Source organism: Schistocerca piceifrons, chromosome 4, assembly GCF_021461385.2.
Source record: "Schistocerca piceifrons isolate TAMUIC-IGC-003096 chromosome 4, iqSchPice1.1, whole genome shotgun sequence".
Lineage (NCBI taxonomy): Eukaryota > Metazoa > Arthropoda > Insecta > Orthoptera > Acrididae > Schistocerca > Schistocerca piceifrons.
The window spans coordinates 573,817,024-573,926,338 of record NC_060141.1 but is presented as its reverse complement, the minus strand read 5'-3'; the positions used below and the strand labels follow the sequence as shown (position 1 = coordinate 573,926,338).

The 109,315-nt window shown below is 42.0% G+C and overlaps 1 protein-coding gene across 1 annotated transcript; it reads left to right on the top strand.

Moving 5' to 3' along the window:
* Nucleotides 1-19,197: 19,197 nt before the first annotated feature.
* On the top strand, nt 19,198-107,191 carry LOC124794857 (protein farnesyltransferase subunit beta). The gene is made up of 10 exons (XM_047258526.1): nt 19,198-19,448; nt 47,515-47,658; nt 54,467-54,579; nt 54,668-54,793; nt 74,182-74,352; nt 75,032-75,161; nt 78,385-78,517; nt 92,016-92,127; nt 97,752-97,860; nt 105,621-107,191. The coding sequence occupies exons 1-10, from the start codon at nt 19,362-19,364 to the stop codon at nt 105,717-105,719; spliced, it is 1,224 nt and encodes a 407-aa protein (XP_047114482.1). The 5' UTR covers nt 19,198-19,361; the 3' UTR covers nt 105,720-107,191.
* Nucleotides 107,192-109,315: the final 2,124 nt, after the last annotated feature.

Below are 109,315 nucleotides of genomic sequence, written 5' to 3'. Positions count from 1 at the left end.
GAAATGTGTCTCATATCATAAGTTGTGATGTGACATTTAAAATAAAACTTCTAGTTAGGCATTACAAGAAATGGAAATGGAACTGTACATTTACATTGTTCCATTTCCGTTTCTTGTACTGACTAACTAAAACTTTTATTTCAACTAGTAGATCATAATGCAAGACATGAGGTACATCCCATGTACATGCACTATGTTACAGACTTGAAAATTACAGCAAAGACTATCGAAACTGGTTGTCTGTAAATAAAGAAATATTTATGTGATCTTGGCTTTAGAAAATTTTTATGAAGTAAAATGAATTGCTCCTTCCAATTTCTCAGTATGAGAAACTTCAGTCGAGTAAGTTACATAGCACACACCTTACATGCACTATATACTGCTCTCTACAATTACCCCCAAACTCAGATAAGGCAATCTTCCAGTCTAAACAAGGTGACCTTCAGTTTATGACGGCAACCATGCCTTGCTTCCATGTCTCTTACATTCTCCAAGTTTATGGTTCAGACACTATGGTGTATGAAGACACCACTGTGAATTCTGTCAACAAGCTATAGCACCTTCTGGTGCAGCCTGGGTTGGCTATAATCCAGGATGGTGTGTGCGGGTGGTGAAGGTAAGGTGGGAGCCCAGGAGGTTCCAGAGAAAGGCAGCGGAGTGGGCCGCTGGGCACTGAATTCTGTTGGCTGCCTGCATGCTCCATGATGCTGGCATGACTACTGCACTGAGCCTGCTGCCTTGTTACATAAGCTCGGCATAGCATTTTCTCGACAATGGCATATCTGCTACAACAACTGGCTGTATCTCGGTGGAGGTACCCACCACACAGAGATGCCCTTCATGCAGTGGCAGATGGCGGCTGGTATGCACGGTGAGCATGGTTGTGCTGCTGGAAGTGATCTAGTGTGATCTGCTGTGCCATAGCACTAAGTCCAGGGAGGGACTTTGTGTGTAGAGCTGTGTCCCTGTCATGGCCTCGACCCAGTGACTTCCACTGGCAGGTCCATGTGCCATCCTCATCTATCACAGCCCTATTGATCTAGTTGGGCTCTGAGACTCAGAATAATTCTATCAGAAAAATGACCAGTACTTAGAGTCAGCAGCAGCACGATTATTGTGCGGATATGCCAGTACCATTCACAAATCATAAAACATTACTGCCACTGTCAGTGTGGAAATACACCTTACTCCTTGTTTCATTATTGTAAGAATTATTGCTGAATTCACTGCTTCTTTCAGCTAACCTGGCTTGCAACGTAGCGCTGGCTGTGTTGAATTATTACAGTGAACACATCCTACACTTGCCTGATGTCAGTGCTGCTGCAATATATCACTCAGGTGCACACTAATATTCCCATATATGGTCGTTATGCCATAGGCCACTTACAAAACTCTCCCTGTGTGGTTAATCAGCAGTCTGGAGATGGTACAACTGCAGAGTGACTCACCAGTAAATTGCTTACAGCGCATTACCAAGCAGTTGCCAGCAAAATGGTGCCAACGTTGACAAGCAGTTTGAGTAGCATCTTGTCTTCAAACATTGCACTGTATCTGCTTAATATGAAAAAGAATGAGCTGGTTGTGGACTTAAGCTTTGTATGGGAAGTGGAAAAATACCACATTTTACCCAGATAAAACCTCCCAGGCTACTTCAGGAGCAATTTGACAGAGAAGTATGGTGCGAACTGGAAAAAAAGTTTGTGTTAGATTTCCATAATTGTTACAGTGATAGGTACCATTAATGTAACTGACACTATGTAGTCTCATACATCTTTGCTGATACTGATACGGAAAGCACTACAGCACAACCACATTACATGAAGTTCCAACCAAACTGTCTTGTTTGTGCTGTTTACAGTCAGTGCACAGCACCATGGAAACTCACTAGTGAGCGGTGGCACTATCCCTGGTGTCACCACAGAGCCCCTCCTCCTTGCACACTGTAGTGTGGAGCACTGGGAAGAGAGAGGATTAGTAAGTGTTGTCCATCATGGGAACGTCCGCCCCAGTAGCTGAGTGGTCAGCGTGACGGATTGCCGTCCTCTGGGCCCGGGTTCGATTCCCGGCTGGGTCGGAGATTTTCTCCGCTCAGGGACTGGGTGTTGTGTTGTGTTCATCATCATTTCATCCCCATCCGGCGTGCAGGTCGCCCAATGTGGCGCCGAATGTAATAAGACCTGCGATATGGCGGCCGGACCTGCCCCGCGAGGGGCCTCCCGGCCAATGACGCCAAACGCTCATTTCCATTTCCATCATGGGAACCATGCACACTAATGCATGACCAGCCATTTTGTGGTTGGCTGCACTGTAGGACATGGCTGGGCCATTTCTCAATATTTGGTGTCTGGCAGAGGCGGTGTAAACTCGGTATGGTGCCAAGTGAGAAGGGGGCCAATGGAGGTGTCCAAAGTGGGATGCACTGGGCACACACAGTGACTGTTGATGAATAGGTGGGATTGGTGCCTTGGAGTGTGGAGGAGGCAGGGTTGATGGCATGGTGTGAGGTAATGACCTAAGAGGAGTCTATGTCAGTGTGGTAATGGTGAACACGCCATTGGTGTGTGATGAGATGTGGTCAAAAATGCTGGTACTGTAGTTACCTGAGATGGAGGTGATGGGGCATGGCTGCCTTGGTTGGGTCAGGTAGGCATAGAGGTAACATCAGTTATGAAAGAGAGCCTGTCATCCAGCTCAAGTGCATGTGGTGATTGCAGCAGGTACGCCATGAATACATGGAGCAGGCTTACATTTTCAGAGAGGAGTGTCTCTGAAGCTTTATATGTTACCAGGCAAAGTTAGTGTGTTGACATGATAGCACCCATGGCTGTGGAGCTCTGTTTTAACACAACAGAGTGTGCATCATCATCATCATCATCATGGCTAGGAAATATGGAGGAGCCAAAGTTATATGCATAGGATGAGATGGTGTTAGAACAAAAAGTCCCAAATGAGATGACAAATTTCTTGGTGTAGACAAGCAGCATGCTCCAAATCCAATGAGAGATGAAAGCGTCAGAGGCAGTAAATCCCCACCACAGATTCGCTGATGTGAATGGTGAAGTAGGTCCACAGGCACTACAAATCTGTGCTGAGTTGTAAAACATGATGTTCTGTAGATCGAGATTTGAGAATTGCTGGCACCAGAGCTGTAACCTGGTTGGGTAAGTGAGAAGTGCAAACATATCCTACAGTACTAGGCTAACTCCCAACCCTGCATCAACAGTGAAGAACATGCATGAGTTGTGGTCAAGAATATAAAGACTTCCATCTGTCAAGGTTGGGCAGCATGGAGAACATTTGTCCCACGCAGCATGGGTGAAGATGACTTGACATGATAGTGTGAGCTGGTGCACATGTGGTGGTGCATGTTTAGAGTTAGGGAAACCGGCACTTACGAATAGAACTACCAAACTGGGCATGATACCAGCAAAACTGTGACCTTGAGGCAACAGTGGTGGCTGGTGCGGTGTTGTCAATTGAGGGGGTGGTGTTGTGTGGAACACACAGGATGGTGTCTGGGTTGGAGGTGTTATCGTCACCATCGGCTGTCATTGGCTTGAGTTGGGGCAGCTCATGAGATGGGAGGCAGAGATCTAACCTTCTGCAGGCAGTCTGTGTCCTTGTCATTAATGTGCTTCCTATGTTGCAGTATGGTGAATATCTTATCTCCAAGGCTGAGATTCTAGTTGAGCTGTTCTGCTTCATGTGCAGTCATAGCAAGCTGTAGTTGAGGCACATGTCCAACAATCTAAAGCATCCATGATGTGGTGTCTGGCGTCAGATTCATGGCCACTAACGTTCGTAATTTTTGTGACTGGTGCCACAGCAGAGATGGTGGCTTATCAGTGAGTTGTTCATTGTAGATTGCTTGTAGCAGTTGTTGTCTTGGGGTGTGAGACAAGCACTGAACCAAGGTGGATTTGGCCATTGCATATTGGTTGTGCTCTGAGGGCTTGAGTATGATGTCACTGATGGCTTCAGAAAGCTCAGCCACATGGCTAGGTCAATGTCACAAACTCAGAGTTGTTGTCCAAAATTCCTAGCAATGCATACACACACTCGACTGTTGCAAACCACAGGGCCGAATGTGACAGTGGGAACAATGGTAGCTTGGTTTGATGAGTGGCCCCTCAAAGCGATGTACAGGCCAAAAGTGGTGGTTCTATGGAGGTGGTGTCATGAAACACTCATGGTTTGGTTGTAGATCTCATAATGGCATCTGGGTAAAGCAGAGACTGGTGCCTTTTGGATGTATTGTTGAACAGCAGCCTTGATGCAGCTGGCAGAGATGTCATGTGATCAGTTGCAATAAATGCAGGCTGATTACTGGGAGATAAACCAAAGTACATGGGTCTGAATCGTGCACCAAGTTCTATAGTAGGTCAGTTAATGGCAGCCATTCTTGTGCCATGTCGGGGAACCTGATGGCATCCAAGGAAGTATGTGTAATCATACACAGTTCAGATTTTGGCAGTGTCTGTTGGTTAAGGCTCTGGAAACAGTGCAGACACACATTAACCAACAAAATCCAAGTGGCACAGTTGTGTGAAGTGTTTTGTGTAACATGTATAGTGCAAGGTTGCTGCATTGTTAGTGCATAGCAACCCAGAACAGAACTAGAAGTTCTGTTGGTGTGAGTGTCACTGGGCAACAATGTGATAGATATCCATAACTGGTATAAGGAAATATGCCATTAATGTAGCTGATATGATATAAGGTGATTCACTTTTATCGATACAGAGAGCACTGCAGCCCAATCATATTACACCAGGTTCTAAACTGAACTGCCTGGGCTGTGCTGCTCACAAACACTCCATACCACTGTGGAAATTCTCTGGTCAGCAGTGTAACTAGAGCTGATGTCCCCAAAAGTTCATATGCTGCATGGAGGTTAAACTTATACAGGGACTTCTGGTAGCATGATCATGGTTCACTGCCAGGCCACTAGGAGCACAGCAAGTTCATCAATCCATCTCTGTCTTATTGGCTGATTTTTAGTCTTCTTTGTTTGTTTTCATTTTGTAGTTAACACAAGTTGGTTTCACCATATTATGCTTCTGTTTATGACTTCTCATGTGTACTGCACTCTTTCAATTGCGTTGTACATATGTTGGTCACTTTCTGATTCTGTTCTGCTCACATCCATAATATTGGATAGGGTAAATGATTCTATGTTTGTTTAGTTTCATATAAAACAGAAGTTGCTGGAGCTTTGTGCCCTTTTGGTATATTTGCTACTGTGAATTAATCTATGTGTGACATGCACAATTTAAATGCATGGTAAGTATATTGCTTTTATTCTACTTCCGTTTACATCTGTTTTCCATACTTTATCATATTTAATGGAGAACTCCATGTTAGCAGGTTTTGACAGTACCAGAATTCAACTTCTCATAGAATGATTATGTAATTCTGTCATGAAATATGCTATTCAATACCGCTTCAACCGCATGTGAGCTATATGCCAGACATCCATCATGTCGGAAGTACATCGCCATTCTGTCATGCAGTGAAACATCTTGTAGTAACATCGGTAGAACATTACGTAGGAAATCAGCATACATTGCACCATTTAGATTGCCATCGATAAAATTGGGGCCAATTATCCTTCCTCCCATAATGCCGCACCATACATTAACCCACCCAGGTCGCTGATGTTCCACTTGTCGCAGCCATCGTGGATTTTCCGTGGTCCAATAGTGCATATTATGCCGGTTTACGTCACCGCTGTGGGTGAATGACGCTTTGTCGCTAAATAGAACGCGTGCAAAAAATCTGTCATCGTCCCGTAATTTCTCTTGTGCCCAGTGGCAGAACTGTACACTACGTTCAAAGTCATCGCCATGTAATTCCTGGTGCATAGAAATATGGTATGGGTGCAATCGATGTCGATGTAGCATTCTCAACACCAACGTTTTTGAGATTCCCGATTCTTGCGCAATTTGTCTGCTACTGATGTGCGGATTAGCCGCAACAGCAGCTAAAACACCTACTTGGGTATCATCATATGTCGCAGGTCGTGGCTGACTTTTCACATGTGCCTGAACACTTTCCTTAAGTACGGTAATGTAACTATCCAGCGAATAGTCCGGACATTTGGATGATGTCCAGTATACCGATCAGCATACATAGCACACGCCCGTTGGGCATTTTGATCACAATAGCCATACATCAACACGATATTGACCTTTTCCGCATTTGGTAAATAGTCCATTTTAACACGGGTAATGTATCACGAAGCAAATACCGTCTGCACTGGCGGAATGTTACGTGATACCACGTACTTATACGTTTATGACTATTACAGCGCCATCTATCACAAAGCGAAAAAAGTGGTCGAACTAAAACATTCGTATTTCTTTACGTACTACACGAATATGTAATAAAAAATGGGGGTTCCTGCTTATAGAAAAAACGCAGTTGATATCCGTTTGACCTATGTCAGTGCCATCTAGCGGGCCAACTATAGCGCCATCTGGTTTCCCCCTTCAAGCAAGACGAGTTTCGTTCTTTGTAGTTTTTTCGTTTGATGCTTATTTCGTGAGATATTTGGCCCGCTCACTATCAATGGAGCACCCTGTATATATGAGTCGCCTAGATGCAAAACTGTCCATGTCCTCCATAACTGGTTTTGAGAAAAAGTGGAAAAACTGTTTTCGCTGGGTAAATACACACTGCCCTACACTGTATGTTGTATACATAAGTATGGATTAGTACAAAACCATTTGGGCTATTGAAAAAAAAATCAGGAACTCAATGCATGTAAGATATAAGCAAAATAAAAATGGACTTTGACAGTTTTGCATCTGACTTTGCAGATAGCCACTTTTGCATGCAACTGAAATGGACAGGGACAGTTTTGAACCTGACTAGTTGTACATGAGGATAGGATATGGGGTGAACATAAAACTGTGTATTCAGTTTTAATTTCTTTTAATATTTCTGAAGGCACATGGTGTAACAACTGACAAACTGCAATCCACTTAATACATCATATCTGGAACAATGTCCTCATCTTCTCCTGCTAGGCATTCTGATTTAACTGATGCCCCTGACCCGCTGGAACCTAGTAATGTCATGTACCACGACAGGGATTCACTTTCTCTCCAGGACTCACAGTAGTGTTTCTCCAAGAGTTTTGAAACATCCTCCAGTTTCATTTCATTAATAGGGACAACCGTGTTTGTAATGCAGCTCGAGTTTATGTGTCCTAAGTGTTTCCCACGTTTCCATACGGACACTGGTAGGTTGATTTCAGAATTATAATTAGGCTCCCCTTGGACTTTTATAGCATTGTGATAATCACAGATGATGATCACTTGTTTTACTTTCATTATCTGGAGGGGGAATGATGCTGCGGGTTTAGTGACGTTTTGAATGGCTCCTTTCCAGTCAACTACCTTCCAGTTTCTTCCTAGAATGTGAAGGGTCCCATACTGTTCCAAGATGGTATGGTACTCCGATGGCTGAACTATCACTTCTTCCGCAGTTGCCTTTCGATGAGCCCAAAAACTCTATCAGGAGGCATGAATGACTGTCCAGTTACAGGATAAATAACTTCTATTTTGTTTACTCCTGGCACATGTTTGTACATCCAGAGACACAGCATTGAGACAATTATTGTGTTCTTATTTTGCCCAGGGCATCCATCGGCAATTAATCTCAAAGTTTGTATGTTGCTCATGTCTGTATGGCACAAACGGTGGTAAAGAGCTGAACATATTTCATTTGACCCCTTCTCACTTTCACGTTCAAGCCAAGTGTATATGAAGACATTATTAGTGGTTAACTTTGATTTAGAGGAACCTACTACAATGGAAAAATTGTATAGGTATAATTGCTTACAGTAATAGACACCCTGATCAGGTATTTTTGTCAAGGGTAAATGCTTCTGGCAGTCAAAGGACATTGTCAGAAGGTTGTCTTGCTTTTCCTTCAGCAGTGAATAGAAACTGTTTGCTTTAAGGCTATGAAGTCTCTTTTCGCCCATAAGTTGAGATTTCTTAACGTCATACTTTTCAGTTTTGATCTGCTCCAAAAGTCTGAGGCACATGGAACAAACATGTTTTTGGAGACCCAAATCCAATGTTAAATTTTGTATTAAATGCGTTCCTAAGAAATTTCTGGGTGACTCGCTTTTCAGGAGTAACCACGGCATTGTAATGTCGCCACATCTTTCTAATGTTGAGAGTCGCAGGTAAATACACGCGGCAGCTTTTCTCCCTACAGTAATGTGACTCAGTTGGAACATACCTTTTTATATAAACAATTACTTCCTGTTGTTTGGGCTCATTCTTCATCGTCTGGCGATCACCTCCTCTTCTCTCCTTAGCAATATCTCCAGTCTTGAGGTGATGGCGTGCGATGTTTTGCACTCTTGCTTTTGAAACACCAGGAATGTTCAAAAATGTTTCACGACATACTTACACTTTCACTGACCCACCAGGTACTTTTTTTCGTACGAAATAAGAGTCTGTCCTCTGTTGATTTGTCTTTCTCCCCTACAATGAGATCTCGAAGGTGTCTTGATACTCATGTATTTCAGAAGGAAATTATCTTGGTAAATTTTATCACACTTTGCATAATAGCTCGTATGAAAAGAATTAATATCTGTAATTGTCAGGCTAGGACAGTCCCATCCGACTCAATGACCACATTTTGGATACTCAGGAAGTCCTTTTGACAAATATCTGAAATAACACATATAAACAAAAAGTTATTCATACATCAATGTTAGGTCATGTCAATAACAATAGTCAACGCACGTATTTATTACTTTCACACAAATACGATTAATAGGGTATACATTTTTTCATAACACCCTGAACTGTTATTCTAATGTTCAGATTTCCACCATGATGTAAAAACAAAAATGATACATACCTCTTCAATTTTGCCATATTTCGTTTCCACTGGTCTTCACAGCGTACCTGCTTCCTAAAACGGTCAGATTGTCTTTCTGTCATGCCTTGATTAGGTTCCATAATTTATGATTTATTTAGATGAAAAATGTGTATAACTTTCAGAATAAACAGCTGTAAGAGGACACACAAGTGCAAGTTTTGCACCCAACTTACTGATGGACATGGACAGTTTTGAATCGAACCACACTTTTCGTGAGCTGTTTTCCATAGGACATGGAGAGCTTTGAGCATAAATAGCATTTCAAGCATGTGAAAAACTACAATCCAGAGTTGCCAACTCATTTTTTAAAAAAAGTGGACATGGACAGTTTTGCATCTAAGCGACTCATATACTCCGCAAGCCACTGTACGGCGTGTGGCGGACGGTATTCTGTAACACTACTATACAGTAATTTTTCCTTTTCCACTCGCAAATAGAGCAAGAGCATCTATATGCTTCTGTATGAGTCCTAATTTCTCGTGTCTTATCGTAGTGGTCCTTACACGAAGTGTATGTTGGCGGGAGAAGAATCGTTCGGCAGTAAGCTTCAAATGCCGATTCTCTAAATTGTCTCAATAGTGTTCCTCGAAAAGAACATCGCCTTCCTTCCAGGGAGTCCAATTTGAGTTCCTGAAACATCTCTGTGACACTATGTGTTATTTGAACCTGTCAGTAATGAATCTAACACCCCGCCTCTGAGCTGCTTCGATGTCTTTCCTTAATCGGACCTGTTATGAATCGGAACCCGAGCACTCGAGCAGTACTCAAAAATAGGTCGCACAAGCGTCCTGTATACTTTATAAATGGACCTCACTTTCCTAAAATTCTCCCAATAAAATGATGTCAACCATTCGCCTTCTCTACCACAGTCCTCACATTCCTGATCTATTTCGTGTCGCTTTGCAACGCTACACTCAGATATTTAAATGACGTGACTGTGTCAAGCCGGAGACTACTAATGCTGTATCTGAACATGGAGTATTTGTCAGCTTCGACACCATACCGCACACCACAGCATCATCAGCAAACAACTGCAGATTGCTGCCCATCCTGTCCGCCAAATCAGTTATGTATATAGAGAACAACAGCGTCCTATCACTCTTCGATCGGGCACACACGACGATACCCTTGTCTCTGATGAACACTCACTGCCGAGGACAACGTAATGTGTTCTACACCTAAAAACATCTAAGAGCCATTCACATACCTTTGAACCTGTTTCATATGCTCATACCTTCGTTAACAGCCTGCAATGGGGCACCGTGTCAAATGCTTTCCAGAAATAGTAAAATATGGACTTTGCCTGTCGTCTTTCATCAGTAGGTCACAGTATATAATGTGAGAAAAGATCAAGCTGAGTTTCGCACAAGCGATAACTTTCTAAAATACTTCCGAGGGGCCTAAACTTCTTCGTCTCAGGAAAATTTATTATATTCGAAATGAGAATATGTTCAAGGATTCTGTAGCAAACCAAAATCAGCAATACTGGTCTGTAATTTCCAAGAACCTGGTTACATCAGAAACTTTCGGTTAGATTCGATCAGTTTACGGAATAAGACAGCTACACTTCCGCCATGTATTTTGCTTTGCATTAGTGCTTGAACATTCAGAGAAGTAGCTTAAAAGAAGAAGCAAGTTTGAATTAAAGTTGCACATGTAAATGGGTGCAACAACTTATTGCGAGAAAGGAATGTGTTTACAAACTTGTGTACGATACCAACTAAGTGGCTCCCCGCTATTCATCCGGAAATAATAAAAGTTACTACAGAACACTAACATTCATCCTTCTTGCTGTTGTCATAAACCAGGTAAGAAAACCACAAGCACCTTCCCTCGATTAAGAAGAACGAGGTATTTATCCTTGTAATAGTGACCATTTGAATAAAAATTTGGGTAAATAAATGTTTTGTGGGAACTTCTATTTACGACACAACTGCAATGCAGGCAGTGTAGCTCCTGGCCTGTAATGACATGTATGTAATCCTATTTCTAAACACCCTCCACGGGAAATGCTGTACTTACACTGCTGTTGCAACATAAAATAAGTGATTATGACATACACTTAATGCATCTGTGTCAACAGTCTTGTCTTTTGACAAATAGAATAACCGAAATCGGTCAAGAGCAAAATAAATCGATAAGTGCAAGGCGTCGCTGTTTTCTTATTCTTAAAACACCAACCACAATTATTTCGTAGTATGACATGACTGACAATGGAGTTCGGCATATTTACCGTACTGTATGTTCATGTCTAAGTTAAAGAAACTACAGTTTTAACTGTTAGAGAGTAAATAGCGTACTCACGCTTAAGGCCAAATACATTACCGTTGTTGTTGTTGTTGTGGTCTTCAGTCCTGAGACTGGTTTGATACAGCTCTCCATGCTACTCTACCCTGTGCAAGCTTCTTCATCTCCCAGTACCTACTGCAGCCTACATCCTTCTGAATCTCAGATTCAGATTCAGATTCTTTATTAGTCATTCAGCATTGTTACATGCAATAGACTTCGTCAGTTCACTTAACTTATTAATTTTACAAAAAAAAAAAAAAATTTTACACATTTAAGTTGATATTAGGCATTTCTAAAAATTCTTCTAATGAATAGAATGGATTGGTTAACAAGAAGTTATGAACATTGTCTTTAAATAATTTGTCAGGTTTGATTGACCCATTTTTAGACAATTTGTTATATATTTTAATTGCCATATACTTATGACTATTGTTAGTTTTGGCTAATCTATTTTGTGGCAACAGCAGAGAAGTACATGTTCTTGTATAGTAGCCATGTCTTTCATTTGTTACACTTAAATTAGGTAGTTCAGCAAGTATGTAGTTAACACTGTCAAGAATATACAAATTAATTACTGTTAAAATTCTATATTTAGTGAACAATGGTTTACAATGTGTTCTATTATCTACCTTAGCCATTACTCTGATTGGTTTCTTCTGGATCACCATAATTTCATTTATTTTTCTGCTGTTTCCCCAGAGTATTAACCCATACCTTAAAACAGATTGAAAAAAGGCAAAGTATGCTGTCCTTACATACTCAAATGTCACACAACACATCAGTCTCTTCAACAAATATATAACTCTTGACAACCTAACCACTATGTGATCTACATGAGAGTTCCATGTTAGACTGTTGTCAAGTACAATACCTAAAAACTTTGCCTTTTGTTTTTCTATTTTTGTAGACTTTGATAGACTGAACCACATATTCTGGGTCTTTTCCTCATTTAATAGCAGACCATTGGCATTAAACCATGATGTTGCATTTTCTTTTGCCAATTTCATATCACTTACAAGGTTATCAAGTACATGGTTTACAGATAGAAAAGTTGTGTCATCTGCATACATATATGTCTTTACATCTATATTTCCTGGTAAGTCATTTATGTGTACAAGGAAAAGAAGTGGTCCCAATTTAGATCCCTGTGGCACTCCATGTTGAACCTCGAGTATGTTTGACAGATGACTTCCTGAACTCACCACCTGGTTCCTTTTATTGAGGTATGATTTGATGAGTTTTAAACTTTTATCACATATTCCATAGTACTCAAGTTTAGAGAGCAGAAGTGAGTGGTCAACACAGTCAAAAGCTTTGCTCAGATCACATAAGGTTACCTGTGCGTGCACATGGTCCTCAAATGCTGCTAGAATGTCTCTGACTAAGAGCTCTATGGCATGTATAGCTGACCTTCCTTTTCTGTAACCAAACTGTGATGCACTTAACATACCATTTAGTTCTAGGTACTCATACATCTGCTTATATATTATGCCTTCAAAGACTTTTCCTAGTACTGGAATTAGTGAAATTGGTCTGTAGTTTGCAGGATCTGATTTGACACCCTTCTTAAAGACTGGAGTTACCTTGGATAGTTTGAGAGGATCAGGAAAAAACCCTTCTATGAGACACAGGTTTATAGAATACGTTAATGGTGCTGCAATGTAATGTATGATTTCTTTCAATAGATTGTTTGACATATTAAAAATATCTGTACTGTATGAATTTTTCATTTCTTTGACTATTTTAAGAACTTCATGTTGGCATACCTCTCTGAAGTGTTTCAATGATGATCCGGCCCTATTATGATTTGGGTTTGCTCTCTTCAGATAATCTATATATGTTACATTCGGTTTACTGATCAGCTTTTTGATATCATCAGCACAGCTTACAAAATATTTATTGAATGTATCTGCTGGTATTGGGACTGTCTTGTCGAAGTTTCTGACTTCACCTTTAACAGTATTAATTACTGACCAGGCTGTTTTGCATTGGTTTTTACTATTTTTTATGAAATTTGTGTTGTATCTTAGTTTCGCTAATTGCAACTCTTTCTTATACAGTTTCTTAGTGATTTTTTCAAGATCCTTAATTTCATTAGAATTGTTTACTTTGGCAAGGCGCTTCAACAGCAGTAGCTTATTTTTTAGATTCTCCAGTTCTTTGGTGTACCAAAATTTACCTTTTCTTGTTTTATGGTATTTCTTTTGAACAAGATGGGCTTTTAAAATACCTGTTAAGTAATTGTGGAATGTTTCATAAACTGTTTGGGCACTGGAATCACAGTTTTGAAATAATTTGTCCCAGTTTGTTATGCTCAACTGGTTTGTTAGTTTTATGAGATTGTGTTTTGTTAATATTAAGGTATTAGATTTTGTTAACTTTTGTCCAGCCTTGCTCTCATCTCCTTTTATAAAATGTCTTAACTTTACTGTTAACATGGAGTGGTCTGAGAAAACAAACTCCTTTACCTTGGTGGAGTACATATCACGAGCACAGTTGACAAAAGCATTATCCAAGCACGCTTGTAGTCTTGTTGGTTCTGAATTTACATGATGGAAGTTGTGCTGCCTCAGCATATTCAGTAACTTATTTACACTGGGTTTGTTACATGTTACATCAAAGCTTGAATTAAAGTCTCCCCCAATTACAGTTACATACTGTTTCCATTTCGTTATGTAGCAGAGTACACTGTCTAAATTATCTAAAAAAGTTTTATCATCTGAGTCAGGGGAATGGTAGATACATACTATGATAAGTTTCATTATATCACATATGATCCCGGTAATTTCAAAGTGTTTCTCTACACATGCCCAACCAAGATCTAGTTCTCTACACTCTATTTCATTTGAAACATAGATAACAGTACCACCATTACGGTACTGAGATCTGCAAAAACTGTTTCCATATTTATAACCTTCTGGTACATAGTATTGTATTTGTTCTGGTTTAAGCCAATGTTCTGATATACATAAGAAAGAATACTTATTCTGTGGCAATGACTCATCCAGAATTTCAACTTTATTTTCAAGACCCTGAATGTTTAAAAATAGGATGTTGTTGTGACTTATCTGTGAGTTAGCAGGCTGGTTTTTCACATTTTTATTTTCTTCTTGGCTTGAAACCATAAAAAATTATCACTGAATGACACAGATGTATTTTTCCTTTGGCTCCTCCTTAAGCATTGCTGTGTTGCTGCTCCAGTCGTTGTTGGTTCTGTTACTGCTGCTGCTTCTGCTGATAATGATGGTGCTGCTGCTGTTTCACTTATTTCTGGTGTTTGTTGTTCCATAACTACTGTGCCTTTCTGTGAATTATTAACATTTGGAGTGTTCACTTGCATTAATAAAATTTCACATTTGTCTTGGAGAGGTGTAGCTTCACTGATAGCAGATTTCACATTGGATTCTACAGGATACACACACTTCCTGTCCATGAGAGGTATGACTTTTCTATCATCACACTGCACATTTGAGATTTTATTTACAAGTTCTAAAATTTTGGTTACTATTACGTTTTTTCCCAGTACATTTAGATGGGAACCATGTGTTGTGTGAAATCTTTTTCCTAAGTTGCTGATGTTCACAAATGTTGCATTTTCAAACCGCTTGCAAATATTTTGCATCTCTTTATTTGCAGTTTCAATTTCTTTATTTACACAAGACCATTCTATCAAGTCGTAACGGTGTGGCACTGAAAAAACAATAACATTTGTTCCTCTCAGCTCATACAGTTTTCTTTTTAGCGAGATTAAGAGATCGTTTTTTTCGTTCCTAGCTATATCATTTGATCCCGCCAGGAAGATGGAAAAGTCCTTTTTGCTCAATGAGGAAATTTTTTCTTGACTCATTGACGTAGCAGCACTGAATTTTGCTCCTGGTTTTATTGTACAGTTAAAACTAAAATTCTGACTACTTGTACGCCGAAATTCAGCGGCTGTATTTCGTCCTTGGCTGTCGGCATACAGTTCAATTTTACCGGTACTTGCTGTTCCGAGATTGCCTGTTTTCTGCCTATCTTTGCAGTAAGCGAAGTCTTGTTTGGCACTATTTATTATGTCTTTCTTGCTAACACATGTCGATATTGTCTCAGTAGAGCAGCTTAGCGGTGGAAGATTTTTCGTGAGCACTTTCGCATATGATCTTTTACTTAACTGCTGCTGAAATATTCCATGTTTTACCTTATTCACAAAGTCGTTTGATTTTCCACATGGTACACTCGCATTGTTAACTTCACTTTCACAATCCGTAGTCGAAAGAGCTTGAAAGTAATTTTCGTTGACTATATTTCTGTTTCTTTCGCCGTTTTCTGTATCTTGTATTATCTGTTTGCGTCTTTTGTACTTCACTTCCGTCCAATTCTCCGACATATTCGTACTTTCATGGCGCGAGTTTTTCATGTTCCGTTCACTTTTTTCTTCTTTAAGTTTCTTGATATCCATCTTCAAGGAACTGATAATAAATTGTAAACTAGACACCCGTTCGCTGAGCTTTGTAATTTCATCCTTACAACTGTCACAATTTTTCTTTTTCACGGCAAAATTCACACTTTTTCTCGGACACGCACAACGAATTTTTACACTAGCCGCCATCTTACTTGTGTATTCATTAGAGTTGTGGCGATTCGTGAATGAGTCGTTCAATTGAACGACTCTAAACAAAGAGTCGTAAGAATCGAATCGTGATACGGACGAATCGTCGTTCAAAAGAATCGTAAGAACGATTGCGTGTTTCCGAGTCGTCACGATTCCAAGTTCCAACGATTCATCGATTCTTAGTACGCTATGCTTCGAAGGCAACTTCCGAATCGTGCCGAATGATTACGACCGCCAGGTGGCAGTCAAGTGGAGGATGCGTGTGAACAAAGGAAGCTCGGAACGAACAAACGAAGTTCGTGGGCCGTAATATTACTCGTGAAAACAAAGCTGACATTTGGCGGTGGCTGACGGGAACGAGCGTAAAGGCATTTCCCATTTACTATCCCTATATAGTGCACATGGGCGGATTCATATCATCCTACGTTTTTCTGTGCTCTTTCCAATTCCACAGCACCTTATATTTCACAATAAAGCAACTGTCAGCCCTCACACACTGCAAATGTAGCTTAACTTTTTTTTCGTCGAAATACAAAGCACAGGTATTTTGCTTTTAATTTGTCTGAGAACTTGCTTCTGCCACTATTATTTATGTGAGAAGACGACATACTTCTAAAGTGTAGGATACAATCGTATACAGTGACATTACTTCACTGCTAATTTGCTAATTCTGTTAGTTCCACCAGCACCGCCACTAAATGGCTGTCGCACTAGACCAATATTACAGAGCGAATGTAAGCTCTCTAACCAATACCTTTCTTGACGGATCGCCGTGTAATACCGTCTTTAAAATTCTAATTTTCGAATGTTACCGTGTTCAGATTCATATTAAATGTTAGTGAAGTAACGTCGCGGTATACGATTGAATCCTATTGTTTAGAAGTATGTCGTCTTCTTACGTAAATAGCAGTGACAGCGGCAAGTTCTCATACAAATTAAAAGCAAAATACCTATGCTTTGTATTTAGAAGAAATGAAAGTTAAGCTAAATTTGCTGTGTGGGAGGGCTGTTAGCTGCGTTATGAATTACAAGGGTGATGTGGACTTGGAAAGACATTTAGCACAGGAAAACTTAGGATGATATGAGGCAAACCACGTCTGCCTCACTGCTAGATTTTGTTACTATAAAACAGAGGTCTGTAGTTAAATACGTTCAATCCACACAACCAAACTGGCATACCACGTAATTTTGCACCATCTTCCGCACAAATCGACTCCTCTTTTCTGGCATACTGAAATAAAACAATATATGCAATCAAATCAAACGTGACCTTTCAACAATTAAGGCATTACACGTATAAATCGAGAATCACACTTGCAACGTCATTTGCATGTTTACTGATAAATAAACTATTTGTGGCATATCTCATCATCACACAGTTCGATTCTAACCCCATTGACAATTTTAGACATGTCCTGCCATCTGTGAGTAAGATGTAGAACTTTTTGCATTCCGTAAGAATCGTGCCATTGAAGACTAGAATGAATCGTGAACGAATCGTAGTAATCGATTCGCAATGTGAGATTGAATCGTAGGAATCGAATCGGGAAAAAGAATCGTGTTGCCCAACTCTAGTATTCATATCTTGGTCTCCCTATACGATTTTTACCCTCCACGCTGCCCTCCAGTACTAAATTGGTGATCCCTTGATGCCTCAGAACATGTCCTACCAACCGATCCCTTCTTCAAGTCAAGTTGTGCCACAAACTCCTCTTCTCCCCAATTCTATTCAATACCTCCTCATTAGTTATGTGATCTACCCATCTAATCTTCAGCATTCTTCTGTAGCACCACATTTCGAAAGCTTCTATTCTCTTCTTGTCTAAACTGTTTGTCGTCCATGTTTCACTTCCATACATGTCTACAGTCCATACAAATACTTTCAGAAACGACTTCCTGACACTAAAATCAATACTCGATGTTAACAAATTTTTCTCCTTCAGAAACGCTTTCCTTGCCATTGCCGGTCTACATTTTATATTCTCTCTACTTAATTACTTACATTACCGTATTTACTTACCTTACAGTAATTACTTACATTACAGTAATTACTTACATTACCGTAATAATTTTAAAAAAATCGTCATCATTGACAGAAAGGTGAATCGCTTTGTTTCCTATCAGGCATAGCTATACACTTAAGTCATTATGTTAACGTTTTTCAAGTTCCTGAACTTTTTAAGTCAACGGTTCGAATTAAAAGGTGAGCAAGCGACAAAATACATATGTGATTTTATCTGTTACTGACGTGCAGGGCATAAGTCTACAGTATAAAATGACACCCTTGAAATTAATATTTTAGCAGCAAAACAGCAATTTACATTTAAAATTGCTGAGAGGAACAATGTTATTCGTCAGAAACTTCATCTAATCACTTTTTCCGACAGCCTGCAAGTGAAGGCACTGTTCCTTGGTGATGCCACAGTAGCAGAGCGGATTGCTTATTGCCCAAATTTATTATTTCTATGAACTTCCCTGTTTACAGCCATGCACCGATTTAACGAGTTAGAATGTCTTCTAGGTGGCTCCTCTCCCCTCCCCCTTCGTTCGCCTCTCCCCCTCTCGCTCCTCTTTCTGACCATCAAAGGACTCACGGTCAGCATGTAAGGTAAAGACGGTGGCAGACTTCGATTCATTGGTAAGATTCTAGGAATATGCAGTCTACAAGAGAGACTGGTTAATCATATAGGACTAACAATTGTTACTGTTATTGAATGTATAGTATACAAAGAAGGGCAGCCCGAATGGCCCAAGATATGTTTGACTCATTGCAATGAATCGCAAAGGTTCTAAATAAACTGAACTGGCAGGCTCTTGAAGATGACAAAAACTATCCAGAGAAAGCCTTCTTAAAAAATTTCAACAACCAACTTTAAGTGAGGAATCTGCGAATATACTAAACAAATTACGTGTCATCAACATTAGACCCGCACAGACAAACCGTAGCGTGAGAACCGGATATTTTCTAGGAAATGAGTCTACGAAAACCTTTGAGTTGGAGGTTTGAATAAAATTCTTCAACTGCATGTGCGCAAGCGAATGGTAGCGTGGTGAGAGGAAATCGCCGCAAATCTTAACGCGAAACATGTTTCAGTCAGTCGTTCTTTGAGAATTCTTCGTCCTTGGGTGCATACTGAATTCTAAAATGGATAGGAGCTCATAACTGAATTTATTGAAATATATCGTAGTTGCACGTATTTTTGGAGAGTTAATATCAAAGAATACAGCGATCGGGGTAAAAAGGCAGCTGCTTACAACGTTTAGTTGCGAAAACAGATCTGTTGAGCCTGCAGCAGGCAGCAAAGCGACACAAAAAATCGTTTTGGACCGTTTACGGTAGAGTTCTACGTTCTGCAAATTACTGTGATATGTATGGCAGAGTTACAAGACAAATTTTTGGCGGCTGAGGAGGATCAATCTTCGCTCTGATGTACTTTGGTTCGTCAACACATTCGCCTTGTACACATTCCCATGTTTCATGTTATCTGTGGTGGAGGGCAAATTGAGGGGTATGTGTGAAGGTGTAACAAAAATTTGAAATATGCGTGAGAGTAAGGTATGAACTAGATTTTGTATAATGTCAGTAAATATTAGACCCTTCGACGATATTGTGAGAGAACGTTACGATGATGAAAATTATCCAACTAAGACTTCTGAAGAACAGGTAATAAATGTTTTTTGTTTACTCACTCTAAATTACGTTTTTGACGCGACATGCGCTGTATTAGCATCAGGTACATTTCTAGTAGCCTATAATTGTTTCTGAGATCGCAGTTTACTGTTTCCCAAAGCGTAATGGAGAAGATCTTATATAAATTTCAAACGGACTCTATATGAACTTAATATTTTCGTTAGTGCAGATCTTGCATCGCTGCTGAATATTATCCGCTGCGTATACTTCTGGAAGTGTATTACTACATCATGAGTAACCCAACTATTACATAAGATTTTAGACCATTCTTTCCAGACTTGATTGCATTTTTGGACATAAGTAACTGCTTCTTAAGTCTTGAACAGTGGAGGAGAATGAAGTTGGGCGCGTTGTTGTTATGTCGGTTGAGTTTTTATATACCAGTATGCGATTTTCTGCCACTAGTATATAAACCATTGTATACACTGTCTGATGAAAGTTAACTGGAATGTACAACATTGAATGGCACATATGAAACGGAATAGTGAAACAGTAAAACACCGTAACTGAGAAGGACTGTTCCAACTTCAAAAATGCTCAAACTGTACAAAATATTTGTCAGTTCGACATAGCATGACTGATCTTTGTTGATCCATTATGGACTGTGGGACAATGGCTGGCATGTATTTCTTGATGCAATAATTTACCAACAGCCGTATGTATTGTAGAAATTTATTTGATGAACTTCTTATAAGCTACCAGTTTTGGCATTACATTGATGCCACCTTCAGGCCCCACACATCATAGTCTGTGTCACCTGGCCACCAAGAGCTGTTGCATTTGATTCAAGGATCCAGTTATATGGCTCTTTCCGTGTATAGCGATTAAACAACCATGACATGTGGGGCCTGAGGATGGCATCAATGTAATGTTGAAACTAGTAGCATACAAGAAGTTCATAAAAAAAATATTATAATACGTACAGTTGTTGGTAAATTATTGCATCAAGAAAATAGCATGACTGATGTCAGTACAACATTTGATTCATCAGAACAGTTGTGCAACATATACAGCAATGTGTTATTCCATTAATAGTATTATCTGTGAGCTCCACAGTAAGTAAAAACTGTTCTGAGCATGATATGTTACAGGAGTGGCAACACATCTGCCAACAGCATCCTCAACATGTCTTGGTTCCTGTTGTGGACTCAAGCTATCACTCTGAAACACTTGTTATTGAATGAGTGTTATCAACTTACAGGTTCAGTGATACAGCAATATAGGGTTGAGAGTCAGTTAGTTAGTTAATTAGTTAGTTACTTTCACGTTCCATGGATCATTTTGCACAATAAATCGTCATGATGTGGAACTAGTCACTTTACATTCATATTGCAAATTAATTTTTTACATCTGTATGTACTCTTAAACATCACCATATAATTTTTTTCCTCGGAAGTGAAAACAACATAGCTATACAGATTGAGTTAGCAATTCCTATGCACTACCTTTTATACATTACAAACATAGAAATTCTTCTGCGGAATAGGAGTTGTCAAGGAGAAACTTTTACAATTTATTTTCAAATTTTACCTTGCTGTCCGTTACGCTTTTTATATCACTGGGTAAGTGGTCAAAAATTTTTGTTGCAGCATTGTGCGCTCCTATCTGTGCTAAAAACAACCTTAATGTTGAGTAATGAATGTCATTTTTTTCTTCTAGTATTGTAATTGTGTACCTCATTGTTCCTTTCGAACTGTAGTGGATTATTTACAGCAAACTTCATGAGGGAATAAATAAACTGTGAAGCAGTAGTCAGAATGCCAAACTTTTTAAACAGATGTCTACAAGATGATTTTTGGCGAGCACCACATATTATTCTTACAACACATTTTTGAGCAATGAAGACCTTCTTTCTTAAAGATGTTACCCCTGAACATTATTCCACATGACTTTACTGAATGAAAATAAGCACAATATGTCAGCTTACTGATTTCTCTCTCTCAAAAGTTTGCTATGATTCTAAGTGCAAATGTAACTAGCTGAAATAAGTTGTTTTAGGCATTCCAAAATTATTTTTTTTCCCAATGTAAATCAGTATGAACACCTAAGAATTTTGAAGTTTCGATCCTATGTATTATTTAATCATCATATGGTACACTTATCACTGGTGCAGAACCTTTAGAGGTGCAGAACTGCATATGATGTGTTCTTTGTGAAATTCAGAGTGAGACCATTCACTGAAAACCAGTCAATGATAGTTTTGAGAACGTTCTTCTTCATTTCTTCCATTTCTGTATGTATATTTGGAATGATTGCAATACTTTTGTCATCTGCAAAAAGAACTAATTCTGCTTGTTGTTCATTTGACAGTAGTGGATCTAAGATTGAGCCGTGGGGAAGCCCATATGCGTTCCTCCCCAGAAAGAATTAGGTCCTTGGATTTTGTTGGTTGAATTGCCACCAAGTACAACTTTCTGCATTCTTTTGGTTAGATATGACATGATCAATTGGTTAGCTATACTGTCAATCCCACGAAACTTCAATTTATCTAGCAGTATACTATGGTTCACACAATCAAATGCCTTGGATAGGTCACAGAAAATACCTTGTGGTGCTAATTTGTTATTTAATGCCTGTACCTGGTGTGCGAACATGGAAATGGCATTCTCAGTCGAGCAACCCTTCTGAAACCCAAACTGTGATTTGCTGAGGATATTATTGTTGCCAAGGTGAGATACTATTCTGGACTACATCACCTTCTCAAACAATTTGGAAAATGATGTCAGCAGTGAAATAGGTTAGTAGTTACTGATATCTCTCTCTTACCACCTTTCTTAAAGAGGAGTTTAACAATGGCATATTTTAGTCTCTCTGGAAAAATGCTTTGAGTTAGTGATGCATTACATATTTCGGGCAATGGTGGACTTATTATTTGGGAGCAAATCTTTAGTACTCTATTGGAAACACCATCAACACCAGAAGAGCTTTTATTCTTGAGAGAATGTATGACCCTCTTAATTTCAGAAGTAGAAGTTGATAGTACTTCATATGATGTAATTTTATGAGAGTTACTTCAACACATTGCTGTGATCTTTCTTGTGAACTGTTGGTCCCTATGCTTTCTTCGATGTGTAAGAAATGATTATTAAATACATTTTCTATATGTGACTTGTCATTTATAACCCTTCCATTCAGTTTGATAGTAATGTTATCTTCTTCTGTGGTTTGTTGTCCTGTCTCTTGCTTCACTATATTCCATATCCCCTTAACTCAGGCAATATGTGCATGTTTCTTGATTTTTTAATAACCTTTCTTAGTAATTTTGAGTAGTTTTTGTAGTGTGCAGCTTCTGCAGGGTCTCTGCTTGTTCTTGCCAAAAGATACACTTCCCTTTTCCTTTCTCAAGATACTTTAATCTTCTAAGTGATCCATGGTTTTTTACTTGTTTAATGTCCCTTCTGATTAGCTTATGTGGAAAGCTATTTTCAAATACTGAAATGAATTTATCATGGAATAGATTTGGTTCTTTATAAATTTCATCCCATGTTGTTTCTTGTAAACTACTCTTAAAAACGTTTGCCCTGTAGTCATTATAGTCATTAATGATTTTGACTGACTTCCACTGAGGTGTATCCAAACTGTAAGGCACTATGTCATTTTTCCTGACTAACTGTGCATCACGATCAGATAGAGCATGTGTTATTGAGTAAACAGTTATTTTCTTGCTTTGTGCCTCATCAAAGAAAACATTAACAATTAGGGGAAATACAGAAGCGTCTGATTCCAATTGTTTGCTTTGACCCATGACGTCACAAATATGGCGGAAACGACCATACACTACAACTCCAATATGGCGTCTATGACGTCATTACGTAAACATGACCACAAACACGAAAATACATTGAAAAACCAATACACACACGTACCACAAAAAAATCTAAAGAAACTAATGGGACAAGCATGGGAAATTGGGGGTTTTTGGGTCGGGACAAAGTGAATATAAACAAATTTATATATACACCACCATACCAAACCACACAAAACGACGAAAAAACCGACAACACAAAACTCCCCAAATTCCACTAAACATAATGTCCTCTGGAATCGGATACTTCCCTTGACCTATATAGCTCAACAGCAGCTCCCGATCCCACAAATTGGAATCCAACGCATCCCTTGACCTATATAGCTCAACATCAGCTCCCGATCCCACAAATAACACTTCCCTTGACCCATATAGCTCAACAGCAACTCCCAATACTAGAACACCCACAGCCACAAGCACACACTGGAATCGGATACTTCCCTTGACCTATATAGGTCCACAGAAACTACCGATACCAAATCATAGAACCCAAAACCACAACCACGTCCACAATCATCACTACCTCAAAAAACACAACAAACCAACAAAATTGGAATCGAACACTTCCCTTGACCTGTTATCCGTACGAAATCTCCACATCCTGATCTGAGACGCAGGAACTTTAATAAACGTCATTTCTTCACGACATACTAAACGTTTCCCAACTTCATCCAAAAATCTGAATAGTTGAAGAAATTTTATTAGAGACAACACACTGTCCCCCATCATCGCCAACAACCGAAAACTGTTGACCTTGTCAGTCATATCCATACCTACCAAAGACATAAAAAAGCAATTTACCAAAATTCACACACGAAGAACAGAAAAAAACTACAATAACTTCGAAATAACAAAACTAAAATCGTTAACTCACTGAAAAATATTCCCCTGAAAGCACAGCCCCGATACCACACATGTGCAGTGCTATAATGCAAATGAATCCCATACGCCATGTAACACGCTACCCATAAACACACCACGAGAGAGAACCACTGAGCGCAACAATACACCACCTATAAACACGCCACACATGCAAACTAAACCAAAAACATCACCTAACACACCACCAGAGAGCACCACCGATCTCATCAAAATGACATCTACAAACACGCCACTCTCACAAACTAAATTCCGCACCGTCGTGACGTCACACACCACAACAGCCTTACGTCACGGGTCAAAACAGACGGGTGGGATCGGACGCTTCGGTCGAGCCCAATTAGGAACCTACTGTCTTTATCCACCTGTGTTGGAAAGTTAACTACTGAAAGCAAATTATAGGATCCAAATAATGTTTCCAGATCATTTTTCCTATCAGAATCCTTTAGAAAATCTACATTGAAGCCATCACAGGCTTTTAACTGCTTGCTGATGTCTGACAGACAGCACAGTAAGAAATCCAGGTTCCTCATAAATAATTCAAAATTTCCCAGTGGGGATCCATATACTGTTACAATTAAAAGTGAACTGTTTTTCAGCATTAATTCACAAGTGTGCTGATCACTACAAAATCCACTTGTGTCAATGCTTTTGAATTTGTGTTCTGTCTTAATATATCCAACAACTCCTCCTTTTGCCATATTAGTTCTGTATGAGTAAGCTGCTAGACTGTAATCTTTTATATGTAGGCCTAACTTATCTAAGCCTGTGGTTATGTGGTGCTCAGACAGGCACAGGAGGCCTATCTTTTACTCTAAATTTTGCAAGCAGGCAAGAAGCTCTTCTACCTTTGTACTCAGTCCTCTAATATTTTGGTGGAATAAGCTAACCATACTTTTCTGTGCATCCTTGTGGGGCTTTTCTTTTATAGTGACTTCTTTCAAAACAGGGTGCCTGAAATTTGATTCTAACCTAAAAAAAGGTGCCCCTCTGGCACCAGTAACCACAGTGATCTTGCAATGTGTGATGGTGGCCCCCATATACATTTCCTGCAAGAAGTTCAGCCGACCTGTCTTTCCCTCTCCTTTTCAGGTGCAGGCCATATCTAGTATAACCCCATCTCCCAATTATAACTATAGTTCTGCTAGATGACAGTTAATTGCAATGTTGCAGAGAACGACAGCTGCAGAGCAAGAGTTGACATATGCACTGCTGAGGTTATCACTTTTGTGCAGTGTCTGAGCACTCAGTACTCAGTGACATAGTGATTTAGGTGTAAAACCAATTGTCAAGTAGTTTATTGGCAAAAGTTATGTATTGGATCCCCCTTGCATTTTTGTAAGTGTTGATACAAAGTACCTACACAACATACTATAAAATACTGATAGCAGTTTTATCTACTATCTAATGTACATATTCTGAACTTATCTTGCTATGTTTTTATAATGAAAACACCATAAAAGGTGGCAAAGTGCATTTCAATATGGTACAAGTGTAAGCATTAGCCTATGCTACAGGTCAATCTGTTACCACAACCTTTATTTGCCATTCAGACTTGTCGGTTTGCCAACTCTCAACAAAATTACCATCTTTCAACATGTCCTAGACTTTGGGCTACACTACAGATCAGTGTGTACAATTCATAGGAGAAAAGTACTGTATAGTAGATTCATGAACAGTTACCAAATCACAGTGTTTAGGGGGGATTAATTGAAGAATGCTGGGGAGAAATTTGTAAAGCACACATTGTTGATGGAATATCTAACTTCGTTCTCACAGCATTTTATCAAGTTTCCCCTCAAACAAATAAGGTCAAAATGGAACAGAAACGAGGAAAAAAGATTGGATATCCCCTGGAATTATAGCATCTTGTGCTAGAAGGAGATAATGCTATGTGATTCAGAGCATAATATTCAAGATTTAAAACTACATTGCCACCAATATGTCAAATTGCCAATTTGAAAATTGAAAAAGCACAACTCTTGAGCTACACTAAAAAACTAGAACCCCCCTCCCCACCAAGAGTAAGACAAAACTATTTAGAACATAATTGACAAGAAACGGACAAAAGTAGCCATCCAAATTCAATTAAGCTTCCAGAAAGTAGCTGCATCATAACTCTCTTATATTTCTGTTGTTCCCCACTTTCAACAACACTTGCTTGTACGTGATTATCTTCAACCACAGGATCTCATGCCTGCTCACAAATATCCTCAATAAAATAACATATTACATATCAACAAAGCTTCGCTGCCCTCTGGGGGATAACAGCAGGAAGTCTTCTATCCTCTCGTATGAACTTAAAGGGGTAGAACAGATCAATTCTCTTTCATCATTATAACTCTTATTACAGTACATCACGTAATACATCGTAGCTTCATGCATTGAGTTAAACAATCAAATAACTACCACTTACGAAAAACAGAAGGCATAGACAGAAAAGAATAAATGGTCGGGAAAGAGGATGCAGAGAGACGAGAAAGAAAATAAAGAAAAGGTAGAAAAAGTTCATTCCTTTCGAACCACAATCCGGCTTGTCACACAACTTCGTATCATTTTCGGCAACACAAGTGCTAATCGTGTAATTATGACTGTGTATGCGCTTGGGGCCTAAAGTTACCTAGTACCAGTAGTAAACAACAGACATCACCAGGACTGTCAGAATCCAATGGTTTGTCGCTTTTCTTACAAGGCCTAAACACTGATTTTGCGTCTGTGCCTGGTCTTGCAATAAAAACAAACTCCCATCAAGGTAAAAAGATTTATTGTGCCAACGATTTCAGAAACCTTGCAGATGCGGTATGACGGCACAGGGCGTTACAGAGCCCTTTAAGTGCTCACATCTGTATAGCGAGGAGAAGGAATCTACTTTCATCATAGAACGGAGAAATGATGCTTATAGGAAAGATGAGAGAGAAAAGAGTTGATCATGACACAAAAACGAAACGGAAGAAATTGCCATGAACTGCTGGGAGACTCTGTGGTTGCCAAACACATTGTGCAAGCTGCACATCCCTGGAGATTAACCAAAAACTCTCAAAAAAAATCTTAATAAACTTCTCATCACATCAACTACGCATGATATACCTCGGCAACAACAGAGTGTAAAACAAGGATAAGAAATTTATGGTACTACACATGTTTAACAGAAGTGTATTTTTAAACTAACATACATCTGAGGGGCTTATCTAGGAATTCAGCATACCTCATGGTAATTAGACTCACAAAAATTTAATGTTCAGATCATTCTTGTAAATAAAGTAACGTCCTCACAAAAGGCAATAACTGTATAAGATGCAAAATTTATGCTATTATTTACTGATCTCTAAGTTCTTCTCTGGATAAATGGCTGCAAGGCCTCAGCACATACCAACACTCACAGTACAGAAGAGATGGCGGCGGCAGCAGTGCGGCGACTTAGGGCCGTATGCACACGGTACCCACATAGAAGCGGCACGGGCGGCTGGCTGCATGGCGCTGAAAGTACGCGCCCTGGATGTTGATGCTGGGACCCAAACACAAATGGGAGCGGGAAGCTGACTGCCGGTGAATTTGGGGTGGCAGGGAAGCAGACCGTGAACAGCGCACTCGTATGCCCAGCGAGCCAAGGCGCTGGCTAGGATGCGTCGCGCATTTTCCTTTCGCGCGTCGGTGCCCGGTTCGAAGGTAGTGGGATTCGACCGAGAAGATGGGCCGACTGCGACCGTCAAATGGGAGCACGCCGTGAACACGTACGCTGTGGAGTGCATCTCGGTGGACTAAGCGGGCACGTGTAAGAGCAGCTCGCTGCGAGAGGCAGGCAGTAAACTTTGCACTGGGCCCTGGTATGTGCGGTCGTAGCATCTGACATGGCGTCGCAGCCGGCACGCTGCAGCGCCCAGGCTCGGCTCATAGTGGAATAACAGCGGCTGATATTGACTGGCCACACACCGTCAAACATGAACCAAAAATAAATGGCCACCATATGGACTGAACGGTGGTAATGAATTGAATTCCTGACACAAATGTTAATATGTACGATCCCATTTCTGCTCACCAGTGTTAATGTATACGGTCAGTGGGGGGGGGGGGGGGGGGGAGGAGGTTGTTACATATGCCTCGTGATGAGTGTGCAGGAGGTTGAGCGTTCAGGATTTGAGAATGGGCATCCAGGGCTGCCATTAAATGTCAAAACAGGAAATTAAGTACAGTAAAGAGGGTATATTTCAATGTACATTGTGCAACGGACACGCCTAGGGTCAGAAGTTACCAGGTTTAGGCCAGTCTAGGTGGTCGAACAATTAATTGAAATGGGCAATGGAAGGGGAAGCGGTTCATGTTAACTTACGTTGGTAGCTGGTCGTGAAAAGCAGAGGCAGAGGCTCTGCCTTCCAAAAAAACATCTGTTTTGCTTGAGGTCTGGATTACAAGAGGGAGAGGGATCTGTGTTCCGCACTGCAGAACATTCCAGCGTCCACACACTTAACCTGTATCCCATGCATGCTATTGGTAAAAGCAATTGTGTGAATTCGGTAGCAGTTTCAGCAGAGTTCTCAGGGCATCTCTTGTCGGCAGTTTTAACTGGACAGAACTGCATCGGTTTTGAAAGACTGGCAACTTGTGTCACATAGGCACAACGTAATTTACTCTAGGAGTAAACTTGTAAAGATTTGACTGGGCCTTTGAAATAAATTTTTTAAGCCAATTCCCTAAAATATTCCTTGACTGGCTGCTACCATGTACAGATACTTACGCATAAGGTTTTGCATTCTGGCCTGAACTGCTGGAGTTTGCAGGCATGTATGTGTGAGGTGTGCTTAGTTGAATGAATGAATGCCTGTCATGAACAGTGTGTTTCTATCTTTTGATGAAAGCTGTGGCTTAAAGCTTGTGGAAGTGCCTTAATTGTGCTTGTCTGCAACTTTGCGTGTTGCCTTCACAGTATGTAGCAATCTGTCTTTTCCCTACATTTTTGATATTCCTACATGGAGTTTCCATTGTTTAAAATCACACAACATTGGCTGAGAGCAACTTTCCGCTCTCATTGGGAATGGCAGAAGCACTGAGGAGCCAGAGTTCATGCCCGTTTGGCATTTGTCAGCCCCATTACTTCAGCCAACAGACTGTGTCTCAGGCATGAAACTAGTTCCTCAGAATGGGGGAACATGATGTGGGGGACTCTGGGGGTGTTTGGCAATTGGTACTGGGCCAACTCTTGTTTTTGATCTACATATTTGATCTTCCAATTACATTCAATAATAATACAATACTGTAATGTTTTTAGAAGAGTCAAGCATTCTAAACAATGAGAATCCAAATTCAACATTAGCAGACACAGCTTGGATGATAGCAAAAGATGCCACAAGTGATTCTCATGTAAGATTAATATTATCCAATTTCAAGTGAGTAAACTGCAGAAGCATCCTTGGTAAGATACCAAAATTAGTATCACTTGTTAAAGGTAATAATGCCCAGACAGTAATAGAAACAGAAAGTTGGTTGAAACCAGAAGTGAATAGCAATAAAATCCGAAAATTCAGTTGTAAATTTACAGCACAAGGATAGATTATATGCCAGTGGTGGTGGCGTACTTATTTACTGTAAAGAACTTGATAATACCTAGTGAGGTTATTATGGATTTCAAATATGAAATAGTCTGGATGAAATTAAGCATCTAAAGTGGGTCAGACAGGGTAACTGGATACTTTAATAGCCCACCTGCATAAGGAGCTGTAGTGGCAGAACACTTCAGATACAACTCTCAGAATGTAATGAGTACTTGTTTGATCATGCTGTTGTAATATTGGGAGACTTCGATTAGCCAGGTGTAGAATGTCAGTCATGTTCTCAAAACTGGTGCCGGAGATGTGGGTTTGTGAGAGATTATTCTGTGTGTCTTGTCAGATAATTACTTTGTGCAGATAGTTACAGAACCAAGTTGTGAGGGTTATTTTGTAGAACTAGCAAACAACAGGCTGGAACTTTTCGAATCAATTAGTATAGAATAGGGCATCAGTGATCGTAAGGCTCAGATAGCATTAGTCATTGCTGGTGTTAATGTTAAGTAGAAAAACATTTTTGCTTAGTAAGAGTGACAGGATATAAATCCATACACATTATGAAGATGTGTGTTCTCCACATCTCCTCCTAAACACGAGACCAATTTCAACAAAACTTGATACACTTATCACTTGCTGTCTGGAAAGAATCATTTTGGGGGTAAGAATCACCTACCAGTTAGAGGGGTGGGGGTAAAAAAGTAACATAGACACGCAAGTAGCCAGACTATGTTCATCCAATTTTGGAAAATGAGAGCACTTAATGATTACAATAAACATTACACAGAATTTGAAACCTTTGTGAAACTTTTACTCACTGGCAATCCCCACAAAATGATGAAAGGAAAAAAAAAAAATTATTGTTTACCACATTTTCACTGGTCATGTAGTAAAAGTGCTGCATCATGCATGCTGTTTTAATTTATTACTTCTTTACTACTGACTCTTTTTATAATACATTTTGCAGTGAGCATCCATATATACCACAGGATGTACTTGTAAAATTGCATCACTTATGACACAAGAGTTCAGGGGATATGATGTAATAAACATAGAGCTGCCTGAAAATGAAGCTGCAGGGCAAATTTCGTTACAGACACAGGTGATCCATATGTGCAAATATGTGTGAATTACATTAAACACACTTGAAATATGAGAGAGACATGTCTATGCAAGCAGAGCTATGGCTAAAAATTTCCTTGTAAACCCCTGGATCGATTTCAACCATATTGAGTACACACATTACTTGCTATCTGGAAAGAAATCCTTTGGGAGAAAGTACCAGCAACTTCTTATTTGGGTGGAGAGATAAGGAGGAAAGAGAAGGGAGGAGGAGGAGATGGACAAGGGGGGTAGGGGGATATAAACAGGTAGTAGGGGGTGTAGTAGTGGGCAGAGAGGGGTGGAAGTGGAGGAGATGGGAGGAAGGCGTGAGGAGGAGTGGGACTGAAAGACAGGGATAGGGAAATAGACAGAGAAAAGGAGGAGGAGGAAATGGCAGAGAGAGGGGAGATGAGCAGATGCACATGAGGGGGGGGGGGGTGAGGTGAGCAGATGGACTGAGAGGGGCTGAAGGAGATTAATAGGGAGTAAGGGATAGAGGAGAGGAACAAAGTGAGGGGCTGGAGGAGATGGGCAGAGGGGGGTGGGGATGAAGCTGTTGGACTGAGAAAGGGGAAGAGGAAATTGTGAGAAAGGGAAGAGGAGGAGATGGACAGGGACAGGGAGAGCTTAGAGGAGGAGATGGGCAGGGAGAGGGGGCAGGAGGGAATGGAAAGGGAGGGGGATGAGGAGATGGACAGAAAGAGGAGGGGGTGGAGTTAGAGGAGAGGGGTGATGGACAGAAGGGTTAGGACCAGGTGGACAGAGAAGAGCAGGAGGGGATGACCAAATAGAGGAGCAAGAAGGAGGTGGACAGAGAGTGTGGTGGGGTGGGGGGGGGGGGGGTGGAGGAGTTGGATGGTGTGAGGGAGTGAAGAAGATGGACTGATAGAGGGGAGATGAGCAGATGGATACAGAGGGAGGGGGAGGTAAGCAAATGGACTGAGAGGGGCAGGCCGTAGGGGGTGGCGGAGATGGCCGGGGGGGAGGGGAGGGGGGAGAGAAACAGGCAGACAGAGAACGAGGGAGAAAAAAATTGGCAGAGAAAGGGAAGAGGAGGAGGTAGACAGGAAGAGGAAAGAGGAGGAGATGGACAGGGAGAATGGGAAGGAGGCGATGGAGGAGGAGTTAGTCAGGGAGGGGGGAAGGGGAGATGGACAAGGAGAGGGGCAAAGATGAGTTGAGCTAATAGAAGACTGGAATGCCGGGTATTCAGCTAGTTGCAGATAAATCTGAACCGCCAGCGACAAATATTCAGTTCTGATGCTGGAGATGTATAGCACAAATGTGGAAAATTGAAAATATTATTCAGTATGCGTTACACAATTACTTGTGAAGAAAAGTTTTAAATGATTGAAAAGGCCCATCTTGGTTAAATAATTCTGTTAGAAAGTTGCAACAAAAGCAGAGAGCACTTCAGCACAGATTTAAGTGAAATCAAAGCCTAGCTGACAAACAAAACCTGAACAAAGTGAAATGAGTGTAAGGAGAACAATGAGAGAAGTGTTCAGTGATCTTGAAAGTATGCTTTTGCTACCAAATCTGAGTAAAAAACGTAAGGAGTTTTGGGCTTGTGTAAATTTAGTAAGCAGATTGGAATAATCTATTCAGCCCTTCTGTGGTTGTATTAGCACAACAGAAGATGACAAAGAAAAGGTAAAAATATCAAATTTCGTGTTCTGAAACTCTTTCTTTCCAGAAGATTGTAAAACGGTTCCTCTCTTCAACCAAGATGTGAACGCCAAAATGGTAGATATTGAAATAAGTAATAACAGAATAGAAAAGCAACAACAAGTACTTAATAGTTGAAAGGTATCTGGGCCAGATGAGGCACCTATGATTGTACAGAGATTAGTGATAAAACTCCCTCCCCTTCTAACAATATTATCATTGGTCATTAGAGCAATAGAGGGTACCCAGTGACTGGAAACAAGGTGTAGGTCATTCCTGTTTCCAAGAAAGGTTGCAAGTCAGACAAATATAGTGATAGGTCTATGTTACTGACATAAATCTGTTGTATAATCATGGACAATATTTTATGCCCATGTATTATGATGTTTTTCAGATAATGAAAATCTGCTTTATTAAATCAATATGGATACCACAAACAATGATCTTAAAAAATTCAGCTCAGTCTGCTCATGTACAAGATCCATAGCGCACTAGACATCATGCATTTGATACAGTTACGGACTGTTGTTTAGTGAACAAGATATGAGCTTACTGAGTATCAGACCAGATCTGTAACTGAATTCAGGGGTTCCTCAAGATCGAGTCAACATGTATTTCTTAATGGAACAAAATCAACATAAGTAATATCAGCTATACTTCAAATAAGTATGATAGGTTTACAGTATATATAATGAACTAGCGGATAACAGCAGAAGCTCCTTCATGCTGTTCAAAGTCAATGTGGTTATCTGTAAGGAGATAGCGGTGCCAGAAGACAGTAATGAATTACAGGAAGAGTAGTGGAGGAGTGATGATTGGTACGGGACTATCAGTTAACCCTGAACATAAATAAATGTTATGTATTGTGAATAAGTATGCGAAGAAATCCAGTGCTGTACGATTACACTATTGATGACAAATCATTGGAAACAGTAACTTCCATAAAATATATATGGAAGTAACGATCTGGAGTGACCTAAAGTGGGATGACCTCACGAAACAAATTATTGAAAAAGCGATTCCATCCTGAGAGCCATGTAATTCATCCATGAAAGAAGTGGTTTGCAAAACACCTGACTGATTCTTGAGTATAGCTCATTGGTCTGGGACCCAGCAGGTTGGATCATGGAAGAGAGAGAGTCCAACAAAGAGCTGTATATTTGGTCACAGGTTCATTCAGTCACATGAGAGCCTTGCAGAGTTGCTCAAAAACCTCCAGTGGCTGATGCTGCAGGAGAGGCATTGAGCATCAGAGACATTTAGTATTTAAATTGCGAGAGAGTACGCTCTGTGAAGAGTCGAAGAGCATTTTACTTCCTCCGCCATAAAATCTCGCAAAATGGTCATAACAAGAAAACACAAAAAACTAGAACTGATATGGAGGTTTACCAACAGTCATTATTCTCATGCATCACCCACAAATAAAATAGGTAACGGGGGGGGGGGGGGGGGTAGAAAGATAGTGGAGCCAGAAGTATGCCCAGCCACACACTGTAAGGTGGTTTGCTGAGTGTGAGATGTTGATCCAAATCTGACCTTTTGGCACCAGAGCTTGACATTAAATGGTCATACATGAAATGAAGCACAGTGTTTGAAATTTGTGGTCAAGCAGGATAACACGTTGAAATGGAATCAGCACGTGGGTAAACTAATTAAGAGGCTTGGTGTATGTGTTGTGCTTTTAGAAGCATCTCTCATTGTATTAACCTGAGCAGTGGCTTATTTTGCAAAACTTTCACTCCCTGTTGTCTTCCGAATTATCTTCTGAGGCAGTGTACATAAAGTAAATCAAATACATTTTCAGAAGACGTGACCAGTAAGAATATTGTGTAAAGTAGATGACAGTACATCTTGCAGGAGCATGTCTAAGGATTTTTGAATTATTTCTCTCACTTCCCAATACATTAACTCCTAGTGGTTTTAGTTTGCCGATAGTAAAAGTGTTTCAGCTGAACTGTAATTTATACAGTCCTGATTTTTTTAGTCTTCCGTCTCCTGACTAGTTGATGCTGCCTGTCATGAATTCCTCTACTGCACCAACCTCTTCATTTTAGAGTAATACCTGCACCCTATGTCTACATCTACATCTATGTGGTTACTCTGCTACTCACATTAAAGTGCGTGGCAGAGGGTTCAATGAACCACCTTCAAGCTCTCTCTCTCTACCGTTGCTCTCTAGAATGGTGTGCAGGAAAAATGAGCACTTACATTTTTCTGTGTGAGCCCTGATTTCTGTTATTTTATCATATGATAATTTCTCCCTATGTAGATGGGTGCCAACAGAATATTTTCGCAGAGGAGAAAACTGCAGATTGAAATTTCATGAGAATATCCCGTCGCAATGAAAAACGCCTTTGTTTTAATGATTACCACTCCAATTCATGTATAATGTCTGTGACACTGTCTCCCCTGTTTCGCAATAACACAAAACGAACTGCCCTTCTTTGAACTTTTTCGATGACTTCTGTCAGTCCCATCTGAAGCGGATCCCAGACCGCGCAGCAGTACTCCAGAATAGGGTGGACATGCATGGTGTAAGCAGTCTCTTTAGTAGACCTGTTGCACCTTCTAAGTGTTCTGCCAATGAATCGCAGATTTTGTTTTGCACTACCCACAACATTACCTATGTGTTCGTTCCAATTTACGTTATTTGTTGGATGTCTTTCAGTCTCTGTCTTCTCTTACAGATGTACCCTCTACAGTTAGTTCTCTCTTGTACCATGGAAGTTACTGGCTGATGTCTTAAGGCATATCCTACCAAGTTGCCAACTTTGGTCAAGTTTGATATTAAGTTACTCACTGTTCTCATTTCTGCTGCTTCTCATTACTTTGGTCTTTCTGCAGTTTGCTTTCAATCTTTTCCAAGTACATCTCCTCCTTGTGTGATTTTTGGCAGTGTTCACTATTATCTGCAATTTCCTGCAGAACTCAGACTTTCTCCTCTGTCACTTCTCTTGCCACCCCACACTCTCCCGTAACCCTTTCTTCTGTCCCTTCCCTGCAACAACATTCCAGTTCCCCATGGTTATTAGAGTTTCATCTCTCTGTACATACTGAATTACATGTTCAATATCTTTGTAACTTTCTCTCTCTCTTCATCCTCTGTCTGTGACTTCTTTTCAGATTTTCTGGGTTTCCTGCTATATTTAAACGTCCACCCTTCCTTGCTCTGACTTGTAGAATGTTATTCCTTCACTGATCATTCCATCTTTTTCTCATCGTCAAATCACCACTGGCAGTCCCCTCCTGGATATCTGAATGGGGGACAAATCCAGGATTTTTTGTAAAATGATGCTTTTTCTGTTATAGGCCACATGCCCTGTGGAGACATTATTTTTCTTTAGTGCTGTGGTTTTCACTGCCTCTTGCATCTTCATGCCATTGATTGTTGCTGATTTTTCCACCCATTAGGCTCCTCTACCATCTTTGTCAAGGCTGTGCGCAGAACGAAGTTGACTACTTGTGCTCTGATGTCGTTGGCCACCATTACTGATAATTTTTATTCAAAATTTAAGCAGTTGCTGGGGTTGAACCGGGGACCCACGACATTTTGATTGCTAATCAAAGACACTACCCCTAAACAAGGGTGCCCCCCCCCCCCCACCCCCAGCCGTAATACATGACACAAAAATAATTTTCTACTCAACATTGAGGGCATAAGCAGAGTAAAATCCCAGTAACTAGATAAGATTTTTAAAGTTATGAGATTGATATGGCTGCAATCAAAGAAACCCCTCCTGAGATTGAAATTCTAGTTAAACCAAGAGTATTAATTTCTGGATTTGATCTATTAGAATCCACCTATGATATAGAGCAGAGCACTCTGCGTAAGAACAAACATTGAAAACCATATGCTTGAGAGGATATATCTAACACCTAGTCGAATCAAGTATCTCACCTTGAAACTTGTGTGCAGACATAAACACAACTGCAGTCTCTGGCAAGTGAAGCCACACTGCCCTGTCCTGCCAGTGCCAGTTTGTGTGTGTGTGTGTGTGTGTGTGTGTGTGTGTGTGAAAGAGAGAGAGAGAGAGAGAGAGAGAGAGAGTGAGAGTGAGAGTGAGAGTGAGAGTGAGAGTGATATGCTTTTGGCGATTACTATACTGGTCGAAAGCTAATTTGTGACAGTCTTTTGGTTGTGCCTATATGCTTAGCAACTTTCCTTTTCATAATATTGTTACATTCCGTCCTGTATTTTCCATTGTTTGAGTCTGACGCCTTGGGTTCGCTGTCATCAATAATCCTCCATACAGACTGTTTCCAAAACTTAAGGCCTCCATGTGGGTCCTGGGGTTAGAATAGGCCCAAAGTATTCCTGCCTGTCGTAAGAAGCGACTAAAAGGACTCACACACCTTTCAGCTCTATGAGTTCAGGTCCCATTCTATGACTTGACTTGCCACTTTCAAAATTCTGCAGAACTATGGGCCGTATGGGGAAGGATGCTTTAAGTGGTGCACAAGTTATCCATAGTGCCCTTGGATTCCATCTCCTGCATCTCTTGTCATGGCTTTGCATCTCCACCTGCGATTCAACTTTTTCAGCGAGGACACTTTTCGGGATATGTCATCTTCTTCTGTTATCTTCTCTCCTCTCTCACCCCATGACAATATTGGATTTCTCTGCGCCCAATATCCAGCCCAGTAGCCAGTCCGTTGTGGTGGGTCCATCATGTACCCATTTGGTGGTAGCCCTCTAACAACACAGGGATCGCACTGCTGATACCTGAGCTGTAAAGTCCCCACATATGCCAAGGAGTAGATGCCTGTCTTCCTGGGGCATCAGGACTCTTGGAAACGGCCATCATGCCAGTTGGCCTTTGCTGTGGGTGGGTGGCGCCTGTGGGGAGAGCCCTGATCAGAGTGGGTGGCATCAGGGTGGATGAGCTGCAATGAAGCAGACTAAGTATCTCTTGTTGGTGATTGTACGGCACCAGCAGTCTCTAAGAAGGGCAAGATCAAATACAATGCCGACAGATATGGCCCTAAATCGTTTCCCTCCCATGCTACTCCATGGGAGGAACGTAGGGCTACTGAATGGAGAGAGCCATATTCGCCGTGGTTTTTAGTCTGTATCAGAACTAATGGGGACTCCTTTCTACCTACAAAGCCTCAGTTTTTCATTGAACACCTAGACGGTAAGTTTGGAGAACTGACAGCTCTGTCCAAGATGTGAAACGGCTCAGTCTTGATTCAGACAGCATCCCCAGCCCAATCCTGAGTGTTGCTCACCTGTGATGAGCTGGATGATATTTCTGTTTCCATCAGTCCCCATAAAAGCCTCAACATGGCCCAGGGTATCATTTTCCATCACAATCTCCTCTAGCAGTCTGATGACGAGTTCTGCGCCAATTTAGAACAGTGGGGTGTTCATTTTATTTGGCGTGTTCGCAGGGGACCAAAGACAATAGGGTTGGTAGCGGTGCCTTCATATTGGACTTTGAGGGTGATTCATTGCCTGAAAAGGTCAAGGTGATGGTTTACTGCTGTGATGTTAACCATATGTCCTCCCCTGTGCAGTGCTTTAAGTGCTGGAAGTTTGGGCTCATGTCTATCCGCTGCACTTCCAGTGCCACATGTTGAGACTGCGGACGTCCACTGCACCCAGATACTCCATGTGTGCCACCTCCCACTTGCATCAGCTGTAGAGAGCACCACTCCCCCTGCTCCCCAGACTGCCCAGTACTCTAAAAGTAGTGGAAAATCATGGAGTACAAGATCCTTGACCGGTTGACTTACACAGATGCTAAACGTAAATTTGAAAGATTACACCCCATTTGGTTGACGTCAACATATACTGCAACTACGTCACCATCGCCGCCCTAAGTGCCAGTTTTTCATCACTTTGCCATGAACCGTGGGCCCTCCAGCCCACCAAAATACATCTGCCCACTTGGTGGTAGGGGGAAAATCTTCCTCTGTTGCTCCCAAAGCACCTACTTCGGGAGCAAGCTACCCCCCCTCCCCCCCAAATGCAGGGGACATAGGTCCCATCCCCCAGCCAGAGAAGAAACAGCTTCACAGTCGTCCTCCGTGCCTGAAGCTGCTTCAGAGAAATCTTCCGAGCAAGCACCTAAAGAGAAGTGAGAGAGCAAGCAAACTAAGTAGTAGTCTGCTAAGAAAAAATGACCCTCTGGTGGCCCCAACACCACCACTCCCTATCAATTCTGCATCTGAGGTTGCTGTGGAGATCTTAGCATCCCCTGTGGATCTGGATCTCACTGATGCCTCGTCCAGCATAGAAATGGCTACAAATACTCAATCAGTGGCAGAAGGTGACCCTGAGGCATAACCTGCCTCCTTGCATGCTTCATGCCTTCCCAGACTCATGATGTCATCATCCTCCAGTGGAATTGCGGCGTTTTTTTTTTCTACCACCTGGCTGAGATACGGCAACTCTTAAGCTTTACACCTGCTTTCTGCATTGCCCTTCAGGAATCCCGGTTTCCGGAAATGTGGACCACTGCCCTCCATGGCTATAGGGGATATTCAAAGAACCGTAGTAACTATAATAGTGTCAGGTGAAGTTTGTGTCTATGTCCTGAACCCAGTATGCTGTGAACCTGTGCCCCTTCAAACCCCTCTTGAAGGTGTGACTGTCAGGATAAGGATGATGCAGGAAATAACTGTCTGCAATGTATATCTTCTTCCAGATGGTGCAGTACCCCAGAACGCATTGGCTGCACTGATTGATCTGCTCCCTAAACCTTTCCTACTTTTGGGAGATTTTAATGCTCATAACCCCTTGTGGTGTGGCACCGTGCTTACTGGCCGAGGCAGAGATGTCGAAAATTTACTGTCACAACTCGACCTCAACCTCTGGGGCTACCACACATTTCAGTGTGACACATGGCACATATTCGGCCATTGATCGCTCAGTTTGCAGTCCTGGTCTTCTCCCATCTATCCACTGGAGAGCACATGAGGACCCGTGTGGTAGTGACCACTTCCTCATCTTCCTGTCACTGCACTGGTGTCTGGCCTTCAGACCCCTGCCCAGATAGCCTTTAAACAAGGCAGACTGGGAAGCCTTGACCTCTGCTGTCACCATTGAATCTCCCCCACATGGTAACACTGATGTGGTGGTTGAGCAGGTAACTGCAATTGTATCTGCGACAGATAATGCAATCCCTCGTGCTTTAGGGGGCCCCCGGCGAAAGTGTGTCCCTTGGTGATCACTGGAAGTCGCTGAGGCAATTAAGGAGTGTCAGCAAGTTCTAAAGTGACATGACTGGTACCCTTCCCTGGAGCACCTCATAGGCTTTAAACAGCTCTGTGCCTGCGTTCGCCAGCTTATCAAACGACGGAAACAGGAGTGTTGGGAGAGATAAGTCTCGACCATTGGATGGCATACCTCACCTTCCCAAGTCTGGGCAAAGATCAAAGGAGTTTTTGGGTACCAGCCCCCAACAGGCGTTTCCAGTGTTAACATAAATGGTGTATTATCTACCGATGCAAATGCAGTTGTCGAGTACTGTGCTCATGCCTCTGTGTCACAGAATTACCCCCAGCCTTCCACATTCTCAAACGGCGGATGGAAGTGAGTCCTCTTGTTCACTACATGCCACAGTGAACCCTATAATGCCCCATTTACAGAGTGGGAGCTCCTCAGTGCCCTTGCACATTGCCCTGACACAGGTCCTGGGCCAAATCCGATCCACAGTCAGATCGGCTGACTACATGCGACATCTCCTCGTGATCTTCAACCGGATCAGGTGCGATGGTGTCTTTCCATCGCACTGGCGGGAAAGCACCATCATATCAGTGCTCAAACCTGGCAAAAACCCGCTTGATGTCGATAGCTTTCAGCCCATCAGCCTAACAAACATTCTTTGTAAGTTGCTGGAACGTATGGTGTGTTGGCGGTTGGGTTGAGTTGGAGTCATGCGGCCTACTGGCTCCGTGCCATGGCAGTTTCCCCCTGGGTCACTCTACTACTGATAATCTTGTGTCTCTTGAGTTTGTCATCCGAACAGCCTTTTCCAGATGCCAACACCTTGTTGCCGTCTTTTTTTGATTTAAGAAAAGCGTATGACACCACCTGGCGAAATCATATCTTTGCCACATTATACGAGTGGGGTTTCCGAGGCTTGCTCCCAATTTTTATCCAGAATTTCCTGTTGCTTCTTACTTTCCATGTCCAAATTGATGCCTCCCATAGTTCCCCCCATATCCAGGAGAATGGTGTCCCGCAGGGCTCTGTATTGATTGTCTGTCTATTTTTAGTGGCCATTAACGGTCTAGCAGCAGCTGTAGGGCCGTCTGTCTCACCCTCTCTGTATGCAGACGACTTCTGCATCTTGTACTGGTCCACCAATACAGGTGTTGCTGAGCAGCGCCTACAGGGAGCAGTCATGGGCTCTAGCCCACGGATTCCAGTTTTTGGCTGCAAAATCATGTGTTACGCAGTTCTGTTGGCATTGTACCGCTCATCCTGAACCAGAACGTTACCTTAATGATGATCCCCTCACTGTAGTGGAGACATATCAATTTTTAGGACTGGTTTTCGATGCCTAATTGACTTGGCTTCCTCACCTTTGACTTGGCTTCCTCACCTTTGTCAGCTTAAGTGGAAGTGCTGGCAGCTTATCAATGCCCTCCACTGCCTGAGCAACACCAACTTGGGTGCAGATTGCTCTACGCTGCTGCAGCTCTACAGAGCCCTTGTTCAATCCCGCCTTGACTATTGGAGTCTGGTTTATGGTTCGGCAGTGCCCTCAGCGTTGCGTTAACTCAACCCAGTGCACCACTGTGGCGTTCAACTAGGGACAGGAGCTTTTAGGATGAGTACGGTGACTAGTGTCCTGCCAGAGGCTGGAGTCCTTCCATTGCAAGTCAGGCGTGCACAATTGCTCGCCAGTTAGGTTGCACACGTTCTTAGTTCTTCCGTGGACCTGAATTACTGTCTCCTTTTCCTACCCACGGTGGTTCATCTCCCCCATTGGTGGCCCAGTTCAGGGGTTACAATTGCAGTTTGCGTCTGATCCCTTTTATCTGAACTGGAGTCCTTGCCTTTACCGCCTATACTCAAGGTCCATTCGCGTGCACCTCTGCGGTGTACACATAAGCCGCGGCTTTCCATGGACCTTTCACACGGCCCAAAGGACTCAGTGCACCCCGCGGCTTTCCACTGTGACTTCCTCTTGACGTACTGATGCCATGAAGTGGTTTACACTGATGGCTCGATGGATGATGGTCACGTCGGCTTCACTTGTGTCCTTGGAGGACATATTGAATGGCATTCCTTGCCTGATGATGGCTGCAGTGTTTTCACTGCAGAGCTGGTGCTATGTCTTGTACTCTTGAGCACATCCGTTCATGCCCTGGGGAGTTGTTTCTTCTGAGTACTGACTGCTTGAGCAGCCTACAAGCTAGCGACCAGTGCTGCCCTCGTCTTCCATTGGTAGCGACCATCCAGGACGCCATCTATGCCCTGGAACGGTCCAGTCGTTTGGTGGTGTTTGTGTGGACCCCGGGTCACATGGGAATCCCAGGCAATGAACTTGCTGACAAGCTGGCCAAACAGGCTACATGGAAACTGCTTATAGAGATCGGCATTCCCATAACTGACCTGTGTTCATTTTTACACCGAGAGGTTTTTTGACTTTGGGAGACGGAATGGCATAGTCTCAGTACGCACAACAAACTGAACGAACTGCGTGCCATTAAGGAGACTAAGAATGTGTGGCAGTCCTGCATGCGGGCCTCTCGCAAGGACTCTGTGGTTCTCTGTCGGCTCCACATTGGCCACGCTTGGGTGACCCATGGCTACCTCCTGCGCCGTGAACACCTGCCTCAGTGTCGATACGGTGCCCGGTTAACAGTGGCCCAGATTCTGGTGCACTGTCCCACATTGACTGCCCTGCGAAGAAATCTTTGGTTTCTGGTCTTGTTGCCACTAATGTTGTCTGACAACGCCTCTTTGGCTGATTTAGTTTTACGTGTTATTCGGGAGGGTGGGTTTTATCATTTAATCTAAGTTTTAGTGCATGTCTTTTTTCCCCTCTGTGTCCTCCATCCTAGTGCTTTTAGGGTGGAGGTTTTAATGTGTCACATAGTGACTGGCTTCTCCTTTTTATTCTCATGGTCAGCCAGCCATGGTAATCTATTTTGTCGTTTTAATCTCTTCTACCTGTTTCTTGCATTTCTGTGGTTTTCTTCTCCCCTTCTGTCCGTGTAAGTGTTTATTGCCCTTCCGTCATTCTTTTGGTATTTTCTTTCTCTCTGTTTTGTGTTGTCAGTCTCGCTTGTTTTATTTCACCATTGTGGGATTGTTTTATTCAGAACAAGGGACCCGTGACCTAGTAGTTTGGTCCTTTCCTCTTCTTTTAAACCTACCAAAACTTTTGGGCTTGATAGTTATGAAGCAGTGCAAAGAGAGATGAGGCTGTGGCTCTGTCAACAAATTCAAACATTCTTCACTGACAGTATCAACAAATTGGTTTCTTGTTGGCAGAAATGTGTTTGTCATCAGGGTGACTACTTTGAGAAATAAGTATGTAGACATGAAGAATAGAGATTTAGAGTGATGGTAACATTTTATTAAAAGACATGTTCTATACAATGTGATTTGCAGTAGGAATTTTTATTTGCCAAAATCAGTTTTTAGTTTTGTAACCCATCATCAGTTAAACAGAGGGACAGTCAACTGTTTGTACATTGATTTCTACAAGAATGCAACTGTATATATTGTAGCAGAAATATAAACCTACTTACATTATGTACCTAAGTAACAGTGACATGCATGTCAGTTAATACAATAGGATATGAAAACTGTTCTTCACATAGTATACTGTTGTCATGTATGTTACTGCTGTCGAATCTGAGAGAGTGACAATTCTTGGCCACGTTTGACATTACTACCATATGGTGTAAACATGGAACTGACAGGTAAAAGGGATTACATTACCTGTCTTTTGTTATTTTTAAGATCGTATTTATATACGTCTGTGACATTCAATAATATATGTAAATTACGATCTTTTGACAATAGGCATATGTAGGTAGAATATACAAAAGGTATAAAATTGCAGAATAATCCTACAATAATGTTAAATTAGACAATTTTACATGCAGGACATGACTCTAAAACAAAATTATGTGATTAAAACACTCTTGAAGTTTTGTATATACTAGGGTTGGAACGTAAATAGTGGCAACTGCAAAAATATAGGTTCAGTTATTACCCCAAGTTTATAGCACCTCACTAAAATTACAGGTATATTAATGCAGTTTACCTTGTCATTAAAGAAACATAGTGAATGTTTCCTCCTTATAGGATGTCACTATTTTCTTGTGCCACCTCCTGCTTTTAATGTTTTAAAGCAAATGGAGCACCATAGTTCACTGCTACCAAACTTTGTAAAATACTTCCAAACTAGGAATGCTACCATTCTGCAATACAACTGACATTTGAGGTAGGGTTGCCATGTTCAGAAATACAGAAGCTGGGCTCGGCGTTATATTTAACCGGAAATCTTGCCCTAAAAGCTGATTTGCTTACTTTTAATAGAAATGATCAAGTGGATATTTCCAGTCATATATTACTAAATAATCAGTTACATTCAGTATTCTGTGAGAGCTACCTTAAGTGCATTTAAATTAAAAAAAGAAAAACAATCAGTCAACAGCATCATAATTGGGTGACAAGTTCTTTATTAAACAAAATAAAAGATGATGCATTCTTCTGGGATGGAAATGAAAGATATTCAGTAACTTTGGTCTTTTCAATCAGACTTATAAAGAAATAACAAAGCATTAATATTTCTCATCTGAACCCCCTTTATCAAGAATATTATTTTTCTTGGAAATCATTATGTGGAATTATTGACAGGATCATTTTAAATTTCACATCATCATCATCTTTGTGGTTTGCAATTTATAGTGTTTTCCATTGGGCGTTTATGAAAGGAAACACCCTTTTGACCTTGGCATTTCACCCTTGAATTGCAAAGTAATATTCTACCAATTTCAATAATTGGTATATCTGTATATCCTTATGGTATATCTCCTAATTCCTCCTTATACTTTTCCCCATGCTCATGTCATTAGTGTGAAACATGCCTCGGGTGTGCGTTCACTGCTTCATCACTAAAAAGCCTAACAAAAGTTGGACAGGCTGGACTTGTATGTATTTGGCTGGACACGACTATAAAAGTGGGGACACTAGGCTACCTTAGTCCAAGACAACAACAAGAAACCGCTGCATAAACCAGGTGGGGCAAGTCTTGCACACTGGAGCTACACACCTACCATCTAATAGGCCATGCCACAGAGCAACAGGTATGTTATCCTCTCTGCAATGCTGTACCGATTCGTGTCATGTCTGTTGCTAGTTTCTAACTATAGGTGGTGTTATTGTAATAGTGCTGATTGCTTTTTCCAATTCCTGTAATCAGGATTTCAAAGCAAAGGAAATTTTACAAATATGCATTACTTGCTTTTTTAAAAAAAGTTTTATTTAAAAATCAAACGTTTTATCACTGCTGCCAGGGCAAATTGATATGCTATTTTTTATGCATTGTTAGTAAATAGTGAAAAAAACCTCTTAGAACTGATACCAAACAAATACCGGTTATTCAGAACTAAAATATTTGTGTCTGTTTTAACCATTCAGTTTTTCTCATCCCTACCACAAACAGGCCACCCTGTTGGGTGTGCCAGACACTGACACAATCACCTCCGTGGCCTCTGACAAGTGCCGTTGACTATGGGTTGCATACAGAACGGCTTGTGTAGAGTGTATGGGGTGGGGTGGGGGGGAGGAGAGGAGAGGATATGTCTGATCTCTGAAGTATTGCACATGTGGACACTATAAACCAGCAGTACGCCTGTGGTCTCTTCGATCAAGAAATATGCTGGGAGAAACTGAAGAATCACAGTACTTTCTAAGTGTTTGCATTATTTTGAATTATTTCTTAGCCTGACAAGGTCTTTTGCTTAATTTTATTTCAGTCTTTAATAATTGTACAGACTGGAAGGTGGCTGTTATTGTTTATGGTCCAGACCTGAAGTAAAATATCCAATTGCATAAAACATGTATTTGATTCTGTTGTTCTCTTGATTCATCCTAAGATATATGGAGATCATTACTAAGTGACGGCCATGGCTAATTGATTTGGCTTTCACTTCACCTATCCGAATTGAGGTATTGCTTTTTTTAAAAGGATTTATCATAAAACTCTCAAACTGGAGCATGCGACATGTTTGATAAATTCACTCGAAATTGCAAATGTCATTCCATTTGATAGATTTATGACTGTTAATGGATTTAGCCTCTTAATGAGTCACCATCAGAAACAGAATGTTGTTATGTAAATAACATATGAAGTAGTCATGATCATGCCTACTCATCAGTAGGCATGACAATTGATTTTAAGTGGCCACAATGTGTGCTAGATAATGACCTAACATGTTACTTCCATAAGAAGATGCTGGTTCTCATGATGCCTCATTAGTTTACATACAGGTTAACTGTCATTACTCGACAAAATGCATTCGAGACACGTGTCAGTAAAAGAGTGTCTACCATGAAATTTGTGTTGGTAATTTAAATTTACTAGAGCAAAGCTGAGATCCAATATAATTCGTTTGTAGAAATAGTTTGTCTACCTCAAGTAATGTACAAGGTGGCTATAATTATAATTAAACTTTCGCCACTTGAGTCAGTGTAGGTGGGAAACTACATACCATATGGATACCCAACTTTGTAGGAATGATGTTCAGACTGTGTGCTGCAGAGTTGCGTTGTTAGTTGTGTTAGTGTCATGACATCCATTAGGCACAGGTACTGGTACAGTAACGTATGGTTGAAACACAAGTATAAGTGTGCATTCCAGTTGTAGACAGTCAACGTGGGTCTGGGCAAGGTGAGCAGGGCTTTACTTGTTAAGCTATTTTATCAGAACAACAACCAATAGCTTCTTATGAAAATGACACATTGTCTTTCTCTAGCAATACACTTGACGAGTATCAAAGCATTAAAGGAATACGGAGAGGTCCTCTTTCAGCACCGAGCATGAAGAAAATGATTCGGAAGTTCAACAGATGATGAACTAGCAGTTTGGGGATTGCTCCTGGGAGAGGTTGACAGCCAGTTGCGTAACAAATTGCTGAAGAAGTTACTGTTGCCATGGTTGAGAATGCGATGTGCATTCTTCAAGCAGTGCACGAGCTGTCTCATGATAGCTGAACATTCGCTGGTCCACAATTCGAAAAGTGCTGCAAGCAGTTGTGAAAGACTATATGTAAAAACTTCCAAGATGTCATCAATGCAGATGGTTGTCACATTGAGCAACATTTGTAACCTGGAAGGTAAACAATGTTACTCTCTCATGCGGAAACAAAATGTGTTTCTTTCGATTGGCTTATTCATTATTTCTCTACCACATGTCCTTACAAAGGTTTCCACCTTCTTTTTTTGGGGAGGGGGTGGAGGGGGAAGGGGGGCGGGGGGGCAGTTGACCAGCCCTATCAGATAGTGAAAATTTAATTATAATCACCTTGTATTCCATGGTCCTATTGTGTTAAGTATTTTTGAGCTTTCTGTTCTGCACAATAACATTGAATGTTATTGTAATGGCGTAGTTATCGATTAAGTTGATAGTACCACGCGGTTTTATTTTCATGTTGATGTTTGAGAGGTAAAGTACCAGACTATGAATCCAAAGGTTTTGGGCTCAATCCAGGTGAGTTGAGTCCTAATAGTTATGTAATCATAACTTTGCACTTTTGTCACCCATGGCAATGTTTGCTGATGCGAAAAATGCAGAGTTGTACCGTGGCTGAGTGTCAACATTACACTATTGGTCCTTCTATAAATAGCTGAGTCAGTTCAAAAGTCGGAGGAAGGCAATGTGTGGTGTTCAAACCAACCTTAGGGTTGATGATAGCTTTACCTGTGATTTCTTTGCTATTTTCATTGTGATGTATACACTCTCATTTCAGCAGCCTCCAGTAACATTCCAGATGCTGTTGGTGCATTGCTTATGCATTTTTAAAATTGTAATTGTATATTATTGAAGCTAATGCACCTTATGTCCGTTTACAGCAAAAGGTTGAAGAATCAATTGAAGACCTTTATGATACCTTCTCAAAGATAGCAGAGTCAGATGCTGATGCTCCTTTGTTACTTAGAAGACAACATGAACATTTCCTCAGAACTTTATTGCGCCGTTTACCAAAAGCCTACCAAGTAAGATATTTGTTCATTATTTTGAATTTTAGTAACTAATTATTTCTTCTAGATTGAAAAACCATGTGACATAAATGGATTTCATTTGAAATAATTATTGGGAAATATATACTTTTGCTAGTACATTTCAGGCTAGTTCTTATACTCCAGAAATCTATGTAATATTTCATTTTGTCAAGTTAAATGAATCTTCTGAACTTGTTCAGATTTGGCCAGCTTGGGTTATTGGATTTTGAATGCAGTGCAATTAAATAATGGAGTGTTTACTGTAAAATACTCTATTGACATTTTAATCAGTTGAGGAAGCAGTCTTATTAGTCAGCATTATTTGTTTGAAGGTTTGAATGGGAGATCAAAACCACTACAGTATTAATGCAACAGAAACACTCGTATACTGAAGAAAGAGGTAAATAAACAGTGAAGCTTGCAATACTATTGGCAACAAAGCATTTATCATTTCAGACCAACCTTTTCCATAGAAATTTTGCTGTATCCTCTCTCACAACCCTCTTTCAGGTTCAGTGAAGACTGTGAGAAGTGGCACGAGGGAGTAGACACATGTTTATACTCTGATGGACTAAAATATTATGACCACTGTTCACTAAAAGATAGAATGTCTCCTGGAGTTGTGGGCATGTGACTCAGTAAGGAAAATATATAAACAGAGCAGAGACAAATGGAGTATCATTCGGGATGCCATAGTCTACAAACAGAGAAATCCACAGACATAAACGACTTTCAAATTGTTATGGACTGTCATCTGGAAATGAGCATCTCAGAAACTGTGGAGCTGTTTGCATGCTACTGTCATGAACATCTATGGAAAGTTGTTCAATGATGGTGAAACCATGAATAGACAAGAAGGTGGTGTGCATCCACACCTCATCACAGAAAGTGGAGATTTGATGCTTGCTCACTCTGTAAAGCAGGTTAGGCAGCAATCTGTGGCAGATCTGACAACTTAGTACAAAACTAGTACATCCACAAGTGTTTCAGAGCACGCTGTTCAGCACACATTATTGAACTTAGGACTGTGCAGTAGATGACCCCTATGTGATCCCTTGTTGATCCAATTATAATTGCAGTGGGCATGGGATCATTGAGATAGAACAGTGTATCAATGGAAACCTGTCACTTGGTCAGATGAATCATGTGTCTTGTTACACCAAGTTAATAGTCATGTCCAGATATGCTGTCACTAGGTAAACTGCTGCCTGAAATATACACATGGTCATTTATTTAGGGTGGTGGGGGCAATATTATGCCTATTCACCTGGGCTTCCATTGGATGTCTAATAGTAATCAAAGACAGCATAACAGCTGTGCAGTATGTGGACATAATTATGGACCACCCACATCCCTTCATGCTTAGTGTCTTCCTTGATGGTGATGGCATCTTCCAGCAAGATAAGTGTGTGTATGACAAGAACATAATCACATTGCAGTAGTTTGAGGAGCATAATACCGAACTTGCATTGATGTCTTGGCCACAAGATTTATATAATCTTAACTCAGTGGAACACAACTGGGAAACTATCAGGTACCAGCTCTGCACCCACAAACCACTGGCCTGTAATTCTACAGAAATGTTCTAGACATCTGGTGCCTCTTACCCCCAGAAACCTACCAAGGGGTGGTTGAATGCATGTCACTCATCATTGTTTCTGTAGTGTTGTCCAAAGGCCGACCAACGTACTGAAACTGGAATTCGCACATATCTACCTGCTTTCCCTATTCATGTTCCAGGTGAACTATCAGGAGAAAACAGTCAGAACAGATCTTCATTTTGCTATTAGCTGTTTTACATACCTGCAAACGTCACAAGATTTACCTACTCACTTTGCGGGAGTAGAACTTACGAGAGTTGATTTGATAGAAAATGGTGTAATCCCATGCCAAGGATTAGCTCTATTATAAGGCTCTCAGCCTTCATTTGGCGCCCGCTGAATTGTAATTTTCTTTAAGGTGGCTTGAGAATTATTCAGCACTTGATGTCGACCTGATGACTGTGCAGTGTGCAGTTTAGTCTCAGTGCATGGTGAGAGACAGACTTTTTCTAATAATATGCAACACAAACTGCATTAGGACTCTGAGACACAGCAACAGGATCTTAGGCTGTTTAATTTATACCAGAATATGCTGGTCTTTGCCAGCCAACAACTGAATATCTATAAGATACTATATTGCCAGATGCCCACATTTTGCTTGACTGAGGGAGGTGAAACAGTGATTAGCACACTGGACTGATGTTCAGGAAGAGCTTGGTTCAAACTCCACACAGTCATCCTGAGTGAGATTTCCCATGGTTGCACTAAATTGTTAAACAAAATTCCAGGATGGTGAATCCTGGCTTTTTAGAATGACAGATTTGGTAAAAAATCTTGCCTTACAGTTAGGTTAATATAGTATATCAAAACCTTGCTTATGTCCCTGGATTGTGTGTTTCTTGTACGACAGCAATTTTCCAGACTCTGTAACAATTCTTCTGTTGGATAATTCATTTATTGTTTTACCGTCTATTTTATAAGCTCTGTTCAGAAGAAGAATACCCTCCATAATTGTTGGCATTATTTCACTCTACTTTCTGAAATAGTATATTTATGCCCCACTTGTCAGCTATTTGATATATTTTAGAGCTTGTGTTAAATAGGTGTGAAATTCCAACCTTGAGTGATATGCTTCTGTACTTAATCAACTCCAGGTTTATTTCATATTGCATTTTAAATGTTCATACTTTTCATTGCCGTCTAACTTGTCCAATTTCGCTTCAAAGGTATGAGTTCTCTTGACTTCAGAACGGTACTTTAGTGTCAACACAGGCATGATAATGCTGCCAAACAATACTTTTAACAAAAGGCACTGTACAGGCCAATGGTGGCCCAACAACAAGCCAGGAACAGAGCACTGCAGGAGGAAATGAAAACTCACTGTGCGGGTCAATCTACAGGAAGACAGGAAGTATGAAATTGCATAGAGATGTGCATAAGGGCAAACACAACACATGGCAATCATGGTTGGTGACGACTGAGCACACATAAACGGCACGAGGTACAAGAGATGTCTGTGACAGTTGGACTTAACATTAGAACTATCCTGCATGGCTTACTGTCGCCTGCAGGTAAACACTTTCATCAGCAGGACTGCCTATACAGCATGTTACATGTTCCCCCTTAGCATTTGTCATAACTAGTCTGCTGCACTACCCATGCATACTCATCTGCCTTAATCATGATATCTGCTGCTGGGGATACTAAGTCAGTCCCCACTGAAAAGATCACATAGGGCTGAAAATTTCCAGGCTCGGGTTGCGACCTCCAGTGCGGAACCGGAGAGAGCACCAGAGACACGGCTAGCAGACCAATCACCAAAGGAGGCAGCGTTGACACTGCCGAGTCCATCGGAGGGGTGAAAGGGTGTGGAGGCTAAGGCAACAGTTGTTCCACCACCAATGACAGAGGTGAGGCCAAATATACCAGTGAGGAGGAGGGGTAGCAGACGACGGGGACGGGGGTCAGAACCTATGGGCTCCACATTGTTAGGTACACGAGCGAGCCTCACAAGGGTCCGTGGCCACAGATGAATGGAGGCCACAAAGGGGTGGCAGGGGGGAAACACACCACCTGCACCAGGAACAACATCATGACCAACCCTGCCACTTGTCTGATGGGAAGACTGCTGCAGATGCAAGTGATTTGCATGATTGGTCTGGTGCTCCCGATTACAAACAATTGTTGATTATAGTGGCCCACCATGGCATCCAGTAGCCACCCCTGGTGCTGGCCAAAAAACCAGGCCCAAATGGCAGTCTTGGGAGGGAAAACATGGCAGGCCATGATGCTCTGGGCCATGCAACTTAAGGCACATTAAATCGAGAAGATCCCATGGATGGCGCCCGTGTAAATGTTCTGGTAGACTGTGCTCATTGACAGGCATCACCCAGTATGTGATGCCTGTATGTATGCACTCGAGGATGCGTTGTCGGAAAAGGTACACATGGACTTATTCTGTTGGGTCTTGAACAAAGCATTCCACCTCCAAGTTAGAACCCTGATGCTGGACACTGGTGTGAGGTGCATTTTTTAATGTACACCATGCCAGATCTACGCTGGATACACACCCAGAGACATTCTCCGGCCAACCCATCTGGGTAACCAAAATGATTTTCAGAAAAAGTGAGTTGGCAGCCATGGCTGTCATGACCTGTTATGCTGTTAATGGAAAATCCAACAAAGTTGGGTGCCAAGGCATCATCCATCATCCTATGTGCAGACGAGAGCCTTCTGCCGATCAGACTAGGGGTTGTGCTCCAACGGCAGCTGCAGTAGTGCATCAACATTTGCATGCTGGGTGGTGGAGCATTAACAAATGTCGTAGCATTAATTACTGAAGAAGAGGGCCTACCTCTACAATCTGTGGACAGTCCTATCTGGTTGCTTGGAACAAGGGCCAAATATGGAAACCAGCAGCTTGTCGTCAGTGATGAGGAGGAACCTTGTGCCATACAAGAAAACATGAGCTGTTTTAATTCCAAAAACAATAGCCAATGCCTTTTGTCCACTTGTGAATAATTACATTGCGCTGCAGAAAGTATCTTTGATGCAAAAGTGAATTGCTGTTCACTACCATCCGTATTCCAATTGGGCAGAACCACACGAGTACCATACTGGGGCACATCACCGTTGATGGTTAATGATTGACCTGGCATAAAAGAAGCCAGTCAGGGAGCAGGGCACAGACAGTGCGTGAGGGACTGAAAAGATTGTTGACAACCCATAAACCAGACAAATTTAACATCCTTTTGTCAAAGCTAGTTAAGAGGATGGCAGATGTGGACGACTTGGGGAATGAACTTGGCATAATATGAAATTTTGCAAAAAGAGAGAGAGAGAGATAGAGAGATAGAGATAGATAGAGAGATAGAGATAGATAGATAGTGGAGCTCCTCCTTGGTCTTGGACACTGGAGCTCCTCCATGGTCTTGGACAATGGCTTTGATGTGGTTGTCCATAGGGATGAGACCTTATTTGCTGAGCATGTGTCCCGAAAGATGCGCCTTCAAGCAGAAGAAGCTGCTCTTCTCCGTCTTGCAACAAAGGCCATACTCCAGAAGGTGTTGGAAAACCATCTACAGGTTTCATAAATGCTTCTCTTGGGCAGAGCCCATAACCCAGATGTCATCAAGGTAGTTTATGGAACAAAGAATGTTCTGAATCACCTGCTCTAAATACTGTTGATAAATTCCTGACACAGAAAAGATTCCAAAAGGTAAACAGTTAAACTGGTCAAGAGCAAAGGGGGTGTTAAGTACCAAGAAAGTTAGTGAAGTTGCATCCAATGGCAATTGCAGTTCAGTGTGTGAAAAATAGTGGCCGCTCGACAACATTACCAACAACTCCTGTGGCCCCAGAATTGGGTACATTGTATGTTGACTGTGTTTACCACATGGTGCCGCTGGGCTTCTGAATGACCACCAAAGAGGTGGCTCACTGACTAGATGATATAGGAGAAACATTGCCCTGATCCTACCAATATTGCAACTTGGCATTTACCTTGGTGTGCATAGAGATGGAATGCGTGAAGGGGGGTGGGGGGAACGAAATTTAGGCACCACTGACATGTACCTCGAAATTTTCTTCCCAGTCCAAGGTATTCTCAGATAGCTGGTTGTATGACCATAGTAATGAGGCCAAAACTTAAGAGGCTTTACCAAATGAACTTTAGCTACTTGAAAGCCAAAAAGAGAAAAAAAAGGTAACCCAAAAATATTTTGCACCAACATAGAGGTGGGAAGAATACCTGGGAAACAGCATGGGTCCCTGGGGCTGGTTTACCATACACCCCTCGTTGTACCACCAGTCAATTGTCGGAAAGGACGTTCCTTGCCGCTGCTATAAGATCGTGAGATTTCGCAATCTGACCAACAAGAGCGAAAGAGGGCTTAGTCAAGATAAATGTCCTAATTTAGACCACAGGATAGGGTGGTAACCAGATGATCACATTGCAAGTTAGTGAGTCTGCATGTGAGGATGTGAGGTGGCACATTTGGGGTCACTTAAAACGACACCTGCACGAGAGACCCTGCAAGGTGATCCAGGCCTCATACCACTACCTGAGGCACTTGTACTGGTTGAACTGCAACGGCGCTGAAATACTGTATAACCAACACACACAGCTTGTCAAAGGGCCACTTCTCGGGATCGGTGGAGCGCTTTAAATTTTGCAGACCTTCATCTAACGCCATACTGCTGGGCAATAGCAAGATGCCTTTTTCAGCTGGATTGACTATACACCTTAGCTGGCAGAGCCACAAGAACAAGAACAGGTAATTTTACCACCTTTCTGTAGTCTCATTAAAACAGGCAAGTGATGTCAGGTGACAGGAAAGAAAATTGCACAGCAGGTGCCTGGTCCACCACCTGCATGGTGTGGGTGCAAAGCAATTCCACATTCTGGTTTAGCAGCATCCAAATCTGCTCATAGTACTACTGCTTCTTCTTCTTCTTCTTCTTCTTCTTCTGTAGGTGCATTGTAGAAATAGTGGGTCCACAATGAACCAAAATTAACTGTATGAAAAGGAAAGTAAAAAACTGCAGCATCACATGTCTAAGAACATCCTTTCATAAGCTGTGATTATTCTGTTTGAGTTTTTCATCAGTGAAAGAATTCTGTGTTATTCCTGTAAAATCAAGTAATATTTGAGATTGTTTTCTCTGCATTTTCACAAAAAACTAATTTTTTTATTTATTTTTTTTATTTTTATTTTTTTTTAAAGTTATGTGAATGCCTCAAGAGTTTTCTTGTCTTGCAGTGTCTGGATTCCAGCAGACCATGGCTCTGTTATTGGATTTTGCACTCTCTTGAACTTCTGGAGTTAACTCTAGAGCCAGATTTTATCTCTAGTATTGCACAGTTCCTTGCAAGGTGGTATGAAAACTAATGACATTTAAAGTAGATATGTTGTTTTATTTCACTATTTTACAGTATATAAGCCAGTATTATCATATTGCAGATGTCAGTGCCCCGATGGTGGGTTTGGCGGTGGTCCAGGGCAGTATGCACATCTTGCACCCACATATGCAGCTGTTAATGCATTATGTACGCTTGGGACAGAAGAAGCGTTCCGTGTCATTGATAGGTAATATCCAATTTCATGGTAGCATTTGTATGGCTCAAAGTTTTGAAAAAAGCTCTACATTTCAGAGAGTAAGGGAAAATTTATCTTCAGTTTTGAATTTATGTGTGTACTCGGTGCTTAGCCTTTGATGTGTGGTTCACTAGTCTTGTTTGCAGTCTTCCTTTCCAATCTACAGATTTATATGGGAAGGTCCAACATGTGCACAGTTCTGTATGTGCCAGAATGTTCCTACCTTAAATGTTGTGATATACATGTACAATTCATTGTGATAAAGAACAAATCTGTTAACAATGTGCAGTGCTGATCATAATTTGTCTCATTATTGGAGCTTATCTATACTAGTACATAGAGACAAGTTGATGTTTAACATTGTAACCAGAAATCTCAAAGTTCTTGACCAGTTTACTTCAGCTTTTTACACAATACTCTAATAAACAGACGGATATATATATATACACATATATGTTACTATACATGGTGTATAAATCTGTATTTAAAATCTGTACTGTTATATAAAGACAGGTTGTCGTTTTAATATTGTTATGAAAAGTATCTAAAAGTTCGTGGACTGATTAATTACAAATTTTTACATGATACTTCAATAAACATATGGATGGGCATATTTAAAGGGCCAATGGTATTAGCAAAAATCTCAAAAAAAAAAAAAAAAAAAAAAAAAAAAAAAAAAAAAAAAAAAAAAAAATTCTCGAATGGTTGACTTCAAATTTTTAAATGATACTCTAATAAATTCTTGAACAAACAAGGTATACATATTTTTTAATATACATTGTGTATAGTTTATACATATTACTGTATGAAGGCCAATTGTCGTTTAACGTTGTTATCAATAATCCAGAAAAAATACTTGGCTGATTTACTTCAAATTTTTACGTGGTTATCTAATAAATGTTCGGATGGACATAGGCTACATATTTTTAAACACACTCACACCCTGAACCTCAAATAAGGTTTTTAATGTTCCTTAATTTTTTCTAGTAGTTTCAAAGTTTCTGAATTCTCTGTGCCACCTTGTATTTTTTATAGTCTCATGCTTTGTAAGCAAATTGTTTACAGATCAGACAGGTTTTCCTTGAGCCTTCTGTCTCCTGTAAAAGATAGCAGATGACTTTAAGTTCAGAAAACCACGAATATGAGTATCTTCATTGTGGATCTAGAATTTTCCTTGACAATTGTGACCAGCATGGATGCAGATTCCAGCAGAATTAGTCCTACAGTGCTTTACAGCAGTTTGAAAAGGGTCATATCTTTTTATGTCCATGTAATTCCTGGCAAGTGTTGAATCCTCAGTGAAAAATGCCTTCAATTTTTCACCCAAAAATTATAATATGATTCTACTTTGAAAGATTGTTATGTTGCTGACCTGTGTAGGAATACTCAAACAGATCACTATTACGAGGTAGGCTCTTAGGATCAGAAAGCTAAGTCATTGAAGTCCGCTTGGAAGTTGCTGCAGAGGTGTTTCTCTCTCTCTCTCTCTCTCTCTCTCTCTCTACCCAGCACTGTGAAAACACTGTTAATGTATATGCATTTCAGAAACAGGAAAGTCTCGTAAATCTGGTCTTTTTTGACATTATATTAAACACCTACACAAAATAATGCAATTTAGCATTTCTTAAGAATTTCATACATACATGTTATCACTTGTATGTGAGACAGAAATCAGTGGATGTTCAGAGTTTTCTCCAAAAATAAAATTACATGTTTTTCATTGTTTCCACTCTGTTTTCCACTTATCCGACTTCCAGCAAACTTAGTTTTATAACTTTGATGAAGTTTTTCGATATATTTGAAGAACTCTTAAGTGCCTAATCTGTTGGCATGGCAGGAGAACAAGATCACTCGAGGCATTGAACATATGTAAATGTTTTTGGGCCCATTTTGCTGGCAGCTCTAAAAATTGTTCACCCTGAGGAGACGCTAGGTGCAATAGCTGACAAGAGTACCCATTTCGATACAAATTGAGTAGCCACAGTTGCTGCTAACACCTTTCTCGGCACAGCCAAAATAGTCAACATTTTCTGGCAGATGACTGTGTTCAGTGCATCGGCATGCTTGTAAATGAAACTGTAGTAATTAGTTTAGAATTCTGGGAAGTGGATTACCTCTGTACATGATCGTAATCACAGCAACATTAAGAAAGAAACAATGTTGCTTCAACAGTGTCAGTATACTAGCACATAGTGTTGAAAGCTGACGTTGGTACTGAATATCGTTCTGAAGTCGTGCACCTTTTTTAGATTTCTGTTGAAACAACCATAACAGTACAAATTTTCCCTCCCTTCTCCCTCCTGTTACGTTGCATTTTTGTGCCATTTTGTGTGAATCAAAAAGACATTCACAGCTGCAGATCTTGAATTTAGAACTACTGTCTGGCAGCAAGTGAGCCCGCCAATCCTTTTTCCCTCTTTCATTTCTATTTTATTGGGCATGGTATCTATTCTTCATATGAAGCACTGAGTGATATGCCACTGTGGTTAAGACAAGGAACTCACATTTGGACGAAGTGCAGTCCAAATCTCCACCATGATTCAGCTTTATCATGGTTTCACTAAAATGAGTAAGGTGAATGCTCAGGTGCTCTTTTTGAAAAGGACATGCTGCTTTCCTTCTCAGCTTTGCTCTAGCAGAGCTTGAGCTTTGCCTGTAATGACGTTGACATGTTGTTATACACTGATCTACCTTCCTTCCTTTATCTGAGGAATGTGAAATCTGTGATGGTGTTATGTAAGAAGAGCTTAACAACCATGGTGTAAGGTAAGTTGGGTGGTCTGTCTGTTACCTAGATGCTTCCTTATTTGCCAGTTTTATGTAGAAATTCTCTCTTCACCAAAGGGGAAGTGAGAAGGCAGACCCAAATTCAGTTACACAAGACTGTGGCAGTTGCTTTATAAAAGGTAAACAAATTAGATCAAAATTAAAGAGAGACATGCAAATACTATCTTTCTTCCACTAAGGGAACTGCAGGCTCTGCTGTCATTTTCCGTTCATTATGTTGCCATACATCTCCTAAGAAAAGCATTTCATTGTTCTGTGCAGAGTTGCAGAATTTGATGTGACACAGAAGGCAAAGGGGTAGAGGAGATACTCTGTCTCTTCTGAGGCTTATTCTCTTGGAAAAATTCCATGTTGACAATCTAGATCCCTCACAGGCTGTCCATTATGGCTTTCCCCACTTTGTTCCATTTATTTTACACCACACATTAACTTACATTTATGCTCCACGTATAGGTTCGACCACTGACCTTAAAAAAAATACAGAAAGTGTGGGGAAGGCCTCATAATACTCAGCATGGCAGCCAGTCCATGTAGGGAATGTCAGGTACCTGACAGTGGTAGCCATCTGACATCAGAGATCGCGCTGAGTTGTAACTTCCATGTGATTGCCAAGGATTAAGTCCCTGTCTGTCTCAGGGACAAGATGACATTTGCTCTGGCTGCATGGCATCTATTGGAAGAGCTCTCACTCAGAGGAGGCGGTATTGTGGCAGAGTTTGGTCTCATGGAGTGATCAGTCATCAGGCCGCAAGGCTCCAGTAGTCTCTTCAGACAGATAGGAACTTTCTGTCTGTGGCCACACCATGGAAGGAAAACAAAATGGGCCACTTGAAGAAACTTGCTCCCTTCAGTTCCTGGTTTGCTCCCTCACGTGTGGAGGAACCTCTCTCTCTACCAAACCAATATTCTTTGTAGCCAATATTGAAAACATTGTTGGCAAAATATCTTCACTGAGGAAATTGTGAAGTGCTTCCATCTTAATTAAGGTGGCAAATTCGATCCAGTCTTAGTTTTCTTGTAAACAGGTTGGTTATGTGAATGAGATTTTCACTCTGCAGCGGAGTGTGCGCTGATATGAAACTTCCTGGCAGATTAAAACTGTGTGCCCGACCGAGACTCGAACTCGGGACCTTTGCCTTTCGCGGGCAAGTGCTCTACCATCTGAGCTACCGAAGCACGACTCACGCCCGGTGCTCACAGCTTCACTTCTGCCAGTACCTCGTCTCCTACCTTCCAAACTTTACAGAAGCTCTCCTGCGAAACTTGCAGAACTAGCACTCCTGAAAGAAAGGATATTGCGGAGACATGGCTTAGCCACAGCCTGGGGGATGTTTCCAGAATGAGATTTTCACTCTGCAGCGGAGTGTGCGCTGATATGAAACTTCCTGGCAGATTAAAACTGTGTGCCCGACCGAGACTCGAACTCGGGACCTTTGCCTTTCGCGGGCAAGTGCTCTACCATCTGAGCTACCGAAGCACGACTCACGCCCGGTACTCACAGCTTCACTTCTGCCAGTACCTCGTCTCCTACCTTCCAAACTTTACAGAAGCTCTCCTGCGAAACTTGCAGAACTAGCACTCCTGAAAGAAAGGATATTGCGGAGACATGGCTTAGCCACAGCCTGGGGGATGTTTCCAGAATGAGATTTTCACTCTCATTCTGGAAACATCCCCCAGGCTGTGGCTAAGCCATGTCTCCGCAATATCCTTTCTTTCAGGAGTGCTAGTTCTGCAAGTTTCGCAGGAGAGCTTCTGTAAAGTTTGGAAGGTAGGAGACGAGGTACTGGCAAAAGTGAAGCTGTGAGTACCGGGCGTGAGTCGTGCTTCGGTAGCTCAGATGGTAGAGCACTTGCCCGCGAAAGGCAAAGGTCCCGAGTTCGAGTCTCGGTCGGGCACACAGTTTTAATCTGCCAGGAAGTTTCATATCAGCGCACACTCCGCTGCAGAGTGAAAATCTCATTCTGGAAACATCCCCCAGGCTGTGGCTAAGCCATGTCTCCGCAATATCCTTTCTTTCAGGAGTGCTAGTTCTGCAAGTTTCGCAGGAGAGCTTCTGTAAAGTTTGGAAGGTAGGAGACGAGGTACTGGCAGAAGTGAAGCTGTGAGTACCGGGCGTGAGTCGTGCTTCGGTAGCTCAGATGGTAGAGCACTTGCCCGCGAAAGGCAAAGGTCCCGAGTTCGAGTCTCGGTCGGGCACACAGTTTTAATCTGCCAGGAAGTTTCAGGTTGGTTATGTGCTTGTTTCCAACACCCCATAAGAACCTCGACATGGATTAATGTCTGATGAGACTATAATGCAATCCTTACTGAGACTATAATGCAATCGTTACTTTAAACTCCTTATATTATGAAGAATTCGAATGTTGTACAAGCTGCCAATGGCTTTGCCGCAGTGGGAACACTGGTTCGTGTCAGATCACCAAAGTTAAGCACTGTCAGGCTTGTCTGGCGTTTGGATGTGTGACCGTCTGGTCTTCAGAGTGCTGTTGGCAAGCGTGGTGCACTCAGCTCTTGTGAGACAGTTTAAGAAGCTATGTGATCGAGAAAGTAGTGGCTCTGGTCATAAAAACTGACAACAGCTGAGAGAGCAGTGTGCTGACCACATGCCCCCTCCATACCCGCATCCAGTGATGTCTATTGGCAGAGGATGACACAGTGATCAGTCAGTACCGTTGGGTCTTCAGAGGCCTATTCGGACGGAGTTTAGTTTAGTTAGTTGTACAAAATATCTCATAGATTAGACAATGTTGTGAGAGAATGTGCATTATATTTGCAGATAAATGGCACTACCTTGCAAAATCGGTCTGTCAGGTCTGCTCCTCTTGCTCCTGTAAAACATATTGAAAAGAGTTTGTCCGGATTCCTTTAAGTGACAAATAGCTGGAACATTATGTTGCAGTTAACCATTTTCTTCCTTTATTTGCATGTTTGCGAGACCCATTTTATTATCACATAATTAACATTTTTTTCAAAAGGACATTGTGCAACTTGCTTGTGCCATACAGAGAACATAACAGGTACCAAACTCTACAAATTATAATCCCACTTTGTTACTTTCTTATACAACTCCAACACTACTCTGACCAACTTTGATGTACTTGGCACCAAAAAATTCTATGTCTATTTCAATTTCAGGTTCCAGAACATTTGAAAAAAGCAAATAGTCCACATTAATACAAACTTGACTATCTCAATTGAAATTATTTTTCAGATCTAATTCATATACCGTATTTACTCGAATCTAAGCCGCACTTTATTTTCCGGTTTTTGTAATCCATAAAACCGCTTGAGGCTTAGAATAGAGTGCAAATTAATCGGAAGTTCTGAAAAATGTTGGAAGGTCCCGCCACTACTAACTTTTGTCGTTGAATATATGTAGCGCTACGCAGCGCCTGCTTTGCAGGCTCAAAGATAAATGCCAAAACCTCTGCATCAGTAAATAAATTTAAAAAAAGGCGGAAGACGAGCTTTTTTTCTCCGCCTTGAGTTTCGACCACTGCATTTTCATACATTATCCAATGAAGTAAATACAAACTCCGTATTGCTCATCTTCGAATGTAGCAGCATTACAATGTACTACGAAAATCTGACTGGCAAAACTGTTTGGGATGTTTGTCAATATGGCCAACTCTGTGTTCTGAATTTCCTACCTGTGAGAAGGGATGGTTGCTAATAGGAACTTTTATGAATTGTGAATCACATGCAGTATTCTCTTCACCATAAGAATATTGCGAATATAAACATTTTGCCATGTATTCTTTCGTGTTTGCTGCTCTCATTTAAATCCTGTCTGCCTAATAAGCAATGAAACTAGAGTGAGACAACAACAAACGTGGAAGAATATACATATCATGTTATGTTTATATTCGTATTATTCTTATGCCTAATAGTGATACAGTTAGAAATGAAGCACGGCAATTGACAAGATTTTTAAATCTAAGATGACTCTAATTTCTGTGCATAATGTAATGTAATAAAGAGGTGTCTGCAAAGATTTTCAAACGGAGAAAAATTTTCGCTAAACTCTCGTTCACATCATCTTCTATCATACACAGTCTATTATTTGCTTCCTGTTGCTTCTTCTTCTTCCTTTTCTTTTTTTTTTTTTATTTTTTATTTTTTATTTTTTTTTTTTTTTAATCTTAAAGCGGTGGTAGCACGCACAAAAGCAAGCCATGCCGTCAGGGGCGACAGGCCGTAAACACTCATGATCAGAATGCGACAAACAAGGCATGACACAGTACAGTAATGCATTTTCAGCTTTGAGTGACGTAAACACCTATAACAAAGAGAACGACACTTATCAGATTAAAGAAAAATGAGCAATCAATTCAAACCAGACGAAGCATGTGAAAATGGAAGGATACCCGTATAAATACGGACGGAAAGCCTGACGCATAGCAACGGCTACCTGGTATAGCTTAACTGTTAAGCTTACGACTCGAACCAAACTACTGTAGCTGTCATTCATTCGACCTAAATTGTGTCTCATATTACAATGGACCAACTTTGTTTCGATTTGGAGGTGCGGCCTAAAACTTTTCTCTTCCTTTGAATTTAGAGTCTCAAATTTCAGGTGTGGTTTAGATTCAGGAAATTTTTTTTTCCTCGATTTCGAGTCTCATTTTTCAGGTGCAGCTTAGATTCGAGTGCGGCTTAGATTCGAGTAAATACATTATTGTTTTTTCAAAATCAGTATTTAACTGAGGATCTAGTAAGCTTAATGATTAATAGCAAGAATTTCAAAATTTGACAATATGGAAAAATAGAAGCTTTATTTTATCTTGTAAAATAACTAATTAGAAAACTGGTAAATGAAGACAAATTTTATTTACATCAAAACTGAAGCACAACGATATTGTATTTACTGCAGATTCGTTTTTACATCATTTAAGTTGACAGTTGTGATTACTAACATCGATACTATGAAATATGTTGATATAAATAATAAAAATATATTGACAGAAAAATAGTTTTTAGGCTATCAGATGGTTCAGAAGGTGAGAAATTATAGTAAGAGGATAACCCAAGTCTGGCCAAAATTTATAATTTAGCAGTGCAAAAGTTCTAAACAGGCTCGATTCATTACAGGATGAAAGAAGAACTACGCAAACACGTGGAAAGGTGAGACCTGCCAGACAGGATAGCTGATGGTGGCTTGCCATCTTCGCTTTTGAGGAGAATTTGTTTCCATAGAAGGTCAAAATCTTGGTTTACCACTAAAATGTTAAGCTGTTTTGTGTTGTCAATGCAATGCTTTAAATACAAGCACTTTGAGCATATGTCTTTCAGGTGTACATATTTCTCAGTTTGTGGAGACTGTGGAAGGCCACTTCATGAAAATTCACCTTGTCTGCTACCACCCATCTTTGTCAACTGTGGGAATGACTACTCTCTTCAATCCCAACAGTGTGCTACCCTAATCAAGGAATGCAAAATCCAGGAAGTGGAGGTCTTTGACTGCATCTCGTGTTTTGAGGCTTGGAAAAAATATCATCATTTGCATCCAAGCTCAGTCATACTGACTTTGCCAGTACTGTGGCCAGTCTGTTGACACTGCCTGGCTTACTTGCTTCCTCAAAGTTGACTTCCAGTAGTTACACAAATAAATTTGACCATGGGGATGAGAGGCCTAAGCTTATTGTGGCTCCTGTGCATAATCATCAGGAAATACTCCTTGCATTTGGGAAGAGATGCACCCTCCTCCCCCAATATGTACCAGTGGCAGGGCCCCCTATGGTTTCCCTCTCCCTGGAAATCTATTGGCCAGTGGCCCAACACCAGCCATTTTCTGGGCAGCCATTGACTGATAGTAGAGGGTTGGTAGCTGTTCTTCCACTACTGCACAAACTGTGTTTAAGCTGTCACAAGATTGCTGGCTGCTAAAACTTGTGAAAGAGAGAAAGAAGATATCACAGGAGAAGGCTGCTCTGGTGATCCTGAAGACATCAAATCCTCCTCATGTGTCAGACTTCGAACCGTAGTTTGTAATTTGTAATTTGTTGATGTTCTTCCCCTAATAGTGACACAGTGGTCCTGGGGTATGCCCCATCCTCCTGGCACCTTCATGCCTAACCAAGACATCCTCCATGTGAAAATTCAATGGAACTGCAATAGATGTTCCTGTCAACCGTCAGAACTGCAGCTACTATTTTGCTTTTGTTCTGCAAACTGTATTGCTCTCCATGAAACACACTTTACTGATGACCATTCACCAACTTTCGAGGTTACTGTGCATTGTGTTAGAACTGTGATGGCCTGCAGAGAACACAAATGTCCTCAGTTAATGGAGTCCTCTCTGTACTGCATTGGAAGCAATATCAGTGCAAGTGCAAACAACCCTAGTGATCATCATTTATGATGTTTGTATATCTCCAGGCAATGCAGTTATTATCTGTTCAGTTTACAGTTGCCATTTTATCTGGGTGCGCTGTGAACTGTTGATGTGTGCTCTTATTGGTTGTTTTGGATGATGCACTAAAGGTATAACTGCTCTCAGTGAAAGTGTAACACGGTTTGTGAACTATGCTTGGTATACGTGCAGCACATAAAACAATTATACATTCTGTTAAGACATTCTTGAACAGAAAAACAATCAATGAACAATAATAGTATAAAACTGTTGTTTTACTGTTGAACAATGCAGCTGTGTGTGCATTTAGGAGACAACAGTACGTTCACTTTTAATAAATTCTTCTACAGCAAATGCTGAAGCAAACGCATAATACATTTGCTATTAACACTTTCTTATACAGAGAATCATGCAAAATTAACTGTTGTTTTTGGCTCTAATAACATGAGTTGGGTGTGCAGCAGATAAAAATACATTCGCTGTTAATACGTTATTTACAGGAAAGCATAAGAAATGAAAATGAAATAGAAATTTTGACATACGATGTAACGACTAAAAAAAGAGAGAGATCCCCACAGGGCGGGATAAATTTTTGAAATCGTATATACAGTGGTGTAGGCAGGGGTCCCAGGTGTCACATCCTGGAGTGATTCACCCTAGTGGGCCCTCATTTGTAAGTAATGGACAAAAAAAAGTTTTGGAATTCACATGAGAATGTATATTATTAAAATAGAGAGCAGTTACTGTCAGCAGAAGTAATGCAGGGGACAACATGTCTGCTTGCTGTGCAAGAGTGTGTGGGCTCAAATCTTGTCAGATGTTGTAACATCTTTTTTATTTTCAAATCTTTATTGAAATGAATTTGATCACTATATTATTAAATCTTGTAGCAAAAAAGACATTTTTGACTGCATTGCACAACCAGTAGAAACAGATTATTCTACTTTCGTTTTTTAATCAATAAATCAACATTTTTGAATGCTTAAATATTATGATGGATAAATATAAATAAAAGAAATCACATACACAAGGATTTCAAATGAAAAAAGAAAAGCAGGAACAGAAAATGTGACCTAGTGAAAAAGGTTAACACAGTGTTTTCAATGACCTTTAATCCTTGTGTAAGGGCTGAACATCTAGCTCTTTGTGCACACAATTGTGCCTCATCTGCTGACTAGGTAGAGCTGCTGCTGATGCTTGAAGCAGCTAACTCTGTTGAGTCTGAATCTGCGTTGTCCCATATATCCTCAGAACCACAAGACAAAATTTCATTGTCACTGTCTGGTTGAAGGTGAATAATTATGCTCTCAGTAGCTTCATCCATCAGTGCATCTCTGTGCTAGTATTCATCCACAACAGTTTTCACTTTATCACATGCCTTCTTCCAGTTGTCTTCTGTAATGCTCTGTATTGCAGTCGTAGTCATTTGTTTAAGTTGGGAAAGGGTAATGTTACTGACGGTTGTTCATTGAAACTTTCTGTTTCATTAAATTCCAAATACGTTTGGGGTTCAGATCTCAGTTGTAGGGTTGAAGACATAACACTGTAAGTCCTATCCTGAATGTTTCTAAGTGCTCTTATCTACTGTATATTCCTGCTCCGGTTTGTAACGTTTCACATCTTGCAAGAGCTTGTTGCATGTTAAATCAGCACCAAATGGAATTTTATGCTTAGTGAGCCAAGATTGTATATCAGCTTTGCGATAGGATTTGTTAAGCGCTTTATTTTCATGGACACAGTGGTAGGATGCATTATCTAATACGATAATACTTCTGCCTGATATATTTGGTATTAGGTGCTCTTGCGACTATTTTATGTAATTTTCACTGCTCATTTCATTGTGATAATCTTCCAATGTTGATCTCAAATCATATAACCTCATTTCTCCTCCCACACGAACCACTATTGCTGTTTATCAAGAACTTTTTTCCCCGCACATTTGGTACGTCAGTGTGCGGCCAACATTTACTGGCCGTATAGTGTGTATGCACCCATGTTTCATCAGTATACATGACGGGTTTCTTCACACCTTTCTCATTTTATCTCAGAGATCTAAGAAAGTGTGCACACCATGCTACAATGCCCCCCCCCCCCCCACCCCCTCTCAACTGGAAACATTCAACTATTTTTGGAAACGAAACCCGATATCCTTCAAAATTTTCCAGAAAGTGGATCGTTTTCTTATGAAATTAGTGCCTGTATCCTCCTTCACCCATTTGTAAAACTTTCAAAGAGTGGGTATTTCTGTTGTAATGTTGTGATATTCCAAGAATTTTCTTTTCAATAAACACTTATCAAAGTCATCGAGACACTTCATTTTCTTCCTCAGTCTCTTCTTCATTGGTGTCACAATTTTCTGATCACTCCATCTAACTTTTTGAACATTGTTCACATCATTAAGTACTGTCCTTACACTCTTTCGTACTGCAGCCGCTGCGCTTTCCAGAGCTCTTTCTAATGTTATTAGCAGACTCTGTTTTTCTTCTCGACAGAACTGAACTGTGTTATTAATCAATACTTTCCAGAATGAGATTTTCACTCTGCAGCGGAGTGTGCGCTGATATGAAACTTCCTGGCAGATTAAAACTGTGTGCCCGACCGAGACTCGGACTCGGGACTTTTGCCTTTCGCGGGCAAGTGCTCTACCCTCTGAGCTACCGAAGCACGACTCACGCCCGGTACTCACAGCTTTACTTCTGCCAGTATCTCGTCTCCTACCTTCCAATCTTTACAGAAGCCTACCGATAATAGAGAACTGGAAAAATAAGAAGGTACAAAAAGACTACCCAAGAACCAAACAAATATAGTAACTGTTGATATATAAGCCTCCAGGATTCAGACTATGAATTATATTCCAAAATTATGAATGCGAGCCTTATAAATGTCGTGGAAAACAACAATCAGGTTCTAGTAAAGGACACTGAATTATTGGCGTTGTTTTTATATTGAAACAAGTTATAGAAAAGACATGAGAGTGAGTAGAGAAACCCATCTTGCTTTTGTGGATTTTGAGAAAGCATTTGATAATGTGAATAGTGAAATGCTATGGAATATCATGGCTGAATGAGGTTATTCATCTTGTCTCTTAAATGCTATTAAGAGTCTATAAACAAACACAGAAATTATTGTATATTTGGGAAATATAATGACAAAGCCAGTGAACATAAGCATAGGGGTATGACAAGGATACTGTATTTCTCCAATACTATTAAAAAAAAGTTTATGTGTAGATATATGAAGTTACCAGCAAATGTAAAATGTTGAACATAAATGGAGTTATTTTAGATTGTAACACTAGACTAAATGTAATTTTATACGCACATGACTTAACTCTGATTGCAGAGAATTGAAATGGTCTTCAGATGAGAGTGTATAAGTTGCAGCAGATAGCATCAGATTACAACTTGACATTGTCAGTAGATAAAATGAAAGTGATGACATTTCAGACCAGACAACTAGTAAGATTGAAAGTAGTCTCGAGTAATAAAATCTTGGAGCAAGTAGAACATTTTAAATACCTAGGATGTGACATCAGTTATATTCATAACTGCAACATGGACCAAAAATTATATAAATTTACTTCCATTTGTGGAACCATCATAAAAAGTTTGTGCAATAAAGCCAGGAAATAAATATAGCTATAGTTTTATAAAATAATAGCAGTATCAACTTTCACTAATGGAAGTGAAGCATGGGCAACAATCAGACACCAAGAGAGTAGAATACAGACTCAAGAAATGAGATTTCCAAGGAGAGTGGAAGGGTGTTCAAGGGAAGATTGAAAAAGATATGAAGACATAAGGAAAGATTTAAGAATATATAACCTAAACAAAAAATAAAGAAAAATAGAAGAAGATGAAAGTAACAAGCAGACCGTATGGGTGGAGCAAGATTTTCAGTAAAATCTCTCAATTATAAACGCACTGGAAGAAGAAATATAGGAACACCATATAAGAGGTGGAGTACTGTAACAGGCAATTTGCCTAGTATGTGAAGTGGAGAAGAAGCAGGAGGAGGAATGCCCCCCCCCCTCCCCCCCCCCCCCCCACCCACACACACACACACACACACACACACACACACACACACACACACACACACACACACATGGTGCTTTTATAGACTCGTTGGACCACTTCAGTTAATCATTTGCTGCTCATCATCTTCAGTAAATCAGTAGATGTTATTTCTATTGTATGTCATTTGTCTATTTTTGGTTTGAATCTTATTTTTATGTTTTTCACTTTCTTTACATTTTCCATTTTGTTTTGCAATAAGTCCCGAGTTAATTCTAGCTCTTTAATATCCTCCCCAATTTCCTTTAATCATCCTACTTGTTGCTTCATGTTCTAAAGTTTCTGTATAATTTTTTTTGGTAATCTGATTTCTAGTGTACACATAACGTGAACAAAAATTCTTTTCTTCCATGTAGTGTCTGTAGTGGGCACTAGTTCACTGTACGCCACTTCATTTGGTGCCATTTGCCATTGTGCATCTTTTTGCTATTTGTTATTGCTGCATGTTGTAAATATTCTTCTCTACTTTTAGGATTTTGTCGGTACTGTTTTTCAGAGTGACTTTGAAAAGAGTTTTGCTTCTGTAAGTCATGTCTTGTCAAACCACAGTCTTGCAATGGTTTAATTTAGTTTTGAGTAATAGGTGTTTTATTTTGTATTTTAATTTCTGAGCTTATATCATTTTGTTAATTCTTTATTGCCACACAGGTATCTTGTCCAAGTTGTATGTTATAATTTCTCCTAGATATTTAAGTTCTTTCACCTTTTTTACTTCCGTGTTAGTTACTGTTATGTGGTTCATTGCTGCTGGATCAGCTACCATTATCTCAGTCTTTATGAATGATACCTGGAGTCCTATTTTGGTGCTGTATTTTGTAGGCTTGTTGTGTGATTTCTGGTTTCTTGAATGTTATTAGCTAGAAACAGTAAGTCATCTGTGAATTCCAAGTAACTCAAGTTTTTATGACTTTCTTAGTTCCAGTTAATGTGTTTTAGGACTTTCCTTCTACCAGAGTACCAGAGCACAATTGAAAAGCCATGGCGATAATCCATCTCCCTGTCGTAACCCTGTCTAAGTCATAAATGGCTTGGATATTTCTCCTCGGAACTGTACTTTAGATTTGGTGTTTGTTAGGTATTTTTATCATTTTATCAATATCTTCATAATTCAAGATCTGAGGATATAGTCATAAGCTTTCTTGATATCTTCAAAGGATATGAGTTGTTGTTTTACCCAAAATGATTGTCTGTTCTAGACAGCTTTTCCAGGGCCTAAAGTTCCCATTGGTATTCTCCTGGTTACAATTGTTGTACAGAATCCAAAAGGGAATGTCTGTATAGTTGTCTGGATTTGATTTCTCCCCTTTTTTGTGTAGTCTAATGTTCTAGTAGTTCTTCTTTGTTCCAGATTTTCACTGGGCTTGGGTGTAGTGATATCTTCACTGGTTCTTTTGCATACTTCCAGTTTCACAAATGTTTGACCTCCTCCACTTGATTTGTAATTTTTCAGCTCTCTCAAAGCTTTGTAGGCTTCATAGATTGTAGTTGGGTTTATATTTTCTGCTGGTGTTTTAATAGTGGTATCTGTATTTATTTGTAATAGTTCCAGGGGCTCTTAAGAATTTAGTAACTTGTTAAATGTGTCTGTTAAAATTTCTGTATTTATTATATAGATGTGGACCATATTACTTTTATCCTTTAACATTAATGTTGAAGGCTCATGCTTTTGTTGTAGGCTGAAAAAATGTTTTGTAGTAATCCCTTGAGTTGATTTTTTTGCGCCGTCCGGTGTGGCCGTGCGGTTCTAAACACTTCAGTCTGGAACCGTGTGACCGCTATGGTCGCAGGTTCGAATCCTGCCTCGGGCATGGATGTGTGTGATGTCCTTAGGTTAGTTAGTTCTGAGTTCTAGGGTACTGATGACCACAGATGTTAAGTCCCATAGTGCTCAGAGCCATTTGAACCATTTTTTGTTTTTTTTGGTATCTTTTTTGTGTTGGTGTTTAATACTTACTATTTTTTGTGAGTTCCAAGTGTGACTGATACCTTAAACCAGTCTTAGCATTTATATACCTCTGTTTTCTCGCACTCATCCTTGCAGGTTAATGTTTATTCCATAGGTTTATTGGGAATACTTATTCAGCTATTTGTTTTAGTTGGGAGAACTATTTCTTGTAGATCATCTGTTGGTTTTATATTTCTTGTTTGTTTTTTATATTCTTTATTTATCAGTTTATGGGGGTCATAGGTTATCTTCTTTTTGGGGTGGGATTTTTTCTTTGTCATTGGTATGAATTCAATTATTATTTTTATCACGTAATGATCTTACCTCATATCTGCCCCTTTCAAAATTTTCACATTGTAGATTTCCCTGTGTTAATTTTTATACTTACAGACATGATCCTCTGCCAGCTGTTGTGACCATCCCCCTTTTACTTTTTTTGTTTGCATTTAGCCTTTGTTTCTCTACTGCACCTATTTTATGTTTTACCCTCGATATTAGTTAATGATGAAAGAACTGGTGATTAGCTTTTTATACTTTCTCTGAGGTAGTGAGTGCTGTTTCTTTCTGTAATGCCTTGACCATAATGGATCAGGAGTGAGACAGCTGGACAGCCCCCTTCACGTGCTGAGTCGAGGGGGATACTCACCTGGCTCCATCCAGCTGATGTTTCTCTCAATTTAATTTATTATTTTACTACTACAAATCCCCGCCCCCCTCCATTAAAAAGCATTCTTTACCTCATAACTGTCTTAGCACTTAATCTGGTTGGCAGTGGTCAGATGCAGATGTGGTTTCTAGTACCATAGACAAGGCCTGGGGAGCCATTGTCAGCTCTTGAACTGCATGCCAGACCCCCTCATATACTTTTACCTCCCTTTATTATTTCCCAGCTCTGGCATCAATATTGCTTTCAGTGCCACAGTTTTACCACTCCTGCACATTTGAATAATCCCAGCCAACCAAAACCCTTGCCAATTATCATGTTATCCATGAGACAAAAAAACTATGAGAATTATGATCTGTTGGGAGAATGCCTGGTAGATTCTGAAGAACATGGTCAGTGACATGAATGTGTGTGCCTCCCCCCTCCCCCACCATCCTCCCCCCTCCACACACACACACACACACACACACACACACACACACACACACACACACACACACACAAACTTAATGTAGTCCAACTCCTGTATAACTGTGGCCTGCAACACATGAATTTCTCTACCTACAACGTGATTTATGATGTGCCATACTTGTGGCATGTCCATTTAACCAGCGCATTTTTGAATCTTGTTCTTCACACATCAGTGAATGTCTCTTGAGCTAGTCAGTGGAAGCATGCAAACAGTTTAAATTGTATTTTAAACTTTTTATTTTCAACTTCATTACACTATCCCAAACTGACAGTTTTAATGTTTTAAGGCTGGCTTATCAGATTCTGTATTGAGGTAAACTGGGTACAGGTACCTGTATCATTATAATGCATGCCATTTTGATTGTAATTTATCTTGTAGTATAATTAATTGTTTGGTGGAGATGTGCATATAGATTTGAAGAAAGAAAGTCATTGACGTTCTGGAATGTACTGACAGGGATGTGGAGCCGTGCCAGCTCCAGTGCTGTGGCTGGCTGCACTAGGTTTCATGGTTGAGGATCCACAGCATGTCCAGATGGTCCCATAGATTCTTGGTTGGGTTTAAATCCAGGGGCATTTGATGGTAGGGGAGTATGGTAAACTTATCCTGGTGCTCTTCAAATAACATGTGTACACTGAGAGCTGTGTGACATATTGCAGTGTCCTGTTGGTAGGTGCCGTCATGCCAAGGAAAAACAAACTGCATGTATGGGTGAACATGGGCCCAATGATAGGTGCATACAGACGTGCCAACTCTACCGGTTTAAGCAAGAGAGTCCCAATTTTTCCTTCTTCCTCCCGATCTTCCGACAGTGAAAACCGATCTCCCGATTTTCAGAGCAGTTTCAATACTTTCCTTACTATTTGAAAATTCTGCGCCTTTGGTATATTGGTGGATGACAAGGAATGGCTGCTACTTGTCTATGTTGACTTGGTAGATTGGTGCGGTGGCTGTCGGGAGCGGCAGTAGGCGTAGCTTGCGCTTTGGATCTACAAGGAAGTAAGGAACTTATCGTTGGCAGCGTTTGGAGACAAATGAATATCTTTCAACTAGTGCCAATTTCCTCCGCTTCTGGTAGCACCAGCGCAGTCGTAAAGTTATCATGGACAAGGAGTAGTCGATAGTTTTTCCAAGCAAAGTGATTAGCATTGTTGTGTCTAAAACACAGTGTTGCCAAGTTAGGTGATTTCCCCCTAAATTTAGGGGTAATTAAGCTGTCTAGGGGGAAATTAGACAGATAAATGTTTCAGGGGGAAAAATATTTAGGGTTACTACCCTCCCCTCCCCGCCCTGCCCCTCCGCTTGGCAATTTCATTCTTGACTCCCTTTTACCGCCCCACTACCCCGCTTGCTTACCTGACGGTGTGATAAATTATTTAGGGGAATTTGAAGTGCAATATAGGGGGAAACGGTGCGCGAGGGTTGGCATCACTGCTACAAGACCATTGTCTAGAACGTAGGATCATTGTGTTCTCAGTTCTGTTGTGCAGTTTGTGTAGTCAGTAGTAGTTGTTGGCTGCGTATATTGGAGGTGCTGATTATTTTTCGTGCAGAATGGCGAAGAAATATCATGCAGTGTTCAGAAACGTTTATAAGGAAGAGTTTCCGAGTTTAAGGGAATCGGGGAAGGGACAAACTTAAGCATTTTGTGGTGTATGTAGATGTGACTTTTCAGTAGCTCATGGTATGTCCATTATTTAGTATTTACATGTAAATAATAACGCAAATGTAATTGAATTGTTACAGTTATTGAAACTTTAATCATCAGGGATGTGTTGTAATTCACAATAGTACACCACTAAAATTCTCCTGATTTTTCCCTTTTGAAAGTTGGCGTGTCCGTGCATATTTGTGAGCGTTCTGGAATGATGAGATCACTCAGGGAAAGCTATTAAAACATCATCGAAACCACAGTTCTCCCTACTCTGGCCTGGTCCATTCCATTGATTGTTGCAGAGCCATACATGCCTAAGACCGTCAGTCTGATGGAGCATAAAATGTGACTCATCTGAGAAGGTCACTTTTCACCATTCAGTGGATGTCCAGTTGCGGTGTTGGTGTACAAATTCCAGCTTACATCGCCGATGAACAACTGTCATTGTGAGTGCATGAAGCAGGTGTCTGCTTTGGATGCTTATATGCAGCAACATTTGCTGAACGGTCATTGAGGAGACACTGTTGACAGCCCCTTTGTTCACCTGGATTGTCAGTTGCTCAACAGTCACATGGCTGTTCACATGTACACATCACTCCAGCTTCATTCACCCCTGCCATCAATGGATCGTGGTGTATCGCAGTTGCCTCAGCGTCACTTTTAGATAGCGCCATTTTGCCATGAATGGCGTACTTTAACCATGGCAGCATGCAAAAAGTTTACTAACTTAGCCATTTCAGAAATGCATCTACCCTTGGCCCAAATGCCAATGATCATGCCCTTTTGGATGTCAGATGAATCATTCAGTTTCCACATTACGTTGACGACTGCCTTGCTAGTGCTGCCATGTGCCATCTGTGAGTTGTTGTTACATGTTGATGTTCAACATAGTGGATGGTCACATTAATGTGAACTGGCTGTGTATATGCATGCAGACACATTTATTCCAGTTTTAATTTTTAAACACCTTTATCCAGTAACATTTGTAGAAAGATTTTAATGTGTACTTGACAATAAAAAAGAATTTTGTGTTTGGTACTGAGTGTACCGTAAAAGATACTTGAGTTAGAGCATTTGAATTTAACATATATGCTAAGGGTAGTTTACATTGCAGATCAAAATAATCTTTTGAGCCATACTTATTTGACCATTGTATAAAACTGTAAGACAAGTGAAATTCAATTATACCTGCATGGTATGGTTATTCATTTGATTTATACAACTGTGTCTAATTATATTGCAGCTCTTTGTAAGGTTCAGTGCTCTTCTTACAGCACATACTTATGGTGAAATGCTTCAGATTCTAGAGACTTATCAGCATGTAGGCCTATTTTAAATTAATAGACTTTTAAAGTAATTATATTTTTATGATGTAAATATACCTGTAAAATGGAAGAACACTGAAATCATTGTCATGTTTTTGTTGCAGAGAGAAACTAAGCCAATTCTTATGGGCTGTTAGATCACCGGATGGAGGCTTCCACATGCATGTTGGAGGAGAATGTGACATCAGAGGTGTATACTGCGCACTTGCCGTTGCAAAATTGACGAACATTTATACAGACTCATTGTTTGAAAATTCAGCTGAATGGATAGTCAGGTACATCAAAAATTAAAGATTTAATCACTCAATAGGTTAACTCGATCAAGCTGTCCTGGCTGTTGTATGATGATGATCTTGCACAGTCACAGTCATTATTTAGCTGTAAATGACAATAATAAATGAATAAATTGGGTTTGGTTAATGGAAAAGAATGTTATTTACCTTCTTCGACAAGCAAATATTATACTGAACTAATGTATATTCTCCTCTGTTTTTTATTGACCTGTCTGGAGGAAACTCTGGGTTTGCAGAAATAATTTAGAAATAATAATATGGTCACCACCCATAAAGGCAAATAATGGATTGTAGGAGACCAGTAGGTTAGAACTCCATTTGTTTTATTCAGGATAACATCAGACTGTCGTCTACCACTTACAGACTGTAAAATATGTGTATACTAATTGGTTTCTAAACTTACTCTACAACAATTTCTCAAATCAAGAAGAACGCTATTGTATCTAACACCTTTCCTCTCTAAAATATTGGCTGAAGAAAAATTGAATTGTGTGTAAATAATTTGAAATAATATAAATAAGATCAATTTTCTCTTCTCCATACTTCATTTTCTTAAAAGATAAATACTGATTCTGTAAAAAATGTTTATGGAGATTTCTTTAAATGTTGATAAAAATCAGACTTTATTTTTATTTTATTTATTTAATTAATTTCTTTTCAGTTGCCAGACATATGAAGGTGGTTTCTCAGGCTGCCCAGACATGGAGGCGCATGGAGGCTATACATTCTGTGGCTTGGCGGCATTAACTATACTTGGAAGAGAAAATTTGTGCAATATGAAGGCACTTATGGTATGTGCTGTGTAGTTCTCTTCTGATCATAGTGTAACATTCACATTAAAATGACCGTATGTTATTTGTGATGAGGTTGTTGGTTTCCAATTATGTTTTGTTAAGTGCTTTAATTAGTTATCAAAGGTAAATATAACATGCAGTAAAATTGTGGAAGCAGCATATTGCAACCTAACACTATATTAAAACGACAGTTTTTCCAGTTTTATTAGTAGATGTAGTGAAATGGGGACTATGATCTGAAATATATTTATTGCATCAGAACTTGGTGTGTCAGCTATAGTGATGTATTACAGAAAGATCATCCAGACTGAGCTATTACAGAAAGATATTGCACACTGAGCTTGTTTCACTGCGCCCATGCACATGCACTCTCTCTCTCTCTCTCTCTCTCTCTCTCTCTCTCTCTCTCTACTAAACCATTTATGTAACTTTGAAACAGTAGAGTTGCCTTTCAGTGAGTACTTCAGTGTACCCAACCCCTGTCCTTAGGTTAGTTAGGTTTAAGTAGTTCTAAGTTCTAGGGGACTGATGACGATGGATGTTAAGTCCCATAGTGCTCAGAGCCATTTGAACCATTTTTCCACAGTAAGTTTCAAGACTCACATGAACAGTTTGAGGAAATTCATTTATTTATGTAAATGTTGTTATACACCAATTGAAATATATGTTTAAAAATTGTGCTTCACATACGAGTGAAATTTCATTTTGCCCAATTTATTTGTGTATGTATTAAATGATTATGTAGTGACTTCGTTTCATGGCACTAGTTTTGATATTAAAGTGCTACGGCATTGGTAAATGAGAACTATATGCCATTAAATGGCGGACTTCTCATTTGTATGTTTTGTCCTGGGCATCTACTGTAATTTGAAAAAGAATTTCTTAGTTTTTTTGGAAATTGCCTTATCAGTTTAGAAAAAAGAAGAAAGGAGGATTGGGTTCAGTGTCCCATTGACATTGAGGTCATTAGATATGGAGCATGACCTTGGACTGAGGCAAAGACGGGGAAGGAAATCGGCTGCACCCTTTGCCAGAAACCATACCGGCGTTTGCGTTGAGTGATAAAGGGAAACCACGGAAAACCTAAATCTGGATGATCAGATGCAGGTTTGAACCTTCACGCTTCCTAATGCAAGTCCAGTGTGCTAACCGATGCACCATCTTGCTTGGTTTATCATGTTAGAGTCATGTACAAAAGTAGGTTGTCATACATTGACTGAAATTCAGGCTGGTATGAGGAAGCTGATTTTTTTTGCAAAACATAAACAACAAAAGACAGTACTAGTCCTTGATGTGTAGTTATGTTTACATGTACTCAAACTGTTTGTAACTTCAAGAATCTATTTACACCACCATCTCTTCTTTGTTCTCCTTCTCTCACCCTCTTCAAAGGGTTTCTGTAATGTAGCTTCTAATTTCCATCAGCATGCCAAGCAATTTCATTACCAGCATTTCCACATTTTTGTTATCCTTAACCACCTTATTGTTGGAGAGTGTATGCTTACAGCAATCTTAAACTATGCTCATTTGCTTGAAGCAACAAACTTCAAATAAGGTGCTACTCATACTGCAGAATGGTGGGAAGGTTTGTGCAGGTCCGTTGAGACATTGGTCTAGTGGTCCCAAGTGCAAGCACAGAGAGTACCAAGAAAAGCACTGGGAGTATTAACTAGCATGCTGCATAGGAGTCAATGGCCAGGAGTAAAACATTTTTAAGTCACTTTCTGACCATTTACCTAACTTTAAAACACCATCAGTCAGCCAGACATGTCTGCTTATTCTGAGGCTTGACATGTATCCTTGGTGGGTACTATCTTAGTGACAAGTCATAAGAGTATGACATATTGTTATCAACTGGTTTCAAACTACTCCCTTACACTGCTGTTGCTAGCTCGAGAGTAGCAGCAGTGACAGAAATAATATTTCACACATCTACATGAAATACCACATAATAATTGGCGAAGAAAAGCATTAATGTAATTATAAGGGGTAAAAATTCTTCACTTGTCGGGAGGTACCAGACAGCAGTAACAGTCGGCTGAAAAGTTGGATAGGGGACAAATTGGTGACAGAAATGGAACTTCATGGAAGAAATTGAAGTTTGTGAATAAAATAACTAAAGAGAGAGTAAAAGGAGTTACAAAAGTGAAGAAAGATGAAAAATGGGATATAGAAAGGAATGGAATAAATTTTTCCAACAGTATGTTTATATATCTTGTTCAAGATGGTATAACATACAGAAAGAGAGCCAGTGCTCTGTGATCACATAGATGCCACAGATACTGGAATCAATAGAAGGTATTATATTCAGTTGAGCCTGTACTTGTTACAGATAAGTGTTTCAGCACGCGCGCGCGCACACACACACACACACACACACACACACACACACACACACACACACACACAGAGAGAGAGAGAGAGAGAGAGAGAGAGAGAGAGAGAGAGAGAGATCACTATTCTTTCCTTGTATGTAATAATTTACATATTCATGTGGATAGTTTGAAAACAGATGATGTAGCATAAGTAGGAATCAATTGGAAAATCAGATTAATAATGATAAAAAAAACTCATTACAGGAATTGGTAGTGACAGTAAATGAATAAGTGTATGGGAGTATTTTTATCTTTCTTTTCTTTACATCATAGATAAGAGATTCTTAAGTTGCTCCAGGGATACATCACGATGAAATAGTACGTGGGTAAATGGCCAGTTTTCAGTGTCCAACAGGCACAGTATTTCAGAAAGTGACCACAATGAACTAACTTCGGGGGCAGGCAGAGGAGCTGCGGAATTTCTACCAGCAAGCATACCAGGGCATAAACTGAAGATGTAACAAGAAGTTAGCTGGAGGAGGGGGTTTTGATATGCTTGGCATGGACGGTGAACAGAGTGACAGTACTGAGGGAAGGGGGGGAGAGAAAAGCACCGTGTTGGCCCCTAAGCACTCAGCTCATCAGAGCATCTGACGATTGGCAATGTGGTCACACTGACATCTGGCTGTTCACCATGAACTATTTTGTTAGATTTTTCTTTGTTTTTATTTTTCCTGTCCATTGTTTTAGTTATTAGTATTAGTTTGTTACTGCTATATATAATGGTGTAACTTATTCTTGTAGTCTTCTTCCACATAATTAATTACTAAGATTAAAGGAAATAGGACTACACGATGATTAAAATTCGCACTGTCGAATTGTGAATTTTGTTCATTTTTCTTCAGCGGTGGGCTGTAAATCGACAAATGCGCTTTGAAGGTGGCTTTCAGGGTCGCACCAACAAGCTTGTAGATAGCTGCTATTCATTTTGGCAGTGTGGTATTTTTCCTATGATACACCGAATACTGACACAAGAGGGTAAGACAGCTGTTCTTTCTCAAATTTAAACTAATTGTATGTAGGAATTTAATTTTTTTAATGAATATAATTGTCTGAGTTATTCAGTTTTTGATATAATAATTATTATTAAGATGGATTCTATATTTTTTTATTTAAATTTAATATGATACATAATCCTCTTAATCAATACAAAAGTTAAGAATTAAACAAGCCATAATTTCCCTAGTGCAATGTGTATATTAGTACTGTATGTGAACTTTAAGAAATAATTTGATGATAATACTAACTGGAGAGGCAGAATGGCATTACCTGTTGGCTATTTTCAGTTCCTTTTGTCTTCATCCACCAGACAACATTGTGTGTATGTCAATGAAAGTAAAAACAATGCATTATGTTAAATTATTAAATTCTGTACTAGAGTTGGGAATTGCCTTACTTATTTATGTGTGTGGGGAACCAAACACAGTGTTGCTAGTTACCTAAAGTTGGCAAGGAACAGGAAGCATTCAGTAGTTGTTCATTTAATTAGATTTCTCCTTTACTTAGCTGCTTCCATCAACCACCTCACAGTCTTCCAAGGGTGCATGTATAATGTGTTTATTTTCAATACAGAATTGTATTACAATTTACCTAATACATTCAACAATTGCATATTTACAAATCCATTTTAAAAACAGCTTATTTTCAGTAGAGACGTGAACAAAGTAAAGATGGAAAGAGAACACATGCTACATTTGTAGATGAAGGGTTTCACAGTGATTATTTTGTATATGACATGAATAGTATTTTAGCAGTACCAATTGTAAAGTAAACATTTGTATCTCAAGGGTTGTCTTCAATATCTCTGTCAAGAGCAGTGCTAAACCTGCCACTGCTATGTATGCATTCTTAAGTAAACACTAACTACGCTTTCACTGACTGCTGATGTAACTATATTGTAATGGAGAGAGCAGGACAATCATACATGACACGTGACAAAGGTGACTGTGGATCCCTCTACCCTTCAGCCAGGATCACTACAGAGTGGGGGAGAGAGAACCACACTACGACTGTCTCCATTAAATGTGTTTGTTTAAAGTTAGCCTTGCTTATGGCAGTCTGTTCAAATGATGGTTGCGGTCTTGTCCTTTCTGTGCAGTGCTTGCTTTCACTGATGCCACACAGGTGAAAACTCATTCACTATACCCATTATTCTTAAAACACACCAGAACTCAAATTTACGCATACAAAATCACCTCCCTCCACTGTACTATCTGTCTTGCATTCAACCTTTACTATAGTCTCTGTCCTGAAGTCATGCCATTCAGCCCTCATGTGCTCACACCAGCCTTTCACTATTAGTACTTCCTTCTTCAACCTTGTAAACTAACCTTATCTCATCCACTTCTTTAGAACCTCCATCTTCTATGTGTACTGTCCAACTTACACATAACATTCATCCTATTGGCCTCTAACCTGATTCTACATGCTCCATGGTCATGTACCCATAGTTTTATGTAACTAACACCATTGAATCCCATTGCTCAACTCCCAGTCCATGTATCTTACAGTTCTCCAACAGAAACCTCTCACCCCCACTCCCCTCCACCCGGTCGCCCCCAATCCCCCTCCCCCCTTTTCATACCCTGCTTTATTTGAATCCCTACCCTCTTATAGAACCCTACCCCCTGTCCCTTCGATGTGCCCTGTCTGCTGCCCCTTCTAAGTGCTCATGCACCACCTGCTGCCCCTTTTGTCGCACTTGCATCTTGTCCCTCTTCCTCAGCCCACTCCACACGCACGTGACCCATCATCTAACCCTACCCCACAACCAGTATGCTCCCCATCCACTGTGTCTGTCCCCGCCCTCCCCCCCCCCCCCCCCCCCGAGTCACTTGTACCCTGACCACCACCTATTTTTCCTTTGACCCTCTCCAAGCTGCCACTCCTCTCCCTGTGACCCATGCTATGCTGCCACCTCTCTCCCTTTGATCCATGCTATGCTGCCACCTCTCTCCCTTTGATCCATGCTATGCTGCCACCCCTCTCCCTTTGATCCATGCTATGCCACTGCCTTTCTCCCTTTGGCCCATGCTATGCCGCTGCCTCTCTCCCTTTGACCAATGCTATGCCGCTGCCTCTCTCCCTTTGACCAATGCTATACCGCTTCCTCTCTCCCTTTGACCAATGCTATGCCGCTTCCTCTCTCCCTTTGACCCATGCTATGCCGCTACCTCTCTCCCTTTGACCCATGCTTTACCGCTGGCTCTCCCCCTTTGAGCCACTCTTCAGTGCTGCCCTTCCCCTGTTGACCCACTCTACTCTTATGCCCCTCTCCCGTTGATCTCTCATACTCTGCTGCCCTCTCCCATTTATCCACTCTATGCCGCCTGGCACCCCCACCGCTTTCTGTCACTTCCCCTTTACACAAACATCACCCCTCCGCTTCATCCACCTGTCACTCCTCCAGTTCACCCACCCATCACCCCTCTGCTTCACCCACCCGTCACCCTGCCTCTACCTGCATCCCTTCACCCACCCACCAACACTGCCCCTTCAACCTCCCTTCCAGTCCCACCCTTTAAGCCACCCATCTTTCTCTCCCCCAATCCTTGCACCAATATGTATACTCGCACCCTCAGCACACACTGCAACATCTGCCCTTGCACCCAGGGGTTGGCACCCCAGACCATCCACCCAAGCATTCCCCTGCTTTTTCACCCACCCGTCCACCCCACTACCTCACTCACCCATCTATACACCCCCCACCACTTCACCCACACATTCATGCTCACCACCCACCAGTTCACGAACCTGTCCACCAGCCTCCATCACTTCACCCATGTGTCCCCCTGCCCTTTCACCTACCCATCCACCACCCTCCACCACTTTACCCACCTATCCATATACCACCACTACTTCACCCACATGTCCATGTATCTGCCACCACTTCACCCATGTGTTCATGGCTCCACCACCATTTCACCCCTCTGTGGGCCCAGAGGTTAGAATAGGCCCGAGGTATTCCTGCCTGTCGTAAGAGATAGCTAAAAGAATCTCACACTTTTTGGACTTTGTGATGGTCCTCTGTAGGGTTTGACTTACATTTTTCAAAATTTTCCCGAATAGCTAGCCAATTGAGAAAGGATGCCTTACATGGTGCATCTTATCCATTGTGCATTGAGATCTTTAGCCCACTTTCTTATCGTGGCATTTCAGTCCGCTCATCCTCCATCTCTTGAGCGAGAACACCTTCCTGGGTGCGTTTTCCTCCACCCACTATGCAGTGTCGTTTTCTGCACTGACGAGGACCATGGAATTCTTTGCACCTCATATCCAGCATCATAGCCAGTCTGTTGTGGTGGGGCTTCCATGTACCCTGTTGGTTGTAGCCCCTGAATACAGAGGGATTGCTCTGCTGATGCCTGCACCATTAACCCCACACACATGCCAAGGAGTAGATGCCCGTCACCCTGGGGCATTGGTACTGCCGGCAGTGGCTGTCCTGCCAGGTTGCCTTTGCTGCAGCTGAGCGGCACTCGTGGGGAGGGCCCCTGGTTGGAGTGGGTGGCATCAGGGTGGATGACGCTCAGTGAAGTGTACCACATCATCATTTGCTGTCTTTTTCGATTTACCACCTGGGGACATCATATCCTTGTCGCATAATATGAGTGGGGTCTCGGAGGCACGCTCCTTATTTTTATCCAAATCTTCGTGTCGCTTTGTACTTTCCATGACCAATTTGGGGCCTCCCATAGTTCGCCCCATATCCAGAAGAATGGGGTCCCACAGGGCTCCGTATTGAGTGTATCTCTATTTTTAGTGGCCATAAATGGTCTAGCAGCAGCTGTAGGGCCATCCAGGTCACCCTCTCTGTATGCAGACGACTTCTGCATTTCGTACTGCTCCACCAGTGTTGGTGTTGCTGAGCAGTGCCTACAGGGAGCGATCCACAAGGCGCAGTCATGGGCTCTAGCCCACGGCTTTGTTTTCAGCCGCAAAGTCATGTTTTTTGCATTTCTGTTGGCATCATCTCGTTCATCCGGAACCATAACTTTACCTTGCTAATGATCCACTCACTGTAGCAGAGACATATCGATTCCTAGGACTGGTTTTCAATGCCCGATGGACTTGGCTTCCTCACCTTCGTCATCTTAAGCAGAAGTGCTGGAAGCACCTCAGTGCCCTCCGCTACCTGAGCAGCACCAACTGGGTTGCAGATTGCTCTACGTTGCTGGAGCTCTACAGAGCCCTTGTTCAATCCCACCTTGACTGTGGGAGTCTGGTTAACAGTTCGGCGCTGCCCTCAGCATTGCGTTTACTCGACCCAGTGCACCACTGTGGCATTTGCCTAACGACGGGAGCTTTCAGAATGAGTCCGATGGCCATTGTCATGGTGGAGGTCAGAGTACCTCCATTGCACATCCGATGTGCACAACTGCTCACCAATTATGTTGCACACATTCGTAGTTCTCCTGAGAATCCGAATTAACGTCTCCTTTTCCCATCCACAATAGTTCATGTCCTGCATCAATGGGCCTGGTCAGGGCTCACGACTGCGGTTTGCGTGCAATCCCTTCTCTCCGAACTGGAGTCCTTCCCTTTACCACCTCTACATGAGGTCCATTCACATACACCTCCAAGGTGTACAGCTCGGCCGAAGCTTCGTCTGGACCTTTGCATGACCCTAAGGACTCCATTAACTCCGTGGCTCCCCGCTGTCATTTCCTCTCGATTCTTGAGGTGTTCTGGAGCTCTGAAGTTGTTCACACTGATGGCTCAATGACTGATGGTAATGTTGGCTTCGCCTATGTCCACAGAGGCCATATTGAACAGCATTCCTTGCCTGCTGGCTGCAGTGATTTCACTGCTGAGTTTGTGGCCATACCTTATGCACGTCAGTACATCTGTTCCTGTTCTGGTGAGTCACTTCTTCACTGTATTGTCTCCCTGAGCAGCTTACAAGCTATTGACCAGTGCTACCCTCGCCATCCTTTGGTAGCGAACATCCAGGAGTCCATCTCTGCTCTGGAATGGTCCAGTCGTTCAGTGGTGTTTGTGTGGACCCCAGGGCAAGTTGGAATCCCAGGCAACAAACTTGCTGACAGGCTGGCCAAACAGGCTACACAGAAACTGCTCCTGGAGATGGGCATCTCTGAAACTGACCTGCGTTCTGTCTTACACCGCAAGGTTTTTCGCCTTTGAGATATGGAGTGGCATAACAGTATGCACAACAAACTGCATGTCATTAAGGAGACTGCGAATGTGTGGAAGTCTTCTCTGTGGGATTCTCGCAGAGAATCAGTTGTCCTTTGTCGGCTCTGAATTGGCCATACATGGCTCACACATGGTTACTTCCTTCGTCACGAGGACCCACTTTGGTGTCACTGTGGCTCCCAAATGACAGTCGTCCACCCCTTGCTGGACTGCCCACTTTTAGCCACCCTACCTTCCGTGTTGGGAGACAGTGCCTCAAAAGTAGCTTTAGTTTTACGTTTTATTCATGAGGGTGGATTTTATCATTTGATCTCAGTTTTAGCGCATGTCCTTTGTCCCTCTGTGTCTCCCCCCTAGGACTTTCAGGGTGGAGGTTTTAATGTGTTGCAGAGTGGCTGGCTTCTCCTTTTTTAATCTCATGGTTAGCCAGCCATGGAAATCTGCTTTCTTGTTTTTAATCTCTTCTCCCTGTTTCTTGCGTGTCTCTGTGGTTTTAGTGTCCTGTTTTGTCCATTGTAGTGTTTGTTGTCCTTCTGTCATTCTTCTGGTTCTTCTTTTCTCCTGTTATTGTGCCGTACGACGTCTTTGTCTTCTTCTTTCCCTTGGGTAATTGTTTAACTGGGAACAAGGGACTGATGAACCCACAGTTTGGTCCTTTTCCCCCCTTTTAAACTGACCAACCACCATTTCACCCTTGTGTGCATCCCCCCCCCCCGCCCCCCACTGCTTCACCCACATGTGCACGCTCGCACCACAACTTCACGCATGTGTGACTGCTCTCGCCACACTGCCACCACTTCACCCCCGTGTGCTTGCCCTGCCACAATTTCACCCACATGTGCTCGACCTGCCACTACTTCACCCCTGTGTGCATGCACTTGCCACTACTTCACCCACATGAACATGCCCCCACCATGTCTTCACTCACATGTTCACACCCCCTCCCCCCTGCCACCACTTCACCCACATGTGCATTTCACCCATCACCATGTCACCTACATGTACATGTCCCCCTCCAGCACTTCATGCACGTATGCATGTCCCCTCAAAACCACTTCACCCACGTGTGCATGCCTCCACTCCACTTCACCCAAATGTGCACACACCCTCCCACGACTTCACCCATGTGTGCATCCCCTCCCACGGCTTCACCCGTGTGTGCGTCCCCTCCCACGGCTTCACCCGTGTGTGCGTCCCCTCCCACGGCTTCGCCCGTGTGTGCGTCCCCTCCCACGGCTTCGCCCGTGTGTGCGTCCCCTCCCACGGCTTCGCCCGTGTGTGCGTCCCCTCCCACGGCTTCGCCCATGTGTGCGTCCCCTCCCACGGCTTCGCCCATGTGTGCGTCCCCTCCCACGGCTTCGCCCATGTGTGCGTCCCCTCCCACGGCTTCGCCCATGTGCGCGTCCCCTCCCACGGCTTCGCCCATGTGCGCGTCCCCTCCCACGGCTTCGCCCATGTGCGCGTCCCCTCCCACGGCTTCGCCCATGTGTGCGTCCCCTCCCACGGCTTCGCCCATGTGTGCGTCCCCTCCCACGGCTTCGCCCATGTGTGCGTCCCCTCCCACGGCTTCGCCCATGTGTGCGTCCCCTCCCACGGCTTCGCCCATGTGTGCGTCCCCTCCCACGGCTTCGCCCATGTGTGCGTCCCCTCCCACGGCTTCGCCCATGTGTGCGTCCCCTCCCACGGCTTCGCCCATGTGTGCGTCCCCTCCCACGGCTTCGCCCATGTGTGCGTCCCCTCCCACGGCTTCGCCCATGTGTGCGTCCCCTCCCACGGCTTCGCCCATGTGTGCGTCCCCTCCCACGGCTTCGCCCATGTGTGCGTCCCCTCCCACGGCTTCGCCCATGTGTGCGTCCCCTCCCACGGCTTCGCCCATGTGTGCGTCCCCTCCCACGGCTTCGCCCATGTGTGCGTCCCCTCCCACGGCTTCGCCCATGTGTGCGTCCCCTCCCACGGCTTCGCCCATGTGTGCGTCCCCTCCCACGGCTTCGCCCATGTGTGCGTCCCCTCCCACGGCTTCGCCCATGTGTGCGTCCCCTCCCACGGCTTCGCCCATGTGTGCGTCCCGTCCCACGGCTTCGCCCATGTGTGCGTCCCGTCCCACGACTTCAACCATGTGTGCATCACCCCCCCCCACACGACATCACCCACATGTGAACCCCCTCCCCTCCTCCCGCCATCACTTAACCGATGTGCGCACGCCACACCCCACCTCCACGTCAGCCATGTATACTCTCTCATGCCCCCCCACCACCACCACTTCACCCACATGAACACATCCCCACCACAACTTGACCCACATGGACACATCCCCACCACAACTTGACCCACATGGACACATCCCCACCACAACTTGACCCACATGGACACATCCCCACCACAACTTCACCCACATGAACACATCCCCACCACAACTTCACCCACATGAACACATCCCCACCACAACTTCACCCACATGAACACATCCCCACCACCACTTCACCCACATGAACACATCCCCACCACCACTTCACCCACATGAACACATCCCCACCACCACTTCACCCACATGAACACATCCCCACCACCACTTCACCCACATGAACACATCCCACCACCACTTCACCCACATGTGCACACCTCCCTACCATAGCTTCACCCACATGAAGAACCCTACATCACTTAATCAATATGTCCACCTATTCACCCCTTTGTGCAAGCTGCCATCACCATTTCACCCGGGTGTGAATGCCCCTGCCAGCACTTGACCCATGTGTGCATGCTCCCACTACTCTTAAAGAACTTCGATCAATTGTCCTAGCCATGTCACCACTTCACCCCTGTGTGCACAACCCTGCCACCACATCACTCACGTGTTTGTGGCCCCCTCTCCTACCACCACTTAAACCATGTGTGCAAATCCTCCTCCACCACTTCACCCACCTGTACCCACCCCCCACCACGAATTCACCCACTTGTGCCCACCCCCCACCACGAATTCACCCACCTGTGCCCACCCCCCCACCACGAATTCACCCACCTGTGCCCACCCCCCCACCAGAAATTCACCCACCTGTGCCCACCCCCCCACCAGAAATTCACCTACCTGTGCCCACCCCCCACCACGAAATCACCCACCTGTGCCCACCCCCCACCACGAATTCACCCACCGGTGCCCACCCCCCACCACGAATTCACCCACCTGTGCCCACCCCCCACCACAAATTCACCCACCTGTGCCCACCCCCACCACAAATTCACCCACCTGTGCCCACCCCCACCACAAATTCACCCACCTGTGCCCACCCCCACCACAAATTCACCCACCTGTGCCCACCCCCCACCACGAATTCACCCACCTGTGCCCACCCCCCACCACGAATTCACCCACCTGTGCCCACCCCCCACCACGAATTCACCCACCTGTGCCCACCCCCCACAACGAATTCACCCGCCTGTGCCCACCCCCCACCACGAATTCACCCGCCTGTGCCCACCCCCCACCACGAATTCACCCGCCTGTGCCCACCCCCCACCACGAATTCACCCGCCTGTGCCCACCCCCCACCACGAATTCACCCGCCTGTGCCCACCCCCCACCACGAATTCACCCGCCTGTGCCCACCCCCACCACGAATTCACCCGCCTGTGCCCACCCCCACCACGAATTCACCCGCCTGTGTCCACCCCCCACCACGAATTCACCCGCCTGTGCCCACTCCCCACCACGAATTCACCCGCCTGTGCCCACCCCCCACCACGAATTCACTCGCCTGTGCCCACCCCCACCACGAATTCACCCACCTGTGCCCACCCCCCACCACGAATTCACCCACCTGTGCCCACCCCCCACCACGAATTCACCCACCTGTGCCCACCCCCCACCACGAATTCACCCACCTGTGCCCACCCCCCACCACGAATTCACCCACCTGTGCCCACCCCCCACCACGAATTCACCCACCTGTGCCCACCCCCCACCACGAATTCACCCACCTGTGCCCACCCCCCACCACGAATTCACCCACCTGTGCCCACCCCCCACCACGAATTCACCCACCTGTGCCCACCCCCCACCACGAAATCACCCACCTGTGCCCACCCCCCACCACGAATTCACCCGCCTGTGCCCACCCCCCACCACGAATTCACCCGCCCGTGTCCACCCCCCACCACGAATTCACCCGCCCGTGCCCACCCCCCACCACGAATTCACCCGCCTGTGCCCACCCCCCACCACGAATTCACCCGCCTGTGCCCACCCCCCCACCACGAATTCACCCGCCTGTGCCCACCCCCCACCACGAATTCACCCGCCTGTGCCCACCCCCCACCACGAATTCACCCGCCTGTGCCCACCCCCCACCACGAATTCACCCGCCTGTGCCCACCCCCCCACCACTTCACCCACCTGTGCCCACCCCCCCACCACTTCACCCACCTGTGCCCACACCCCCCACCACTTCACCCACCTGTGCCCACACCCCCCACCACTTCACCCACCTGTGCTCACCCCCCACCACTTCACCCACCTGTGCTCACCCCCCACCACTTCACCCACCTGTGCTCACCCCCCACCACTTCACCCACCTGTGCTCACCCCCCACCACTTCACCCACCTGTGCTCACCCCCCACCACTTCACCCACCTGTGCTCACCCCCCACCACTTCACCCACCTGTGCTCACCCCCCACCACTTCACCCACCTGTGCTCACCCCCCACCACTTCACCCACCTGTGCTCACCCCCCACCACTTCACCCACCTGTGCTCACCCCCCACCACTTCACCCACCTGTGCTCACCCCCCACCACTTCACCCACCTGTGCTCACCCCCCACCACTTCACCCACCTGTGCTCTCCCGCCACCACTTCACCCACCTGTGCTCTCCCGCCACCACTTCACCCACTTGTGCTCACCCGCCACCACTTCACCCACTTGTGCTCACCCGCCACCACTTCACCCACTTGTGCTCTCCCCCCACCACTTCACCCACTTGTGCTCTCCCCCCACCACTTCACCCACTTGTGCTCTCCCCCCACCACTTCACCCCCTTGTGCTCACCCCCCCCACCACTTCACCCCCTTGTGCTCACCCCCCCACCACTTCACCCCCTTGTGCCTATCCCCCCACCACTTCACCCACTTGTGCCTATCCCCCCACCACTTCACCCACTTGTGCCTATCCCCCCACCTCTTCACCCACTTGTGCCTATCCCCCCACCTCTTCACCCACCTGTATCCACCCCCCACCTATTCACCCAACTGTATCCACCCCCCACCACGAATTCACCCGCCTGTGCCCACCCCCCACCACGAATTCACCCGCCTGTGCCCACCCCCCACCACGAATTCACCCGCCTGTGCCCACCCCCCACCACGAATTCACCTGCCTGTGCCCACCCCCCCACCACGAATTCACCCGCCTGTGCCCACCCCCCACCACGAATTCACCCGCCTGTGCCCACCCCCCACCACGAATTCACCCGCCTGTGCCCACCCCCCACCACGAATTCACCCGCCTGTGCCCACCCCCCCACCACTTCACCCACCTGTGCCCACACCCCCCACCACTTCACCCACCTGTGCCCACACCCCCCACCACTTCACCCACCTGTGCTCACCCCCCACCACTTCACCCACCTGTGCTCACCCCCCACCACTTCACCCACCTGTGCTCACCCCCCACCACTTCACCCACCTGTGCTCACCCCCCACCACTTCACCCACCTGTGCTCACCCCCCACCACTTCACCCACCTGTGCTCTCCCGCCACCACTTCACCCACCTGTGCTCACCCGCCACCACTTCACCCACCTGTGCTCACCCGCCACCACTTCACCCACTTGTGCTCTCCCCCCACCACTTCACCCACTTGTGCTCACCCCCCACCACTTCACCCCCTTGTGCTCACCCCCCCCCACCACTTCACCCCCTTGTGCTCACCCCCCCCCACCACTTCACCCCCTTGTGCTCACCCCCCACCACTTCACCCCCTTGTGCCTATCCCCCCACCACTTCACCCACTTGTGCCTATCCCCCCACCACTTCACCCACTTGTGCCTATCCCCCCACCACTTCACCCACTTGTGCCTATCCCCCCACCTCTTCACCCGCCTGTATCCACCCCCCACCTATTCACCCGCCTGTGCCCACCCCCCACCACGAATTCACCCGCCTGTGCCCACCCCCCACCACGAATTCACCCGCCTGTGCCCACCCCCCACCACGAATTCACCCGCCTGTGCCCACCCCCACCACGAATTCACCCGCCTGTGCCCACCCCCCACCACGAATTCACCCGCCTGTGCCCACCCCCCACCACGAATTCACCCGCCTGTGCCCACCCCCCACCACGAATTCACCCGCCTGTGCCCACCCCCCCACCACGAATTCACCCGCCTGTGCCCACCCCCCCACCACGAATTCACCCGCCTGTGCCCACCCCCCACCACGAATTCACCCGCCTGTGCCCACCCCCCACCACGAATTCACCCGCCTGTGCCCACCCCCCACCACGAATTCACCCGCCTGTGCCCACCCCCACCACGAATTCACCCGCCTGTGCCCACCCCCCACCACGAATTCACCCGCCTGTGCCCACCCCCACCACGAATTCACCCACCTGTGCCCACCCCCACCACGAATTCACCCACCTGTGCCCACCCCCACCACGAATTCACCCACCTGTGCCCACCCGCCACCACTTCACCCACCTGTGCCCACCCGCCACCACTTCACCCACCTGTGCCCACCCGCCACCACTTCACCCACCTGTGCCCACCCGCCACCACTTCACCCACCTGTGCCCACCCGCCACCACTTCACCCACCTGTGCCCACCCCCCACCACTTCACCCACCTGTGCTCACCCCCCACCACTTCACCCACTTGTACCTATCCCCCCCACCTCTTCACCCACCTGTATCCACCCCCTCACCACTTCACCCACCTGTGCCCGTCCACCCCCATGCCCAGCCACCTCTTCATTCACATGTGCATGACCCTGCCACCACTTTACCCGCATGTGCCCGACACCACCACCACTTCACCCACCTGTGCTCACCTGCCTACCACTTCTTGCACCTGTGCCCACCTGCCTACCGCTTCTCGCACCTGTGGCCCCCCCCCCCACCCCCGCCCACTTCACTCACGTGCGCACACCAGCACCACTTCAGCCACATGTGCAGGCCCCTGCTCCACCACTTCAGCCACATGTGCAGGCCCCTGCTCCACGACTTCAGCCACATGTGCAGGCCCCTGCTCCACCACTTCAGCCACATGTGCAGGCCCCTGCTCCACCACTTCAGCCACATGTGCAGGCCCCTGCTCCACCACTTCAGCCACATGTGCAGGCCCCTGGTCCACCACTTCAGCCATGTGTGCACAGTCCCGCCATCACTTCACTCTCGTTGGTATGATCGCGCCACTACTTCGTCCCAAGTGTGTATGACCCTGCCACCACTTCATGCATATGTCCTGCCACCACTTCACTCACATGTTCGTGCCCTCACCACTTAAAGTACGCTGCCACTTCACATATGTGACCACTCGCCCTTCACTTCACCCATCCTCTAATCCACTGTGCCTTCATCCACCTACTAATCCGCTGCGAATTCATACACCTGCTAATCCACTGCGAATTCATCCACCTGCTAATCCACTGCACTTTCACCTGCCCACTGTCCCTCCAACCAGTCGCCGGCTGTCCACCCATGCGCCCGCCTTGCGCCGGCCCCTCTGCCCTTGCAATGGCCCCTAATCACCTTCGACCACATGTCCATCCCTCTCGTCCCCACTGGTCCTGCCCCTTCCACTTACTTGCCGCCACCCAGTCACCCCCATACCCACCCATCAACTCACCTGGCTCCCCTTCACCATTTAGAACCATCTGCATTGCACCCTTCCATCCTCTCTACTCACTCCCCCCCCCCCCCCCTGTCCCTACTCATTTCTGCTATTGATTGTCACTTCTTCCTATCACTTTTCACTGCCCCCTATCCAAATATGTCCTACACATCTCCACTATCTTTTTTTTCATTTTCTCACCTTATTTTCCACCTCCTCGTTTTCCCCAGATATTATTCTTATTTTTCTCCTCCTCCCCCCTCCTTCTCCCCCCTCCTTCTCCCCCCTCCCCCCCCTCTCTCTCTCTCTCTCTCTCTCTCTCTCTCTCTCTCTCTCTCTCTCTCTCTCTCTCTCCCACTACCATGCTCCTTACTTCCCACCCCCTCTTTCTAACTTGATGATACATTATCAAAACTATCAAAAGGCACCCAGGACTTGCTGCAGGTGCTGACAGTTACATGTTTTTATGGGCCTTCACTTTTCTTTCTGTATCAGGTACCAGTACTGTAGACATGGAGAGGTGGCTTTTCCATCAGACAGCCTTACAAGAATATATACTCGTTTGTTGCCAGGATCCTTCTGGGGGTTTTGTTGACAAGCCATCAAAGTAAGTTATTGTTTCGTACTGTTAATTGTTTTTAAGAAGTGATTCTTTCCTTTTGCATATATAGTTTGGTAGAGTGGTTGCAGTGTGAAAATATTGCTGAGAAATTATGGTTCAAATCTCTGGTTCAGAAGTACTTTACTTTGAGAAATTTGAACATAAAAAGAACAGATTGTGAACCATTACTTACTTGTTTGATGTTCTTATCCTAGCATTTGGGTTACGTGACTTAAGAACCACAACCAAACACAGTGGTGACTAGTTGTTTTAGTCTTTTAAATTATAGTTGTACAGGCAAGGTGTCCCATATATCTGTTATTGATATAGAATAATCTAGTTGTGAATTACTTAGCAACTTTTGAGCTCTAAAGACATTCAAAAGTTACTGTTGTTGAATATGTGAATGTATGTTAGATACCAGAGAAGAAAACCTAATCTTATGTCCGAATGTGACTCTGATGAAACTGAGAGGGGAAATCAGTGTTGGGATATTATTTTTTTCTGTGCTGTACTGAGTGTTCTATAGAACATAGTGATAATTATATTCAAACCTAGTCTGGTTACTTTGATTTACAGTAACATTATTTCTGACAGTCCAGAGTACTTTGTATCTCAGTGACTGGGAAGTTACTGCCTCAAGAATCATAATGACCTATCATTACACTATGTTTACAGCTCAATTAGCAATTTTGATGATGAGGGAGAAAGGGGTGGGGGCTGCTGGAACAGTCTGATGATTAATCAGCATACTTTCACTTGCTCAGTGCGTGGCCCCTCCCTCTGGAGGTTCAAGTCCTCCCTCGGGCATGAGTGTGTGTGTTGTTCTTAGCGTAAGTTAGTTTAAGTAGTGTGTAAGTCTAGGGACTGATGACCTCAACAGTTTGGTCACTCAGGAATTCGCACACACTTGCTCAGTGCAGTCAGCATTTGCTTATGTCCAGAAAACAAAAACTGAACATTTACCTACCAATTATTGTTGCTGTCTTCGTAGGTGATTGGGATCATAATGATAGAGACAACAATGACAGTTACAGTTATACAAGCTGTGTTACAAAGGTCAGTATCATACTTACACATTTGTAAGACTAGACAAAAGGACAGAATGAATAAGACATGCATGAAAACGTCAGTGAATAACTTCCACAGAGGCTAAGAAACAGAGAAAAACAGAGCTTTAAATATAAAAGTAATTAATCCTATCAAATTAATATAACAAAATTTGAGCTGGGAATGCTGGTTTTATTCCAAAGGATGTATTAAAAAAAATCATGACTCACAGAATCAGTGTGTAGCAGTGGTCCCCCAACGTTTCTGAGACCACTACACCTACGTGGAATCAGGTATCCCATAGCCCCAACAAATTTTAGCACCTAACTGAACTTCAGAGCAGGGGTGGAGGGATTAGAAACTTTACTTTACAGTTTTTAACCAAAAGAATGAATAATGATTTACAACTTACTTTTTAAAATCTTTTTTTGTTTGGTTTGGGTTTATATTTTGTTTGGTTTGGTTTTATATTTTTGTTTTTGCTTCATGTTCACGTTTTTTATTTTTCTTAATCATTGCTACCACAGTGAAAGACTATTTTTAAACCTACCAATTTTGGTAAATGGAATAAGTATTCTTCATGATTCTCAGATAATAATAAATACTCACCATCAACATATTAAAAATGTAGCCAGCTCAATTTCATCAAATCCATGTTCGGTGTCCCCCCCCCCCCCCCCCAGTCCAAGAAATTGTACTTTGGTTCAAATTTCAGAATTTCAGTACTTTAAAATGTTCATTCATTCATTGAAAATAGTATTAGAACCTTTGCATGTACTTGCCAAGTCTGCAAATCAGGGAAATAGATACTAATAGTTTATTACTGATGAAATGAGCTCAATACTACTACTGAATCAATATCAGAATATGCAGACAAAATAGTAACAATGGCTTGCAATTCTTTTGGTAAACCAAATAGTTTGAATCGTGAGGCATCTGATGTGTATTAGTTAGTTACGTGTTCCATTGATCAATCTCACATGACCGTTATGATGTGGAGCATGTCAAGTGCATAAGAAACACACACATGAATGAAGTTTTTTTTAGCTTAAAATTTTTGTTACGTACCCCTTGCCCTTAAACGGCGCAAAATACATATATTATACCTATAGATTTATTTATTCCTATTCAAAAATTCATCTGTGGTACAGAATGTGTTTTCAAGGAGATATGATTTCAGTTTATTTTTAAAACTGTTACTGCTTTCTGTCGGACATTTTATTTCATCTGGTAATTTATCAAAAAGTTTTACAGCAGCGTATTTTACCCCTTTCTGTGCCAAAGATAGGTTAAGTAGAGGATAGTGTACGTCTTTCCTCCTTCTGGTATTATAATCATGAATGTCACTGTTGTTTTTAAACTGCTCCATGCTGTTGAGAACAAATTTCATTACTGAGTAAATGTACTGTGAGGCTGTTTTAAGAATTCCTAACCTTTTAAAGAGATGCCTAAAAGATGTGCGTCTGTGAGCTTCACAATTATTCTAACCACTTTCTTTTGAGCAGTGAATACTTTTTGTATAAATGTTGAGTTACCCCAAAATATTATTCCATATGACACCAGAGTGTGAAAGTATGCAAAGTATGTTAGCTTACTAATTTCTGTATCCTTAAAATTAGCAATTATTCTGATTGCAAAACTTTCTGAACCTAGTCACTTTAGGAGATCCAAAATATGAATTTTCCAATTAAGATTCTCATCTATGCCCTACCCTGGCTACTGACTTCCGTTGATGTGTTATATTTTTGTTAAGGAGTTGTACTCCTTACAGTAGAAAATTGGATGTACTGCATTTTTTCAAAGTTCAGGGCAAGCCCATTCGCAGAAAACCAATCAATAACTTTTCCAAAGACATTATTTATATCATTTTCTGTTGGAGTTTCTTTCGCTGGATTAATAATGATGCTTATATCATTAGCAAACAGTGTCAGTTCAGCTTCTTGTTTCAGATAAGAAGGGAGGTCATTCACACACATCAAGAACAGAAGGGGCCCTGATAGAACCTTGTGGAACACCTAATGTAATTTCCACCCCAGTTAGATGAAGTGGGAAACTTCCTTGAATCACTAAAACCATATAAACAAACTTTTTGCTTCCTGTTCTGTAGATATTACTTAAACCACTCATATGCTGTTCCATTTATACCATAGAATTGTAATTTATGTAACATAATGTCATGGTTCACACAATGAAATGCTTTGGATAAGTCACAGAAAATTCCTATTGGTGACCTTTTTATTATTTAAAGACTCTATTATGTGGACAGTGAAATTGTATATAGCTGTCTCTGTAGAAAAGCATTTTTGAAATCACAAACTGTGATTTACTAAGTATCCCATTGCTGCTGAGATGGCTAACCACTCTTGACTACATTACTTTCTCGACAGTTTTTGAAAATGCTGTGAACAAGGATACTGGCCTGTAATTTTTGCCATCTGTGGTGGCCCCTTTTTTGTACGGAGGCTTGAAAATGGCCCTGTCTGGGAAAATACCTTGAATTAGTGATGCATTAAAGATGTGACTCGGAACATCAGCTGTAACTGCTCCACATTGTTTTAATATCTTTTTAGAGATGTCATCTACTCCAAAAGAACATTTATTTTTGAAGGATTTAATGATTTTCCTTATTTCACAAGAAGTTGTTAGGTGAAAATTTATCTGACTAGGTTTTCTCCAAACTGACTCTGCATGACTCTTTCTTTTGAACTGTTGTCACCAATTTTTTTTACCTACATTTAAGAAATGGTTGTTGAATATATTAGCTACTTGCATACTGTTGGTTATGATGGTTTCATTCTCTTTAATAGTAATACTATCTACCCCAGTGATTACTTTTCCTGTCTCTCTTCTGACAACATTCCATACTGATTTGATTTTAATGCACGAGTTGTTAATTTCATCTCTAATACACACATTATTTGATTTTCTGACAACTTTTCTCAGTATGTTACAATAATTTTATAGTGTAAAATTACATCTTGGTCTCGACTAATTCTTGCAGCCCCATGCAATTTTATTTTCCTTTCTGAAGACACTTTAATACCTGTAGTGATTCAAGGTTTCATTGAAAACTGGTGTTACATTTAGTAATTTTTTGGGGGAAACAGTGCTCAAAAATGGATATAAATTTACCAAGAAATATGTTGCATTTATCATTGGCATTTGGCTCATTATATACATTCCCCAATTAACATTTCTTAAACTTTCTCTGAAGTGCCCTGTAGGTATCGCATTGACCAGCCTTATATTTTTACTTAATGGTTTCTGTACTGTACACCCTACTAAGCTTTGCAAGCTAATCAGTTATGAATCATGGTCTGACAATCCATTTATCACAGTGGAAGCATGTGTGTTATTTTTGCATCCTTTTGCTGGACAAATACATTATCTTGAGCCATGCATATATGGAAATTGATCGCTGATTCTAAGCTATACGTCATTAATAACACTTCTAGTTCACTTTTCCTATCAGAATTGCTTAGAAAGTTTACGCCACAGATTAATTTCTTCTTTCTACCTGACAGACAGCATAATAGGGAGTCAACCTTTTTTATGAATAGCTCCCTATCTCGTAATGGGGACCTGTACACTGTTGCTAATATCAGCACTACATTATCTAGCCATAGTTCACATGCACAAACTTCAAAGTGCTTATCGACTTAAAATTTGCTTACTTCAAGCTATCAATATATATGATCCTTGTTGTCTATGACACTGATATATGGAGTTGTGGTGGAAAGCAGTAATAAAACCAAGGGCAACTCGAGGGGGAGGGGGCAGTGAAGATATGCATGATGGGATTGCTAGGAGAGACCAAAAAAGAAAAGAAAAGAAAAGAAAAGAAAAAGATTCTGTGAGCAGACTGTTATGGGATATGGAAGTGGAACGGACACAAGGCCAGGTAAATGGATTACAGATGGGCTCAAAAAGTGGTATGCTGCAGTCTAAGATATAACCAAAGATTGACACTGTGACTTATTGGAAAGTAGCTAGAACCCATTAGAAATATGCAGGAGCAACATGAGTACATATCATTAAAGACCACAATGCGTGCAAAAATTCTAGAGGTTGTATCTGTGCAGTGGTGGGATGTAAAAATATCAGACAATGATGATTTAATGAATATTACACTAAGAAGGTAGTGGAAAGAGATACTTTTTAAAAATGATGTGCCCATGACTACACTATAATGGCTCCTGTTTTCAGTTTTACCTCTCAGGTGATTTAAGTCTATGTCTAGTTCATAAAATTTCGCTAGATTATCATTTTATTGTTAGTTCACTGTGTAGCTTGGTATAAATGGTTTCACTTCTGGAGTTGGATGAACTCCATTTTGTACTTAACTATAATAAGTGATTACATCTATGTTTTTTCACTCACAGATGATCATAGGCTTAATCATTATTTTTGTACCTAACTTTGGAAATCCCAGGTTCAGTAACATCTGTGGTATGTAACAGGAAGGCAATGATAATGTGTCAGATGATAAATGTATGATTGAAATTCATGGTAGAACAAATTTATGTTGCCTTTCTTAAATTAATGTATTGTTTCCTAATATAGGTTCTGTACTATTGCAGACCCCGTGATGTTTATCATACCTGTTACACACTGAGTGGATTGTCCGTTGCACAGCATGCAGTTGGGGACCGGTGCTGTATTGTAGGAAATCCAATTTTAAATGAAATTGTAAGTTTTTCTTTTGATTTTCCTTAAATATCATCAATCATTTTCCATTACAATAAATCAATTGTTAGAAAATGCAGTCAATCCATTCATGCATAAGGCTGATAATCTAGTATACAGGGTGTTACAAAAAGGTACGGCCAAACTTTCAGGAAACATTCCTCACACACAAAGAAAGAAAATATGTTATGTGGACATGTGTCCGGAAACGCTTACTTTCCATGTTAGAGCTCATTTTATTACGTCTCTTCAAATCACATTAATCATGGAATGGAAACACACAGCAACAGAACGTACCAACGTGACTTCAACACTTTGTTACAGGAAATGTTCCAAATGTCCTCCGTTAGCGAGGATACATGCATCCACCTTCCGTCGCATGGAATCCCTGATGCGCTGATGCAGCCTTGGAGAATGGCGTATTGTATCACAGCCGTCCACAATATGAGCACGAAGAGTCTCTACATTTGGTACCGGGGTTGCGCAGACAAGAGCTTTAAAATGCCCCAATAAATGAAAGTCAGGAGGGTTGAGGTCAGGAGAGCATGGAGGCCATGGAATTGGTCCGCCTCTACCAATCCATCGGTCACCTAATCTGTTGTTGAGAAGCGTACGAACACTTCGACTGAAATGTGCAGGAGCTCCATCGTGCATGAACCACATGTTGTGTCGTACTTGTAAAGGCACATGTTCTAGCAGCACTGGTAGAGTATCCCGTATGAAATCATGATAACGTGCTCCATTGAGCGTAGGTGGAAGAAACTAAAATGAGCTTTAACATGGAAATTAAGCATTTCCGGACACATGTCCACATAACATCTTTTCTTTATTTGTGTGTGAGGAATGTTTCCTGAAAGTTTGGCCGTACCTTTTTGTAACACCCTGTAGTTACACAGATTTTATGTAAGAGAATTTAACTATCAGAACTATTGAACTAACTACTAGTTAAGCTAGTAATGTTTTGCAGTGCGAGGTTCTAGGTGGACAAGTCTAAATAGCATCTGTGTATAATTTTATAAATGTCTCTACATCTATACACATACTGTTGCCAACGGTTCATAATGCTCCTCAGCTTTGATGTATGGTTGATCACTCAGTGTAAAGACATTTAATAAGAAGAAGCAAGATGGGCCATCACTTGTGTTGCATATTTTGTCTCGAGATTTAATATTGGACAAGTGGAGCATTGCTCCTGGAAATATTGTTTGGTTTTTAGAGAAGGTTCTCTTCATTGCACTACCGTGTTCAGAATGTCAATAGTAAGTTCAGCCTTCCACTGTTCCTTCTTGTTTCTTCTTAATTGTCACGGACACTGTTGTTACAGTTCAGGAACTAGTGGGGGAGAGTACTGTGTGGACACCATTTTGTAGAAAATCCTTGATATCGTCTGCATTGAAGAAAACAAAGAATGTAATTGCGCAGGACTGCATTAGTGGGAGGAGGAACTATTCTTTGTTGGTACCATTCCTGCCTGGAACATGAGGAAGGTAAAAGCCCCTCATCCTCAAGATGTGCTATGAGCTAATGGGATTAATGACTGCTGAGTTAGAACGATGTCTACCAGGAAAGCTCCGGGGCACCTGCAACGCCCCAACTGCATAAGGCTTGCTCAGGCACACGACGGGGTTCTGTGTGGGTCAACATTTGTTTCCCTGGTGGTTTGTGGGATTCATTTGAAGTGGCCACCATTTACGTCTACTCCTGATGGGGCGGGTATACCATCAGATAGAACAAAGAAAACTCATTTCGTCAGTCTCATAATTATAGTATCTTTCTTTCTAATTGAGGTAGCAGAGGGTACCTTTGAGAAGGTCTCTCTTTTCTATATTCACTAGGTGTTGGAGAGTATTGCTGGGTCCTTAAAAAAATTAAAATATCTTCGTAATGGCACACTTGTAGTTGAAACTGCCACATCACACCAAGTGCTTAAGTTTTTGTAATGCAAGGTTTAGGTGACTGTCCTGTTGTAGATGAGTTGCATAATGCCATTAACTTCTGTGAAGGCATGGTTACCTGCTCTGATATAATGCAGATAGATGCTAAGCTGTTACATGGAGAATCTAAAAATGTGGGTATAACAGAAGTGCAAAACTACATGAAACGAGTCAGTGACACATTGGAAAAAACTGTATCATTTATTCTAACCTTCAGCACTCCAAAATTACCTGATAAAATTCTTGCAGATGGTATCTATCTTAATGTTTGACTATTTGTTCCCAATCCTGTGTGATGCTGCATATGTCAAAGATTTGGTCATACACTACGGCATGTAATGGAAGGGAAATTCTGGAGGCTGACTTATGAATCGAACGACTCTTAAATTTAGGAGTTGAAAGTTATGAGACACGTACACTGTGGTGAAGCTTTCAAAGCTATGCAACATTTGGTATTTGTTGCTTCTTTTGCATCAGCCCTTAAGAAGTCAATTGCCAAGTCAAATAAGCATGTATGCTCTTGTCAATGCACCTGTGGAAAGGGGAAGACACATTTGATCCTGAAACCATTCAGGGGCCATCAGCAATGGTCTTGGAACCTTGTCCACATACTGCTGCACACCATCAGAAACCCACTAAGCTGTCCTCTCTACCCATGCAACCAACTCCCCCCACAAGTAAGGAAAAACACCATACAAAAAGTTGTTCAAAATCGAAGATATATTATATGGAGTTTCAGGATCAGAAATATGAGATGCAAATAAAGAATTCATACTTTCAATTTGGAAAAAACGAGAGGCAGCAAAATCATTAGCTTCTCGAACACACTCCCTTTTTGGTGGCGATATTATGGTCGAGGATACTGATATCCACGTGGAAGAACGGTAGAGCTGGGCACCATCTAATGGCCTCCTTGACCTCTAGGACATATCACCATTGCAAAAGGAGAAGGGCAAGGACAACTCTCACTAATCAATGGCCCCAACTGGGACTTCCATATTGCAGTAGAACTAAAGCCTCTAGCCAAGGAGAGGCCATTCTGCATCTGCTTACAAGAAATTCATTTTAGTGATATACCTGAGTTAATGGGTTACCACTCCCACAGGAAGGATAATCTTACTGGAGACAGGAATGAGGGTGGTGTGGCTGTTTTTGTCAATGACAGATGCCACACATTTCCTGTCCTTACCACGGCCATACATGCAGTTGCCTGGAAGTTCACACACCAGCTAAGATCACAGAGTGTTCTTTATGCCTTCCACTCATGGTCTGTTGGTTGCAGCTGCACTGACAAAGCTCTTCCAGGTGCTACCCCACTCGTTCCTCTCGATGTGTGTCTTCAGTGTACTCAGCATGCTGAGGGGCCTGGCTACCACTTGTTGCAGGATCTTGTCCATTTAGAGAATTGGTTCCCAACTGCTGGTCTGCAAGAATCAAAATATGGTCTGTGTAAATTTTAAAATTTCAAATTTTTAATCTTTTTAAATTGCTAATCCATTTTGTGCGGGTGGTGCAGTGCCGCAGGCCCAGTGAGTACTAGTGATTGTGGGTGGCCAGGGGGGAGGGGTAAGCAATTGACATCACAGCATGGCATTAACCAGTCATTCAGTACACATTCTTTTGTTTTGGTCGACAATATCAGTGATTCTGTTACATAGCATTATGCAATTAAAAATGAAGATAGTAAAAGTATATGTATTTATTTATTTGTTGTTATATTATTTATTTATTTTATTATAAAAATAATTATTTTTACACTTTTGTTTGTTATCCTTTTATTCATTTGTATTTCTGTTTTATTTTGAGAAAGTGGCTTGTAATACAAAATACGACAATATATTTAAAAACAAAGATGATGTGACTTACCATACGAAATAGCTGGCAGGTCGATAGAAACACATACATACACACAAAATTCAAGCATTCGCAACAGACTGTTGCCTCATCAGGAAAGAGGGAAGGAGAGGGAAAGACGAAAGGAAGTGGGTTTTAAGGGAGAGGGTAAGGAGTCATTCCAATCCCGGGAGCGGAAAGACTTACCTTAGGGGGAAAAAAGGACAGGTATACACTCGCGCGCACACACACACATATCCATCCACACATATACAGATACAAGCAGACATATTATTCTTTAAATATGTCTGCTTGTGTCTGTATATGTGTGGATGGATATGTGTGTGTGTGTGTGTGTGCGAGTGTATACCTGTCCTTTTTTCCCCCTAAGGTAAGTCTTTCCGCTCCCGGGATTGGAATGACTCCTTACCCTCTCCCTTAAAACCCACTTCCTTTCGTCTTTCCCTCTCCTTCCCTCTTTCCTGATGAGGCAACAGTCTGTTGCGAAAGCTTGAATTTTGTGTGTATGTATGTGTCTGTCTGTGTTTCTATCGACCTGCCAGCTCTTTCGTATGGTAAGTCACATCATCTTTGTTTTTAAATATATTTTTCCCGCGTGGAATGTTTCCCTCTATTATAAAAATATGACAATAGTTACATTAAATTCATATTTAATTTAACCGTAATGGAGAAATAAACCACAATGTGTCACATACACAACCGTTCTCATGAATGATTCCTTGAAACCCGTGAAATGAAGAGACGCTTACAAATGGTCCATCTTAATTTCTCTGACTGACCATCAGAATTCTTTGAAGGAACTTAATCCTTCTGTCACTGAAATGGTGTAAGATGAAAATATGTGCACTAAGCTCTGAGCAGTTTGTTTTATGATTTATGTATCTATAAATATTACAATTAAAATTTTGGTGTTATACATGTAGGGCATATCATAATTAGTAGCAAAAGCTCCCACTTCTGAAACTTTATGGAAACACAAGCAAAACGTTCCAGTAAACATGGGTCTGCAAATGAGCTGTTGACATTGTACTTGTAAATGTATGGTTACGAGCTGCCACTGACTTGAGTTATAAAATATTGTCCCAATTTGTACAGATGTAAACTATTGTATTAAGTCCTCATCTAATTGGACTCAAATTCCAACTAGGACAATGTTTGATGCAGAAATCAGTGGTCATTTGCATCCACACATTTGCAGTTATCTTTTAGAAATATCTTTAGTGTACTGTTGTAATGTTTTTACTTTTGTTAGAATATATTTTCATCAGTGTCAGTTTTCTCTATTAATTATTATTCACCCTTGTGTCGCTTGGGTCTCAAACCGGCTGTGAGAAATGATATCAAAGAAAGAATACTCTATAATGCTATAAATGGCATTAACCATTTCCAAGATGATTCCTCCTAATTATTTTGAAATTAGTAGGAGACACACTTCAGAGTTTTGCTTGGAACACACAATAGCCAACTACCACCATCATATCTGGAGCTTCTGAGGAAAATATTCATGGCTATCACATCATAATAAATGAAAATTTATATGAATGGTTTGGTGGGATCCTATTCGTGCCCAGAAATGGTGTGAGAAGGAAATTGATGATGTATCTCTGTTATATAAACTGTTATCAGTCAGAAATCCTTGGGTAACAGAAGAAATACTGAATTTAATTGATGAAAGGAGAAAATATAAAAATGCAGTAAGTGAAACAGGCAAAAAGGAATGCAAACGTCTCAAAAATGAGATCGACAGGAAGTGCAAAATGGCTAAGCAGGGATGGCTAGAGGACAAATGTAAGGCTGTAGAGGCCTATCTCACTAGGGGTAAGATAGATACCACCCACAGGAAAATTAAAGAGACCTTTGGAGATAAGAGAACGACTTGTATGAATATCAAGAGCTCAGATGGAAACCCAGTTCTAAGCAAAGAAGGGAAAGCAGAAAGGTGGAAGGAGTATATAGAGGGTCTATACAAGGGCGATGTACTTGAGAACAATATTATGGAAATGGAAGAGGATGTAGATGAAGATGAAATGGGAGATATGATATTGCGTGAAGAGTTTGACAGAGCACTGAAAGACCTGAATCGAAACAAGGCCCCCGGAGTAGACAACATTCCATTGGAACTACTGACGGCCTTGGGAGAGCCAGTCCTGACAAAACTCTACCATCTGGTGAGCAAGATGTATGAAACAGGCAAAATACCCTCAGACTTCAAGAAGAATATAATAATTCTAATCCCAAAGAAACCAGGTGTTGACAGATGTGAAAATTACCGAACTATCAGTTTAATAAGTCACAGCTGCAAAATACTAACACGAATTCTTTACAGACGAATGGAAAAACTAGTAGAAGCCAACCTCGGGGAAGATCAGTTTGGATTCCGTAGAAACACTGGAACACGTGAGGCAATACTGACCTTACGACTTATCTTAGAAGAAAGATTAAGGAAAGGCAAACCTACGTTTCTAGCATTTGTAGACTTAGAGAAAGCTTTTGACAATGTTGACTGGAATACTCTCTTTCAAATTCTAAAGGTGGCAGGGGTAAAATACAGGGAGCGAAAGGCTATTTACAATTTGTACAGAAACCAGATGGCAGTTATAAGAGTCGAAGGACATGAAAGGGAAGCAGTGGTTGGGAAGGGAGTAAGACAGGGTTGTAGCCTCTCCCCGATGTTGTTCAATCTGTATATTGAGCAAGCAGTAAAGGAAACAAAAGAAAAATTAGGAGTAGGTATTAAAATTCATGGAGAAGAAATAAAAACTTTGAGGTTCGCCGATGACATTGTAATTCTGTCAGAGACAGCAAAGGACTTGGAAGAGCAGTTGAATGGAATGGACAGTGTCTTGAAAGGAGGATATAAGATGAACATCAACAAAAGCAAAACAAGGATAATGGAATGTAGTCTAATTAAGTCGGGTGATGCTGAGGGAATTAGATTAGGAAATGAGGTACTTAAAGTAGTAAAGGAGTTTTGCTATTTGGGGAGCAAAATAACTGACGATGGTCGAAGTAGAGAGGATATAAAATGTAGGCTGGCAATGGCAAGGAAAGCGTTTCTGAAGAAGAGAAATTTGTTAACATCCAGTATTGATTTAAGTGTCAGGAAGTCATTTCTGAAAGTATTCGTATGGAGTGTAGCCATGTATGGAAGTGAAACATGGACGATAAATAGTTTGGACAAGAAGAGAATAGAAGCTTTTGAAATGTGGTGCTACAGAAGAATGCTGAAGATTAGATGGGTAGATCACATAACTAATGAGGAAGTATTGAATAGGATTGGGGAGAAGAGAAGTTTGTGGCACAACTTGACCAGAAGAAGGGATCGGTTGGTAGGACATGTTCTGAGGCATCAAGGGATCACCAATTTAGTATTGGAGGGCAGCGTGGAGGGTAAAAATCGTAGAGGGAGACCAAGAGATGAATACACTAAGCAGATTCAGAAGGATGTAGGTTGCAGTGGGTACTGGGAGATGAAAAAGCTTGCACAGGATAGAGTAGCATGGAGAGCTGCATCAAACCAGTCTCAGGACTGAAGACCACAACAACAACAACAACATCAGTCAACACCTCCTGGTTCTTCCTGTGCTCGTAAGTGTGTTAAGAAGAAAAATGCAGAAACTACCAAATAACTTTTGTGGGTGTTCTATGTTTTTGGGCAAAACATGGTGCTTTACTTGCCATTACTTTAAAGATGTGTTTGCAATCCATTGCATTATTTAAGAAATTACACGTGTACAATCTCATTAAACCTTTTTGTCAACCCTGTTTCAGAAAGTATGGTTTTCAGCTTACAGTTCTGATACTTGAGTTTAGCTATGAATCTACTTATTATTTGCCCTACAAATGGAACAAATTGGAGCTGGTGTTAAATTAAAAGTTTAAGGAAGTAGGAAGTTTGGATTAAAAACTGCTAAAGATTTACTGGCCTCCAACAGGATTTTTTTTTTTTTTAATTGTCTTTCTTTTTTTTTCCAGGCTCCTGTTCATCCAGTGTACAATATTAGCAAAGAAGCCTATCTGAATGCTGCTCTGTATTTTACAAATCTACCTACAGTACGAAGAAAACGGTCGTGAGGTTTCCTTTTTCATAGTAGAATCCACAAGCAAACTGAAAAGACATTAGGTGGTACAACATTGCTTCTTACCTAACACGCAAAGTGTAAATGATACTGTTTTATATGGAATTCTTTGTATGGACCCTGAAAAATGAAATGGTTTGAAGCATTGCAATGAAGGCATATCTGTCGTGCAAACACTGCATCATCCATTACAGGAAAAAAATTACTAAATTCTTGAAGGACTGGGATACCAAGAAAAATCATACCCTGCTGGCTTAATTATGTATAATCGTGATGAACTTTAAACTATAGTTCCGTCATTGTGATTATGTTGTTCCAGTCTTTTGAGTTTTGGAAGTTTTATGATAGACTGTTATAGGTTACTCCAGAAAGGCATTGGACTTAACTACAGTTCTCTCCGTAATACAGTTAATCATAAAGTTGGTGAGCCAACACTTCTTCCTACAACCAAGATAATGGAAAAGTGTTGCTACAAATACAGATAACGCTCATTCACATATTTCCATCCCAGTCCTGATCCCTCCTCCATCCCCCATTCCTGCTCACCTCCCCTCATTCCGCCTCTTCCGCTCCCCCATCCCCCTCTCCTGATGCTTTTCTCTCTAAAATTGAGTGAAGAGAACAGGCTTGTAAGTTGAAGCATAACAGTATTATTTATTTGTTTCTCACCAAAGAATTTGGCAGTGTTTTGTAGTGTTTATGTTCATTGAAATGAGTAGAGAATTCATCTGACAGCTGAACAGAATAACTCAACAAGACACAACAGAGCACAGATTTTCGTCAGCCCTCTTCCCCCTTCCAATATGCTATGCTTATGATTTTTCAAACCTGAATTCAGCAGGTAAAAATATAACAGGAGAGAGAGCTTTAGATTCACATATGATATAGTACTGCAGAATGTTAGTATCCAACCTAAAGAGGCATACACAAGGTAAAAATAAAATTCTACCGAGCTCCAGAACCTATACAGCTTTCATCAATTTATATGAAACCATCGCATGATTATATCTTTTGTAAAAAAAATAAAAAAAAATATATGTAAACAGTTGTACCAGTACTTTCCTTTTACGTGTCACATACACATCAGAGCAGATGGAATTGTCATTATGATATGCTTTCATTGAAAAAGAGAGAAGGGGAGTTTGTTGAACGTTGTTTTGCTATGGATACTTTGCATATGTCCTTGTTGAAGATTGATTAGTAATTTGAATGAGACAGACATATTGACCAATAATTTTAGTGATTTTTACATGTCTGGTAAGTGATGAAAAATAATAAAAAGTGAACTATCTCTGTTTTAGTGATGTCTGTTTACACTTCATGTGAATAAAATTGTGGAAGTTTGGTTGTTATTTATGAAAGATCAAATTACATTTTTATGCTCTTATCTTGGAGAATGATACGCTTTTCAATACTATTAACTTGTATATAATAAAGAAATATGGCTATTGCCGTTGCATAAAAGAATGGTTTTATGTCTACAGATTCCTCTCTCCTTTGCCATACCTAGGACAAAATTTGTGTATTGACAGATGTAAGAGGCAAATAATGCTGTATTTGTGAGAAACTGCATTGCACCTAGATGGTTTTTAATTTTGTATACCTGTTGGCCAATTGGTACTTACGTTTAATCATACAAGGTCTTATTTTAGATATTTTTTTTTAAACATGACAGTGAACTCAGCAATTTGTGAATGCGCTTCACCATCTTGCGTTTGAACTTACTAGGTCTAAAACTCTGCTTCCACTGTTTTTTCTCAAGGTTCAGGGCTTTATTGTGAAAAGCTTACAAAAAAATTATGATTCATAGTATTGCCCATCACCGGTCACTACATTCTCCCATCTTTCAGATAGCATATGAATGAAAGAACTGAGTGTCATTTGTGGGGATCCATGAATCGATTCAATTTTGCACTTGTTCATATGATCGGAAGTGCTGGTCAGCTAGACTACACGGCACTGATCAAAAAAGGTAGTAGCCAGAAAGAGCAATGTATGGGGAATATGGCAGGAGGGATAGGACATCTCATTTCAACATTTCCGTGTATATTTTGACGGGTTTTGCAACATGGGGTCGAGCACTGACCTGCTGCAAAATTACCTTTGTGTGTCTGTCGCTGTATTGTGGCTGTTTGTGTTTCAGTGCTGGGCTCAAACACATCACTTGCTTTCAATAATGATGCCCTGTGATTGTCTTCGTCTGTTTCAGTACCTACGAAAATTTTCGGTCTTCCACCGCCATGCTGGTCTTAGACATCAAAATCACTGTTCTTAAGGCCTTGAAAATATTCTCTGCACATTCTTCCATTAATAGTTCCCTCACCATTGGTATTACCCAGCATTTAAGAGCCACAACCACAGATTTCTTCATGTTAAAGCAGAAAATTAAAACTCCGCACAAATGGCGGGAAATGGGTACGTAAGTTGACGTACTTAATTGAGAATAACCTTATGATGCAATCACAAATCAACAAATATTTTTATGGCATTATGTTTACAGGTGCTTAAGCTTATTGTATTACACATATGACCAACCACCAGAACACTACTTGCCGCCACTGCCGTCTGTTGCAAAATGGCGGAAGCAAAGTTGTAGGCCTTATACTTAAAATGCATCCATTAATTGAAAATCCTGCCAAGTGTAAAATATGCGCAGTGATTCCTTTTTTGTGGTCAAAGGTCATGACAGTGACCAAAATCCTTCAGATCAGTACAGTTTATGGATAAAACAGGTTACTGTGTTTAAAGATGGCAGTACAAATCTTCATGATGAACTAAAATGCGACCATCTTTGATGACTGAAGGTTTAATTCAGAAAGTTGATGCAACAGTTGAAGAAAACAGACATTTTACAATTTTGTCCTTATATGTAATGAGTTCCCTCAAGTTTCAAGAAATATTATTTATGAAATTCTTGCAGACTACATAAAGTACAGGAGGTTGTGCTCATGCTGGATTTTTGAAATTGCATATAGTGGTGCACAAAACCAATCAAGTAGCCAGTGTTTCGAATTAGCCCAATGTTCACCAGCTAATTCTGTGTTTGAAAAAAAGTATTTACATGATTAGTGCCCAATAATGATGATGATGTAACAGCTGTTTGACACTAGTTGGCAAATTATGAAAACGGAATGCAGCAGTTCATAAATGAATGTTTGGATGGCACAATGATTAAGGTACAGGTTTGCATTGACTATGTTTCAAATCCCCTTCTGACAATCAAATTTAGGTTTTCTGTTATTCCTGTAAGTCATTTCTGTTTAATGGTTAATGGTTCCTGAAGCGGGGCAAAGCCATTTCATTCCCTTCTCCTTGTCCATCTGATTACATATAATGATGATGTGACTTACCAAATGAAAGTGCTGGCAGGTCGACAGACACACAGACACACAAACATACACACAAAATTCAAGCTTTCGCAACAAACTGTTGCCTCATCAGGAAAGAGGGAAGGAGAGGGAAAGACGAAAGGAAGTGGGTTTTAAGGGAGAGGGTAAGGAGTCATTCCAATCCCGGGAGCGGAAAGACTTACCTTAGGGGGAAAAAAGGACGGGTATACACTCGCGCGCGCACACACACACATATCCATCC

Bases quoted from the DNA above. Each gene is read 5' to 3' on its own strand.
- LOC124794857 (XM_047258526.1), top strand. From the start codon at position 19,362: ATGTCAGTAAATATTAGACCCTTCGACGATATTGTGAGAGAACGTTAC. The intron at 54,794-74,181 runs GTAATATCCAAT...TTTTTGTTGCAG, and splicing joins GCGTTCCGTGTCATTGATAG to AGAGAAACTAAGCCAATTCT. The intron at 74,353-75,031 runs GTACATCAAAAA...ATTTCTTTTCAG, and splicing joins TCAGCTGAATGGATAGTCAG to TTGCCAGACATATGAAGGTG.